At 40.4% G+C, this 105,531-nt stretch overlaps 3 protein-coding genes across 8 annotated transcripts; all 3 read right to left on the reverse strand.

The window, feature by feature from the left end:
- Positions 1-25,798: 25,798 nt before the first annotated feature.
- Positions 25,799-38,244, reverse strand: LOC122833932 (Krueppel-like factor 15). The gene is made up of 3 exons (XM_044121926.1): positions 37,516-38,244; positions 33,691-35,098; positions 25,799-27,600 (listed from the first exon to the last, which is right to left on the reverse strand). The coding sequence occupies exons 2-3, from the start codon at positions 34,908-34,910 to the stop codon at positions 27,432-27,434; spliced, it is 1,389 nt and encodes a 462-aa protein (XP_043977861.1). The 5' UTR covers positions 34,911-35,098; positions 37,516-38,244; the 3' UTR covers positions 25,799-27,431.
- A 1,148-nt stretch (positions 38,245-39,392) lies between these two features.
- Positions 39,393-48,089, reverse strand: si:dkey-156n14.3 (zinc finger protein ZXDC). The gene is made up of 10 exons (XM_044121925.1): positions 45,927-48,089; positions 44,862-45,014; positions 44,252-44,330; positions 44,036-44,166; positions 43,190-43,360; positions 42,143-42,924; positions 41,951-42,035; positions 41,701-41,873; positions 40,433-40,534; positions 39,393-40,006 (listed from the first exon to the last, which is right to left on the reverse strand). The coding sequence occupies exons 1-10, from the start codon at positions 47,911-47,913 to the stop codon at positions 39,920-39,922; spliced, it is 3,750 nt and encodes a 1,249-aa protein (XP_043977860.1). The 5' UTR covers positions 47,914-48,089; the 3' UTR covers positions 39,393-39,919.
- A 4,680-nt stretch (positions 48,090-52,769) lies between these two features.
- LOC122834269 (copine-9-like) lies at positions 52,770-104,979 on the reverse strand. Of its 6 annotated transcripts, XM_044122543.1 has the most exons (21): positions 104,310-104,979; positions 96,281-96,321; positions 92,088-92,134; positions 87,375-87,478; positions 86,363-86,402; positions 86,257-86,259; positions 85,832-85,908; positions 71,693-71,756; positions 71,034-71,137; positions 70,651-70,755; positions 68,593-68,634; positions 67,036-67,111; positions 66,028-66,081; positions 65,762-65,823; positions 64,834-64,880; positions 63,636-63,817; positions 62,369-62,496; positions 61,276-61,378; positions 58,416-58,473; positions 55,370-55,443; positions 52,770-54,536 (listed from the first exon to the last, which is right to left on the reverse strand). In XM_044122543.1, exons 1-21 carry the CDS (start codon positions 104,384-104,386, stop codon positions 54,309-54,311), a joined length of 1,716 nt encoding a protein of 571 aa, XP_043978478.1. In that variant the 5' UTR covers positions 104,387-104,979; the 3' UTR covers positions 52,770-54,308. The 6 variants fall into 6 exon arrangements, with proteins under 6 accessions (XP_043978478.1, XP_043978479.1, XP_043978480.1 ...); XM_044122544.1 differs by lacking the exon at positions 68,593-68,634; XM_044122545.1 differs by lacking the exons at positions 96,281-96,321; positions 104,310-104,979 and adding an exon at positions 92,972-93,115.
- Positions 104,980-105,531: the final 552 nt, after the last annotated feature.

The following is a 105,531-nucleotide window of genomic DNA, read 5'->3' on the forward strand; positions in this document are numbered from 1 at the left end:
TTACAATTACAATGACATAGTTTTGCAAAGCTGAGATGTTCAGTTATCAAAATAAATGGTTTAGTCTGAATGAATGTAAATTAAATTTGGAATTAAGTAAAAATTTTTGCTGGGTTTTATAAATCCCTCTAACTTCCAACTTTTTTCAAAAACAATTTTCCAAGTACCTTAATATTTAGTTTTATGATGCGAGTAGTTTTCAATCTATAAATAAACAATAAAATTTTAGCGGCTGCCTCTTTCTTTACCTGAACTGTTGAAATGTTACAAAAGTTAAACTCAATCCAAGAACTTGATCTCTGCTTGGCAGTTCTGGTTTAATCTGCACTGAACTGTCTGAGCTCCAAACAAGATGTAATTATTAACAAAACCAGTCATGATGGCAACATTTCTATTCTGCACAGGCCTATTGTACCTCACTTGTGTGTGTGGGCGTGTCAGTGTGTGTGAGGGGGGGAGTGTTTGAGTTAGATCAACTGAACTGCACTAGGCGGTTCTGGTCCTTAGCAGTGCCACAAGTTAATGATCCACTCAGGACATAAGCTGACCGTCAGACCAGCTGTGCAGACCCAGTGGTTGGACGGTTCCTTTAGAACAGCTCAGTTTTCAGGAAAACCCATGGAAAGCTTTTTCTGCTGGACGAACCCAAACAAATTTGAATCTGTGAAAACAAAAAATAATCCACATGTGGCTCCAGGTGGTTCAAGTTAAACCTGGTGACACGTTCAGACAGAGGAACTCTTCCTCTTCCTGTTGAAGTGACAGCGGGTAACACCACCTGGTGCTGCACTGTTCTGGCCAGCTAACTGGAGGAAGCCTCCAACAATTTTCCCCTGCTTAAATAAAATAAAATAAAATAAAAATTGGCTTTTGAGAAATTGTTCCAATTGGTAAGTAAGGTAAAGCACTGAACTGCCTTGGTGCTGAAAATGTGCTGTATAAATAAAATTACACTACCTTACCTAAAGGTGGGGCAGATAGTCAGTCTTGTCTGTTTGTCAATTGGTTTGGTTTACTTTATCTGACAAATTTGTCTTGGGCAAAGTGCTATACTGTTGCAAATAAAAACATTGAACAAGCATTGAGGATAAAAAAAAAATGTATCAACAACGCAACAAGTAGATGATACAATACAAGGTGTCAGCTGCAGCATGCAGCTTGGTGATGGAGTAGTGTGCTTCAGAACCAACACTTCTGCTGGAGACTCTTTAGCAGACTGACTTTTGGCACTGAATGAGACACGCATGAAACCTAATTTGGCTTTGTGTTGGTCCTCTATTGTTTTAAGATGCACACACATTTCATTTCACACGAGTGCATTAAATTAGACATGTCAACTGATGTGACGACAATAAACTAATAGGAAAACAAATGAGGGCACTAAAAGACAAAAACATTCATGACGTCAAGGCAGCTTTCAGTCTGTTGGTCCCACCCTAATGGCAGCCCGTCGTATTCAGTGAACATTGACTGTTCATGGTCTGTGGATGTGATTGTTGCTGTTCTTATCGTAGCTTGTTGGGTTTGTAGTCTGTTGCAGCATCAGACAGCTGATTGTAGCACATTGTAGCATATCTTCAACTAATACTGCGTCTCAGATCTTACTCTTTTTGTCCGCTGTAAGCCATCCATTACTGTGATTGGTCTTGACGTCTGGTTCATGTTGACGACCGGCTTCATTAAATCCCAGGTCTGGTCTGTGTCGGAAGTGTGAAAACGGCTCCGTAGCTTTCTTACGACATTTCCCTGGCCTTATTTAGATGGGATCTGACTCGCTCTGTGCCACTTGCAGGGAAAGTAATGCTGCGCCAACCTTCATCTACAGAAAAGCAAAATTTTAAGTTTAAAACCGACAAGCAGGACGCTTGAGGAACCATGAAAGAGGGCAGCTCCTACCCGAGCAGATAGCCTGAAGAATTAACTAGCTCCTTTCAATATTTGTATTGATCCATAAAAAGGCAGAGCAGCAAAAAAAAAGTGCAAACCTTTGTGCATTTTTTTTATTTGCTTAACCTTAACTGTCACCGCAAAAGCAATTACATAAAAGTACAATAGTCCATGAGGACACAGGTGTCATTATGACAGTTAAGGGGTTAAAAATAGTTTTAGGCTGACAGATAAGGCTATAAATTATAGTATTACTATAAAATCATAACTTATACTCACTGAGTTTGGAGCTCCAGCTGAGGAACAATTTCCAGGTGGACTTTAATAAGTGTAGGACCTTATAATAAATATAATAATTTTAGTTACCTCATCAGAATTATTCAGGGCGTCATGGGGTTAAAGTTTTTATGTTTTCATTGCTTCATTCATACACAAGAGGGCAGCATGCTACAAAAGATCAAATAACACAGAAGTCCCTGCTGGAGTCAGGATGATTGTTTTTCATCTTTTATCCAGGACTCTACTCTCCTGTCACCATACCAACAGCCAAAGACACGTCCATGAAAAAGGCAAAGTTTAATTTCATTTAATTTGTCAGAAACAAAGTGAAAAATAATCATCTGAAATGGAGTGTTTCAGACAGATATGGGTCTGGTTGAATTTGGGTCGGTATTCTGAAATGCTTAGCTTCCTCATGTATCACTCTTGCTCTCTCTCTCATGTACGTTCCACCGCACAACAGTTTATTCATTGAGAATATCCTCTAGTACAAAAACGAATGACAACCTACAGCCCAGTAAGGATTCCCATACAGATGCCCAGAGACACTCTCCGGCTAATTCCGGGAGATCCCAAGACATTCCCATTGGCCATGTCCCACTGGGAAAACTTTTAAGAGAGGAAAGCGGGAGGCACCCTGATCAGACAGCCTGTATGAAAATCTCATTTTGGCCACTTGTTTCTGTGATGTGGTTGTTCAGTCATGATGTACACGTCACCACCATAAGTGGTGGTCAGAATGTAGATGGACCAGCAAACGAAGAGCTTTGCTATTTCATTTTCTTTGCTTAACATTTTCTTAACACCAGCAGTCATTTTAGTGTTGATGCACTAAAGTGAGCAGACAATATTGATATAATCTGCCATAATGTGTATGTTATGCCTCTGGAAATCAGAAAATTTGTACCAGAGCTGTTTAGTCCCTTGTCAATTTGAATATCTGTTCAGTTCTTTGATCCTCTAGACCACAGGTGTCAAACTCCAGTCCTCCAGTCGCTGTCCTGCAGTTTTTAGATGTGCCACAAGTACAAAACACTGGAATAAAATGGCTTAATTACCTCCTTCTTGTGTAGATCAGTTCTTCAGAGCCTTAATGACCTAATTAATCTGTTCAGGTGGTGCAGCAGTGGAACATCTAAAAGTTGCAGGACAGCGCCCCTGGAGGACTGGAGTTTGAGACCCATGATCTAGATAAACTGCAGGTAGTCCAAAATAAAGCTGCATGACGAGCAACTTGGATGTCACTTTAGAACAAATGTTAATTTTATGCGTCAGTGCCTGTCATGTCTGAACGACTAGCATGCTTTACATAAAATCTGGACTTCACCTGAACTGTTCAGCCTTTTCTGTCCGTTGTTACCAACATACAATAGACATTATTTTTAAACCTCTATTATTACATTTGTATGACCACTGCCTCAAACCAACACTCTAAAAAATAATACATATATCCGTGTACAGAGCAGTTTCTTTCTGGAATATCCCAGCCAACACACCTATGTGGGACCCATATGGGATAAATGAGGCCCTATGTGGAAACCATATTGTTTCCTTTCACTTATCCTATATGGGGCCCATATGATGATATGATGACTGGGATGTTGCCTTCTGCACGTATATTAATGTTAAAAAGAACCTTATTAAACTGATAATAGTTCATAAATTGATATGGAATTGATGAAATGGCTAAATTGATATTCAGTTTGTTGTCATTTGTTTTTAATCTATTTTTGTTTGTTTTTGATGTTTGAAATAGCTGAAATTGTTCTTGTGTGTTTGAATGTATCTCATGGGGTCCTTTTGCAGTGTTTGTGAAAAGTTACAATAATTGAAGCGGTTGATTAGAATTTACCGTTTAACTTCATTTTGTTTGTGTCTTAAACGACAACTGAAGTTTTACTCCAACTTCAGTTATTCTTCCGTTCCGACAGATGAATACACTGATTATTTAGGCGAAGAAACCACCGTGTTTCTTTTCTTGGACTCTCTATTAGAAGAAAATCAACAGTGAAACAAAGTCATTCTGTTGATCAGGTGAGTGATGAAGATGGCACTTCCACTGCGCCTTTGAGCAACCCTGTTTATTCACAGCTTTAAATAAACATGGGACGTTACCAGGAGCCTCAGTGGCACATCATGTAGCCGCAGTGTGTGATTCACAGTTAATATTCAAGTACAGAGGAGGCTTTACATGAATACACATCGGGAAAAGAAGTCACCTTTGCCTGCTCTGAACTAAAAGCAGACAAACAGCTCTTAGAATGTCACATCTATGCCTCCAAGTGTTTCCACTTCGTCTAGTTATAGCTGAGTCCATATGACGTGTTTGCTGTGTAGAAAGAGAGTTTGCTCTGGGAGCCGTGGGGCAGACAGGAGCGCCACACATCCATCACACTGAACGACCTCCATAGGAGCGTCTGTTACATATCTGTGCTGTGATCTCTAAGCTGGTTTGATGCAACTGGCAGCTATTTTTGTAACACTTATGTTGTGTTTGATGTAGTCGTAGATTAAGATGGAGAATTGGTGCCTGTTACATTTAGTTATAGTTTCTTAAAGGGACCTATTGTAGAAAATTTGCTTTCTTTTTGTACTTCCGGTTTGGTTCTCCACTTATTCTGCCCCCGCAGAACAACTTCATCTAACTAGACAGACAGTTAGCAGCATGAAGAAAGGAGAACTCCAGAAGTTTTGTTGAGGACTGATGTCTTTTCCTTTCCCTCAGCTTTATTTCTTCGGTCTCTTTCTTTAGTTTTTTTTCCTTCTGCAGGACTTAAACAATAAACAGAAACACAACATTCACTTTTTTCTTTTGCAAACTGAAATATAAAGCTACGGTATCTGCATAAAAACATTTATACAAACATCAGCTATGTCTAGAAAATAAAACAAGAACCCGCAATAACTCTAAACTCACTGTACACAGCTGTCTAATCCAACTGGTACGAATCATCCACACTTTCCATCTAAAATGTACCTTTGAGGAGCCCTGCTGGGCCGTCATATTAATATCTCTAATAAGGCCAAAAACGTTCCCCACGCAGAAGTACAGCAAAAATAGAAGCAAACATGCCTAAGAGTCTGAACACAAATAACTGCTTTCAGACTTGTATAGTCTTCATAATGATCCAGAATTTTGTTCATTTTCATTTCTTGTTATGGACATTTCCGATGGAAACTCTCAGAGTTTTGATTTTTAGCTGTCATGTCCTTCACACTCCTCGCCACAGCGCCGTTTTCATTACTTTACCAACAATGGGCTTAGTTTATTGTTTGGTTATTATTCTTTTCCCCAGAATGAATTTCTGATTCGGGACTTTCAACTCCGACTGAACTGAACCCAGAGCTGGTTGCTAGTTTTTCATGCGGCGACAAACAGGGCAAACATTATTACACTCAGTTACCTAGGGGATATTTAGAGCAGCAGAAGGTAAAAATGTTTTTACTCCATTTTTACCTTCTCTGCACACGACCGTCATCCATCTTGTTGGGCCTCTTGGTTTACCCAGCCCTCCCTTCAGTACAGAGCAGGTGCTTCCACTGTGTCACGTTAAAAATCCTCCTCAGCTGTTTGTGCAACGCACACTTTTAGTCCCGTGTGTCCCACTATATAAGACCGAGACTGACATCATTATAAATAAAAGCAGCAATATATAAATGACCCAATAAATTAATCAATCAAGTATTAAGTTAAAAAAGGAAAACTGAACATCATGTTGTATTATTTGATGTTCATGGTTATTTTTCTCAGCTTAGTTGTAACAACCTGTGTTTTTAAGGGCATGGTATAAATTTTACTATATTTGAAAATATATAATTTCAGTTTTTCCTTTTACTAGATACATTTATGTCTCTTTTTTAAATTAAATTTTTTTTAGTTGCATTTGTTCTTTTTACATTTTTCTGTCTTCTTTCTTTACTGTATGCATTTTAGCCTAATTATGCAAATCAGGGTCTTTAGGGTTTAACTCCTGCCTAGAGACTCTGCTCTAAAGGCCACAACAAAGATGGCGACCTACAATCAGTTTATCAGTGACTTAGCAACTTTATTTGTGCTTCTACACCTGAAGTGACCAAAGGTGATTTTACATCTGTTCCATTTGATTGGGGAGCAAAATTGCAACATTTGTTACATTTTCAGCTGGTGCGGTTCGCTTTCACACTTATTCTATCTAAGAATTGTCAAGTTGGTGAATTTTGGAGAAGAGTGAAAATGTTTTTTTTGCCATTAATGGTACACAGACATTGAACATAAAAGTAAAAATCTTATTTAAACTTCATGACAGTTTGTTACCGGAAAAAAAACGCTGATCTCTTAGCACCAAATTAATAAGTAATATTATTGTTTATACAATATAAATTCTTTTTAAATACTGCTTATATGCTTAGACAATAAATTTATAGTTGGTAAACTTTGCAAAATTTAAATATCTAACGTTTACATTGTGGCCCTTGGTTACCAGAAAATGCTGTCATCTCTTAGCAACAGCTTAACAACAAATATTGTTATTGTTCAAAAAACATAAGATTTCCTCTGCTCTTTTAAAACACTAGTCATCTTATTCTATCTAAGAATTGTCAAGTTGGTGAATTTTGGAGAAAAGAGAAAATGTTTTTTTTTGCTGTTAATGCTACACAGACATTGAACATAAAAGTAAAAATCTGATTTATGCTTTGTGACAGTTTATTACCAGAAAAAGAAAACATCGCTCATTTCTTAGCACCAAATTAAAATGTAATATTATTGTTTATAAAATATAGAGTTCTTTTTAAATACGGTTGACATGCTTACACAACAAATTTAGAGTTGGTAAACTTTGAAAAACTAAAATATGTAATGTTTACATTGTGGCCCTTGGTTACCAGAAAATGCTGTTATCTCTTAGCAACAGCTTAACAACAAATATTGTTATTGTTCAAAAAACATAAGATTTCATCTTCTCTTTTAAAATACTACATATCTTAAAAAACTTAAGAATCATCACTTTGGTGAATTTTGGAGAAAAGTGAAAATGTTTTTTTTGCCATTAATGGTACACAGACATTGAAGATAAAAGTAAAAATCTGATTTATGCTTCGTGACAGTTTATTACCAGAAAAAGAAAAAATTCTCATTTCTTAGCACCAAATTAATAAGTAATATTATCGTTTATAAAATATAAGTTCATTTGAATACTCCTTATATGCTTAGACAACATATTTAGGGTTGGTAAACTTTGAAAAACTAAAATATGCAATGTTTACATTGTGGCCCTTGGTAAGCAGAAAATGCTGTCATCGCTTAGCAACAGCTTAATAACAGCTTAACAACAAATATTGTTATTGTTCAAAAAACATACGATTTCCTCTGCTCTTTCAAAACACTACTCATCTTATTCTACTTAAGAATTGTCAAGTTGGTGATTTTTGAAGAAAAGTGAAAATTTTGGTTTACCATTAATGGTACACAGACATTGAACACAAAAGTAAAAATCTGATTTAAACTTCATGGCAGTTTGTTACCAGAAAAAAAAACGCTCATCTCTTAGCACCAAATTAATAAGTAATATTATTGTTTATACAATATAAGTTCTTTTTAAATACTGCTTATATGCTTAGACAACAAATTTAGAGTTGGTAAACTTTGAAAAACTAAAATATGTTTACATTGTGGCTTGGTTACCAGAAAATGCTGTCATCTCTTTGCAACAGCTTAACAACAAATATTGTTATTGTTCAAAAAACATAAGATTTCCTCTCCTCTTTTAAAACACTACTCATCTTATTCTAGTTAAGAATTGTCAAGTTGGTGAATTTTGGAGAAAAGTGAAAATGTTTTTTTTTGCCATTAATGGTACAGACATTGAACACAAAAGTGAAAATTTGATTTAAACTTTATGACAGTTTGTTACTAGAAAAAAACACTCATCTCTTAGCACCAAATTAATAAGTAATATTATTGTTTATAAAATATAAGTTCTTTTGAAATACTGCTTATATGCTTAGACAACAAATTTAGAGTTGGTAAACTTTGAAAAACTAAAATATGTAATGTTTACATTGTGGCCCTTGGTTACCAGAAAACGTTGTCATCTCTTAGCAACAGCTTAACAACAAATATTGTTGTTGTTCAAAAAACAAAAGATTTCCTCTGCTCTTTTAAAACACTACTGATCTTATTGTACTTAAGAATTGTCAAGTTGGTGAAGTTTGGAGAAAAGTGAAAATATTTTTTTTTGCCATTACTGGTACACAGACATTGAACATAAAAGTAAAAATCTGATTTAAACTTCGTGACAAATTATTACCAGAAAAAGGAAAATGCTCATTTCTTAGCACCAAATTAATAAGTAATATTATTGTTTATAAAATATAAGTTCTTTTTAAATACTGCTTATATGCTTAGACAACAAATTTAGAGTTGGTAAACTTTGAAAAACTAAAATATGTAATGTTTACATTGTGGGTCTTGGTACCAGAAAATTGTCATCTCTTAGCAACAGCTTAACAACAAATATTGTTATTGTTCAAAAACATAAGATTTCTCTGCTCTTTTAAAATACTACTGATCTTATAACACTTAAGAATCATCACTTTGGTGAATTTTGGAGAAAAGTGAAAATGATTTTTTACCATTAATGGTACACAGACATTGCACACAAAAGTAAAAAATCTTATTTAAACTTCATGACAGTTTGTTACCAGAAAAAAAAGCTCATCTCTTAGCACCAAATTAATGAGTAATATTATTGTTTATAAAACATAAATTCTTTTGAAATACTGCTCATCAGTTTGGATACAATAAATTTAGAGTTGGTAAACTTTACAAAACTAAAATATCTAATGTTTACATTGTGGCCCTTGAAAAACCAACGCTGTCAGCTCGCAACAGCTTAACAACAAATATTGTTATTGTTCAAAAAACATAAGATTTCCTGTGCTCTTTTAAAACACTACTCATCTTATTCTAGTTAAGAATTGTCAAGTTGGTGAATTTTGGAGAAAAGTGAAAATGTTTTTTTTTTTGCCATTAATGGTACAGACATTGAACACAAAAGTGAAAATCTGATTTAAACTTTATGACAGTTTGTTACTAGAAAAAAAACGCACATATCTTAGCACCAAATTAATAAGGTATATTATTGTTTATAAAACATAAGTTCTTTTTAAATACTATTTATATGCTTAGACAACAAATTCAGAGTTGGTAAACTTTGAAAACTAAAATATGTAATGTTTAGTGGCCCTTGGTTACCAGAAAACGCTGTCATCTCTTAGCAACAGCTTAACAACAAAATATTGTTGTTGTTCAAAAAACATAAGATTTCCTCTGCTCTTTTAAAATACTACTGATCTTATTATACTTAAGAATTGTCAAGTTGGTGAAGTTTGGAGAAAAGTGAAAATGGTTTTTTGCCATTAATGGTACACAGACATTGAGCACAAAAGTAAAAATCTGATTTAAACTTCATCGCAGTTTGTTACTAGAAAAAAAACGCACATATCTTAGCACCAAATTACTAAGTAATATTATTGTTTATAAAATATAAGTTCTTTTTAAATACTATTTATATGCTTAGACAACAAATTCAGAGTTGTTAAACTTTGAACAACTAAAATATGTAATGTTTACATTGTGGCCCTTGGTTACCAGACAACGCTGTCATCGCTTAGCAACTGCTTAACAACAAATATTGTTATTGTTCAAAGAACATAAGATTTCCTCTGCTGTTTTGAAATACTACTGATCTTATAATACTTAAGAATCATCACTTTGATGAATTTTACAGAAAAGTTAGTTTGCTTTTCTTATCATTGATGGTAGATATACTATAAAACAGAAATTGAAGATAAAAGTAAAAATCTGATTTAAACTTCATCGCAGTTTGTTACTAGAAAAATAACACAGATATCTTAGCACCAAATTATTGAGTAATATTATTGTTTATAAAATATAAGTTCTTTTTAAATACTGCTTATATGCTTACACAACAAATTTAGAGTTGGTCAACTTTGAAAAACTAAAATATGTAATGTTTACATTGTGGCCCTTGGTAACCAGAAAACGCTGTCAGCTCTTAACAATAGCTTAACAACAAATATTGTTCTTGTTCAAAAAACATAAGATTTCTTCTGCTCTTTTAAAATATTACGTATCTTATAATACTTAAAATCGTCACTTTGGTGAATTTTGGAGAAAAGTGAAAATGTTTTTTTTTTGCCATTAATGGTACACAGACATTGAACACAAAAGTAAAAATCTGATTTAAACTTCATGGCAGTTTGTTACCAGAAAAAAAACGCTCATTTCTTAGCACCAAATTAATAAGAAATATTACTGTTTATAAAACATAAGACCTTTTTAAATACTGCTTATATGCTTACACAACATATTTAGAGTTGGTAAACTTTGAAAAACTATAATATGCAATGTTTACATTGTGGCCCTTGGTTACCAGAAAATGCTGTCATCGCTTAGCAACAGCTTAACAACAAATATTGTTATTGTTCAAAAAACATAAGATTTCCTCTGCTCTTTTAAAATACTACTGATCTTATTCTACTTAAGAATTGTCAAGTTGGTGAATTTTGGAGAAAAGTGAAAATGTTTTTTTTGCCATTAATGGTACAGACATTGAACATAAAAGTAAAAATCTGATTTAAACTTTATTACAGTTTGTTACTAGAAAAAAACACTCATCTCTTAACACCAAATTAATAAGTAATATTATTGTTTATAAAATATAAGTTCTTTTGAAATACTGCTTATATGCTTAGACAACAAATTTAGAGTTGGTAAACTTTGAAAAACTAAAATATATAATGTTTACATTGTAGTCCTTGGTAACCAGAAAACGTTGTCAGCTCTTAGCAACAGCTTAACAACAAATATTGTTGTTGTTCAAAAAACATAAGATTTCCTCTGCTCTTTTAAAATACTACTGATCTTATTATACTTAAGAATTGTCAAGTTGGTGAAGTTTGGAGAAAAGTGAAAATGTTTTTTTGCCATTAATGGTACACAGACATTGAGCACAAAAGTAAAAATCTGATTTAAACTTCATCGCAGTTTGTTACTAGAAAAAAAACGCACATATCTTAGCACCAAATTAATAAGTAATATTATTGTTTATAAAATATAAGTTCTTTTTAAATACTGCTTATATGCTTACACAACAAATTTAGAGTTGGTAAACTTTGAAAAACTAAAATATGTAATGTTTACATTGTGGGTCTTGGTTACCAGAAAACGCTGTCATCTCTTAGCAACAGCTTAACAACAAATATTGTTATTGTTCAAAAAACATAAGATTTCCTCTGCTCTTTTAAAATACTACGAATCTTATAACACTTAAGAATCATCACTTTGGTGAATTTTGGAGAAAAGTGAAAATGATTTTTTACCATTAATGGTACACAGACATTGAACACAAAAGTAAAAAATCTTATTTAAACTTCATGACAGTTTGTTACCAGAAAAAAAAGCTAATCTCTTAGCACCAAATTAATGAGTAATATTATTGTTTATAAAACATAAATTCTTTTGAAATACTGCTCATCAGTTAGGACACAATAAATTTAGAGTTGGTAAACTTTACAAAACTAAAATATGTAATGTTTACATTGTGGCCCTTGGTAACCAGAAAACGCTGTCAGCTCTTAGCAACAGCTTAACAACAAATATTGTTGTTGTTCAAAAAACATAAGATTTCCTCTGCTCTTTTAAAATACTACTGATCTTATTATACTTAAGAATTGTCAAGTTGGTGAAGTTTGGAGAAAAGTGAAAATGGTTTTTTGCCATTAATGGTACACAGACATTGAGCACAAAAGTAAAAATCTGATTTAAACTTCATCGCAGTTTGTTACTAGAAAAAAAACGCACATATCTTAGCACCAAATTAATAAGGTATATTATTGTTTATAAAACATAAGTTCTTTTTAAATACTATTTATATGCTTAGACAACAAATTCAGAGTTGTTAAACTTTGAACAACTAAAATATGTAATGTTTACATTGTGGCCCTTGGTTACCAGAAAACGCTGTCATCGCTTAGCAACTGCTTAACAACAAATATTGTTATTGTTCAAAGAACATAAGATTTCCTCTGCTGTTTTGAAATACTACTGATCTTATAATACTTAAGAATCGTCACTTTGATGAATTTTACAGAAAAGTTAGTTTGCTTTTCTTATCATTGATGGTAGATATACTATAAAACAGAAATTGAAGATAAAAGTAAAAATCTGATTTAAACTTCATCGCAGTTTGTTACTAGAAAAATAACACAGATATCATAGCACCAAATTATTAAGTAATATTATTGTTTATAAAATATAAACTCTTTTTAAATACTGCTTATATGCTTACACAACAAATTTAGAGTTGGTCAACTTTGAAAAACTAAAATATGTAATGTTTACATTGTGGCCCTTGGTAACCAGAAAACGCTGTCAGCTCTTAACAATAGCTTAACAACAAATATTGTTCTTGTTCAAAAAACATAAGATTTCTTCTGCTCTTTTAAAATACTACGTATCTTATAATACTTAAAATCGTCACTTTGGTGAATTTTGGAGAAAAGTGAAAATGTTTTTTTTTGCCATTAATGGTACACAGACATTGAACACAAAAGTAAAAATCTGATTTAAACTTCATGGCAGTTTGTTACCAGAAAAAAAACTCTCATTTCTTAGCACCAAATTAATAAGAAATATTACTGTTTATAAAACATAAGATCTTTTTAAATACTGCTTATATGCTTACACAACATATTTAGAGTTGGTAAACTTTGAAAAACTATAATATGCAATGTTTACATTGTGGCCCTTGGTTACCAGAAAATGCTGTCATCTCTTTGCAACAGCTTAACAACAAATATTGTTATTGTTCAAAAAACATAAGATTTCCTCTGCTCTTTTAAAATACTACTGATCTTATTCTACTTAAGAATTGTCAAGTTGGTGAAGTTTGGAGAAAAGTGAAAATGTTTTTTTTGCCATTAATGGTACACAGACATTGAACACAAAAGTAAAAATCTGATTTAAACTTCATGGCAGTTTCTTACCAGAAAAAAACACTCATCTCTTAGCACCAAATTAATAAGTAATATTATTGTTTATAAAATATAAGTTCTTTTGAAATACTGCTTATATGCTTAGACAACAAATTTAGAGTTGCTAAACTTTGAAAAACTAAAATATGTAATGTTTACATTGTGGCCCTTGGTAACCAGAAAACGCTGTCAGCTCTTAGCAACAGCTTAACAACAAATATTGTTGTTGTTCAAAAAACATAAGATTTCCTCTGCTCTTTTAAAATACTACTGATCTTATTATACTTAAGAATTGTCAAGTTGGTGAAGTTTGGAGAAAAGTGAAAATGGTTTTTTGCCATTAATGGTACACAGACATTGAGCACAAAAGTAAAAATCTGATTTAAACTTCATCGCAGTTTGTTACTAGAAAAAAAACGCACATATCTTAGCACCAAATTAATAAGTAATATTATTGTTTATAAAACATAAGTTTTTTTAAATACTATTTATATGCTTAGACAACAAATTCAGAGTTGTTAAACTTTGAACAACTAAAATATGTAATGTTTACATTGTGGCCCTTGGTTACCAGACAACGCTGTCATCGCTTAGCAACTGCTTAACAACAAATATTGTTATTGTTCAAAGAACATATGATTTCCTCTGCTGTTTTGAAATACTACTGATCTTATAATACTTAGAATCGTCACTTTGATGAATTTTACAGAAAAGTTAGTTTGCTTTTCTTATCATTGATGGTAGATATACTATAAAACAGAAATTGAAGATAAAAGTAAAAATCTGATTTATGCTTCGTGGCAGTTTGTAACCAGAAAAAGAAAAAATGCTAATTTCTTAGCACCAAATTAATAAGTAATATTATTGTTTATAAAATATAAGTTCTTTTTAAATACTGCTTATATGCTTACACAACAAATTTAGAGTTGGTAAACTTTGAAAAACTAAAATACGTAATGTTTACTTTGTGGCCCTTGGTAACCAGATAATGCTGTCATCGCTTAGCAACTGCTTAACAACAAATATTGTTGTTGTTCATAAAACATAAGATTTCCTCTGCTCTTTTAAAATACTACTGATCTTATTCTACTTAAGAATTGTCAAGTTGGTGAATTTTGGAGAAAAGTGAAAATGTTTTTTTTTACCATTAATGCTACACATTCATCGAACACAAAATCAAAAATCTAATTTATGCTCCGTTTGTTTGTTACCAGAAAAAGAAAAAATGCTCATCTCTTAACACCAAATTAATACAGTGCATTACTGGTTTACTTCCTTATTTTTGTTTTGGAAACTCAAATAAAAAATTCTACTGTATGGTTTTGTTCACCACATACAATCGTATGGTGCTGAGGATGTGGTTGTGTTGGAGTGAGTCAGGTGCAGTCATGGTTTTCGTCGTACTTTGCACTGATAGTGAGACTGCTTTAGGCCAAACTAAAAGAATTGCAAAACAAATGTCAAAATTGACACAGAAACATAAAGATAGAACCCTAAATAACACATATTGACAGTTTATGAGGCAAAAAACTGAAAACAGAGATTGATCTGGGAACGGGTTTCACTTTAAAGTAGGTAAACCTTTTACATTTATGTGTTTCATGTAACAATAACCTCAAGTGAGTGACTTTATGTCGATGTGACGTTTTCAGATATATCTTCTCTAAGCTGATCTTGCAGTAACTACATCTGCAGCTGATTGCATCAGTTCTCTCACTATGTGCAGAGTTATTCTTACAGTGAGGCTAAAATACATGACCATCCATCATGTTGCCTTTCTGGGCTTATTAAAACAGGGAGCATGTGGAAGCTGTGAGTTTACCAAGCTTTAAATAACGCAGTCAGCTGCTGGATAATTCCAGTCCACATTTCTGTGGAAACACTCTTTACTTAGAGCAGCTTTTGGACTGGAATCTGCTCTGAGAATTCACCAAACCAAATCCAACTGCTCATATGTGACGTTAATGTTGGTTTTCTTGGCAGCTCATGGGCCAGACTAAGTTTTCAGGGACTAGACTTTAACCAGAGATGTTTTTCTAACTCAACACAGGCTTGCTCTTAGACCTGCTTGATCCCGCACTTCAGGTTTTTTGATGATGGGAAGGAACAAGAAAATGTATTTGCTAAATTAAAACCTTGCCTTGCATAATTGTGAAGCACTCATGTAGAAGGGGAAAGGATGGAGCCATAGTAAAGAGCTGTACCCAAATAAATGCCACACACTCAGGAACACATAGTTGTCAAAAATCCATTGGTATTAACCTTTTGCAGTACAGAAGGGTCTATGAGCCCCAACCAAGTATGTTACGTTCACAGACAAATTAGCTTGACACGAACAAATAGAAGCTAAACTAGCAAAAACATCTTGGGAAGATAATTTCAGTCGCTCTGTTCAACACTCCCATCCCTCACTTCCGACGTCCCTCATGGCGACTGGAGTGAGTAAGTTACATATTTGCAAAGGGTCAATAGTCAAACATTGAGAGCTAAGAGTTTTACTAGGCCTAAGAGTCTGAGCCCAGCTCCTGTAAAACATCCCAACACCCTAACATGTCGATTCTGAGTTAATACCATTCACTGTGAGCAGCAGAACAGGACATAATACCAAAAGTTTACAGAGTTAAACACGTTGAGCTTTATGCTCAACACAGACAGTGTATTCTGAGTTTTCCAGCACCTTCCGGCAGCTTGCCTCTCTGTCTCTAAGTCAACATCACCACAGATCAGCTTGAAGCCAGTTTAGCTATAGTTTTTAAAGCGTCGATTCATCATGGCCCCAGGTTAGACTGGGTGAATGGTCCCCCAGCTACAGGCCCAGCAGGATAAGTAAATGAAGAACAGGCGAGCGGTTCTCTGCTAGGACAGAGACCACAGTCTGGCCCAGACCAGCCCCACAGAATACGATACCAGCTGTACTGGTGGATAACACTCAACAAACATTAGGTCGCGTTACAGTAGTCCACCTTTCATTTCCTCCTTGGAAATGACATACATACGAGCAGAAGCGGAAATTAGTAATGATCAGTGACTCAGTTCTCAAGTACAGAGTAACTGATCATACTGATAAAACACAAATACATATACTTGTATTTATGCTTGAAATATCTTCACTTGACCTCCAAACGTCTCAGCGGTTAGAAAACAGAGCCTGTGTGCAAACAAAAGGTCTTTCTTTAACATAAACTGTTTCTCGTCCATTTGTGGTTAAAATAGGTTTCTTCCTCCTTCAGTGAATTTCCTGGCAGTGGGTAAAGTATTCAGAAATTTTACTCAACATAAAGTAGTGGTACTTAATAATACTACTCAGGTAAAAGTAAAAAGTACTGTGGAGTAAAACTACTTCTGAGTGCAACAGAGAACCTTTTGGTGGGTTGGGAGATTATCATCATGGAGGCGCAAGTTGACCAAGCTGTAGGAACTGTGTTACAGTCCGTCCAGTAGGGCACCAGGACAAAGGCATATATAAAAAATATATTTTCTATTTATTTTTCCAAAGAATCTTCACAAAAGACTTCCAACATCTAATCTTAAAAATATAGCAAAACGGGCCCATATGAACACACAGGGGAATTTAAACACAAAGGCTAGCCCAAACAAACGAGGAGGGGTGGGAGATGAGACAAAGACAAACAATGTATAAACATAAACAACTAATTCAAACCAACACATTTTGACTACAACACAACTGTAAAAACAAAACAACCCAACACCTAAAATGTTTTAGCAGTCATGCTATTAATAGAGAGAGAGGCAGATTCTTGAACATCAGGTCCCCCACTTCCAGCTGCCTGATGGTTTGTTCCACTTCCTGGTTTGCCTTTCAATCTGTCCTTCAAACTCAGCAAAACAAAGTAGTTAATAATTCAATCAAACTAAAGGTGTTTACTAAATGTGTGCACCCATAACAGTAAACAACCTAATGCAATAAATGCAAAAGAGTGAAATCATAAATATATTGTGTGAAAACATTTAAATAAATACTAACACTGGGGAAAAGAAGGAGGAACCTCCACAAACTGCATAATGCCTCTGTGCCAATATGAACCAAAAGCTCTTAAAAAACAAGATCTGACACATTGTAAATCTACTGTGTGTGTACCGTTAAGTATCAAGGCAGTTCCAAGGTCAACTAGGGTTACCACTAGGTATCTCCAAAGTGTAGCTGCAGTCATATTCAATGCATTAAGAGGATATGTGTTCCAATAAACTGGTTTGTTGGATTAAAAACACCTCTTGAAAACCTCAACCTTAAAGCAGGTATTAAACATAATTTGAATTAAGCCCACAGGTCAGTCCAGCTATTTGTAGTTTGTGTTCCAGCTGTGCGAGGGAGTACTTTGGTACATTTGGACATAAATGTCAGGAGTTATTTGTCCAGTGTACGAATATGTGAAGTCTACAATGTGAAAGAGGAAAGAAAAAGAAGAGGACAAAAATTATTGTAATTAAATTTTGCTTTTCTGTCCAAAACTCTGAAATGGAAGGCCTTGTCTGCTATTGAGGGCTAGCAGTTATGGAAGGAATGCTTCCCAAATAGCTTTTGAGGACACCAGAGCAATTATCCTCAGTCACAAATCACTTCAAGCCCATTGTTTGCCCTGACACACAGGCTCATCACAGCAGAGGCTCTTCAGCAGGAACTGCCTTTGAGAGAGTACATGGGCTACTGCAGAGAGTGCAGGGGTCATTGCAAATCTCAGTTTTAATATTTAGGTAAGACAAAAAATTAAAATGATCCGATTTTGTCCAGAGCTCATTTTGTTGGAGTGATTTTGAGTAGTTTGAACAACACAGTTTTGTTGGAGGAGCAAAAGGGAATTGAGGTTGTCAATAGACAACTTGCTGCCATCACATGACTGCCTGTGTCCTCCAACCAGAACATGCAAAGCAGAAGAGGAAAAGTTCCAATTAATGTTTGACTGCACAGAGTAGACGTGTTGATCTAGATTTTCAAGTTAGACTTGCCAGCATGCTTGTACCAAGAACAAGGTTAAAAAGTTACGTTTAGGAATTTTCAGAGCATGAAAATGAGAAGAAACTGTTGACCTAGCTTAATCCAGTAAAGCCTGGTGACCTGCCAGGCTTAAAATACGTTGGAGGAAACCCTGTGGTGATGACGAAACCATCATCATGTGACCATGTGACCTTGAAATTAGAGCCTTCAAAGTTCATGCAGCATGGATTAAAGCATTGAGTCAGGTGGACAGGAGCAAACCAGCCAGGTGGAGATGCTGGTAAAGTGGCAGGAGACTCACAGGTGATGCGATGGCTTCTAACGATGTGATGAGAAGAGTAAATTTAGCTAATTATTTTGTACTAAAAGGTAAAATCTATGCATCTTTGTGTTGTTCATTGCAGTAGCGCCACAAAAACAGATAAAAAGTGTTAAGCGAGTGGCAGCGTCATAAAGTCCGGGTCAGCGTTGGATTTCTGGGCATTCCTACATGAACTGTGGAGACAAACTCCTTCTTGTTCCCCACATGGTCCCTGTCCAATGGCGACCCCCGCACCCGCCTAACACACGACTCTGTGTTACATAACCAGCGCCCTCTTTTTCACACCCTCAGCTTTGTTTTTGGCAGAAGTCCCTCGTTCCATGCAGCGGTGTAACATCGCAAGCTTCAACAAGCACCACACAGAAGCACTCGAGAGTTTAGACGCTTCGTGATTACTTTGGCGTAACATTAGCAAAGGACAGGTTGACATTTAAGTGTTCCCCAGCCTCTTAAAAACATCCAGAAATTCCTACCAGCGCGTTAAAGTGACTTTGATGGATGTCGTTGCGTACAGCAGCCACATGCAGGGAGGGGGCTGGGGTGGTGGGGCAACGGGGCTTGAGCCCCTCCCCCCTTTATCTTTCATACCTCTATTGTCCTTTTAGAGTTTTTTTGTTTATTTTTTAAATTTTTTATTTTTTTTATCTGTCGGTCAGAAGGCCTGTTTGTGCCCCTCAGCAATAATATTTAGCTAAATATAATAATTTAGCAAAAATAAACCAGTCTGGCTGCCCTCAGACTAATAATGACTCTCAGTTTCTCTCAGTTTTCCCACGTTGTTCAGACACCAGGTCCATGGTGAGGAGGAGGGGGGCAGTTCTGTGTCCTCTAACTATCAAATTATGGGCAAGAATATCTTTTCATACACTGGTTTGTGAATAAAAATGTAGGTCTGATGTTGAGGTTTTGTTTGTTTTGTTTTGTTTATGGCAGATTCCTGTTTCACCAAGGAGAGAGGCGTCAATTATATTTTTACATATGGCCAAATTGGTGCTCACCTTTTAACCCTCATCCATCCATCCATTTTCTGTTCACTCTTGTGGTCGCCAGTCTGTCGCGGGGCCACACAGAGACACACAGGACACACAACCATTCACACACACAGTCACACCTAGGGAGAATTTAGAGAGCCCAATTAACCTGACAGTCATGTTTTTGGACTGTGGGAGGAAGCTGGAGAATCCGGAGAGAACCCACCATGCACAGGGAGAACATGCAAACTCCGTGCAGAAAGACCCCAGGCTGGGAATCGAACCCAGGACCTTCTTGCTGCAAGGCAACAGCTCTACCAACTGCGCCACTGTGCAGCCCACGTTTTAACCCTATTTTTCTTTTTCAATCTATCATTTGCAAGATTTTGCAAAAAGTTGTTTGATTTCACAAACCTAAGAGACCACACATATGACAATGAAAAAGCCTGGATATAACAGGCTTGGTTCTACAGTGTGTGTTGTGCAGCCACATGCCAGGAGCAACACACCACACTCGGACAGATTTCACACACAAACATTCAGACAGGAAACCTCACAAAGCCTCTCGGGACCAAATTTGAGTTCAGAGTAAACAGGCAAAGCGGCGTTGGACGTACGGCCATGAAGGACTGACACCGACTTAACGCTGCTGTAACTACTGGTTCAATATGTACTCCACTCTGGAGCATATCTTAGCTCTAATTCCAGCAACAGGAAGAGGAGAAGTTTCTGGATGACAGCTCTGTGTTGTCATGAGAGTTTTAACATCCCATGAATTGTACAAAGCCTTTCTTTTGACCTCCCAGCTAAAAGAATGACATTAGAGAAGCTGTGCAAAAATCCTTCATGACAGAGGAAGGCAGTTCCTGAGCCCAAAACCATACAGGCGAAAGAGTCGCATTGATCAACTGCAGGAGTAAACCTTAATCCTGGTTTATTCAAAGTTTCTGCAGGAAGGACCTTGTATCTGCAGGTCGGTTGTCAACCACCGACACTAGATGAACGGGTAAAATAGTCCTGGTGATTGTTACTGTAAACATGGCCTAGATTTCCACCAGTGTGTATGTCTGTTGGAGTCTGTTTTTCAGTTGCGACTCTGTTTTGAGCAAACCAAGCGTGACCTGCAGTAAATGGCGTGGGACATTCAGAGCACCGGGAGCAAAAAGGACCTTTGAAATCCTGTGAAAAAAGCATTTCTAGCTGCAGACTGGCTGGTAGAGCTTATTAAATCTCTCTGTGGGTTAGTGATATATAGACTGAAGCATCAAGGTAAAATGGTAAATGGCCTGTACTTGTGCAGTGCTTTATCACGTCTGCTTTCCATATGCTGTGAAGACCTGATTAGATAGTATTCAAATTGTATCCGTGTACATGATCATTGTATGAGGGCCCATTTTGAGAGGCTAGTGCACAACCATACCAGATGTTCAGCTCTATCTCCAAGAGCCAGACTGTAACTCAGTCCTCTGATCATAGATGGACTATGTGCAGCACTGCTGCTTGCATAAATTACCATCCACATGTTGACAAGTTGTGATGAAGAATAAAGCTAAAAACTAGCTCGTACATGAGCATGAACCTCCTGGCTCTGATTTGTTGTTTCTGCTGATTCAAAGTGATAAATTACTTTTTTTGATCCTCATGGGAAATTAAATTACATGGTAATAATGGGGAAAGGCAGATGAGCTCTATTTCTGTGTTTTATCCTGTCATGACACATAGTCTTAACAAAAACATAAAAAACCATATTTTTAAAGAAGTTACACTGAAGAGTATTTTCACATTCAGGAGACATAATTCCACACAATTCTGCTGAACGTCCATCTGCAGAGCAAAGGTCAAATCCTCTTCGGATTAGAGAGGAGTTGACCTTTGCTGACACAGCAGAACTCATGCAGCCTGACCAACCATCACAATAATAATATATGTACCACAGCTCCCAGCAGACCTCATTAAGGCACGTTCTGCTGCCGGGGGAACAGAGCGGTGCCCTAGCTTTCCACACTGGCCTACATCGCTGCCTCTCAGGAAAGCAGGGGCAAAAGAACTGCAACCAGAATAAAGGACCATTGTCCACCTCCTGCCCACTCCTACTCACTGTCTCCGTTCATCCTTCAAACGCTGACCCTGCCAGAACAAGGCCTGTGCCAACATCAACCGGACCTGGGAATGTCGAAGCCGGTTTCAACATTTTATTTAAGAGTCGTAGTTCTGAGCACAGATGGAAAGAAAAGCAACAAGATTTTACAAACATATAGGAGACCTGAAAGATAAGATGAAATGAAATCGAAAACCTCTTACTACTGCTGCAAAAAAGGCTTTCTTCAAATATATTCCACTCCAATCACTGTATTTAGGGATTCTGAGCAAAGTTCCAGCAACTAGAACTCTAGTTCTTACCCTTTTCACATTAAAGGTTAAAAACCAATTTTTCACAGAAATATTCATTTTTGTATGGAAAAGTTCCAAAATCATACATCTAGTTTTACTCTTATTCTAGTAAGAGTAAAAATGGTATTTGGTAAAATGTCTACTGAAGAACTGAGTAACTGACCAAATTATGAATCACTTAATATTTAAAAATTTTATAATCAGATGGACCAAAATATAAATTCAGTGGACATTTTGGTATTTTAAAGACAAAAATGACAATAATTCAAAAAAAAAAGTAACAGAAAAAAATAACAAAATCAGACAAAAGAACATTTTTCCAAATCTTCTTTCAGTAAAAAAACACACAAAACTAACAAAAACTGTAGGTGTGTTTCTGTGTCTGGTGAATTTTTGGTTAAAACGTGTTTGTTCTTTGTTAAGTAGGTAGAAAATCAAAAAATTTAGCTGCACTTCATTTAAAAAATGACTCAGGAAAAAATAAAAATGTAGTAGTTAAAAATACTCCTAAAACTAAATTTTTTTCTAAAAGGTTACTCAAGTACATGTAACTGAGTACATGTAACTGGTTACTGCCCAACTCTGCTCATGGACAACCCATGTTGAAGGAAAGGATTGTCCATTCGGTTTCCCACACAGGCACAGAAACCATGGCAACCGGCATAACCGGCAGCGTTAGAAAACACACTGCAGAGTGTTTGGTCAACGTGGGTCCATATCCAGTATCTGTAATCAGGAACCAGATCTGTGCTCCTATCACACTTCACTTCCTCTACTCTTTGACTCCATTAGAGGTGCCAGCTCTCAAGATTGAACCCATCAGTCAGTGTTGTGCAAACACAGAATAAATGAAGTAATATACTCAACAAGATTAAGATCCTTCATTTAAATCTGATGAAGGTCAGGATTAGGGATATACTAGTAATTGTTTCGGTCAGGCAGAAATTATAAATACTAAAATTGAAGGAAGTCAAAGTCCTTAGCTGAGTGTGTGTGCATGTGTCTGTGTGTGTGTGTGTGTGTGGTGTGTGTGTGTGGGGGGGGGGGGTTCAGGTTTTTTATCATTGTGGGGACCTATTTCTGTCTACAATTTGGGGTTGTGGGGACCTCTGCACCCTGTGAGGACATTTTCTTGGTCCCCGCCCATGAGGGGAAATGCTGTTTTTTGGGTGAAGGGTGGTTTGTGATAGGCTGTAGCAAATGAATGGAAGGCAACAAAAAGTCACAAAAACATGAATATGTGCACGTGTGTCTCCATGGAGTGGAGAGAGTCATCCATTAACTTGGTCTCAAATAGCAAATGTTTACGACAGACCTACGTCTAGGAAAATAACTGGGAGTGACTGAACACCAAAGGATCAAATCTACTCTGGCTCTTCAGAAAAGATTTCTAAAACTTTTGTCAATTAGAAATCCAGACTCTCACTGAAATCTGCCAGCATACTGTGTAGAAAACACTTTTCCAAAATGTCTATAATATTTTTGATGCTTTGTGTGAAACAAAGATACTAAGGCTGAAGCAGCTCTCGTGTATACACTTATTTGAGTAGGGAAGATGATAGGAAATGTTCTTTACTATGTTTACAGAAGAACATTTTTAAAACCAAGTATTTCTTTACAAACTTTAGGCAAATTGGTGTGGCTACAGCTAAAACCAGATATCTATTAAATAAAAAGATCTATGCATGTTTTTTCTCATTGTCTGAAGTTAAATCAGAACAAACTTTTTGTGTTTTAGGTCAGTTAGAATTATACAAACAATTTCTATCTGCTTAACACCAGAAAACTTGGTGAATTTCAGACAAATGTGTTTATAACCTTTTTAATCAGCGTATGTACATACCTGGTTTCAGCTTCAGATACGATTTGGCCATTTATCATTAGAGACAAAAGTTTGATTTGGGTTGAAAGACCTCAGGCTGGACTTGGACTTAGTCATGGGTAAGAGACAGGATACCAAACATATTCAGTTTGAGCTTCTTCTTGCTGGGATTTTTCTTTATTTTTACTGGATTTGTAGTTACAGAGAGGTCAATGATCGATTGACAGACTGGTATCAACCCAACTGTCGTCATCATCTGTCTGTCTCTGTTGGTTTTGTCCGTTGCTTAAAGATAAACAGTGAGAGCAGCAGGGCTGCAGAGACCTTCAGAAACATCATCTGACCACACAAATACTGCAGTCAGACGTCATCAGGTACATGCAGGTCAGTGGCATCGGTTTCGCTAGATTGTGGGACACTAACACATTATGTCCTACACTTTTACTAGATTATAAATATGACTGGAAGATCCTTGTAGTCCTTTTTTTGTTTTTGGTACTTCCACTTTCAAAGCACCTTTTTTATTAGGGATACGCTGATTAATCGGCTGGATGATTTATCCGTGCTGATTTCCTCAATTTTGGTAAATCTGCGATTGACCGATACTTACATGTGAAGGCGATCTCATCTCCCTCAGCAAAGGTCTAAAAATCAGCCATTTAGAAGTTTGACCATCAGCCTGGCCCATCAGGTCATGTCTGCATGTTTGCAGTAAACGTTTGTAGTGTTCAGTGCAACCAAATGAGAGGACAAAGTTACAGCAGAGTGGGCTGAAAGTGATTCTTGGTATATGTAGCTGAAGATTTGAATCAATGACTATGCACCTTTCTAGTTAGAAGCATTTCTAGATCATCATAAAACCCTCTTCATGTATAGCATCACACCAATAGCGGAAAGGAGTGAAATGAGTTATCTATGTCAAAAACACACAAAAAAGTAAATTTCCTCAGATCACATCGTTCCAGATTTCACATCTGCTGTGGGGGACAAGATGTAGCATAGCAGAGAGCGAGGAGGCAGGTGTGAGTAGCACATACACTGGAAAGATTGACAGCACTAAGTCCCTCCTCCTGGGTCTGATTGGTTGTTTTTGTCCTGGAGTGGAGAAGTATTACTCAGCTTTATGACTAAGCCAATAGCTGATTGGGATTTAGCCGAAGTGTTTATATTTGTTACATTGGTGTTTAAGAATGATCAACAATGTCTTCGAATAACACACAATCACCACAGCAGTAAATTTGAACGTTTTGCTTTTTTTTTTTTTTTTTTTAAAGATAAAACCATGGTGATTCACTGGCAGACCGCTCTGGCGCCCCCTAACGCCGGGCATAGCTGGGAGGTTGAGTCACAGCAGGAAAAACAATTTCTGTTTGTGAAGACCTGGACATAAAATGTGAACTGTTACATACAAAACAAACCCCAAAAAACGACAAAGATTTCTGGAAAGATTTTATTTGTAGATAGATCTTAAAGAGAACAAAGGAAAAAAAAATATATACATATATATCCATATGTACTCATTTATGTACAGGCAACTTTACAGACAACTAGAAATGTTTACAGCTGTTGATGTGGATGAGGAGGATGTGCGGTCGGAGCAGTCCCTGTGGTGTTGCAACGATGCAACGATGAAAAGGTCCTGCATATGTACATACATTCATAGGATGCAAATGCCTCTCTGTCCACACAAGCATTACAAATTCAAAAACTGAATCAATGGAATGATGTACCATATTGTAAATCTGCTGATATTACGTCACACACAGCAGATGGAAGCCCTTAATATTTACAGGCAGTAAGGAGGGACTCCGTAACAGAGACGTTGTCACTGAATTACCTGCAAGTTCACTCTGCTGGCAGCTCAGTAGGCAGGTGTGAAGTGTGAACTTCAGCATTTGTAACGACTAAATATTCTTGCTAGCTGAGTTGCAAGGCTAACACGGTGTTTGCAGTTAACACACAAGGTAGAGTTGAGGCAGGTTTTTGTCATTTGTGAAATAACTCACATATTGAGACATTCAGTCATATTGAAACGTTTGAAATAGTCACTAGGATCTTTATATACAAAAGGTGACAGCTGCCCATTGGAGCTACATCTAATTATCAAGACCTCTACCTCCTTGGTTATTTTGTGAGTCATACTGCCTGGGCTTTTTTTTTTTTTTTTTTGGAAGATTGTCATCTTAAGACTACATCTACATGTGAGAAATATGGAAGGCTGTACAGGCCCTAAATACAAATGATGGTCTTATATTTCACTCTGAAACTTGTTTTTATGTTTGCAGTGTATTTTTGTGGCGTATCGTTGTGACAACATGTCCACCTCTGATTCTTAATGTCAAAGTGGGGGAAAAAAATGAAAGAAAACACACACTTTCTGAGCCAAATTTTGCTCTCCGACAAATCTGTTGTAAGGTTTGAACTTTGATGTAGCCTATACTTTAGCTAAAATTTCTTGATTTGCGTGAGGATCCAAAGATTCTGTCAGAGATGGAACGTCTAAATCAGCTCAGAAAAAAACTAGAAGTCAGACTAGACATGACTTTTAGCCACATAATCCCAGTGGCATTTGGTTTCTGGGCCTTCAGAGGGAGTTTACCATTTAAATCCACCGCAGGATAATGTTACAGTTGCACGTGACGTCACGCTGTTCATGACGGACGACAAAACAACCTGAATGTTTCTGTAAAGCCTGTCAAAAAGCAGACATCTGTAACCTATTATCGCTGTTATTTCGTTGATTTCACTTTAAAAATTGTCAAAGGATGCTGCGCAGTTGGCTGTACAAACAAACAGATAAGGAGAGAAACCAAAACTTGTCATTTTATTGTACAACTATTAATGAGGAAAGATACGGCGGTGATGGATATCAGCCGTCAATCATAATGACTGGCAGTCAGTATAACCGCGGATTTGCAGCAAATGCTTTTTACAAGGTAAGAAGATTAACGTTCATATACCTTATAAGTAAGTATGATTACAAAAATATCAAGTATAGGAATATGGAGAAGGTACGCATCTAACCATTAGTAACCATGGAGAAAATGCTCCACCATCACGTAGCCTAGCATGTATGGAAAACTTAGGGCTTATTGCGGTCGGTCTGACTGTCCAATCAGAGACCAGAAAACTTCTGACGTCACTGTGGGCTTTCTATATGGCGAATCTGAACGCTGATGAACTGTTTGCTTACTGAAAGTGGGCCTGCGCTACTGATTCTGAAGGCCGATTAGATTGACCCTGGCAACACATAAAGACTGAAATCTGATTGGGTGAAACATCAAGAATCCATCTAGACGTGTGCAGGAAGCAGCGGAGCCAAGAGAATAGTTACAGGTATTGGAAGTGTTAACTTCCAGTGCTTACGATTGGAAGTAAATCAGTGACGTTTAATTGAATAAGTAATTTAGGTTGTAGGGATCCTGAAGGTGTTTAGGCCTCGCAGGCTCTGCTGGCATCGTCCGGACTAAATGAAAACAAGCTTACTGTATCTTCTGCTGACAGAACAGACGGAACAAATATCAGTGCAGACACAGCTGTTCCACAGAAACAAAGCAACGGCGGCTTGTTTCAAACTACTGGAGGGGTTAGTGGGACTCGGCCGTCCCTGGGTTTCCGGTTGATTACAGCAAATACCAGACAGCTCCGATTTAGAGCAAGGTTTTGAGGTTCAAGTACGTAAATGCTCAAGTACCTTTCAATGCTCCTGTGGTGTATTATTCTGAGGAGCTGATCCTCCCCTGCGTTCCCTGGAAGTACACGGAAGAGTCAGTTGGTCGAGCGAACTGTCCGGCCGCTTCGTGGAAAGCGGTGGACTTTGATGTGTTTTGACAGGTGGTCACTGCGGGCAAACTTCTTTTCACACACAGGGCATTGGTAGGGTTTGACGCCCGAATGGGATCTCCTGTGACGGGACAGCTCATCAGACCGAGAAAACCTGGAAGGAGGGAGAAGAAAAGGAAATGTGAGGATGACTGGAGAAGGGCTGGTCAGGCTGGAAACCACAAGCTATTTTCTTATTGACTAAACCGATCGATGTTTACGGGCGTTTACTGACGAGGATCAAAAGTAAGAACATAAACTTCAGCAATAACAACGATCCACACGTGTTTCCATTGAGGGAATTTATTTTTGTAATTCCAATTTGTGCAATTATATAATCAATGGAAATGCCGCTATTGATACAGTAAATAATTACAAATAAAAATGAACTTTACACTTTATTCATTTATTAGTGACAAATTTTCTTTTGCTTTTTTGTGATATTTGGATTTCTACATTTTCACAAATACAAACCTAATGAGCAAAAAAAAAAAAAAAAAAGAAAGAGAAAGAGAGACTGAAAAACCAGTCATAAATATAAAGGATTAATTAAAATGAATTCTTTTCAGGATGTCCTGACCCAAAGTAACTTCAGGTTGAGCAAAGTTCTGCTCTGTAAAAAGTGACTACACCCAATCTCTACTGATCAGAATGAAGTAGTTTTGGGGTTTTTTTATAATCTGTGAAAGATCAGCAAACGATGATTTAGTTCATTTAGAAAAGTGAGTAAAAGTCTCCTGTCCTCCAAATATCTGGTTATATTTGACAGTTCTTCTTCTTCTGCTCATTATGTTGAGACTCTTATTTTGGAAGAGAGACTGTCTTGGGAAAACGGAGCATCTTCTTCAAATTCCTGCTGCAAGGGATCTTTCCTGCCAACAGCCATCACTATCTACAATAACTCTTTGAAGAATTTGAGTTCATATGGGTTACAACCACATTTAACTTCCCTGTGGAAACAATAAAGTCTTTTTGAGTTTGAATTTTAGTCAGGTAGTAGTTCTGACAGGATGGTTCCAGATCTTCCTTTTACTCTGACGCAACATCTTGTTTGTCCGGCCTCTAGACAAAGGTTTCGTCGCCAAGCCGAGCAGATTTAACCACATAATTATTGGCCGTGAGCCGAAGCGTTTCACACCAGACTGTAACTCTTCGGCCTGCAGCTCGGTTAGACCAGCGTGGAATCCCAGCTGGACTTGGAGGAGAGGAAAGCACCGGTCGGCTGAAGCAGCGTGTATCTCAGCTGCAGGCCCTCCTCCCAGCAAAACAAGATGTCTGCCGGTCACTGCACACAGCTGGACTCTGCAGCCCAGATGTTCCTTAGCTGAACGCACAAGATACAAAACCCACACGGTGATGTTGTCGTGTGACCGAGCCGCCATGTTTCAACTGAACATGTAAACACTTTAAGATACTGATACAAAAATACCAAAAGATCCACTTCAGTCTTAGACACACATAGTTTAAAAGATCAGTTGGTTTGTTGAGAGGGAAGTCACTAGATAACCTCATTAAAAGATTTTTCCTTTTCTTCATGGGAAACCGTCAACTAACTATGTTAACCTAGAAAGAAAAGTAGGCTTATGTCATCTAAAAAGAGTAGCTATCTGTAATACACACCTGCCAACAGCCATCACAATCTTCAGTAACTCTTTGAAGAATCAGAATTAAATGTTTTTCTCTTTGGGATCAATAAAGTATTTTTGAATTTGAATTCCACACACAGAAATGTCAAAATAGTACAACTGCTGTCATGATGGATTTAAATGGATGTTTACATAGAGGGTTGTAATTATTATTATTATTATTATTATTATTATTATTATTATTATTATTATTATTATTATAGCTACACTATAAGACCTGTTAGCAGATTGATTTACTAAAAACATTCACTGGTCAGAAACCATTTTCTTGGCTTTATATGAATAAATCAGACTTGCCTAATAATGCTGCTGTTGACAGAAGCTGCTGCGAGTTGCAAGCACTTTTATTTAAAAAGAAAAATCACAATCTCAACTAGATCATTTATGTTAAACACATTTAGAAGCTGCACATACAGTAAGAAGGTAACTGGACTCTCCAGCTGTCCTGGAAATACACACTTTGTCACATTTATTTCTATGCATGGCGGCTTTCAAAAACTATTTTTATTCTGCCAGTAAAATGGCTGAACCTCAAAACTTTTCTGTACCGCCACAGAGGAAAAAACAAAACACCGTCAATTATTGCTTCCACACAGACGATGGTTTTGCTTCATATTTGACCTTTTCAGACAACTACATTTAAGAACGGAACAGGATCTATTACATGCTTCTGTCTTTGGGGTAAAGATTGTACGCAAAACATTTGATTATAAAAATAAAACTTTGGGGAGAGAAAAAGGGAGCATATTCTCACCTTGGTGAGGTGAAGAAAATGGCCAGTGGGCCCTCAGACTACCACCTGGCTAACATTAGACTGTCAGACTGTGAAGGAACTCAAACCACAGGACGACCACACTTAGTCTGAACCTATAAGGTTCATCCTAACAGGAGACTGAATTCAGAGTGACTCTTAACACACTCCCCAATGTTCCCTCTCTGTTTTTATTTGTTATTGTGGATGAAAATCAATAAATAAAGGCTAGTTATGCAATAGGGGCCTGACTCTGTGTGGAGTTTGTTCTCCTGGTTGATTTATGGAGCCTCTGGATTCTTCCCATCATGTTAACCTAAATAATCTGACTGGCCACATCTGTGTTAACCTGCCTCACAACCACAGACTGCTGCACATGGACACCATCACCACCATCACCACCATCACCACCATCAACACCACCAACACCACCATCAACACCATCAACACCACCATCAACACCATCAACACCACCAACACCACCATCAACACCACCATCAACACCACCAACACCACCAACACCATCACCAACACCACCAACACCATCAACACCAACACCATCACCACCATCACCACCACCAACACCACCATCAACACCATCAACACCAACACCATCACCACCAACACCATCAACACCACCATCAACACCACCAACACCACCATCAACACCCTCAACACCAACACCATCACCACCAACACCATCAACACCACCATCAACACCACCAACACCACCATCAACACCAACACCATCACCACCAACACCATCAACACCACCATCAACACCACCAACACCATCACCACCAACACCCTCAACACCAACACCATCAACACCAACACCATCACCAACACCATCACCACCAACACCATCACCACCAACACCATCAACACCAACACCATCAACAACAACACCATCACCAACACCATCACCACCATCAACACCAACACCATCAACACCATCAACACCATCAACACCAACACCATCACCAACACCATCACCACCATCAACACCAACACCATCAACACCAACACCATCACCATCACCATCATCACCATCATCACCACCATCACCACCAACACCATCAACACCATCAACACCATCACCAACACCATCACCAACACCATCACCAACACCATCACCAACACCCTCACCATCATCACCACCAGCTGAAAGCTGAAAAGATTCTGTCATTAAGACAATAGCAACATAATCTTTGCATCTTAAAACATAAACTTTGTATAATTTTCTAACAATGACTCCCACTGGAATATAAAATGTAGAGTATAATTTAGCCTCTATTTAATGGTAACCGGAGAGGGTTTTTCTTGATTTGGAGCAGCAGTGGTTTTGCAGTGAGCCGATAATGTCCAGCGTTGACACGGGCTGTTGGGAACACGGTACCAATCTGGTGCATAACAAGAAGATATCTGGCTCCATGCAGGCCTGCAGCTGCTCTGCAGGGTCCTGCGTTCGACTCACACACTGCCTCGGCCAAATCAGTGTTTGATAAGTAAGCATTAAGTTTTAGTATCATCATCAAAACGGCACGTGAATTTGAAAGAAAAATGACAAGCTGAACTGGACGACCAGACAAAGACTATGACAACTGTACTGGTGTGACGGTCAGCACTGCCCAACATCACCGTTTACAGTATGAAGCTGAGGGGCATTTTGCTTCCTGTGGGCCCCCTTTTGGTCCCCCCTTCAGTCTGTTGCTCGATTCTTCCTGTCTTTCATGCCGTGAGGCGGCTTGGACGTTCCTGCCCACAGTCATGGTAACTATTCAGTGCTTATTCTTTGTCGGATCAACAACCTCACTCTTGCTCTCTACTAGTGATTGCATGCAAACTGAGGTAGGGATTTCTTTCTGTTTTGTCTGCAGGTTTCTAAGAAAACCACTGTCTTCCTTACAGTACACTTCTTTATTTGATACTATAGTACTGTATTATAGTCAGAAGTGGGCAGAGTAAACAAATATTTCACTTAAGCAAGAGAAGCAATTCTTCATAATCAAATTACTCAAGTAAAAGAGTGCAGCGTAGTAAAAATACTCCTAAAAGTACTTTTCTTCCAAAATATTACTCAAGAAAATATAACCACTTACTACAAAACTCTTGTAGTAAGTGGTTAAATGTAGTAAATGTACTACAATGCAGTACATTGTAGTAATGCAGAACTACAATGTACTGCATTATAGTAACCTCTAACCATTAACCTTAGCTGTAAAAATCACTTTTTCTTACGGGCCCCAATAATGTGGTGAGCAGATCCTCACCACATTTTTGGAAAGATGGGCCTTGCAAGATGAGAAATGCTGAAACACACACACACACACACGCACACACACACACACACACACTGCCTTTTGTAAACAGACAGAGGTCCTTTTGTTTGCTAGAACACAGTTCCTGGATTAAACTGAGCAAATGTGTGCAGCCCTCCTCACCCTGTCAGAACGTTTGCTGCTTTTTCAGCTACAAACCATGAAGCAGCAGCTGACTGAGAGGTCAGAGGTAATTCAATTACATCCCAAGGTGTGTGTGAGTGTGTGTCTGAATGGTTGTGTCTGTCTCTGTGTTGCCCTGGACAGACGGGTGACCTGTCCAGGGTGAACCCCGCCTCTCACCCAAAACGTTAGCTGGAGATAAACACCAACACCTTCTGACCCCATTAGGGACAAAGATGTTAGAAAATGAATGAATGAATGGATGGATGGATGGATGGATGGATGGATGGATGGATGGATGATCCGTTACTCAGTACTTCAGGAGATATTTTACCAAATGCGTTTTTACAGGAGTCATTTCTTCTACTTTTTACTTTTACTTGAGTTAAAATATATAACCTTAAATAAATATGTGGGATGAGCTGGAGAGCAGACAGCATCGGATTCTGATCATCATGTGGAGCTTCAACCTTGTGAAATACCGAGCGCTGTCCTGTTGGCTGAGGGAGGATGTACAGAGGGCTAATAGAACGGCTCCAGCAATTGCACCACCACTGGTTTAGTAAGAACATGCAGTTTTCACCTACTGAAGAAAGTTACTCAGATTAAAGGTTGGACTTTAATGAATGAATATCTCTCAGCAATATGTGCGTGTATCTGGGGGCGAGGGAGTATTTTAGGATTACAGATGAACCTCGCAGTAAGAAGGCCACCACAATATTCTCGCAGCTCTCAGCTCCATCAAACCTGATGACAGCGACACTGAGAACCCGTTTCTAAGGTTACAATAACAACTTCCTCCACACTCATGAAACAGGAGGACGTCCTTTTGATTCAGCAAACTTTACAAGTAGAGGCAGAGGATCCAAAAATTGTATTCACATAAGAGTAGCACCACTTCAACATATTTTTACTCAAGAAAAAGTAAAAAATAGCCGCCCAAAAATTAGTCGAGTAAGAGTAAAAAAGTATTTGATAAAAAGTCTACTAAGTACTGAGTAACTGATCAAATTATCAGTCACTTATTATTTTTATAAGTTATGTCAATCAGTGGGTTGAGAATCCAGAAATTTCACTCAAGTAAGAGAAGAGATACTTCAAAACAAAATTACTCAAAAGTAGAAAGTACATTGCAGTAAAAATACTCATAACGGTAATTTTTTTCAAAAGTTACTCAAGTAAAAATACTGACTAGTTACTATCCAACTCTGTCCATCGGTGCAGGCTGTCGACACCTGTACTAAACCCTTCTGCACCAAGGAGCCTGTTTAATTGTTTCCCTCAGTGAACCCCTTTGTGTAACCAACAGAAAGATAACTTATGACATAAACATCAAAAGCCCACTCAGTCCCGGTGGCACCCACCTCCATCCACAGCCCTGCCAGTTGCAGGCAAACGGCTTTTCCCCAGTGTGCCTCCTCAGATGGGCCTTCAGGTGGCTGCTTTTTGTGTACATCTTGTTGCAGCCAGGAAAAGAGCACTTGTGCATTTTAATGAGATCTGCGACGGGATTCTTCTGGAACCTTTGACCTCCAATGAGAATGGCCGACGCCTGGCTGCCAGCGCTCTCCCCCAGCGCGAGGGGCTTGGCTGCAATGGGGACTGGCGCAATCCGTACGAACTTGGAGACACTGAGGCTGGGGGATGGCATGATGTGGGGCACCAGGGCAAAAGTCTGTCCCTGGATGTTGACCAGCAACTGTGCAATTTTGATGTCTGAGACGGGGCCAGGCTCTGAGGGCTGGACTGCCGGAGTAACCGGGGTCAGCGTGGGCTCCTGCTTCACCCGGATGGGCTGAATCTGGACAACGACGGGCGTCCCGCTGCTGCTTGTGGACCTGTCTTCTAATGACGGTTTTTTGGTTGACGTTTTCTTGGCCCCTGCGACAGATTCGTGCATTGGGTTGACCGATGATGCTTTGCTGGTGGCCAAGGCCGCCGTGGCTGGACCAGAGGTGCCGGCGGTGGGGACAGTTTGGTCTGAATGCTTGGCATCTGGCTCCAACTGGAGCTCAGAAGTGGACGCCCCGCAACACTCCGGAACCCCATCTAAACCAAATGTCTCCTCTTGCTCAACGTCAAACCCTTCCTGCTTCACCGTCACCATCTCCATATTCTCCTCAAGGAATTCTTCAATCTCCTCCAGTGTCGGATGGAACGACCCTAAAAACTGTTCAGCTGTCTCCACATTTGACCAAGTGAGAAAGTTAAAGTCTTCCTCGTCCACCGGCTCGTGTTTGGACGGCTCGTCTCCCCTCGAGTCCCACTGGAAGGCGTTTAGTGGCTCGGGTGCGGCAGAAACTCCGCCGGCACTTCCTAAGGAGGTCTGGGACAGCAGGTGGTCCAGGATGCTGTCCTGGCTTTCAGCGCTGGAGCTGCTTCCACAGCTGGAGCTGAGCTCCGGCGAATCTGGGCTGGAGCAGGAGCGAGGGCTGGATAGCACGCTCACATCGTCGTCTGAAAACGGTGACGGGATCACCTGGTAGGAGCCGAGGTCCGACACCATGTCTAATGGGCTGTAGGCACGTAGAGAACAGCTGAGTGGAAGGGAAGTCTCTCCGCTCGCTGGAGAGTTATCCACCATCCCTGGCCAAACTGCTTCCTCTGGATGGATTCTGCAGTCTGTGTTTACACAGATCCGAGAGAACTAGTCCTTGGCCGTGGAGATGGGTAGACCAAATAAACTAACCAAGGTCACCCTCCCCACTCCAGTGAGAACCTCAAAGCCGTACAGGAAACAGTCCAGAGGTGTCCAGGCTGGATGCCGGATTTCTGCAAGGACAAAAAAGCAACGTTGACAAATTGTAACTAAAAACAATCCACCTCCTCAACATTTCATTACATACATTTCTGAGGAACAGTTGAATACACTTCGTGATTCAGCTTCAGGTTTATGCTTTCTTTGTTACATTATCTCGTTTTCATCAATGTTCAGAGTTCATGATTCACCAGATAAATCAGAGAACGTCCCGTCTTCAGTTTGCAAATTCAAACTCAAGAGAAAGGGAACCTGCAGGTTAGTGTTACTTTTAAGACTAGTCTTCAAACTTTCCTTTTTGATCAAACTTATTGATAAACTGTTAGGTCATCCTGAGCTGTCTCTGTGGTTACGGTGCTATAGGCTTAGGCCACTGGACTGACCACTTTTCCTTAACCCTGCTACTTTTGTGTTCTTCTGCATCTATGCACTACAAATCTGGAACAAACTTCCAGAAAACTGTAAAACAGCTGAAACACTGACTTCCTTTAAATCTCAACTAAAACCCCACTTGTTTAGAGTTGTATTTGAAACGTAATCAATTGCAAATTTATTGACAGAACCTGACTTGGTGTTCTGTTTTTATTGTTGATTCTATGTTGCATTGTGTTTCTGTGTTTGTAAAGCACTTTGAAATGCCTTGCTGCTGAAATGTGCTATACAAATCAAATTTGATTTGATTTTGATTTGATTCTGCTGCTCTACAATTTGAATTATTTGGTGATTATTTCAACTGTTAGTTAAGTTTTCTCTTATGAGTTTTTCTCTCCATAGAAGCTGCAACCGTTTATTGTTGGAGAACATCGGATGAGATTAACTATTTAAGTTTCCATATATAAATTAATCCTATTTTAGTTTTCTTTCTGCATTCTGCTCTGTCTTTTCAAACCTCCAGTCCGTCGTGACAGGTAGCCGTTTGTTCTGGTTCTGCTGGAGGTTTCTTCCTGTTCAAGGGGAGTTTTTCCTCGCCACTGTTGCTACATGCATGCTTGGTATGACGGATTGATGTAAAGTCAGCGACTTAGTGCAATCTGCTGTTTTTTTCTGAGATAGCAAACTTTTAAACCAATTTGAGCAATGAACTGGACTTGGTGCATTTCACCATTAGCATCAGTTGGATTGTATGTGTGGTTGAATTGAAATGACTTTGGTAAACAACGTGTTGTCATTATGCACTCTATAAATAAACAGGACAACAAATACTTTGTCCTGTTTTCTGATTTATTTAGGACAAAACATACATAGTTTAGTTTTAGTCAACTCTTCACTTGGGGGAGTTTTCTTCCCAGCTCTTATTCACGTTTATCTAAGTTTTTACATACTGCAGATTCAGAAAGACTGTTTCAGTGTATTCTTTTAAAACGGACATAAATGAAGTTGACAAAACCTGAAACAAAACATCTGCTTTATTTTCAGATGACCAACTAACAAGATTTTATGAGAAAGTTAGGAGGGAAGAGGAACTTTTCATTTTCACACTGCGTTCTGTGTTTTTATCTTCCTTATAGTGTTTTGACTCGCTAACCGCAAAGAGTTCAGCATTCAACGTTTTGGTGAGCAGGTTCAAAAATCCTAAGATAATATTAAAATGAGACAGGATTGTTCTAAGACGGAGTGGACGGTCTTCTCTGATTCCCATTTTGATCAATATTAATCAGATGATCAGGAATTTCCTGCATAAGTTTTTGTCCAATTTTCAAAAATCGGACTTCAATCAGCCAACATTAGGCCACTGCTTGCCACCAGTATCTCTAGTGTAAAGAGCAGCAGTGATAGCGTGTGGCCGTATCATATTCCTATTAATGTCCTACAGTAGGCCTCATAAATAGGCTGCTTTCCTGGAACGTGGGGGGCTCCGGCCTGCCTCCCCTCCTGTTTCTCTCCGTGTTTCCTTTCCAGGGGCCCCTGCATACTCCGAGTGACCGAAGGTAAACTCGGGCGACAGGCAGGGGCTGAAGGGGGTAAACAAGGAAGGAAACAGGCCGCCTGGGGGCGACAGAGAGCAGCTGTGCAGATCACCTGCTCCGCTTGTTTACAGGACGGCAGCAGTCTGGAGCTGGAGCAGTACGGATCGCTGTCTGTCATGTTTGTACAATTTATGTCGAACAATCTGAACTATTATTATTATTATTATTAGTTCACAGTAATCCAAACATAACCGATTATTTTAAAAAAGAGAGAGAAAGAAGAAATCTTGTTTTCGTTTTTTACATGAAGCTATTTAATCTTTTTTTATTTTAATTTTTTTTATCTAAATCTGATGCGTCCAGAGAACTGCGGTGCATCATGTAGTTTACAGTTTGATCCAGAATCAGAGCCCTCCTCTCTTCTCCTCCTCGGCTCCTTCACGTAAACATGTTTTCATCCAGACAGCAGCAGCATATGGCACCGAGAGAAAACGCTCCCCTCACTAAGTTGGATCTGGTCTTACCGTGGTCAGAGTCCGGGGAGACTCCGGGGGCTCTGCGTCATCCCTTTGGGTCGGAGAGGCAGATGTTTATCCGCACGGGGTTCACCTATCCACGCAGCGCTGCGGTCCCACCGTCCGCTCTGCTCCCACGGAGTCCTACTATGTGGCTGTCACATGACTGTAGTGGAAACCGAGAGGCTCCCACTGAAGGCTCGTCCCCGCTCCGCGGCTCCATTGGCCGCCAGAGGAGAGGACGGGGAGAGGGAGGGCGGGTTGTGAGCCTCCGTCATTCCCGTTTCTGCTGCATGGGCTGACATGTGATCAGCAGCGGGCTGTGCTGACTTATTGCCTGGAAGAGGAGTCCAGGAGGTAGAGCGGCAGAAGTGGGTCGGCTGAAGGAAGGCCGTGGAACAGAAAGAGCTCCTTTCTTTTTTAGGACTCTGGTCCTCAAGGCACAGAGTCTGTGTTAGGTGATTTCAATTGTCAAGTGTTTGCTGAACCGCAATCAGCTGAATCAGGCGTAGTGAAGCAGGGAAACATCTAAAACAGGGCAGGGCAGGGCAGAGTGGTGACGAAGACCAGGTTTAGGAAACACTGGTTTAGGTGAGAGGAGAAATGGAGACCCAAAGAGAGGTAATGACGCCATCACGTCATCTATGGGAAGAGGAAACTGGAGGTGGGGGAGATGTTTGCAGGAACATTTTCCCATGCACCTCCTTTGACAAAAAACCAGGAAGAACCAAAACAAGTCTTGTGCCCAGAAGTCTTTCCCCAAACTCCACTTTCTCCATCTTCCCTGCTTAACCAAGGGAATGGTTAGGGAAAGATTTCTGGGCACAAGACTTGTTTTGGTTGAAGGAATGTCCTTCAGCCTTTGGGTTCCACAAACTCTGCTGCTCTACCATAAACGCTATTCTGGCTCCTAGACTCAGAGCTCCTTATGCAACCGGCCTGTAGTAGCCGCTCTAGTACGGGTGGGTACTAGATTTTCCAGTTTTCCAAATAATCCAGAACGATGGATCAGTCCCAGTAGGAATCGATGCGACACCCCCAGCTTGTAAGGGAGGGGAGGTAAAAGGTGTATTAATGAGCACCAGCCATAGCAGACTGTCCAGTGCTTAAGAGATGTTGGTGACAACTGCAATCTATAGGTGTGCTTTTCAACAGGAACAGGGAAACTGGTTACAATTGATGGAGAAATTGACCATAATGCACAACAACCTGATTGCAAACCAGTTGTACAGACAGGAGTACTGTAACAAATAAATGAGGCTAAAGACGTCAGAAGTTCCAGAAATCCATAAATTTCGCTAATACTAGTCTGGTTTTTGTTGAATAGGAATCCCGATCTTGATCTGGGATACAGGGGAATAGACTAGAGACGGATTGGACCTGGTAGAACCACTCAGACACCTCATTGCTGAGTGAGAAAGGCAAACTGCTCAGAATGATGGCAGAGAGGGGGAGAAGGTTCCAGAAGCTGCTCACTAGTTTAACCACAGGGGATTAGAAGCAGCAGAAAGGACAAACTGCGAGGAAGTTTGTCCTTTCACTAGAACATTTGCTAGCTTTTGTGTAATGGTTTAGAGACAAGGGCCTTTTGATTAAGCTTAATTAAATGGCTTTCAGGTCGACTGCTGAGTTCTGTATCCGTTCATCTGTGAACTACTAATGTAAAATCATCACATTTGATGTCAATTGGCACCAAATAAATACAAGAAATATAAAATAAGATGATTAAGTATAGAGCAATGACTTTATGGGGTCGTGCGCCATCTGGTTAATCATCTCAATCATCTTCTGAAATACAGAACATTACATATAAAACTACAGTTTCTCTCAAAGCAACACTGAGAACCGTTCGCCCCAAAAGTCTATCGTCAAATGAAGAACACGGCTTAGATTGTGCTTTGATTCTTTAATCCATCGGGGTTTGGCTCAGCCACTCTATAAACCAAATCATATTAATAAATAAAAAACTAAGTTATTCCAAGAAGGCATAAAATCTCGTCACACTTTACATAAAACACATGGACAGGCCGCTGATGTCATGGAAAAAACCTAAAAAGTAAACTGGAACAGAAGTAAAAGGAAGAAGAAAGCAGATAAATCTGCCGCAGGGGAAAGAGTCAGTAAGGCAGTGCGTGTGCATGAGCGCTGATCTGGCACCTCTGGAACAAACACCCAAACTGGAGGAACCTCTGATGATCGACGCGACGGCTCTGCCAGCTTCTCATTTTGGTACAAACTAGACTTTACAAAAAAAGACACAGAAACCTCGTCTTTCATCTAAAGGTGCTTTGTCTCGTGGAAACATCTCCGAGCGATCAGGTGGGGCACATGGAGCGCAAATCCAAATAAGGCTTTCACAGTCCGAGGCCACGGTTTATAAAGTCTCTGGCGGACGTAAAGTGGAGTCAAGGCGTTATTCCAGGTCCTGGAGGTTGATGGTGCTTCCTGTGAACTGGGAATTATCAGAGCCGTTGTCCTCTTCCGTCATCACCGAGGGTTCCTGTATGGGAAGAACAACAGGGGTTCACCAGAAGAAGAAAAAAAAGAAAACCCTCAAACATTCTCTGACCTTAGACGTTTTACGAAATTCAACCTTTGGTTCCATTTATTCAGCAAGAAATGTTAACATGTTGGGAAATAATTGGAGACCTGTGGCAGACATGCTAACATGCTACGCTATGGCTCCATTTGCTGTAATGCCAGGAAAGATTTTTACACTAATTACTGAGAAGGGTGAAAATAATTTGACTTTGTTAATATAAAATTTAAATTACAACTTTTTAGCAATATTTTATCATCTTCATAGACATATCTGCTTCATTTCCATGCCCTCCCAACCCGAAACTTGTTTGTAAAATCAGTGTATTTTACACTTTAGAACCACTAGGTGTCACACTCTCAAGTTCACAATTGTGACTGAACTCACCTGTAAAATGTTGACAGGTAAATCGACGGTGAGCTGAGAATCGGAGGTGGACGGCTGGGAGCTCAGCTGGAAGGCCAGGTCACCATCACTGGCTGGATCATCCTGCATCAACACACAAACACACACACACACACACACACACGTTTCAGCATGGTTTCCAACAACAGCTGCAGCCACTGCTACGCTCTGAAGCTGATGGTAAGATGAAAGAGATGGAGCCTAATGGTTCCTGCTGCGCAGAATTGTTGTCAAGTGATCATCTCAGACCTGGGCAGCGATGTTTTGACAGAATGTGGGACAAACCCGACTTAAACACATCTTTTTATTTTTCCTTCATAGGATGAATTATTGACTGTGTTCCAGACTTTAAATAAATGATGTCTGAAACAGCACGAGTGGCTGCAGGGTGAATCAGAGGTTATGGGGCAGAAACAGGAAAAGGTTGGACGAAACGGTACACAGGCTGGAGACATAAAGCTTTAAACTGCCATGTTCAGCCATTACACAGAAATCAAAAGGTGTGTTTTCCCATTTAATGACCAATATCAGCATGTCTATGAGGAAGAGTGTTGCAGGACCATGCAGGTCAAAATTCCTGGACTCACCAGTTCCAAACTTTCAGTTGTTAGCTCACTACTGTGTCTTAAAGCTGAGCCATGTAACTTTTAGAATAAAAATTGTTTTTATATAGCGTGTAGACATGATTGAATGACAGCATTTGGAACCTCCTCTTGGCTCTGATTGGTTGTTTTTGGTCGGGGCCGGTGCATTTCTTCAGAGGGCAACAGTAGCTGATGGAGGAGCTCAATCTATTCACAGATTTCTCTCATGCTATCCCAACATGGTGATAGCTTTAATAAATATGTAAAAAACTTTTTTTTTAATAAAAGTTACATATCGCAGCTTTTAAAAGCAGTAGAACAAAATACAAAGTTGAATCTAATATAAAAGTTAATGTCTTGGGAGGCAGAGCTGTTCCATTCAGTTCTATTAGTTTGAGCACCAACAGACCCAGTTACAGCCCAATAGAGAGAGGAGACAGAGGTGGGAAGTGCAGGCTGGCAGCTGCAAGGCATGGTGTGTTCACTGACTGGAAAAAAGATTGAATTTTTCACTTCCTGAATGTCAGGCAGGAAACTGTCCCACTGAGCTCCCCAGCTCACGTCGTGGTTCGTGTCTGGTTGAAAGCACAGAAGAAGAAAAGCAGCGTCGTGTGCGTAGCGATCAGAGGGAGTGTGTAAGCAAACACACTGCGGGCTGAATCTCACCTGCAGCAGCTGAATCTGGACATACTGAGTCCCTGTGACCGGGTCCCGCAGGGTCAGACCCCCACCGGCTGCTACAGCGCCGTCGCTGTAACGAGCGCCAGACGAAGTGAGGGGTACGGTTGCCACAGCAACCTTCGATGCTTTAGTTTTCCTCTGGCATGAGCCTGAAGTTCCTGGAATATGGAAGAAGAGTGAAAGGTTAAAGGTGCTGTAACTCTTCAGTCAGGAGAGGGGAGGTGGAGGTCCTCACCAGCGCCGGCTGAAGAACCCCTCTGCTTCTTCTTCTTGGCAAGCTGGATGGCTCTGTAGTCTGTCCGGGCAGAACCTCCACTGTCCTGAGGGAGAACCAGGACAGAACAATCACTGACCGTTCCTAGCCGGAGCCTCTGAATCATGAGAGGAACAGGTGAGGAAGTAAAGCAGGATGAAGGTTTCCTCTCACCAGGAAGCTGCTGGGTGACACGGCCAGGTCCAACTCTTTCTGGGGGCTGAAGCCGCCGCCGCCAGAACCAGGGAAAACAAACTGAGAAGTGATGACTTTCCCTCCTTCCTGAGGGCCCAGAACCTCCACGCAGCCCAGCAGGTGGCCCACGCCTCCTTGAGCTCCGACCTCGGCCACCTTGGAGGGTGAGGCCAGGAGCTCGGAGACGGGGGCCACCGCCAAGCCGGAGGTGGACTCCACCCCGAGCCCACCGGAGGAGCTGAGGGGGTGCTGCAGGGCCGGGTCCACGGCGGCACCCTGCATGCTCAGGGCAGCGAGGGTACCCAGAGCCTCTGGGGTAACCGACTGAACGTCGTCTAGGTTGAGCGTGCCTTGGGGAGGGAGGACATCCCCCACGGTCCCCTCCAGTCCATGCTGGTGGGCCAAGTCGGCACCGGACGCCATGACGAGTGGTTCCAAAGGCTTGGCCAATGTGGTACCGGCGCTGGCGACAAGTGTGGTGCCCACTGATGATGGGTCGATGGTAAGGATCCCCGAGCTGACCAGGGACAGGTCCATGGTGAAGGAGCCGTTGGAGGCGCCTCCAGCCACAGGGATCCCCACCTCAATGCCGGCGGTGGGCGCAGCGCCGCCGGGGACCGAGGAGAACAGGGAGCTGAGGTCCAGGCTGGACAGCTGCTCCGCCCCGCCAACGCCAGAACCAGCTACTGACGTCGGGGTGGAGCTGATGAGTTCACTGCTGGGAGTCAGGGTGGGTGTGGTCTCCATCTGGCACAGAACATCTGCAGAACAGAGGAAGAAAAAACAAAAACAATGTGGATGCTGTCAGAAGCAGTGGAAACCGCAGTGCTCTGGCCAATTACCGATCTTTAAAAAGCCTGACGTGCCGATTCTGATTTTGGCTGATACCACTTTGCTTTTTTTTTGTCTGAAATATCACTGATTATAGTAAGAAAGTTGCTGAACTGGCAACAGTGGGGTGACTTTTGTTAACTGGAGACGTGCAGGGGTTTTCTCGGGTTAGGAGGAACCCTGCTGGGTACCCACCGGGGCTGAGGTGGTGGTGTTTGAGCATGTGGCTCTTCAGGTTGCTGCGGGAGGAGAAGTGCTTGGAACAGTTGGCCACCGGACAGCGGGTCCTCAGGGTGCTGGCGTCTTGTTTATGCTTCTTAGAGTGGATGTATAAGCTGCTGCGGGCTGAGAACTTGGCGTAGCAGCCTGAGGACAGGAAGCAGACATTATGGTTCCTGTGACCAGAGGACACAAAAACTGTACTCAAGTAAGAGTACCACTGCAACATATTTTTACTCAAGTAAAAAGTAGCCATTTGAGAAATTACTCAAGCAGGAGTAAATAAGTATTTGGTAAAAGGTCTTGTAAAGTACTGAGCAACTAATCAAATTATCAATCATGTAATGTTTAAAAATTACATAATCAGACGGAACAAAATATAAAGTGGAAATATTGGTATTTTGAGGAGGAAAATGACAATAATTCACATAAATAACAAAATCAGTTTCTTTCAATAATAATAATTAAAAAAAAAAAAAACTTATGAAACTTTAATAAAGACCAGCTGTGTGTCTGTCTGATACATTTTTGGGTTAAAACATGTTTAATCTTCATTCAGTGGGTAGAGAATGCAGAAATTTTACTCAAGAGCAGCGATACGTCACTAAAATTACTGAAGTACAGCATAAGTAAAACTACTTGTAAAAGTACATTTTTTCAAAAAAGCTTACTCAAGTTTATTTAATTGGGTAAATGTAAGAAGCTACTTCCCAACTCTGGTAACAAGCTGAGGAACATCTGCTGGATAATTCAAGGGTCATAATTGCTTTAAACCACATCCTCTGTGGTAAAGGCTGCCAGACGGATAAAGAGTTAGCTGACCTTCTGCGTGGCACTGAAAGGGTTTGGTGCCCAGGTGGGTGATGCTGTGGCCCTTCAGGTGCTCAGCTCTGGTGAAAGACTTCCCACAGCCCTCCTCCGGACAGACAAATCGACGGTCATCGTCATGTTTCCTGATCAAAACCATACAGTCGGTCGTTATCGTTTCATACGCCGGGGAGAAGGAACCGCTCTGTTCACGTCAGAGGAAGCTCTCACCGTTTGTGACGGAGCAGCTTGGACATGCTGGTGAAAGACCAACCGCAGCCCTCCGAGTCGCACACAAAGGGCCGCTCACCTGGGGAAACGGCCGCATTGGTAACCATGACGACATGATAAAAGTCCCTTCGGTTTGAATTGTTTTTCTGGATACGTTACAAATAAGTTTCAGAAGGTGAAAGTTCTTACGGCCTTTTGCCTTCAGTGTTGTGACTTTTTCCTTATTTTACAGGGATGAATGATAATACATCCTGATTATTTAAATTATCTACTAATATCCCTGGCTTTTCTGATCATTTTCTGATCGCTTTCAGTTTGATTGGGAACTTTGAAAGCACACTGCGAACAGATCAGAGCATAAAGTGTTTCATGTCGCCGGAGTTTGGACTTTAACACTGTGAGGAAGGATTCGAATGTTGGACGACAGCTGCTGCGATGATTCAACAAGAGAAACATTCTCACTGCAACTGTTCTAAAACTCACTCAGCTGAGACTCAAACCCGACTGGGACTTTAGCACACAAGCTGACCAAGTATGCATGTTGTTATCCGACGGATAACACACACGCACCCCTGTGTCCGTGTGTGTGTGTAATGGCCCACCAGCTTACCTGTGTGACTCCTCATGTGAATTTTCAGGCGGCAGGCCTTGTCGTAGGTCTTGTCGCAGCCCGGGAAGGTGCAGCTGAACTGGCCCGTTTCTCTGAAGTGAGTGCGATTGTGTGAGAAGAGGGCACTGAAGGTGATGAAGGTTTTCTCGCAGCCTGTACAGGAGAAGAGAGCAGCTGGAGCTTAAAAAAAAAAAAAAAAAACAGCAGTGCACCGATTGCCGTTTTCTGACCAATTGACGATTACAGACTTTTTCAAAAGTCTGAGAGGCCGATTTCGATTTTGGCCTATACCGATTTTTTTTGTGTGTGTCTTAAACGTCTCTAAATACAGCAAGAAACGCACTGTTTCTGAGTTGGAAACAATGGGGTGACTGTTAACTACAAACTTGCAAACATGACCTAGTGGGCCGGTCTGCCAGTCAAATCTCTCTAATTTCGGAACAGAAGAAGACAGTGGATGATTTTTAGACCTTTGCTGATAACATAAGATCGGAGGAAAAGATTGGCTTCACTTGCACGTATCGGAGGAATACGTGCAGGAAATTGGTGCCGATAAAGACTCAAGATTGGACCCACAAGCTCAAATATATACACCACTTCTGAGTAAGCCAATCAGAAAACCTTCCTAAACCATTTTTTTCTGTATTTGGAAACAACTTCCTGTTGGAAAACCAGCTTTAGGATGTCCCAAACAGATCTGGAAGTAGCTGAACACTAAAGCGTCCACAGTGGCCAGAAAGGATCGACCGAAACTTGACGATTTTTAAACCAGCTTTCCAAGGTAAAGTTTAATAGTAATAAGAGGAAAATATTAATCTATCAGTGGATAACCATGTTATTGCCTTGGTGAAGTTGGTCCAGGTGCAATTACCTAAGGAACCGTTTATCCAATCATCAGCACTGTATGTATGTATTTGAACCGTCATGTATTCAGGGAAAATTCTCAATGAATCCAAACTTGTTGACTAGCTGTACTGGGTTTTCCTGAGTTCAGCGAAAGCGTTTGTGCCTCACAGTAAATGGCCCTCATGAGCAATATGAGCATGGGAACTATCGGAAAAGTACCTGGGAATTCACACTTGTGGGGCCTCTGTGGTGCAAAGTGGACCCTCTGGTGATTGGCAAGGCGAGTGGCACTGCGGAACTTCTCGTCGCACACCTCGCAGGCGAAGGCGTGGTCCTGCTCGTGGACTTTGACGTGAGCCTTCAGGTTGTAGACCGTGGTGAACCTCCTGCCGCAGCCTTCGAACTCGCAGGTGTGCGGCCGCTGCTTGTCGTGGGACTGGAGGTGGCGCTTCAGCTTGTAGGAGGTGGCAAAGGCCCAGCCGCAGCCCTCCACTTTGCACTGGTACGGCCGAGGCTCCTCTGCGTGGTAGAGCAGGTGGACCTTCAGCTTCTGGCGAGAGTCAAACGCGGAAGAGCAACCGGGTTCCGGGCAGGCGAAGGTGGCTGCAGTGTCCTTTCTTGATCTGATCAGGGATAAGGAGTTCAGGTCTTCATTGCTACACCCACCAATGGGGCCTTTTGGCGATGGAGCAATCAGGTCGGCCTCCGTCACAGCACACAGCACTCCAGCTTCCTGCTTTGCAGCAGAACAGGAGTCCAGTGAGGTGCCCAGTTCTGACAAGGAGCAGTCATCCACCAGGGCCAGCTCAGAGTCACTGACAGAAACACCAGGCCTGGGCTCTTCCTGCTGACTGGAGCTGGCTACTGCCAGGGTGCTGATCTTGCCGATCGATTTAGTACCACTGTCATAATTGAGAAGAACTATATCCTCATGGTCTTTCATGCCTAGATGTTCCTTTAAGCTCACCATGTCATCCTCTTTGTGGATATACCCCTCTGGTGGGGCCGCCAGAGTCAGGACCCCATTCTCAATAGTGACAATGATGCTTTGGTTGTTTATTGTAATGGTCCCGGAAAAGGTCTCCGAGGCAGGCGGACTGCTAGAGGAAGTGACCGGGTGTGAACCGTCCTGCAGTCCCGCTGTCTCGGAGCCGTAGGCTGGTTTCTCCATAGCCTCCACGGCCTCCGACGCCCCGGAGGTCAGCGCCGCGTGCTGGTCTGGTCGCCCACTGAGCAGCCTGTCGTCACCGTTTTCCGTACAGATCTGCCCACAGAGCTTATCGCCATATTTGTTCGTCAAAACTACATCTTCGACGGTATGATGGTCGGCAGCTGTCTTGGCACTCAGCACAGCGGGATTATCGGTTAATAAACTGAAAACATGCTCTGCCCTCTTCGGTGTTTGCGTGTCAGGACAGCTCAGGATGTCCGCGGACTCACAGAAGGCGACACCGCCGCTGCCAGCCTCCATGGAGCCGCAGCCCTCCGCTTCCTTACCCTTCACTTTACACCCGCTGTCGCACGAGCCGTCCGCTCGGTTTCTACTCGCGGCGACTGCTCCATCCTCTCTGACGGTGTTAAACACAACATATAATTCCTGTGTTTGTCTGTCAGCTTTTCTCCCCAGGTTCCGGCTTCCCGCCGAAGCATTAAGAATAGCTCCGAAGCTGTCACCGGGAGGCTGCTTCAAAGCACAGTCCTCACGCTGCTGCCGTAAAACCGGAGTAGACAACGCTTGCTGCCTCTGCGGCATCGCTTCCGCCTCCCCCTCGAACAGAGGCAGCGCCATTTGCATTACCTCACCGTTTTCCTCATATCGCCACTCCGCTCTGCTGAAGTCGGGACAGCCTAGAAGGGAGTTGAACACGTTTTCCTTTTCCGCGTTTATCATGTTATGAAGTCCCAGAATCGTTCTATCTTCGGGCGCAATGCTGCTGGACACTGAGACGTGTTTGGTGACGGGAGAACGAGCGAGCTCGCTGCCATTTTCCCCCAGCAGGCGAAACTGCGCTGTCTTTGGCCTAGCGTTGTTGTTACTGTCACTCTGAAGCTCGGGCAGCTCCGGCGGTCCGTCCGCTTCATTGTCGATTGAAATCAATTGCGGTAACGAGGCTACGGTTGACCGAAGTGCAGACGAAGCGGTTCTGTGTAGGGCGCCATGTTGAGAGTGGATGTTTTGGGCATCAGAAAGCCCCTGGATTTCCATCTTGGTGTCCCTGTAGCAGCGGCACCGAAAAGGCCCGCCCTAAAAGCCGGAGACGATCCATCCAGCCACAACACGGTTTCTGTCAGGCCGAGTGCCGCGTTCAGGGCGTGTATGGAAATCCCGGGAATTATAGAAACGATTCGAGGAATATTCTTTCACCATATACTGATTATTCTGCAAATAATTGTTTTCTGCTTAAGATATCAAAACAGTATATTTTTTCAATAAACCCAAAGGTAGATTTTTGTATTAAGCTAAAGGAAGAGACCCGAATGTTATTCGGGTTACTATAATAATTTGATTTGGTGCATGTAATTAAAATTTTCAGGTTTTTACACAGGCAGAATAAATGTTCATCCGGTATGAGAGACTATTCTGAAAAAAGAAAGCTTAATATAATTAAACTGTAACCCTTTTAACTGTAATGTTCTATTAAAACCCTTGGTAAATTAGGCAAACCACCAACATGCTAAATTGAGGAGTGTAGTTTCACACTTTCTCCTCTAAGTGGCAGTGTAGCATTAAGAAATGCGCAGATCTCTGTACGCAAACACTCAACAGGATGTCTTGCGACTTACATTAAAATAAGATTGTGAAATACTGATTAGCAAATACTCGGGGTCAGATAATTTTTTTTATTAAGTGTGTTAAGCAGAAGTAAAAAAAAAAAAAGCAACAGAAATAAAAATAGGGAGTATGAAAAAAAGTCTGGATCAGGACAAAACCGGAAGGAATACTGTTCACCCAACAATCTGCAGATTATGTTAACGTGTTTGCAATTGATCTTAATGAGTAAAATATTATACAGAATTCATTGGACTAGAGAGAAGCACTAAGCAACATTTCTTGGTGGGTTTAATTCAGAATGTTTCCACAGTGCAACAAGCTCAGCATGCTTCGTACAACGTAGCCAATAAATTAAATGAATGGTGCAGTGTTGGTGATTACATTAACGCATGCACGTTTTAAGCACATGCTGCTCAGACCTACTCTAGAGTTTGTTTTCTACTTATTTACATATTTTTGGGTCATCATGCTGGCAGTTTATTCAATAATACTGTACAAAACATCAAAAATAAAGAACGAAGAACACCCCTGCACAGTGCACAAGTCGAAACATCGGAATGTCGTCTGAAGTCATTTACAGAATGAAAAAACTGAACAGAATCAGAGCCACATGAACATGCAAAATGACAAAGTTCTTGTGTTGTCATATAAAAATAGACTTCCCCCTTGTGGGATTATGACAGAAATAAGGCCACGTATCTATTTTCCTTCTAATATCACATCTAACATCACACGTGCTAAAATGATCATACTTTAAAAAAATTGGTTCCACTATTTTTGGCCTCGTTTCTAGTGCAAATATCTGAGTACGTTTGAAATAGTATAATTTGCAAGTAACTTTTCAGGAAGATTTAGGAGCGTGTTTTAAATTAATTATTTCTTAATATTGATTTTTAAAAGTTCTTGGTCCATTGGCAGATTATTTAACTTATAACACAATTGTTTTTCCAACATAACCTGCCTTTGGAACTAGAACTTTTACATCAATATTAAGGAATTACTGACTGAAAACAAGCCCCTATACAGCCTATTTCAGAAAATGTATTTCTAAGTTAGTTTTGTCTTATTTCAAGTGTACTAAGATACTTGGAATAAAAACTAGACCAAAAATACTTGGTAAGATTTGTGTTGAACACCGCAGTGAGAGCTAAATGTCAAACATGGAACGATTAAAGCAAAATGCGCAAAGTGTTGTTTTTATTTATTGCGCCGTGCACAAGGAGGAAGCGCAACCTTTCACAGTAAAAAGAAACCTATCAGAGCTCAGTGCACAGACATACTCAGACACACAGTTTTTAATGTTCTATTATCACCACCAGAATTTGGAAAAAAGCATTTTCCTATTCGGTCAGGAGCGTCCTGGAGCTATCCACTCTGATTTTTTTTTTGGGGGGGGGGACATTTCCAGTTTCTTTTAAGACAAAAAGAAAAATCGTCTTATGAAATATGTTCTTGCTTTTAGCTCAAAATTAAGTAGACAACTTAATTGTGTTCGACTTTTTAATTGTTTATGTGTTTGTAAAAAAAAAAAGAAAAAGTGAATTCTTGTAAATGAAATCTTGAATCTTAATGAGGCAACGTGTACAAATAAGGGGGCGGGGGGGGTGGGGGGGGGATCCATGACAACAGACCGAAATGCAACATTTTCAATTTGAAGGTGGGGAAATACAAGTAAAAGCTAAATATAAATGGATTCCTGAAAATTGATTTAAAAAAATACAAGATAAGGAATAAAAATGGGTCCAGCTTGCCAATGAAATCCCAATAAATTCTAAATAATTTGTAAGGAAAATATTTTCTCTGTTCACCAGAATATCACTGGCTTTAAATGACTTTTCCTTTTAATTAATAGTGTTTCAAATGAATAGAATCTTCAAATTAAGCTAAAAATGTATCTTATCTGCAGCTAATTTTGAGAGAAAAATGCAACTCAGAACATCAGAATACCAGTTTGTAATACAGCTCAGCTAATAAAGGACGGCGATTCAAGTGTTTTTCCTCAGCTTGGCATGAAAAGAGTCTAATTCAGTCTGAGACACTTTGCATGAAATCAATACCCTCTGCCGAAAGCTGCTGATATTAAAGAAGAAAAACTGGAGAGAAAAATCAAGTTGAAACTTTCTCCCTGTGTGCGTGTGTGTGTGTGTGTGTGCGTGTGTGTGTGTGTGTGCGAAAGAGAGAGAGAGTGGATTATGAGAATAAAGCACAAAAGTTTGTTTGTTCAGACCCGTTTAATATGAGTAAAACCTCAAACGATGTTGATTTTAGACTAATTCTTTTAATTTCTTCCATCACCAGCTGTGCACCAAACCATCTGCGTTAATTATTTATTTAAAACTGTCGCGCTGACTGGGACGACTGCGAGAGGCAGCGGGATGTTCAGATGCTTCTGGGTCGCAGAAACGCAACAGAATACCTGCAGAAAAATGAAGGAAAAGCGAAGCAAACAGTGGAAGTCTGTAAATTCACCTGAGGGCTTCACTGCAAAAAACACTTTTCAGGTACTTTTGCTCAGTTTCAACTGCAAATACCTTTGTACACTTTAAATAAGACACATATAACTAATAAGTAACTTTTCAGCAAGATATAGGAGCTTGTTTTAAGTAAATAATTCCTTGATATTGATTATTTCACTTATAACAAGACTTCTTCTCATGTTATAAGTTAAATAATCTAATACTAGCACTTATTGATCAACATTAAGGTGGAATTTACATCAAGCAAGTTCCTATGTCTTGCCAGAAAGTTACGTATAAGTTACTTTTGTCTTATTTCAAGTGTACTAAGACACCTGCAGTAGAAACCAGAGCAACACTTGGTAAGTTTTAGTGTTTTTGCTCTTTCTGCTTCCATGCACTCCGTCTATCTGCTCTGCATTGAGCACTTCAGGGCCCCCATAGCAGAACATGGAGGCTCTTTTTTTCCTCCTCTTAGCAGTAGCTTACTTTCCGTGAATAATTCATGGCACCCAACAAAAGCTGGGGGGAAAAAAAAAAAATCCCCTCTTCTTCCTTCATGGAAAATCGAAGTGAATAAAAGCGGCCCGGACCCCGTTCGTTTTCCAAACAGAGGAATGGGCTGGAGACAGCGGCGTCGGCCTCATGCAACATTTATCCCTACTATCCCACACTGGGCCTAGACAGAGGAGCAGCGGGGAGCAGGGAAGGGGGGTGGGGTTAAAATCTGCTCTGCGATAGGGCCCTGCATCCCTCGCTCTCTGGGGCGGTCAGGTCGTTGGAAGCGACCTCCAGTCCCGTCCGTGTGGGATCCGTTTAGACTCGCTCTACTTCTACACGGTGACCTGAAAACGCGCGACGCTCACACCGCTCCTGTTCCATGGAAACACGCAGGAACAAGTCTCGGTTGCTGTTGTATAATTAAACATATAGTCTGTTCCTTTGAGATCTGGGTAATAAAAATCAGAAGAAACGATTACACTGGGACTACAAACTCAGCTGATGCAGAAAGCAGTAAAGAAAAAATAGTTATGGTGGAAAGTTTTGTTGTGCTTTGAAAATTTTGACTTGAGTTTTTTGTGTGTTTTTGTTTCTAAAATTAATACAGTCGTTATGTGTATATTAATTCATTAAGTGGATCAGTATTTTTTTTTTGTCTTCACACAAACTGACTCGCTAACTTCATTCCAACTGTGTTGAATCGTCAGACCAGCTAAAAAAGACAGTATATTGATCTGATTAGCACACTGAGTAGAATCATTATGTTTAGTTTTGCACTGATTGCAGTTTTCTGGCCAAATCGCAAATTACCGATATTCAAACAGCCTGAACTGCCAATTCTGATTTTGGCTGATACCTTTTTTTGTTTTGTTTTTGTCTAAAATGTTGCTAAATATAGCATGAAAGTCGCTGAGTCTGCAACAGTGGGCTGAGTATTGCTAACTGTAAACGTGCAGACATGACCTGGTGGGCGGAGCTAACAGCCAAACCTCTTTCACAGCAGAGCAGAAGAGGACAGCGGCTGATTTTTATACCTTTGCCGAGATAAATAAGACCGGCCTCACATGTAAGTATCTGCTGATTGACGACCTCCCAAACTTAAGAAATGACCAGTTCCACTGGTAGATTATTTCACTTACAACAAGACATTTTTCCCATGTTATTAGTGAAATAATCTGCCAATGGATCTAGAAGTTTTTCATCAATATTAAATAATTATTTACTTAAAACAAGTTCCTACATCTTCTAGAAAAGTTGCTTATAGGTTTTTTTTAATTATTATTATTTCACACGGACTAAGATATTTGCACTAAAAACTACACAAAAATACTTTGCGAGATTTTGTGTTTTTGCAGTTTATTAAAAGTTGACGCGCTTCTTTACACATATTGCAAACCGTAGGTTTTATGTGAGATTGGGAAATTATGCCAGGGTGCATTTAAACAACCACTGTTTGACATAACGCACTGTATCGGCTTTTTTTTTGTTTGTTTGTTTTGTATTTTTTGGATAACTCACCTGGCTACAAACAATAATGCTATATTAAAAATGTTACTTTTGAATTCAAACTGGATATCACAAAAAAAAACCACAAAAAAAAAACAAAAAAAAAACAAACTGATTTTATATTTACCTACATGAATACAAAGTTTCCTGTTCTGTTAGCCTTTAATATTCTTTGGGAGACCGAGATTGATATCTAGCTTTCATTTTCTCAAAAACACCGGGTTACAGAAAATTTTTTTTTTGGAAGTTGTCTGTGTTTTTTTTAACTGTATTAGGATTATTTTGCACCGCTGAATCCAAAAGTGACTCAATTTTTCTCAGTCAGGTTTTTATTCTAATTTCATTTAGAGAAATCTGATCTTCTGACTGAACTGATGACATTTTTGTGGCTTTATCAGTTGATTTCTGCTAATATTTCTCATCAAAAAAAACGTTTTAGGAGAAAAAAATGTTTTTCTAGCACAGTGTATTAATTAAATATTACAAACTTGGATTTCCTTCAATTAAATAATAAACACTGACAAAGGTAAGTACATGTGAATTGAACATTTCGTCTTCATTATGTAAAATCCACCATCTCTTTTCTGTCCTGATGGATCCAGATGTGAGAACAAGTCCTGCATTTTGATGCTCATGTTGCGCCACAGTTCAGAAATTTGACCTGATGGAGGAAAATCAATGTGATTTCTGGATTCAGCTCATCAAAATGACCCTAAAACAGTCGGAAAAAAACAACACAAAGACAATTTGTTGGCTGTTGACCAGTGTGATATGAACGGAGATAAAGCAGCAGCCAGGCGAGACAACGCCTCTCTAAGCGATCCTCGCTTCTTTGATTTTAGCTTGTATCAAACGTTTGGATTACCCTGAGATGAAACGATCCAGACGAAGACAAACGTACTGCTGCTGGAACCAATCGAGGCGTCTCAGGCCCTGCAGGAGTTACCGAAGACAGCAGCAGCTGCCGACCTGAAGTCTGACGGACATTTAACTGGACAAAATGAATTATTTGAGTCGTGTGACGCGCTGGCAGAATGTTTCACTTTGTAGGTTCTGAAGACGTCTGACCTTAAACAAACAAACAATCAAAAAAAAGAAATAAAATAAAAGGTTTGACCTTCTATCTCCTACCCTGACACCTCAGATGTAGCTGTAGAAAACGGAAAAGAGGTGCTGTTTCTCTTTTAGGCTCAGTTTACTGATTTGGTTTATGCCAACCAACCCTGAAGTTGCACATCTTACACTCCCACACATACACGCAGAACTGGACACACACACACACACACACACACACACACCCACACACGCACACAAACAGCCATTTGATCAAGCTAGCTCCTGCCCTTCACTGCTTGTTGCCCTCAGTCAGGGACGAGTGTTGCTCTGCTTTGCAGTTCCAGTGCTGGTGGGGTCAGAGGTGGGGTCAGAGGTGGGGTCAGAGGTGGCGGGCTGTGGAGGTCGTGCTTCAATCCCCCGGCTCTTCATGTAAGACATCAGCTGATCGGGGATTTCTGCCAGGACGTCTTTAGCCAGCCGGGCCATGCTCAGGACCTGGTTACTCGACCGATCTATGTAGTCCCGGAAAGGAACAAACTGGAAGAAAACAATAATAATAACAAAGACCTATTAGCACACGTTAGTGTACTAAAGGCAGTTTAACAGAAATCGGAGCAAAATGTAAAAGAAATACTTGACTGGTACCGAATTTTTTCAGCAATCTCCTGTTAAAACAAAAAAAGCCAAAAAGTTGCTGACTGATAGCTTAGCAACTCAGAGAAAACAATCCAGCATTTCCTGTTAACCAGGACTTTATTATAGGAGCAGCATGGTGGAAAAGTTTAGTAGTTTTGAAACCCTGATGCTTTAAAGGTTAATTGTGCTTTGACGTTGGTAAACATTTGCTAACTATTAAATTCTCTATCAGAATAATCTGTTTTGGCTTTTTTGTTTTGCCTTAAATTTCAGATAAACTCAACGTTTTCTCTTTGTAGGAAACATTTCTGAGTTTGAGGATGACAGTTTTTTTCCCCGCTACCACAAAGACAATTGCAAAAGTGAATAAAAACAATTTTTGTGACTTGCTTGTGTTTGCTTTTTACCTCACAAATATGTTTAAAAAGGGAAAAAAAAACTGTCCATCATCAGTCTTAAGGGACAAAATTCTGTAATTAAATTTATAGCCAAGATCACACAAAAATAGTCTTTCAAAGAATGAAATGAAATATGAACCCAAGATGGAGCCATTTTGTCCTCAAACAGGGACAAACAGAAAACGCATTTGAGTTGCAAAATAATATATATACATTTTTAAATTGGATAGTTGAAGTCATGATGTTGGAAATACAAAGTAGAACTAAAGAAATTATTTAGTTATTTTTTAACAAACAGATGCGGTGAAGAAGCAAAGTGTGTGAGTTCTTCAGCACCTGGACGATGTCTCTCTCGGCGAATCGTCCCCTGGAGGACACTCTGACTTCGTCCCCATCCAGCTCCTCCATCGCTGCAAACAACAAACGCGGCACAATGCAGGATGCTGCACTGGAACTTTGTTACAGACAAGGGAACATATTCCAGAATTAAAATGACTGTTTTTGTCCCGAGGACAAAAACAGTCAATTAATTTCACCAAAATTCGGTCAGTCAGTGAAGACAACAAAGGATAGATATTTCTGTTCCTTACTAATAACCTTTTAACAGTAAGAGTGTATTTTAACAACTGTTGCATGGTTCCAAATTGGTCTTTTGAATGGTTTTGCTACAAATAATTATAAAAAAAAATGATTAGGGCAATTATTAGCCCAGTTACTGTTTATGAACACACGGGGGCGCCGCCAGGAATTTTGGATTCCCATGACAAAAAACGAAATTGGACCCCCACTGAGCTGTGGTCACTATTTCTTGAGTCCACTTTTACGTCACTTTTAATAACACATTCAATGTTATGCAACCTCTCTAAATACAGAGCTATAAATATTCACATACTATTGTCGTCATCGAGCAAATTCATGAATTTCCCTGTTGTAGTCAAGCCGTAACAAAATGTCCGGAATGAAACCAGGCTGCTGATCAGCCATGAAAGCAGCCCTAGGAATCAATAAAGACTCCATATCTACAACAAGTCGGCCATCTCTGCACGTAGGAGAATATCCTGCAAAACAACTTTATTAGAGCTAATATGGGTCACAGGAAGGGAAGATCTCATAAGATTGGAGAAGGATTAGCATAATCAGGTTGTGTAGAATTGCTCGTCCACGCAGAAGCAGGAAGGCAAGGATGGAGAAAAAAGGATGTGATAGGAGGAGGGCGAGGCTCAGGACAGAGAGAAAGAAGAGTGCGCAGGAAACCAACAGGAACTGAGCCAAGAGGTTTAAAGGGCTCAGGCGTGCGGCTCGAGCCACGCCCACCGAGACGCGGCACGAAACCTCCTGTTGCCGTGACAAATTGAACGGCAGCATGTACACTAGCTGAAACGTTTTATTCCACTCAGCAGAGCTTCCAGCACTAACTCATTCACTAGAAATACATTTTAAATGAAGCTTAATGGAGTAATGAAGGAGTCACGAGCTCATCAGTGCGACGCTCCTGAGAACGTTAAGGCTTAACGGACAAACGTTGACAGAAAGAGCAGGAGCTTCTTAAAGAGACGGAGGCCCAATTTCAAGATGCTAAATTGCCAAGTAAAATCTCTTTTAAGTTACATTTGATACGTACGACATTTTTCTAACAACTGAATGTAACATAGTTACTTGATTGTGCTATAAAAATGGCACAATGTGTTATAAAGTTATAAATATTTCCAAGATCTGTGTGACTGATGTTGTCCTTTCTGATCGTTTTTCTTGTATTTTTAAAAGCGTCATTTTCTTTGACGAACTTTGCCAAAGAGATATAATGACAAAGTGTTTTTTTAAGGACAATGCAGGCTGTTCATTATTACTCCTTTTTGCCGCTGTCATGTTCTCTTTTGTTGCTGTTTATTTGCTCATTGTGTCAATTTTAGCACATAAAGCACTTCGAAGTGCTTCGTTGTCGACATCTGTGATACAAATAAACCTGACTTCGCTTTCTTTCCTTTCTGCTAAACGTGATGATTTTCTGCTCCCGGCAAAGAACATATTTAAGATTGGGATGATAAAAAACGGTTTTAACATAGAAAGGTAGGTTTAATACCCGCTGCAAGGTTGTTGACTCATCGGACCGCATTCCAATTCACTGAAATGTGTAGATGTTGTAACGTTACAGATCAGATGCAGGAAGGGGATGAAAGGGTTAACTACTGTCGATTTTAAAGGCAGATTCCCACACGGTGCTCTCTGAAGGGCTTTGCTCCAGCCTGAGCTGTTCAACCAGGTAGACGATTCAGACAACTACAGCTCAGAGAATCTCCACTCACTAGAGGCTCGTGGGATTCATCTTCTCTTCCACGCCGCGCGCCGGCTTTTGAAGCTCTTCACGCGCCGACAGTCGCCAACTTAGACACACACGAGGCAGCGAAACAATCCGCCAAACCGTCAGGCCGAGCCAAATATAGCACTGAGGGATATATGTAACAGCAACAACCAAACACAGCAGAGAGAAAGATTTATGCTCTTTTTTTTTTTTTTTAGAAAGTGAGCAGTTTTCAGCTTTTAGAAAGTATCAAAACTGATGACTGTGACAAAGAACTGCGCGAAAGTCTTAAGGCATCCTTCATTTGCATTTTAAAACCTGTTTGGTAAATGGCGGACGAATTGTGTTTGGAATAAGACACTGTAAAATAAAAAAGAAAAACATCTAAAATGCCGGCAGCTGTGATTGCCAGAATTTTACGGTAAAATTCATATTTATACGGCATTTTACCATAAATAAGAGTCTTTTTTTTCTTTGGTCTTTTTTTTACTGCGAATGATTTCCTCTGCATGGTCAGCCTAACTTTACCACGTTTTCTGGTGGCACCTGATACTGGAAGGAAACTGGAGCAGAAATCAATCTGTACATAAATGCACCTCAAATTGGAGAGTTTTTGTTCTTCAACGCTGCAAGACAGAAAACATCTCTAAATGTCCTGGAGTAATCCATGGAAAAATGTTTGTTTTTTGCTTTTATTTATCTCTCTACATCAGTGGTCCCCAAAGTGGGTCCTGGAGGGCCGACCTCCTGCATGTTTTAGTTCTCTCCCTGGTTTAACGCTCCTGGATCAAATGATGGCTCCTTAGAAGACCTAAGAAGAACATTGACCTGCTGAAAAGGTTGTTGGTGCCACCAGGGAGAGAACTAAAACATGCAGGATGCCGGGGCCCTCCAGGACCCACTTTGGGGACCCCTGATCAACATGGCTGACATTTTGTCTGAACGAGAGCCTGTGTGAAAACAGTGGGAGCAGATGAGACATGCTGGATGGAGGATGTACAGTAGAACGGTGACACATCCAATGATTCTGTCGGCTCTAAGCGGCTGAGAAAGCGCCGTTCACACAAGCGTACGCATGCTTACCGTCGAACTCAGCAGGGCCCACTCCCACGATGATGAGAGACATGGGCAGCGACGCTGCCTGTGGAAGGAGCAGAGGGAGAGGGAACACGGTGTTCGCACAAAAGAAGAAGAAGTTTGCAAAAATTAAACTCAAAAGTGAAATTTGTTGTCAATTCCAAAGGAAAAACGAATTCTGGTTGTGTGTGTGTGTGTGTGCGCCCGCGTGTATTTACGTGCTATATATGTTTAGGGTTGTCACAATAAGTAACTAATCAGCTAATCGCATGATAAATTAAAATGAGCTCAATAATTTACAATCCGATGATTAATGCTTTTTTAAGTTGGTCCTTCAGAGGCTGAACTTACAATATTACTCCATAATCATTATCTTACTTGAGAATGGTCTCAAGCAGCAATATTATCATTTATCATAATAATTCATGGAATCGTTTATCATCCAGCAAAATCTGCTATCATGACATGGCTACATACAAATTACAACGTGGTTATTTCATTTTACAACGTGTCATAAAGATTTTATTTTTTGTTGTGCTATTAAATTTCTAGATAGTATTGTGTGTCAGGGCTCTTTGAATCACTATAATTAATTTCAGAGAGCTGGTTGATTAGTTTGTCTGGTGAACTAAATTAAAGGAAATCTACTTAAGAAGGATGTTCCACATTATTTAGCAGGCCACAGGTTTCAAGCAATGTGGGAAAGAGAAAGAATCTCTGCTGATGACAATCATCAGATAGTGTAGCGCTGGTCACATGATTTTAGTACATGTGACCATTTAATGCTGCACATTCAAAGAATGACTGTTTGTAGTTCTCTATAATCCATAAAATGTTCAGAAAATCTGCTGTGCATAATAATTTGGAACATTTTGAGTTTTTTATTTTTGACAAAAATACTGGGGAGCTTTGTTCAGTAAAATTACATTTATACTGTAATAGTTCGTGACTTGAAAATTATACTGACCATTGTTTGCATTGAGCATTTAAATTTTTTTTTAGAAAATATCACTTGCATAATAATTTGGAACACAGAGTAATATTAAACATTTTCCCACATATTTTTTAATAGTCCTCCTGCACTTTATCCCTGTTAAAACTAGTATAAGATAAACGCAACGTTAATCCAGCAGAATCTCCTCACAGCTCAGGCTAAGAAAGGCTCAGTCAAAGTCCCTCCTACAAAGCTCTGTCACATCCTTCATATGTAAAAGAGTCAGACGGCCTTACTGATGCTGATCAAATGTCAATCAGAGGTATTTGCTTCCCCTCAGATCAGGTGGCCCATACACTCATGGGCATCGTCGCTTGGCTTTTAAGATAATCGTTGACGATGTTCATTGATGATGAGACAACCAAGAATCTTTAGTCACTTTTCAAACAAGATGTGAGCATACAATCCACACAGAGTCAGAGTTATGCCTGTAGACTCAGACATTAAACCAAATTCATATTTGGTTAATCTTGCCTGTCATGTTTCTCGGTTCCAGCTTGACGTCCTGTTTCCCCTGCTACTGTTTTGAAAGTTTCTTTCTTTCTTTTTTTTGTCCTTCTCAATAAATCCTGTCGTCATACTCATTCCAAGATCCTGTCTGCATTTTGGTCCAGCTTTAAGTCTACATGCTATGACAACATCAAACAGAAAAAACATGAATAGATGAACTGGCACCCAGTGGCAGCTGGTAAAAAAATCTCTACTGCCATATTTTTGCTACCTAAATCTCCCTTTATAGTCCAGTATGAGCATTCAGATGAACGGTTGGAAAATGATTACAGTTATACAACAACCTTAGCAGCTTGCAAAACGTGGAGTATTTAATAATTTAGACCATCAACAGCTAGCTGAATCAGAATCAAAACTGTGAAGATGCCAAACTAATGTGTGATGGAAGCGTAACTCTGAACAAACAGGCCAAGTTCTACTGAACCTTTGAGAATCATCTAATGTAAGACCTACATCCCATCCTCCGTCCTGCTGCATTGAGAGCTGGTTAGATGGTGACTCTGGTCAGACTCTGGTTTTGATGGACCACTCTACACAAGGACGTCTAATAGTACGTCTCAGCCAGAAGTAAATCCCACCGTCAGCCCCCTGGTGGCCTCCTTCAACCCCTTCCCCTACCTAAGAGCCTTTGGTCTCATGCGACTCTAGAGTTTGGATTTTGGGACTGGCCTGCCTGCGTCCAGAGATTTTACCGCCATTCTCACCAATGTAGAAGCTTTATTTATTTATTTTTTAAGTACTGTCATTTGATTTTCCTCCAACAACTTCCATCCTCTTTTGAGACAGCACAACTCCGGGATAAGAGTGTCTTCTGGTTACACAGGATTCCCAGGGAAGTCCTATCTGACAGAGGCCTGCAACTCATGACCAAGGTATTTTTGTAACACTGCTGGAGCAAAGACGGCTATGTAAGAAATCAGAAAGCTTCTAGTTTCATTACTTTTAAATGACACAAAGCCAGTTTTGACCAATTCAGTGCTCATAAAACAGCCTTTGAAGTTGGTGAAACTTACCAAGCCACCAGTTGTTTCTGTACGGTTACTTTTCCCTCAATAAAGATTTGTTTTGGAATATGTTTTCTCTCTTCAAATGAACCTAACGTTCAAGCAGTAGGTTTTGTTTCTCTGAATAAAATGTGATGTGCATGTAAATTATTTATTCACTCTAAGATTTCAATCTGTATCTAGATTGAAATCAAAATATAGATTGATGAAATCTATCATCATCAGACAAGTTTTGAAAGAGAACATTTCAAACCAAAAAGTCAACTAATCAACCAGTTTTGCTTGAAAACATAAGATTGTTCTCTTAGCACACAGACCCAAACATGAGAGTTTAAAGAACTGAGTCGTGAATGCTCACATTGACGACCGCCTCTTTAGTTTGAGCCATGTCTGAGATGACGCCATCTGTGATCATCAGCAACACAAAGTACTGCGAGCCATCCGTCACTTCTGCGGCGCACCTGATGTCACAAAACACACAGGAATTGGGACAAAAACTTGATGGAAGCACACATAGCTGTTCAGACGTCAATATTCACCTATTTCACCAGGCTACACCTAACCACGGGTGTCTTAAAGCCCACTTAGAAAGTTTATTGGAATTTGAAAATACTGGAAGACTTTAATGATGTCGAAAAACCTAAATCCCATGTCCAGGCTTCAAGCTATTAATTAGGGATACACCAACTGCAATTTGTTTTTGGTCAACTGCAGATTACAGAGTTTTAAAAAGCCCGACCTGCCAATTCCGATTTTGGCCGATACCGATTTTTTTTTGTCTTAAATGTTGCTAGATATGGCAAAAATGTTGCTCAGTCGGTACCAGTGACTATTGTTAGCTGCAAATGCACAGACATGACCTGGTGGCTCATTTTTAGACCTTTGCTGAGGTAGATAAGATCAGAAGATAAGATTGGCTCCACATGTAAATATTGGCCGATCACACTGCTCAACACCAAAGGCAGCATCGGTTCAGTCGGTGCCTGACAATAGGATTGACTAAATAGTGGCACATAAAGGTTTCCAGGATTATGAGGAAAACTGTCATTGATTCTTCCAATCCTGGAAAAACAACCTTGAACTTATTTACCTTCGGGTAAAGTACTGCTGTCCTTCACCAACACTACTACGTCCCAAAAATAGTGACTTTTTAACATGACTAATTGTGACTAATTTATATGACATTACAGTCATATTAATGCTAATTGAACCTTTTTGTGTTAAATTATTCTGTTACACACATCTGTACATGCTGCTAATTGGAATGTTTTTAGATAATCCTATTCACATGCTGTCCTTTCTTTCATTTTACTTTTGATATTTTTGCTACATTTCTGTTTTATTATTGCTTTTAACCGTTATATTGAAGGTCATTTTTTATTTATTTTTTTTGCTACTGCAATTATGATGCGCACTTTAATCCGTATAGCAGGCGTATGTTAGTGTCTCACCGAGCCACCTGGTTGATGACGGGAGCGAAGTTGGTCGGGCCGTACAGCTGGACGGTTCGCAGGGTGTGGAAGTAAGCCTCCAGCACGCCTTCAATCCCCACACAGTTTGGATTCTCCGTGTTAGAATTCTGCAAAAGAGAAAAACAAACCACCAAAAAAAAAATGTAATCTGTTTACACCTGAGAAAACCAGGCGTTCCTGACGCTTTCTGCTTTGTCCAACCTAAATAAAAATGTTAATATTTTTTGTTTTTGTGATTCTGTCGTTGCGTTGGGTTCCGGTGTGAGTGGAGTTCGCTCTCCGTTAGCATGAGCTACAACCCTTCATAAAAAATATCATAGGCTATCGAGAGTAGGGCTGAAATGATTAATCACGATTAAATGATTATCAAAATAGTCGTCAACTAATTTAGTATTCGTTAACTGGAGTATACAAGCAAAAAAAATTAAACATTTTGATGAATAAACAGTCAGGACTGTAAATACACTTTAAATACACAAAAATATTTACATTTTGCCTTTAACGATAAAAAAAAATAAATAAAAAAAAAAAAAACTTTGTCTACCCAGAATTCTTCAAGTTCTCTAGTTTTCAATTGGTCAATCCAAAACATAATCATCAGATCAGTCCTACATGGTGCTGATGTCAAGTCAAACAGAAAGAACTGAGGTTTTTATATGTTGATGTTAGGAGTATTTTTACTTTGTAGCTGCCAGCCACTTGGAACAAGTGGGAAGTCTGGGCCTCTCTTCTTCAGTTGCTATCCCCGCGACCCGACCCCGGATAAATTGGAAGGAAAGAAGGAAGGATGGATGGATAGATGGATGGATAGATGGATAGATTTTTTAGCTGGAGATGAATCCTTTGCTACAAATGATCGAGCATTCACTAAAGGAAATCTGTATTATTACATTTTATGCACATTTTTTTATATTTTGTTATTTAAAAAGAGTTGAACTGCTTGTTCACCTTTTTAATGTATTGCTAATAAAAGTGTATTCTCAATTAATCATGAGAATAATCAATAGATAAATCCATTACTAAAACAATTGTTAGTTGAAGCTCTAATACGAGCATTTTCTGTGGAAGTACATTTGTGCTGTGCAATGGTGAAGTTAAGTCAGAGAGAAAAAGTCCTGCAGGAATTTTGTAATTGAAGATTTTTTTTTTTTAGTCTTTCATAAATACAAAATACAGAAAAATATAACTTAAAACTCAACGAACCAAATGAGACCAAACAGAGGCTGTGTCCTGTCGTGTGTCTTACCAGTGGGAAGCCATGGGAGATCTTGCCATCTGGAGGTAGTTTAGCCCCAAAGCCGTATGCAGGGAAGAGCTTGTCACTGTCGTAATCCTGAATGATCTCCCCCACAGCCTTCAGGGCCATGGCATACGCATTCATCTGGTATGGACTCATGTAGTGCAGAGAAGTGGGCTGGGAAGGATTTCCTATAGAATGAAGAGCCAATATGCATGTACGGAAAAACATCTCTGCTCATAAAGGAAATGCAGTTATTTAAAATGTATTATGACTCTTGAAGTTGACATCATGAAAAAGCTTTGGGTCAGTATTTAAATATCGCTTAAGAGTGGTGTAACAATAAATAAAAATAAAAAAGTCTCTGCCCCAAACTACATTCACTTATAGTCAGCCAAAACTCAAAACAATACTATTGCCAGTGAACACTTTATTATTATTCATAATCACTTTGGCTGCAGTTAAAACCACAACCAGGTAATTATCTTACTGTGTTCAGTTTTTTATGAAGATGCTGTATATATCACAGACAACTTAAAAGAAATTTGACGTGGCATTTCTGACGTCTTGAAATTGGCCTCCGTCTCTTTAAGAACCTCCTACCCGTTGTGACACTCCCCCCTCTGCACGTCGTCATGACGATGCTTCTCCTTGTTGTGCATTGATGCCTTACAGCCTCTCTTAGGAGCGCTGCAGTTTGTGTAACGGCCACTTCCAGCAGGTGTTTGCTAATTGCTGCTGCCACTAGTCTGGTGGAGCGGTGTGGGGGCGGGACCTGAAGCTCAGAGGCGGAGCTTTGGGTAAATAGGCGGTGCATTGTATGAGTGGATGTTAAGTCGCCCCCAAATGGCTGCCAAACATGCATCAATGAGTTAAAACAAAACTCTGGATGCATTTTTCATGAGGGAATGATATTTTATACGTGATATACATATAAAAAATAACTATTTTAAACACTACATCCCTGCCACTACACCCTTTTCTTCCCTCTACCAACCAATCGCCATGTTGCTACGGGTGTTCACGTATGCCTTATCAGTAGCTACAAAGTTGATAATTACTTCAAACAATATTACACAATCAAGTGTAACATTACACAGACTGGATATTCCTATTGTTATCTCTTAAGATTAGAGAGTGTTTTCTATGAAACAGTTACAACAACTTATTCAAAATGTTCTGCATGTGTGAATACGAAGCATCTTACCATTGGATGCAGTGAAGTCTATTGCCACCGTGAAATTCAGTTGTGTCCTGGCACAAGATACAAGATATTGGAGTTACAAAATACATTCAGAAATAGGGTTCCCTCCCTCTCTCTTTGATTGGGAGAATAACTACTGGTAAGATGAACATCTTGCCTTGTTTCAAAGTCTACCTGTATTCTTTACCAAACTTTCTATTTCTAATTATTACGTTCAGTTATCTGTCATTTTCACTGCGACAGACTGGCAACCTGTCCAGGCTGACCCTGCCTCTCGCCCGAAACGTTCGCTGGAGATAGACACCAGCACCCATCATGATCCCACTAGGGACAAGGCTGTACGGAAAATGAATGAATGAATGAAATGTGGCTGTTATCATTCCATCGACACACCTTGGTGTCACCTGGAAGGACACTGTCATGTCCCATAGCCTCACTTTTGGCTTTGCTAACCGGTTCACCATCTGGCCTAACCAACAACCTCATAGATGTAGATTCTGTCATAGTTCCAGTTCAGGAAACCGTTTAAATTTACGGGTCCCGTAGTTTTAACCCCATTCTTATAAAAACCCAGACTAACATGTCTATCAGATGGCAACACATCATGAACCTCACACTAGAGATTAAGTGACAATTAAGGTTCCTTTCCAATGTACGCTCAAACTTCTATTTCTCCCCCTACTGGCGTTCTCCTGCACTGCACCAAGTCAAAGGAAAGTCTGCTTGATTTCAGTTTCAGAAAGCCATATTTTAACATCCTCACTAAACTTTTAATTGTACTTAGTGATGCTTGAGAATCATGTATTTTATACTTATCTTTGTCACATTTCAACCGTCATGCAATAATAAAAACCTCTGTTAATTTTGTCTGTTCTAATAGCAACAGTAATCTCTAGGTGCCTCTGTGAAACATTTGTGACCGCGCTCTTACCCTCCTCTGATGTAGTCGACAAATGTGTGTTCTGACTCCACTTTAAAAGACAGGAGAGTCACCTTAAAGATGGAAAGAGGGGAGATGATGGAAAACAGAGGAGAAAGGAACAATTTCGGTGAGACGGTACGAGAAGAGAGAAAGGTCCCAGTCAGGGGCCTTGCAAATATATTTTTATTACTTGGATAAAAGTCCATGCAGCCAGCAGAGTTGTTCAGTAATATATGTTGGCATGAAGTAGTGAAAAACAGTCAAGCGGGTCTTACCGTCCCTGAATTGACATATTTCTTCTTCTTTCCTTTTTTTTTAGGATTCAAAACCTAAACCAAGCAACACAAAAGTAATAGTTATTACTTAAGAGTGAGCAGACTTTGGAGAACCTTCAGTGCATCTGTTAATGTCCACATCATGTTATCTTCAGCGAAAAAACAAAAAAACATATAATGTGAGAAACATTACTTATACTCCAAGGTTTGAGATTTTTGAATATCATTTAACTCAGACTGTTCATATGCAAAGATACTTGCATAACACCAGCTCAGGGATGTACAAATCAATTTTTTTGTCTTATTTTTTTGTCAGGTCAATTTGAGCTACTAAAAAAAGTGTTATCAATAAATTACTTGAAAATCGTCTCAAAACGGCGATTTTATCGTTTATCGCGATAACCTCTGAGGCAATTTATCATCAAGCAAAATTTATCATTGTGGCAGACCTAAAATCTTTGTCACATTTTGCTGTAATTCTTGTAGATTTTAATGTCCAAGTTCCAAATAGGAAAAGTTTAGCCAAACGCACTCTGAAATTTTAAGAATCGATTTTGGATGAACCCAAACTTAGAATCCAATATGGCAGCTGCTCAAATACAGGAGTTTGAGCTGAGGCAATTATTTCAACCAACGACGTGAGCTAACACATTGTTTCCATGTTTGAAAGTATTAAAACCAGAGACACACATTGCTAGCATTTATTGACGTTAGCCTGGTTCCCGAGCATAGCAATCAGCTAACTCATGGCTCTCCAACCAACTTGCCGCAGGGACACGCAGTAGTGAAGTTGAGGTTTGGATTTATTGTCATGATCTCAACTCAAAAGGAAGAAGGAATACAGCAATCACTGAAAAGAATAAATTATAAAGGAACTAGTGCTGCAGCTCAAAGCTCCAGAGACAATGTTAAAACTCTGACTCTCAAGAAAAAAGAGGAGAAATCTCTTGTATTTCACATTCTGCCTAAATCAGAAACTTTAATTGAATTTCTCCTTACATAGCTTACCTCATAGACATTGAACTGACTTTGGCCTCTGGACAGTTCCCTGTAGCTGGTGGTAAACTCTCCGATGAAGTCATGACTGACAAAAAAAAAGGGAAAAAAAAAAAAAAAGGTTTCATAAGAAATGTGCCTACATCAGGCTGTCCTCACAAACTGAACAGCCATGTGAAAACCTGTAAGAGAGGACTCCAGGTCACCATGACGACGCACAAGGAGCTTTAGCAAATGATGAGAGAGACAATAACTTCTTTTATGTAACAGATTTTTAACCCTAACTCATCATGGAAATCGGTTTAAACTTTCTTTTTGTTAATTAAAAAAACAACATGTTTTGTTAATTATGATTTGTTTTAAAAAAAAAAGAAGGTAAAAACATCCACTTTTTATAGGCACTGTAAATCCTTTCAATCTGTAACGCGGTAAAGTTACCTTTACAAACAATTAATCTGGACTTTTCCTTGCTTGAACAATGAGGCCATTTTTTGTGTTTCTCCACTTTGTCATCTAGTTACTAAAAGCAACAACAACAAAAATTACATTTAAATTGGGTTTTACTTAATCTGATAACATGATAAAGATCTAATGATTTTGTTCATATGCACTGAGTAGAAGTTTACTCTTACCTGAGTAAAAATTGTTCTCAGGAAAGGGTAGTGATACTTCAACATATTTTTACTCAAGTAAAAGTAAAGAGTAGCCGTCCAAGAAACGACTTGAATAAGAGTAAAAATGTATTTGATAAAAAGTCTACTCATGCACTGAGTAACTGATCAAATTATCAAACATATAATATTTAAAAATTACATTTTCAGACGGATCAAAATATAAAGTTAGTGGACATGTTGGTGTTTAAAGAATGAGAGTGACAATTATTCATATAGTAACAAAAAAATAACAAAATCAAACAAAATAAAATGTGTGTCTGTCTGGTGTATTTTTGGTTAAAACATGTTTGTTCTTCATTCAGTGGGTAGAAAATCCAGAAATTTTACTCAAGTAAGAGCAGAAATACTTCATAATAAAAGTAACTCAAGCAAAAGGAAAAAGTGCAGCGTAGTAAAAATACATTTTTCCAATAAAATTACTCAAGTAAACGTAACTAGTTATTACCCAACTCTGCTAGCGACTGCCACATGTTTTCAGCTTTACCGTGAATCGGCCAATATTTACTTCATAACTTTAAACAACATACATTTTGAAGTCTGGATACAAAAGACTACAAATTATGACAAGCCGAGACGTGTAGCCAGCGGGCCGGAAACCCCCCGCAAGTCTTATAATTAAAAGCAATAAAGTGAGAGGAGAGCCCCTACAGCATCCCAGCACCAGACAGACAGAGAGCCAAACCGCGTTCTGTCTTCCCGGTCTCTCAGTGACAACCTTTCACGCACAACTTCTGAATCGCTACGCAGCATTTGCCAGGCAAGCGCAGCTATCCATCTGCTATAATAAGACGCCCTGGGTTAGACGAAATTGGTGTGACATTTGAGGTGCTCTGAGTGGAGCCTGAAAATGAAATGGACAAAAGAAAGGCGAGAGACGGCGAACAAGAGATTTTACCTCCCATCTCTGTCCCAGTCATAAACGTCCACCTTCACTGTCCTGGAGGGAGGCGAGGTGAGATTCACAGATAGGAGAGAAAATAAAAGGGAGAAGAAGAAACAGGAGAGAGAGAGAGAGAGAGAGAAAAAAAGATCAAAAAACAGGGAGTGCTTTTAGTCAGAAAGTTAACTTTTTGGACGCTTTTCATCCTTTAAAAATAACACTGTGAGGATATGTTCAAATGAAGTCACCTTCATTGAATGTAATGGTGACGGATCTGAGTCCGATCAATGCGAAAACGTCTGTTTTGATTACTGAGACTGAGATATGAGCACTAACGTTAAGGAAAAGAGAAATTCAGAAACACGATAGCTAAAGATGACAGACAGACAGACAGACAGACAGACAGACAGACAGACAGATAACTCTCCTCTCTAGTGACAGACTCAGTTGCTCCTGGGTCAGCCCCAAACCGTATGTGTTGGCCCTCAACAGTTACCGTAGGAAAGCTTTCATCTGTTTCTACTCCTCACGTTATGGGCAGATGTTGCCTTTCCACTTTTATCTGGATGCTTAGAAAGATTCTTTTTGCAAAGGCATTTTCTTTTAATTAGCACTGCTACGCTTTGTTCTTCTTGGACTCATCTGCATCGGCCCAAGGTTGTATGGGGCCCTAAGCAGAACATGATTTAGGGGCGCCTCTTCCTGTTAAGACCATTAGCACCATTAACTGTATTTCAATATGGATGTGGTGAAATAACTTTACATTTTTACATCACACTTAAACAAATAAACACAACACTGTTAGCAAATCTACTGAACAGAACCATAACGAAAACAGAACCACAGTCAGTAACCAAAGCTGGGACCCAAATAAATCCAATGCCTCCACTGAGAGTGAGAGCTGAGCAGTACACCCATCAAGGGAAATGAGTGTTTTCTCCTCAGGCCGTGGGTGGATTCCCTTAGATTCTTTTTTTTTTATTATTTCACAAATAGAAATTTCCAAAAATTCTAAATTGAAAAATACTTTATTGACCCCAATGGGAATTTAAATGTTGTAACTCATAATAATTCAAATTCTTCAGAGTTATTATTGATAGCGAAGGGTGTGGACAGAAAAATCAGTCGAATTTGAAGATACTCTGCTTTCCCAAAACAGTCTCATGAAGAACATGGTCAGATCTTTGTGAAACATCATTTTGCACATATTCAAGTTTTCTTTGCCATGCGTTTGATCATCTAAAATATGTAAGTGGGAAAATACTTTCCAAGATTCCTAAGGTGTGCATTTGTCCTGCGCTCTTGTGCTTGTTGTGCTCCACAGTCCTGCTGAGCTCATGTCCACGAAACAATGATCATAGTGAAACACCTGATTGTTACTACGAGGTTCAGAAAAGAAGCTCTTACTGATCCCCGGCCCCTTTAAGCTAATTCAATAAAAATAGGACTGAATGACACACAAAGTCATCATCATGCTTTTCCTTGTTTCACAGAGATAAAGCATACCTCCATTTCCTTTAAAGAAATCCTTTACACAGTGAGTGTGATATGAGCAGTTGCTGGTGAAGTTTTCTTCTGTGACCGTCCCAATAACACCAGCACTGGCCCAAGATGAACTTCACAGCCGACTGCTGGCATTATTCTGACCTGCCACAGAATCCCACGCTGTCAATCGGCTCAAATCAGAACATCAGCAGTCTTTCAGCTTGGAGTGTGTCTTTGCACGGAGACTCTCAGTGATTTCTGATTCCACTGACGCAGACTTTCAGGGTTCTTTTCTTCTCCCGTTGCCATGGTGAATCACTGTATCTCCGTTCCACTGATGAGGACTCGCACTCACGTGCAACTCAGAGGTAACTTGACTCAGGATTGAGTTACTGCGCTGATGTCTCATGTTGTGAGCATCACAGGCCTGGGTAAGTTCATTCAGAGTATCTGCGTTCTACTCAGGGCTTGTTAACCTGCTTTCTGAAACGGGGCTCTGATGATTCAGGACTCCTGCATGCATGCTCACATGACGGATTCAAATGGTAGATCTGTCAAAGAAATTGTGTCACACTAAGTTTTCTTTACCTGTCATAGTCACCGTTACAAAGAGCTCGAACGGGGATGGTGAACGACTGCCAGACAGGGTTCAGATTGTTCTTGATCACTTCAGTCTTGTGGCAAATTGTGAACCTGGTAACAACAAGCAGGACGTTTAGTACGAAGGTCAAACAAGTGAATCCGTTTTAAGCAAAGAAGCAAGTTCAAGTTATAAGGAACCATGTGATAAGTTTGTTTTGGTTCATAATGTGGCTGTGGAAACCCTCAAGAATGCCGCTGGGGTAGATCCAGCAGAGAGATCTGCTGGTAGATTTTTACTAGCGTTAAGTTAGAAGATAGAAAAATAAACATCATTTAGTTCAGTGGTGTTGGCTGAAGGCCAAACTGACAGTCGATAAAAACATACTTACGTTCCATCTTCATTGCTCCGATAGAAGACAAGGAAAGGATCGGACTTGCCGAAGAAATCCTTTTTATCCAGCTTGTTGGCACAGAACTGCATGGTGGCTGTGTCCTAAGAGAACAAGGCTCGTTTTCAGGCCTTTTGCACAGCGACAAACTTCAGAGCTGAAATAGTTCACACTTTCATTTACATCCTGAAATGGTTAAAAACGTGTTAAAAGAACACAATATCATTCTTTAAAAAATAACTTACTTTTCTAAACCCACGTCCTTTTGAGCTTCAGTCTCTGAAATTCATTGTTGAATCCAGAAGACTGACCATAACTGGGGCAAAGTAGAGCCGGTTTGTGTCACACACATGCTTCTCCTTTTGTGGCTAATTATTGGCAACACATAGCAGAGAAATTGATGCTTAAAATTATCAAATAACATATGAGGATATGTCACCAATATCGCGAAGGAGGAGTATTAATTAATCCTGCCTTTGCTGACAATTATTCTGAAGACTCCACACAGTCAATTAAATTCCCTTTGTAAAGTTCAAAATTGAAACCAGAGAGTGACTATCATGAATTTAGACCGAGGTGTTTACCTTCATCACACCATGTTAGATTCTTTTTATTGTCTTTACAAGCGACCAGCTGTGAGTTTATGATTAAATACGAACCCGGCAGTTGCTGAGTTCCTCGGCTGTGAAGACGATGGAGCCACACTTCTTCCCAGGTATCCCACTGTCAGAGAAATAAAAAATTATTAAAAAAACAGAGACAACTAAAGCAATAATGTTGTGTTTTGTTAAGGTATTTAGTGGTAATCCTATGAACTGCCAAGCAAAAATTAGTTGATGACAGGGATGCGCCGATTTATTGACACCGATTTTCTTAATTCTGGGAGATCTGTGATTGGCCGATACTTACATGTGAAGCCGATCTTATCAGCAAAGGTCTAAAAATCATCCACTGTCCTCTTCTGCCCTCCCATTAGAGAGATTTGACTGGTGGCCCCGCCCACCAGGCGATGTCTGCCCGTTCATAGTGAACATTAGTCATTGCACTGTTGCAAACTCAGCGCATTTCTTGTTATATTTAGCGACATTTCACACACAAAAACTGCAATCGGTGCACCGCTGGTCGAGAAAATCCTAAAATCTAATGAATCAAAGATGAAAGCCTCATTTCATTCCAGCTTTTCTGGCAACCACTTTATGTTAAGTGTGTGTAACTGCTTTCATTTATTTGTTTTCTTATCATGAGGATCCTAATGGGAATGAGAATCCTAATAAACAAACAAACTTCACTGCAGAATGACGGACGGAGAAAGACAAGAGGCTTCCTCATAAGCCAAAGCTGAAATAATCAGTCTGCATTGTTGTACAAGAGTTGACACTTTCAAAGTAAGTGTGGGGGAAAAAAAGGAAGCAGAAGAGATGGGAGGTTCTTTGAAACTGGTGACCCAGATTGCCAGCTGATTAGACTAAGCCAGCTGGAGTTGCTGTCTTTAACATGAACCAGTGCCTCAGAATACATAGAGGCTAAAAGCCACCGAGATGCAGTTCTATCTTTGGAATACCAGATCACTGCCACTACACTTCAAAGCATTAAAACATCTCATTCTTGGGTGATCCAAGGAGCGACATTTACTCCAGCAATCCGTGGTCGTCCTCGCTCTGGTAAAACGATGCTCGTTTCGTGTTTGGTCCGTTTCGGTTTTGTCTGTAAGAGCTCTACAGGAGGACGAGAGCGTATTTAAAAGTTTCCCGGCCAGGATAGAGAGAGGAGAAAACCCGTCTCATCCTCTTGATAATTCCCTGTGGCTGTTAAGTCACACTCCACCTCACAACACGACATGGTAATTCATTCCATCCACTTGAAGCTGCGCTTCTGCGGGAGAGAGAGAGAGAGCAATCTGACACACTGTGATTAAAATGGCGACTGAAATTTAAAGACGCTGCTGTAAACATCTGGAGAAGATGACACACGGCGGCAACAATGCGCACGGTCTCTTCTGCTGTTTGTCGTTTGCACCCTTGAGCTCGGGAGTCACTAGCCTTCGTCCTCCTCCTCCTCCTCCTGCTCTGTGAACGCAGTCACGTAACCCCCCGAGTGCACAAGGTCAGCCGAAAACGCCTCGACGTGAACCGACAAATAATTCCGACTCGTCTGATTTCCTCTCACGGTGGTTTTGGTTTTTAATCAATCTATCCTGACCTTCCAGCTGTAACAAAGGATGCTAACGGTGATTAATGAGCAGCTGCAGGAAGCCAAACGACTTTCCCCATTCTCGCAAAGAGTGTGAGGATACCTGGAACAGAGAAGCCAGAGCCATACACAACGCTGCCAAAAGTCACTGAGGCGTTGGTGGGACTGAGAGCAGTATGGGAAAAATGTCATGTTATAAGTGAAATAATCTGTCAGTGGAACTAGAACTTTTTCATCAATATTAAGGAATTACTGATTAAAACAAGCTCACACATCTTGCTAAAAAGTTACTCAGAAGCTTTTTTTTTTTTTTTGTCTTATTTTAAGTTTACCAAGATATCCATACTTGAAACTAGGTCAAAATTACTTGGCAAGATTTTATTTTCCTGCAGTTTGACAGACAAATTCTTTAGGCGAGTTATTGCTGCATTTAGTTTACTATCACTCAGCAGTGAACTAAATAATTTGAGTAAGACTGACTTCAATTTGTCAAGGGAACCCAACTTAGATTAAGTTGTATAAACTTAACTGCTACCAATTAAATTAAGTTGGTTCAACTATTTTATTCTTTCAGTGTAAGTAACTCATTGCGGAACCACTTCCACCACCAGTCTATTTCTGAACACATAATGCAACATTTTATTCCTTTCATTGTAAGATTTTGACATTCATTAACAGCCATCGTGTTTTTATCATTTTACCAATCTTAATTAATGGTGTAACTGGAACTTTGATCTCTTATTTTTAAACTGCTCTGACTACTTGAGAGCACTTTTAATCGCACTGTGCAGCTAACCGTGCAATGAAAAATAAATTTATTTAACACTGCTGCAATTAACTCTGTGTCCTCTGAAGAGTTATCTGGACTGCTCTGTGGGTCAGAGCGGGTCAGTCGACTCTTAATGCCGCAGGGACGCGCTCATCTCTGCGGAGGCGGCAGATAACACCGGGCTGGAGCACACACACATTACACACACACTCATTACACACACACATACACGCCCACACACACACGGCCTCTCCTGCATCTGAGGACCAACCACCTACAGGAAATGCTGTTTGGTGTCGCTGTCAGGACTTATAAAGTGTGACTTTTGACTGAGCGAAGCCAAAAGTCTTTGACTCCAAAGAGTCAAACAGCCTCAGACTTGCAGACTGATGGTGAATCTCAAGTCATCTGTAGCAGCTGCCTGATTGAGCTTTGCCTCGTTTCTCAAAATCGTTTCATTCACTCTAAAAGATGTTCTTTTTCTCCTCCACACATATTTCACCAGAATCCCACACTGTGGAAAAGTAACTCTGCTGTTTCCCACTCGCTACAAATTTGTGACATGTTTTTTCTGTAACTATGTCTCTGGAGCTTCCTACTTCAAAGACTGTCATTCCCCCCCGAATGAGACAGGAAACAGGAGCGCGGCAGCAGAAAATAACAAGTTTAAGCCCCTGCCCGTCACCTGCACTGCAAAACAAACAACCTGCCCGATCCAGCCACACTCAGTCAAACCCGGCAACTTTCCTCTTCTGTCAGCCAAAGACGGGTTTCCAGAGCCACTGACGCGCGGTTCTCGTGTTCTCCGACGGGAGCAGAGAGAATGGAGGGAGGGCAGAGGAAGAAGCAAGAATTTGGAGTTACCGTGTGAAGTAAATGAGTAACGTCAGACATAAATGACCTGCTGCGTTTGCTTCGGTGTAAAAAACAGATTTTTACAGTGGGTCGTTCAATACTGCATAAATACTGCAGCTCCAGTCATAAAAGAAAAGAAAAATACCTGATGCAATCTGGTGGGTTTCTCTGTATAGAAAACCCTTCCTGTTCAATATCTGCAGTAATTTTAACTTCCTTTGTAACTGCAAGAAAACTGAGACGTATTGAACTTTTTGGATGAACTGAATCCACTATGTTTGTGTAAAACTTACATTGTGTTTGGAGATTATCTCGAGACGACATTTGTCAATTGGTGCAATAAAAATAATAAATGGAGCTCAATGTCAAAAAACTAAAAAAAACTAAATGAAAAAACCTGATTTAGAGCTCATTTTGCCTGCAGTGTGAAGCGGGCCAAAGTGTCACACTCCATCCATTATGGAGAATGAAAAGAAAAACACCAAACGTCTTAGTTTTGCAGATAACGTCCGACGTGGCGTCCGATGCAAATATTTTTTAAATTTAACATCAGAACACGCCTCTTCATTAAAACCTGATCAATTATTGTTACTGTTTAGTAACTAGAGTGCAGACATGTTGTTGGAAGATGTGTCGGCGCAAAGGCGAAAGCAAGAGAAGCATCTTATTTAATACAAAGCAAGATGAGACAAGCACTAAGTGTCTCCTCAGAGCTGGTAGCTGAACATAAAACATGTCCGACGGCCTCGTTCTTAAAAACGGAGAAGATTCATTACACACTTTTCCGTTCGTCTCTCTGCGCTCACACCGGCCTGCTGCGAAGGTTGATGGGAAACTTCACACCGGACGTGAAACGAGCAAACAGATCGGCAGCGAGAGAGGAGATGAAGAACGTTTTCTTCCCACGGTGGATTATCGAGGAGTTTGGAGCTGGATCTGAACGTAACTCTGAGTGACAGACGCAAGACGTTTCTAGGGTTTTGTTAGCGTTTAACTCGTCACCAACGATGCCATCAGACCTGCACAAAACTTAAATATATATATATATTTTTATAGAGTAAGGTAATGAATAAACAGTAAAGTATATTATTTAATTCAAAACCTCCACAAATCACTAGTTTGACTTAAAAAATGTTAACACGTTCTGCATTACCTCTGAAGACACGTGGCTAACAGGAAGTCAACAGGTCCGTCATGAATACACATCTTATCTTCATACCAACACATAAAATGCAAATTCAAAAGTACTTCATTGATCCCAACGGGAAATTAAATGTTCATGACAATTAGGAAGATCTCCTGTAGCGGTCTGTAATACAGCAAATTTGAAGACGCCTCTGATTGAAGGCACTTTGATTTTCTGAGGCGGCTTCATGAAGAGGATGGTCAGTGTAGAATTTTATTGGTTTTATGAAGAATCCGTCGTTGTGTCGTGATCTCTAGAGGATCCACAGTCGTCTCCAAAACAGATTTAAACCACAAACCGTAAAGCTTATCGGATCAAAGGGCCTCAGAAAAGTACAGCTACACGTCAACCAAATGTTGAAAAAGTTTACAGCACGAAACTGCAAATCTCTACCGCGGACTGACGGCAACAAACAAACATGTTGGCTTTTACCGAGAGCAGCGTGCCACTGAAAATACTACTCTGACGTAAACAACAGACTGAACATTGGTTCCACCCTGGACACATTGTTACAGAACCTTTAAATGTTTTTAAAACAGAAACGTAGGCATTACACCAGATTTTATTTAACACAACTTGTATATTGTAACTTAAAAGCAAAAAAATTTACTTAATTACGTAACCGCCACTGATGGCGGCCGCGCTGAATGAGAAGAGACGGAGAAAGCGGCCCCTCTCTAAGCTCCCTCTGGAAGGAAACTAGCCTCATGCGGTTTTGGCCTAAATAGAGGGAGAAAACGCTCCATCAAAAGAAAAAAAAAACACTCCAGTGAAATTAAACACGAGCAAATAAAGCATTCTGAATGAAAGCAGGTCAGAGTCACACACTTTACAATTTCATTAAAATGCATGGAGAGCGAGTCTCTGTGAGGCCCAGCGGATCTTCTCTGACGCCGAGCGCACATCCTGTATCTGAATAAAATAACGTGCCAGAATAAATCTGTAACACAAAACACGGCAGCATAACAGTGAGCTTCTGTACGTTTTCCAACAGTACGTCTGCGCTTTGCAGTGACGCCCAAATGATCAGGATTCAGTGCAGACACTAGTATCGGTGATGGGCTTTATTCAGGGCTAGAAACGGAACTGGCCAGCTTCTCAGAAGAGAAATTTTGTTCAGGAATACCTTTAGTAAAGTGTAGCGAATCATGAAATAATGCCGTAACCCTTCTGTCCCTGCGTCACTCTTTCCACATCAGACTTAAACGGCCCCCTCTCCTCGTCCTCCCCCACTTCATGCTTCACAGGAGTTTCAAAAACGAGGTCAGGATTTCTCTCGTGATTTATTTCTGCTTCCACACATCGAACAGAACTTCCAGGCCATCACACCTCCAACTTTTCATCCGCGACACATTTTATCCAATTACTTTGTGACCAATTAATGTTCCCCAACAGGAACTAACAGTTTCAGTAATGTTGGAAATTACAGATATTTTCTTAAAGGGTAAAGAAAGCAGGCGTTAGCAAGTAAGCATGATGAGCAGCTTCCTCTGTGTTTCTAAGTCTGAGTCCTGGTGGTCATTTATTATTAAAAGTAAGAGCAGCACTCTAAAGCTTTAGCTTTAACCTAGATAGGATATTGTCAACGAGGTTTCGGAGGAGCATATAGTAGCTCTAGAGTCCACTAGGAAAAGAAATGTTCCAGGATTTTGTCAAAAAAGTGATAAATATCCTTTATAAGGTCATACTGAAAAGCTGAAGTATTCCTACAACCCAACAGGAAGAAGAACACCTACATAAACGTAAGAACGTTCCAAAAAAAAAAAGTTGATGAATAAAAAACGATACAACCGTTTCAAGAGAATCAAAGAAACATCTGGATCAAAACCAATTTTCCAAACTTGTCCAGTGAAGATTTTGAAGTCGTTGTAAATGTCCGTCCAACCAGTTCATCCATCCTGCTCCTGCAGAGTCGTGATCTAAACCGAGACCTTCTGCCAGTGAAGCACGTTCCAAAAAGAAGACGTCCAGGTTCTGTCCAGGTTCTTTCCTTCTGGTGTCCAGACATCCTCAGCTTGCCGTGTGGATAAGACGCTGAGCTCATCCTGAACAGACAAACTGACCATTGGAGAGGTCCGACTTCACTCTATGGTCACTTTTCAAGGTACACCTGTATCTAAATACAGAAAGGTCTTGGGAATCAACATTTTCACCAATGTATGGCTTTATTAATTGGATTATTAATAAAGTCAAAGTTTCTTTAGTTGAATCAGGGGAGCAACTCAAGAATCTCTGGAAGTTCTTTTGTGAAGGAATGAATTCAGACCATTGGCAGAAGAAACTCTTCACACAACAAGGAATGATCACTGACTCGCTTATTTCCAATGAAGTCTGAGAATTTATTAACTAAATAGTCCAAATTTAAAGCTGAATTAACCCCTTTCTCCAGCTACCAACATGCAGTCTAACTACTGATAGAAAAGATGAAAGGAAGTGAACGGAGGATCAAATCGAACTAATGAACCTACGACAAAAAAAATGACTGAAAAACAAATTCAAAACTATTTCATTAAAACAAGATAGAAAAAAAGGGAGATTAGCATGAAATTTGCCTGGTTATTGACTTCCTGTGTAAATCTGCAAGAAAAAAAAGTCACTTCCAACACAGTCCGGGCTTTCTCTCATTCACTCGGATTGTCTCCGGTGGATTTTCTATCGGGCCAATCAGCGAACAGCAGCGAGAAACGACGAGGTTTATTTTCTGCGCTGTTTTAGGATTGTAGAGTGCCTGTAGTTTTAGCAATGGCAGGAAGGAAGTGAACAGGAAGTAAACAGAAAGAGAACAGGAAGCGAACAAAGCCGGTCAGTTCCTGTTGGCCACGCTTCCAAATATTGAGTTAGCATTAACAGCTGCCTCATTCGGATTTGGTACCTCTCTCTTTGGAGCACAGCTCATTTCCAGAAAGCTTCTTAGAACTGAACTGGAGAATTACACGCGACACCAGAAAACGTTAACAATTGGGTGAAATTGAAAACCTCAACACGGTCCATGCCTCCAGGATGCAATCGTTTCTCAACAGCCAGGAGCCCACACCCTCTGGACGTAGCGGAAAGACAAAAGTGTATCACTCACTGAAACCTCGGGAAAATGTCTACAGATCTGAATGGCTTCACTTCCACTAGAACGCCAAACAACTTTAGATTGAAATGCTAAAACCCAAAGACAGCAAAGGGTGAGTGTCACTTTAAAACTGTCGCAGATCTTTTACGCTCATGCATTTCTAGCTCTCTGTGCATTTTGATGTTCCACCGCAGTGCAGAGCAGCTTGTGCTGAGGTCTTATGGTGCGCTCACACCAAACGCGTTACGCATGACAAAAACGCATCTGACGCTTCAAGTCTGACGAGTGTGCACTTTGAATGCAGACACTCGATGGTGCGTTCACACCAGACGCGTGTTAAGCATCAGCCGCGTCTGGTTTAAATTTAAAGTCTATGTGGAGGCGTGTCGAGGGCACCTTGCGTTTTCAAAATCGCTCTAGCTGTTGTTTTCCGTTGCCGGCCAGTTTGTCGGATGCGTTGGACGCACCTGGCGCGTCAAATGCTCCAAACGTGACGCAACCGGCCCTCAATGTGCCTCCACATAGACTTTGAGTGTAAACCAGATGTGCCTGATGCACGAAACGCATTTGGCTTGATTGCACCATGAGCATCAAACATAAAAGCAACTCAGGCGGTCAAAGGGACACACAGGTGGGCCTGCTCCTCCAACAAAACCTGCCTGATGTGGCAAAGGTCAAACCACTTTCAAATTATGCAGTCTGGAGCTTTTTCATCGCGCTATTGTCAGGTGAAAATGTCCAAACACTGGCTGGGCCAAAGTCAGAAACATGGTGATGCGACTGACAAACTGTCTGCTAACAGGGATCCGTCTGAGAGCCTGAAGGTTTTCTGTCACTGAAAAACCAAACATGAAAAGCATCAAGGATCCTCCTGCATGCATTAATTTTATTTAGATGAACTGACACAGCAAAGACATGGGAGATGCTGAATCTCATTTCAATCAGCTGAAATGTCTTCCATTTAGAAGTAATTAATTCATGGAACCTCACTCAGATTACTATAAATAGCTGCATGTTGAATTTGGTTTTCGATTCTATTGAGTGGATCGCTTTGTCGAACGCTGCAGAGAGGCATGGAGCAGAGCTTTGAGTCCAGAGGATATCTGCAGCGCCAGACCCCAGGCTCAGCTGAAACGGACAGAAAGCAAATCAGCTCCGGTTCTGCTGGGGCGAGGCCGCCGTGTCCTCAGAGAACTTCAGGCTTACAGCACTTTAAATATGGATCCGAAGCACAACCTGGCCTCTTTTCTCACCGTACCGGAACCAGTCTGGATTAGTAATGCATGAAGCAGCAACTGCTGAAGAGCAGAGGGTAGTTACTTTTAGTTATTGTTTGTCATAATATGAAATAGAGAAAGAAAGATGTCTTCTAAGTCTAACCAGAGGCGGGCAGAGGACCCAGAAATTGTACTCAAGTAAAAGTAAAAAGTCCACTGTAACGAATGGCTGTAAAAACTACAGCATGAAAATACAGCAAGGTGGCTGGGTTTTGAAAATACAGCTCTTACTGTGATCTGAAATGAGTATGGAAAGGATATGGGACGTGTTCGGACCGCTGGATCACGTGCGGAAATTTACCCCTGTACTGTAAATTTGTAACGTACAGTTGCATTGTGGGATTTTTACCGGCTGCAGGGGAACGTTCACAGACTAGACAGCGGGGCCAACAATGACTTTCACCAGGTAAGTACTTTTTAAAAAATATTATATTGCAGTTTTGTGTTTGTGTACAAAAACTTATGTTATGTGGTTATATTGAGCTACTCTCGCTTGTTTCCTAAAGCTAGCTTCGGTTATTTCTCAGCTAACATTATGTGCAACACAAGTGCTTTTAGTTCAGATCACCTAGAATATGCAGATGGCTGTATTCCGGTCTTTTTTTTGTTTGAGGGTAGGATGTGTTATATATTACATATTTTAAACTGTCTCCCGTCTGTTACTAGGCGATTCATAGGCTTCAACCCAGAAAGAAGAACAAAAGCTGCAAACGGAAAAGTGACAACAACCAACAGGACGACTTATGCAAAACACAACAGTGAACCTGTGTCTCCATTCTCCTCCTTCATGAACCAGTGGAACTTTTAAAATGGTAAAATTACACAATCAGTTCTCTTACTCCCTCTCTCTCCCTGCCTGTCTGTTTCTCTGTATGTCTGTCTTGTCCATTTCTAATAGACGGACAGGAGGACAGCTACAATGAAGGAAGGTCAGAGAGAGTGTCTGTCCACTAAATCTTTCCTTTTCATCCTGTCTGTCTTTAACTGACATAAATGCAGCTTTATGTTCTGTTTATCTCATGTATTAAAACCTGTTTTTCTTTCTTTTTCTTCCAGCAACACTTTGATGATTTCTGGAGAAGTTCAGGACTGAGACCAACTCAGAACTCATCCATGTTGGTTTTGTTTGGCTGTTCTCCAAGTCTTAAACTTGCCCAAATGTTTAAGATGTGCTGTTGGGCTTCCAATAAAGTTTTGAAAAATATGTGACTTCAATATTTGACATTGCTGGACCCCTTCCTTCCTTCAAAGGAAGAAAACGACAAAAATTTAGAATTTTGACTGCAAGTTTTTCATGGAAAGCTGGTAAAACATTGTTTTTATGACTTTGACATGCAGTTTGCCTAGTGTCACCCTCCGAGGGCGGCACTGCGTTAGAAGGAGGTGAGGCAACGCAACAAGATTTGGTGGAATAAGTTTTATTGGTGCTGCAGTTCACCAATACACCGACACCCATTTTCCTACTGCAAAGCACAGCAGCTGGCTTTAGCTTTTTTGGCCATTTCCACCCACCAGGTGAAGGGGTGACAAACAATAAATTATTTACAAACTCAACACAAAATAAATGGTATAAATAAATATTTACATGCATGCAACTTAGAAACAACTAATCCTAAAGTCAATCAAGAAATTAAATCAAACTTAATATAACTTTAGAGCATTATCCTTCTTGGCTCAAATGGTATGTTCCACCCTTCTAAGGAGACACACCTGGAAGGTAAACCCCAATTAACACAACACACAACTGAAATACAGAAATGAAACAAAAGTATCTATTCTATAAATAAATATCAATTAATAGGGATGGAGCCCCTGGTCTCCATCACATTTCCTCCCCCCTTCACCCAGGACAACAGTTGTTCAACCCTCATACATTCTAGACAGACAGTCAGCGACAAGGTTAGACTTCCCTGACCGATATTGCACTGTAAAATCAAAAGGCTGTAATGACAGATACCATCTTGCAATACGCATATTAGAGTCTTTCATTTGGTGCAACCACTTCAGCGCCCTATGATCTGTTTCAAGGGTAAAATGGCGCCCCAACAGATAATACCGCAGTGATTCCACAGCCCACTTAACTGCGAGGCATTCTTTTTCAACTGTGGAATACCTGGTCTCTCTGTCCTGAAGTTTCCTGCTGAGAAAAACAATGGGATGTCTCTCACCATCAATGTCTTGCATCAACACTGCACCAAGGCCTACTCCAGAGGCATCAGTTTGCAGTATAAACGGGACATCAAAGTCTGGACTGTAGAGAACAGAGTCACTGGAGATTGCAGACTTCAGGTCCTTAAAAGCTTTATCACACTCCTCAGTCCACTTGACTTTATTTGGTGCAGAGACTTTTGTTAAATCTGTAAGAACAGCAGCCCTCTCTGCAAAATGGGGAATGAACTTACTGTACCACCCCACTAAGCCAACAAAAGCACGGACCTTCCTTTTAGTTGTAGGAACTGGGTACGCGTGAATAGCTTCTACTTTCCCTACTTGAGGTCTAACTTGTCCATGTCCCACCACATAGCCTAGGTACTCTACCTGCCTCTGAGCCAACTTACATTTGTGAGGGTTAATTGTGAGCCCTGCAGATCTGATGAGCTGTAAAACATGCTGCAGATGATTAACATGCTCCTCCCACGTCTGGCTGAAAATCACCACATCATCCAGGTATGCTGCAGCAAAGTCAGATGCCTCCATCAGCACCTGGTCCATGAGGCGCTGAAACGTCGCTGGTGCCCCCTGTAGGCCAAAGGGCATCACCTTGAACTGGAAAACCCCAAAAGGTGTTTTAAAAGCAGTCAACTCTTTCGCCTCTGATGCCAGGGCCAGTTGCCAGTAGCCCTTGCTGAGGTCAAGTGTGGTAATAAAATTACACCGCCCAACTCTCTCCAAAAGTTCATCAATGCGAGGCATTGGATAGGGGTCAAACTTAGAGACACTATTGAGGTATCTGAAATCAATACAAAATCTTAAAGTGCCATCCTTTTTTGGTACTAGCACTACTGGACTGCACCATTCACTCACAGAGGGCTCAATGATCCCCAGCTCCAACATGAACTGCATCTCATTCTTGAGTTGTGGGACAAGACGTTCTGGAACCCTGTAGAACTTCCTGCGAGGTGCAGCGTCATCAGTGCTAGCACCAGGGGCAGCCTCGGCTCCACTCATAGTTGTAGTACTGTCTTGAGTCTCAGCCTCATTATTTCTTTTTCCACCTCTGGTCATCATTACCTCATTGTTCCTCCAAAGCCACACTTCTGACACCACTTGTCACCCTCCGAGGGCGGCACTGCGTTAGAAGGAGGTGAGGCAACGCAACAAGATTTGGTGGAATAAGTTTTATTGGTGCTGCAGTTCACCAATACACCGACACCCATTTTCCTACTGCAAAGCACAGCAGCTGGCTTTAGCTTTTTTGGCCACTTCCACCCACCAGGTGAAGGGGTGACAAACAATAAATTATTTACAAACTCAACACAAAATAAATGGTACAAATAAATATTTACATGCATGCAACTTAGAAACAACTAATCCTAAAGTCAATCAAGAAATTAAATCAAACTTAATATAACTTTAGAGCATTATCCTTCTTGGCTCAAATGGTATGTTCCACCCTTCTAAGGAGACACACCTGGAAGGTAAACCCCAATTAACACAACACACAACTGAAATACAGAAATGAAACAAAAGTATCTATTCTATAAATAAATATCAATTAATAGGGATGGAGCCCCTGGTCTCCATCACACCTAGTAAAGATTATTTAATTCACTGTATTCAATCTCATTTTACCATGATTGTAAATGTATCAGTTATGTTTTTACATCAGAGTATTTTTCACTTTGGTTGCAATACTTTAACTTCTGTGTAACAAGCAAATATTGCTGTTGCAAAATTTAGTTTTGCTTCAGTTTGTCAGATTTAAATTGAGAATAAAATAAAGTGATTTTAAGATATAAATGTACATTTTATTTAATTAGAAAAAATAAAATATTTTTTGAGAGTTTGGTAAATTAAGTTGAAAGTTCACATTTAAACATTTTAAAAGCTGACAAAGTATGCAGTTTCATGAACTACTGTAAAATGACAACGTTTTGCAGATATACTACAGGACTACTGTAATTTTAATATGATAAAAATGATGAAATCACAGTAACCATGTTATATAATTTCTGTGCTATTTTAAAGACATTACATTAACACAAATCAAATTACAGTAATATAGTGAAAATTACAGTAAAACTAAAAAAAATGACCGTAAGGTTGCTGTAAAGTTACTGTAATTTCTTTACTGTAAAAATTACAGTAACTTACTGGCAACCCTGCTGCCAGTAAGTTACTATAAATTCTACAGTGACTTTTTTTTTTTTTTTTACAGTGTACGGTGTAGAAAAAATATTCCTCAAAGTACATTTTTTTCAAAAAAGGTTATTCAAGTACATGTAATTGAGTAAATGTAACAAGTCACCACTCAACTCTGAGAGTTTTCCTGCTTTGTCACATAAATGGTTCTACTAAAGGTTTCAGTGGTTCCAGTATTCTGTGTCATGGTAATCCAAAAATGCCTCGTCTTCAAGATTCAAGCCATGTCACACAGCACTAAGGTCAGGCGTGGCGGAGTGGTCGTGGTTTTGAAAGGAGTAGGTGAGTGTGCTTTAGAGGCAGGCCAGTCAACCGGGGGGATGACCATCGAGGGTCCAGGACGTTGAATCCGATAGCTGACCGGGTCAAAGCAGAGACAAGTAGGGATGTTTGTGCTCTGGCTCAGCAGCTTGGGTTATTATGGACCATGTGCAACCAGCCTGTCACACAAAAGCGCTGACGCTGCGGTGGGTCCAAACTTTAAAACTTCTGACTTTTTAGAAGAAACCTGAGACCCCAATTATCACTTGAATGCATTTCCTCTAAGTACATCGAAGAGACAAATCATGGCACAAAACAGGCAGCATCGACAGCAAATAAACAGTTTTTCATCTCTTCTAATGTGTAAAGGATATATAAACTCACTGTTATCATTTTGGTTACTTAGTTTAAAGTTCATAATTTCTAATTATGAATATGAAGGAGTCTTTGTGAATGTTTATGACTGTTGTCATGAAGTGTCATTCGGTAAATAATGACACTTTTAATGCAAAGTTGACATTTTAATGGACTTTTAATGCAAGTTTTAGTGCAACTTTGCATTAAAATGTCATTATTTACTGACTGACACTCAAACTGACACTCGTTCATATTCACTACTGATGTCATGTCAGTCTTATGCACACACCTTCAGATAAAGTGTTGGCAACCAATCTGTCCCTCAACTGCTGTACTGCGTGTCTGACATTTCCTCCATTTGTCAAGAATGGTCATTTGACAAACTGAAGCATGAACAAATGGGGGGGAAACTAGAGGAACATTAAAATGTGAGACAGTGAATGTTAAAAATAAGATGGTGGTGGTGCAGGCCGTACTTACGAGAGCGTCCTCTCCAGTCTGCCGCCGGGGGAGCCAATGATCTCTCCAAGAGTGCAGAATATCTGACCCAGAAAGTCCTGGACGAAGCAAAGAGAGGTCGCCATGGTAAACCCCAACATGTAGAGGTTTCACAATCCTTCACTTCCTTTTGATATCTGAAAAGTTTTTTTTTCTTTCATTATCTCTGCAAACATGTCGATGTATGTTTAACCATACCCCAACATTTGTAGATAGAGCCTAAAGCAAAGTCCTGTGTGTTTAAAAAAATACATTTTAGGAAGCAGAAATAATGACATAACTATTAAGACTCATATTATTTGAAGTTGTTTTGTACAGAATCAGACCTCTAAAAGTTGGGTTTGCAAGAAACAAAAAAGAAAAATCCCTTTTGCACTTTCACAATGTGTGACACGAGAGTGACTTACCTTCTGCTCCGCAGGTGGAGGAAGTAATGAGGAAAGATTAGACAGAAATAACAGGTTAGATCTCAGATTAATGTGGCTCCCATTAATAACACTTTAAACTGCTTACATGTTTGGACAGATTGCAGCTCCTCATGTCCACATTGAACCTACAGTTTAATGAACAAGAACATTTCAGCAGGTCTTATAATAAGATTCAGGTCAACAAAACCAGGTGAATTAGACAAAAATGTTTTTGAACTGTATATGGCAGCACTGATAGCAACAGAGAGCTCCCAAGTGATTGTGTAATAATTGGACATGGTTCACACCAAAAGTTATTTAAAGCAAATTAAGAAAACATATTTGTGAATTTGCAGCAGAGGAAAAGAATGAAAAGCCCCTCTAGAGCTCATCATGCTGTCTGAAGTCTTTCTCTTCCTGCCAGAAGTGTTGCTTCACTTCCTCCTCTGGAGGCCACCGATTCCCCCCAGAGGCTTCATCTGCAGATAAGCCACCGGGGGCGTCTTTGAAACGGGTTCTCTTCATTTCTGACACAGAAAGCTCTGCTTGTGTGTCAAATTATTATTTGAAAACAGAAAACGCAGATTCCCGTTTCTCGCTCTGGATTTAGTCTGTTCTCGTCTGGTTTGGGTTTTTATAAAGCCTGGGACGAAGGAAGGCACCGCGCCCAGGGCTATTCACCCGTTAGCCTCCCCTTTTTCACTTCTCAGTCAATGATGCTGGAAAGCCCATTTTGTGATTTAGAGCAGAATCAGTAGTAATTATGGCGCCATGGGCGAAGGACCTGATCTAAGAGTGACCTATAACTCCAACAACAAGTAAACATAATAAACTGAGAAAGGACTGGATTAAAGTAAAAAAGTGAAAAGGTCAATCTGATAGAAATAAGTGACTAAGGAACAAAGTAATAATCCAATAATCAAAACATCATGTTTACTTTAACTTGATCCCCAATCAAATTCTCTTTAGTTCACAATACACTCCTTATCTGATACCGGTTACACTTTGAACTAACTAAAATGATTATATACCTTGAGAGAGTTTCTGTTTTAAAAAAATAAATGCATTTACCACAGTTGCTTCTGACTAGAGCAGCTTCTGGGAGTATTTCTACTTACACATCAAAGCGAAGGTTTTGTTTCTCTTCAAAGAAATAATCAAGAACAAACTTCCTCACAAAGTCTGGGTTCAGGGTGTTTTCAATCACCTCAGTTCGGCCAAACTGCAGAACAAAATGAGACAAGAAAAGCAACATGTCAGTCCTAATCTAAGCGACAGGCCCATCACCTTTTGGTAGTAGTGAGCGTCCGGAGGCATCCTGACATGTATTATCAAAAACGGCATTTTATTCCCCAAAATATGATATTCTTATGGCCTCACATGATGTGCGTCTGTGGATGTCAGGGTGCGGGAAAGATGGCCTCTGACTCGGCAACCTGAGGTTTCAGTTGCCTCAACAAAAACAACTCATTCGTCGTTGCCTCTGAATATTGCAGTTTTCTCGTGACGTACAGAAAAGTCTGCACCTCATCGCTGCACCACAGACGGTAGCTCCGGAGAAACTCCCGAAGCTTCGATCGGAAGACAACTTCGGCGGCCGCTTCGTCCTAAAATCCGACGGTGAACCTCTGAGTCCATGAGGGGCGCTAACAGTTAGCCGCTAACCGAAACACAGGTTCTGTCTGAGCGTCCACACGAGAAATAATAAAGTCAGTAAAGTGTGATGCTAAACAACCAATAGGCAGAAGTTGACGCCTTAAGACACCACCCTCCTCATTTGCATAATGAGGAGAGCTTATTCAAGGAATAAGAACAACTAAATACATACATTCTTCTTGGATGTATAAGAAAAAGACTTGCTTTTATTTTTAATTATGTCAGTTTTGGTCCTCCATAGGTGCCATTTTATGACGTAATGCGGGTAAGTCAAACCATAAACAGCTGAGGTTCTACTGAAGGACATCGGCCGTCATGATTTGAGCCATATTGCTACAGGACTTCAAAGACGTCAACAGCTTCCTCCACTTCTGTGTGTCCAGCCTTAGCTGCTTGCACTTTGACCCTCATTATATCACAAGATGGCGCCGGCGTTTGACCCAACTTCTACAGACGAAAACAGCGACACTCTGCAATGCCACGGAATTTATAATAGTCTGTGAGAAATATATATATATATATATATATATATATATATATATATATATATATATATTGTCAGGGCTGCACAGTGGCGCAGTTGGTAGAGCTGTAGAGGGTTCTCTCCGGGTTCTCCGGTTTCCTCCCACAGTCCAAAAACATGACTGTCAGGTTAATTGGTCTCTCTAAATTCTCCCTAGGTGTGAGTGTGTGTGTGAATGGTTGTTTGTCTTGTATGTCTTTGTGTTGCCCTGCGACAGACTGGCGACCTGTCCAGGGTGTACCCTGCCTCTCGCCCGGGACGCAGCTGGAGATGAACCAGCAACCCTCCCGACCCCATTTAGGGAAGAAGGGTGTAAAGAAAATGGATGGATGGATGGATATATATTGTCAAAAGGTTTCGTGTAGAAAAGGACAGTAGTTTATTGTTTTAAGGGAGGTAAGTGGTTTTATTGTGTCGGTTTAAGGATACTGCTGCTAACTCTACAATCACTAACCAAGTCTATTCTTGTTGCACTCGGTCCTCTCTCTTTGTCGTGTTCTCTTTCATCCTTTAAAACTTTAAAACTTGTGTTCCTCTCTTAGATGAAGCCAGCAAAGGAGCTTCTACTGCCATCAACTTCTTTGTCTTTTCTCTAATATAGAAAGTCACTCCTACACGACAAAAACACAGAATCTTCCCAAGTAATTTTGGTCTGATTTCTAGTACAAAATATATTAATACATTTGAAATAAAACAACGTGTAAGTTAGTTTCGTCTTATTTCAAGTGCACTGAGATATTTGCTCTAGAAATCAGACCAGAAATACTTGGTAAGATTCTGTGTTTTTGCGGTGCTCCTTTCAGCTGCTCGTATTTGTGGTAGAAGTTAACCTGTACGATCCTCAAATGTCTTTTGTGAAAATCCTAGCTGGTTATTTCAGTCTTGATTGATTTATACTGGAAAACCCAAAGTAATTGTAGAATTTCTGTAAATTGTTCATGATAGCAGTATAATTTCGGGAAGGCATTTCTACCGCTTGTAGTTTAGAGTAGTTTTGTCCAAAGATCATAGTCACCATAACACAGAGGGTTTGATATTTTTACTGTCGTTCACATTGCATCACGTTCAGTCGAAGGTGATGCAACACTAAAGAAAAGAGGTCTGCGTGCGACATTTCATTCTCAGTGAATTTATTTGGAACAAAAGGCCGTTGCTCGCGTTGTATACGTGTGTGAATATCCAGGCTCACTTGACAGCGCTGCACTGAGAGCATGAACGCAACATGGCAGCATGAGGCAATCAGGGGAGACTTTTCTCTATCGGACTCCGCTGCATCGGCGATGAAACCGTCTGCAGCTTCTGGAGAGAAAGGAGGACAGTTCGACAGATGAGACGAGAGGAAAAACCGAGCCTGTCCCGTTGGATCACGGAGTTGGAAATCACAGTGACCGTAATGAAGCGAGGGGAAGAATCAGGCAGGAGTGTCACTTAGCATGTTTAGGGGATCTAATTATTTTTTGCAGCACTGAAACTAATCTGTTTGGAACACTACGCCTGATGTGAACATTTTCATTTGGAAGCAGTTGAAACAAATCAACCATTAATTGATGGATATCCATTGGAGACAGGGGCTGTGTCTACCAACCTGAGTGAAGTTGCCCCCCGCCTTCTTCAAATCAGACAAAATGGGTGTTAAACGTTTGTGCTACGTTTGTAGCAAAAATTTTCGTTTGTGCCGCTGTCATTAAAAAAATTTTAAGAAATGTTTCCAGAGGTTGTGAAAGGTCAACCAGCCCCTCCCCCCGCCACCACCTTCTTCCAATCACACAAAATTGGTGTCAATCAACTCGACTACGTTTGTGCTGGTTTGTAAAGAAATTTATTTTTTTGTTTGTGCTGCTTTGGCTTTGAAGATACTAGTAATATTAGTAAAAGTTTAAAAGTCATTTAGATTTAATAAAAGTGTGGGGCGGGGGGGTTGGTTGACATTTTGACCTTTAAACTTTCATTAATATCTTCATTTGTTGAGTTTGCGCAACATCTGACACTAATTTTGTCTGATTTGAAGAAGGTGGGGGAGCAACTTCACTCAGGTATGTAAGCACATGTATGAGGATAGGTTGTTTTAAAATGACACATTCAACATTCCTACCACTGAAGGGAAGGATTAAATATTAAAATCTGAGAAGAGTTCATGTCTATCCTTCATTAATATTAATATTGTTTTAACTTTCCGTCTTGTCCTGTTCACCAAATCATTTCCAACAGTTCGCAGCAAGAACACAAAATCTCTCCAAGAGTTTTGATCTTGATTCTATTGCAAATATTTTAGTACACTTCAAGCGAGACAAAACTAACTTACAAGTAATTCTTCAGCAAGATAAAGAAGCTTATTTTAAGTAAATAATTCCTTGAGATTGATGAAAAAGTTCTAGCTCCACTGGCGGATTATTTCATGTATAACGTGGGGAAAATGCCTGGTTACAGGTGAAATTATCTGCCGATGGAACTGGTTCTAGTAGCTGCGGTGTTTGTTGTTGACGCAGCGATAATCCTCTCTTCCTCCTCATTAGTGTGAAATTTTGGTGACTCTTAATTGTGTCAAAAAGCGTCTGGAGCCAAATCTGCCAATGTGTTCAGCCTGCCCACACACCACGAGACAGAGACAATAAGCCTGTCACAGTGACTCAGACTGTTTTCCTTCTGTCCACAAACAGACAGCTCTGCATGCTGAGGGCTGCAGTCCAGGACAGCAGCAGGCGGAGGACGGAGGCGCAGGAGTAGGAACCGCAAGCTTATCTGAGATCTCCAACCACACACACACACACACACACACACACACACACACACACACACGCCCTCTCCATCCTGGCAATTCAGGCCTGTAGGAAGATCCTCATCTCTTCACTCAGGGTTTATAAAAATAAAAATGATTTCCTGCCAAATAATCTTTCGCTGCACTAATTAATGCCAACGATTTTTAACAAAGAAAACCAAAAAAAGTTTTGGGTCACATCAGTGACAAAGCTCATAAAGAAAGTAATGTTTAAGAAGCTGGAAAATATTTTCTTACAATGAATAGAGATGAATTTCATGATTTCAGTATTTAGTTCTTTTATTTATTCATTTGTTGCAGTAGTGGCTGGTCCATAGGGGGCGCTGGCCTCCCTGATATGGAAGGGGAAAAATATCTAAAAATAATACAGAAACATGATTTAAATTTTCTATTAGCCTTTTTTCCTTAATAGTGCGTCTCTAAATGTAATCTGAATTTTTTACACATTTCCAACTTATTCAACTGTGAATTTCCCCCAACATCCTGTTGACTGTTCTCTTGTGGGACGCTGCTGATAGCGACCCAGTAGCAGAGCTAAGTAGCTACTGGGTCTCACGTGACACACTTCCATGAACTTTGTAGCAGACAGCCATCTTGGCAGGCACTTGCTATGGAGTTGCTATGACAATAATAAACAAGCTACAATACTAGCACTCTCTAGCTTGGTGCTTGGTGAGAGCTAGTTCTAGCTTAGAACAATTTAGTTCTAGCTAGTTCTAGAACTAGCTAGTTTTAGCTAATTCTAAGCTAGAACTAGCGAGCTTTCTTCTAGCTTAGAACTAGCTCTCACCATTTCCCAGTTGAACTGGTCTCCTACCTGACTTATGGAAGTGCAGTAATTGCATCTGAAGGTAAAAGGAAACAAAACTAACTCACCTCTCTCCACTCTTTTGTACCCAGACCTTGAACGTACAATACGACCACTGAAAAGAGAGAGAAGAGAAAAGAACAAAGTGCTTTTTTTGAGAGTTAGTTTAGGTTGTCACAATGTTCAGGCAGGAAAACGACACAAGCTACAGCTAAATCAAAGGTAAATGGTAATAAAGAAACGGGAGGGTCTGTGACAGAGTTCTTTCAACAAAAACAATGCGACTGCAGTTTTCTAGGTCAATCGCCGATTACAGATCTTTAAAAAGCCTGACCTGCCGATTCCGATATGGGCTGATGCCAATTTTTTTGGTCTGAAATGCTAAATACAACAAGAAAGTTGCTGAGTTGGGAACAGTGGGGTGGGGCAGGTCGGTCAGTCAAACCTCTCTAATGGGAGAGTTGAAGAGAACAGTGGTTGGTTTTGAGACTTTTGCTGAGGCAGACAGGATCAAAGATTGGCTTCACATCAGCAGATCACTGATCTCCCAAAGTTAAGAAAATCGGACCTGATAAATCAGGGTACTATCAACATATCAAGGCCTTCAAGAAAATATTTTCCGTCTTCAGTGAATAACTTTTGAAAATAAAGTGTTGCGCTCCAGAGTAGCACAGACGAGTTGTCGGCCTCAGCTGAGTGAGCACCGGATCCAACCTGGCAACTCCTATAAAAACTTTCTGACTCAGCCACAAGTTATCATACAGCACACAGTAAATATTACATCATTGTATCAATAGACTCAATTTTTCTACGTAAAGGCAAATCGATATCCTCCTTATGGCAACCGAGTTGCTAAGATTCCAACAGCATTGTTTATGGACGAAAGTCCTTTAGAATAAAACTAATTCTGTTGAGAGGAATTGGAAAGAACAGGGCACCACCACAAACCTACCAAGATCACCAACTCTCCAGATGGGCTTCCCCAGGTTGGTGTAAACCTCCATGCTGTCTATAAAGCATTTTGCAGCAGACTACAGCTGGCCTGGTTGATGACAGCTTCTTTGAAGTCAATCAAGCCCAAGAAGGATCGAGTCAAATGAAGAGAGACAACACAAAGAAAAGGACGAGGCTGAACCGGCAGAGTGGAAGCTGCAAACACAGAGACTGTCGGCATCGTTCTGCTGGGTCGTTGCTCAGACACTCTGCGTCTCCTCGGGGTTCCTCAAGCCTAAAAGCACTTGCAGCTCAAATTGCTCCTTCCTTCTGCTTTTGTTCTCCGGTTGCGTTCACAGGATTTTGTGCACTTTGCTCTGTGAATGCGCTTCTGCATTCACAGTGTGTCTCTAAATGTAATCTGAATTCTGTCTGGACTCCACCAGCCACAGTGACGGGCCCGGTTCTATCCCCCTTCTCTAGTCCTTCTTACCTACAGTGTAGTTACTGCTCCTTGAACCCTTTTCACAATTAGTCACATCACAATCAAAAACCATTTAACAAAGAGAAGCAGAACAGTAATGTCATGGCAAAAGTAACACACCCCTTAATGATACAGATGATGTGGCTCAGCCAGATCTAGAGAAACTCAAAATATAAATTAAGAGGAGATTTTTGATATTTCAAGGACTAAAATGATAATAATTTGTATAAGTAACAAAATAACAAAATCATGCACAATATTTTTTTCCCAAATCAGTTCCTGTCAATAAATAAAAAATCTAAAAAATCTGAAACTTTAACAAAAACTGCAGTGTCTGTGTGACTGTGTCTGGTGAATTTTGGGTTAAAACATGTTTGTTCTTCATTCAGTGGGAAGAGAATCCAGAAATTTCACTCAAGTAAGAGTAGAAATACTTCATGATGAAATTACTCAAAAAAGTAAAGAGTACAGTGTAGTAAAATACTCTAAAAAGTACTCTTTTTTTTCTTTTTTTTTGTCAAAAACGTTTTTGGTAGCTTTTTGGTTTTTGGTAACCAGACAGACGCAGCTGGTTACCACCCAGCTCTGATTGTGACTAACTAAGCAGCTGATTGAAGGATTTCATTTGAGTTTTATTTCCAGAGTTTTAGTCAGTGAGTAGGAAAAGGTGAGATTAAAAATGAAGACATAGTTAAATGAAAATCTGTTTTTGAGAAGAAACTTAATAATCTGGCCGCTTATGATGCAGATGTGAAGCTATTTTAACACTTCAGAAAAGGTAGCGTAAATATTGGTAAGTGTTAACAGTAAATGTGCTTCATGGCAGAGGATAAAATAAAATATATCATAAATTGTATCACTCATGTGTTCGCAGTAAAAGCTGTGACATTATCAGACTATCTGGACGCCTGGGTCAGCCTAAGAGCCCCACCCAGGGGCATGAAAGAGTTGAGGGGGCAACGTGACCACAGCCAGTCCAGCATCCCCCGCATCCCAGCAGGGAACAACCGTTTGAAGTCCTGGACCCGTCTAACACTCCGCTTACCCTCCAACACGCTTCTGTGCTTCTCCAACTGGATCCACAAAGGAAAAACAAATATATATAAAAATGTCTCTGAATCTAAGTGCCACTATTCAACACCAGTTCTTTTACTCTAACAAGTGAAAAATATTCCACTGAATTTGAGTTTCACTTCCTCATTGAGACTTAAAATGAATGTTTGGGTAAAGTTGTCCTGATATTGTCATAAGGTGTGTGGTGGTGGTGGTGAGGCAGACGCAGCAGACCCAGATGAGGTGTAGATGCAGGAATTTTAATGATAATCAAATAAACAGGAAACAGTTCTCAGACCTGGCAGCACTGACGGAGCGGAAGGCTAATGCTCCCAACAGGTAGCGACAGGGACAAACGAGGACTTAACAGTCAACTCTAAACTGAGACGTAACCAGACGTACCAAGACGTACACAGACTGCAAGACGTTCACAGACTGAGGACCCGACGAAGACAGACACACACAGGTGACACTAAATACACAAGAGGTAATCAGGGAACGAGACACACCTGGGAACTAATCACGGGGAGACAGGACAACACAGAGACTCAGACACACAAGAAAACTAGAAATAAATACACAGAAAAACACAGAACACAACAGATATGGGAGTTCAGGTGTCATGTTCTGGTTTGTGATGGACCAAGACTCTCAAACTAGAGGAAGAGTTTAACGAAAAAATAAATCAGAGACTTATGAAAATACACACAGGAGTCAAGGAAAGTAAACGAAAGGATGCTTCTCATTAAATCCCAAATTACCTGTCATTTAAAAAAACAAATGTCATGTATGGTTTTAGTCAAAAAATTAGCATGAGGATATTTCCAAGGGCATTTGAAAGTGAAAACGTGTCCATCTTCTGAACAACCGGTAAAGCAGAACCCGTTCCCTGACAGCGCCATCTTTTCTTGAACCTCCTTTCTCTGATTCGCTATCACTGTTCTTTTCTCTTTCGATTAACCTATTGTTCACCATTCACTGCTGCCTCTGAAGAGGTTTCTTCATGCTGCCTGGGGCCAACAGTCATTAAGTCTGTCAAGCTCCAGTGATTAGTAATCCTTAGTGTGAAGCTGCTTAATTCAAACTCCGTGCCGGCTGACCCTGGAGACGCAGCCTTGCGCTCACTCAGAGACAATTTGCGTTGTTCCTTTAAATGCTCCGATGCTTTACCATGCCACTTCAAGTTCGCAGAGATAAGGTCGATAGAAACAAACACGTCAGGTGGTTCAGAGTGGGCGGTTCAAATACACAAAACGTTTCGAAGTTAATCCAGAGCTATAATCACACGTTCCAGGCACACATAGGAATCTGAATCAGACATTTCCTGACACGACAACAAAACACACAACAGGTGAGACACACTTCCTGACAAGCAATAATTTTGCACAACAAAATCCCAGCAGAAAAAAAACCAAAAAACAGAAATGTTACAATAAATCCCAATTTCATGAGGACTTCCCAAGACAACACTGGTCAACAAGAACAACTAATAAACTGGAGAGGAACGTGAACGCACCATGAAGCCCCCCTTACATCTCGGCTGGCCCCCCAACATAAACACGTCTAGAACCGTGTTTATTACCCAACGGTGCTATAGGAGTATCTGTTCACTCTGCATAAATGCTGTGAATGTTATGTTTTAAAGAACGAGAGCACAATAGATTGTACTATACTCTACTTCACTTTGCATCACTGGACCAGAATCTGCTAAGCTTGCTGCCTATATTATGTAGTAACACACAGCTGAGGCCAGGAGGACTGATACTGTGACTGGGACACAGGAACGCTTACCTGGATCTGACTTGGAGAAAGTGTCCATGTCCAAAAGGTTCCTACAAGAGAAAACAAAACTATTAGAGTTCAGTAGACTAGATGATCTACGTAGATGTAGAACAAACAGATTGAAGCACTCTTTCATCCTCTCAGTCATTGGTTTTGTAAAACATACTGAAGAGTTAATGCTCTGACTTATCAAATTACTGCAGTCCAGTTCTTTTTCGCATTATTAACTAATATATATATATATATATACACATACATATTAATCTCAGATGGATCTTAACTTTGTCTTAGTAAATGTCATGTTACCAATAATTGTTGCCCTGCAGGGATCTAAAGTGAATTGGCATGAATCAGTGTTTTGTATATAAAATGTTAGTGTTGTTTGAGACAGACAGATAGACAGATAGATAGTTAGTTGTTGGTTTATTCATTTTCAATATTTAAAATGTTTTCTGGTGTTAAATGTTCAACAGGATCTAAAGTTTATTGATCTGTGAGATCTTGCATTATTGCGCCATTATATTACCACCAATATTATTAATCTTAGGCAATGTGTCTCGAAGCAGAAATCCGTTTATTGTCCGAAAGATATTCAAATCTTAGCTGCTGCTTGGGACTCGTCAGGATGTCAGCTTCAGTCATCTCCGATCCACAGACAGCAGTCTTGTTTTTGTTTCACTCGTACACGGTTGACGTTTTTACAAAATGCACCTGGTGAAGCAAATGTGTTTTACAATTTACGGTCAATTTACGAAAACCTGCTGGAGACTGAAGGCATTTCTTTCCCCCAACCAGCCGTCTATTAATCGCCCGGCTCATTATCTGGAGATGTTGGACCCTTTGCCACGTGACTCCAACAACGTGGCAGAGGCTCTTCAAAGTCTGATCCCAAGCAGCATCAGATCCTCATCCTGCCTTCATGTTCTAATGACTGCTTTATGCTGCCTGCTGTGTTAGGGACTTAGCATTTGAAGTTGCCAGTTAGGATGGTTCTACTCCTGTGATGCAACAACTCCCACATTTATGAAAAATAGGGAGCAACGAACCACAGGAGAGAACAAGCAGCTTTTCTTGAGATCCCAGAACGATGGCGTGTGCACACAACTAGGACGGATGTCTTTTATCTGAAGAATATGAGCCATTATTTATTTATTTATTTATTGCTTCTATTTTTGGTTTCACGTTTTATTCAGACGGAAGAGAAAAACTCTTTGAAGCTTTGCCTTTTCTTGCCGTAATAATCTCCTTAGACGACAGCGGTGTTTTATTGTGAAGCAGCTTCCTGTTGCAGAAGGATTGTGACCGATGTTCTCCCACTGTCAAAGTCAGGGAAAGCACTTAAAAATGAGGAAAAACATTCAAATTAACCAGTGAAAACTTGCAGTAAATCATAATATGGATGACAATACTCTTCAGGAACAGTCAATGACCTAACATTATCTCCTCACTAGTACGAGATCGTAGAACTTCGCCGCATTTCACCAACATGTCATCATCATCATCTTCATCATAATATCAGCGCATGCCAAAGCAGTTGTTTACAGAACTGTCTGGAATGTAGAGTTTCTTTGCAATTATATCTGAAGTGTTATGAAATGATTATTTGAAACGCTGATACACGTTTGCACTGAAGGAGTCGCCTTGCAGGAGAAATCCAGAGCAGAAAACGTCAAAGTGAGACCAGAAAGAACAACCGAGGAAGGAAGAGAGGGCAGAGGGTCTGAATTTATGATGACCACCATTCCAGTTTTTAACAGAAAAATATATCAATCATATGGTTTCTTCATCCTGTGCAGCCACCGGTAGATAGATTTACATAGTTTCCCTAAAGTATTATTGTACGCCTAAATCCAATTACACACTGTAATCCAATAACAGAGCTAGTTACTGTAAATATCGCCAAGCTGCTGTGACTGTCTGTCATCAGTCAACTGATGTAGTATTGGAAATAATCTATATTTCCTACACTTGGATAAATAAGACTCTTAAGGTCTTATTTATAAATCAGGTAATCTTTATCTTTGCTTGAAATAATAACGGTAGCTCAGAGAATAGACTTTCAAAAACTGTCGCTAGTTTATAAATCACTGAACGGCTCATCGCTACAAAACATCTAAAAACCTTCTGGCTCTACCAAACGTGGCGGAAGCAGCATTCAGCTTCTATGCGCCACAAATCTGGAACAAACTTCCAGAAAACCGCAAAACAGCCGAAACGCTGAGTTCCTTTGAATCTAGACTAGAAACCCAGATGTTCAGAATTGCTTTGGAATGACAATAAATAAAACACTGACCAACTGGTGATGGCAGTCGACAAAATGTGACGTTGGTTCAGTCGTTGGCTGCGCTCTTCATCAATTTCTAATTGTTGTGTTTTTATTCATTGAACGTCCTGGCTGCTGAAATGTGACACACAAATAAGCTTAATTGGTCGACTGATTAAATAACGGTGGTGAGGAATCTGCAGTGAGGTTCTCACGCGCGTGAAGTTAAATAACGCTCTGACCGTTTCGTTTCGCCCAGCTCTGGACGCTCCAGGGCGGAAACACAGACGACACTCTGGCCTCTGGCCTGACGACGGCCTTAGTTTGGACAACCAGCCATCCACAACCTTTCAAGGACGAGCAGACGTCATCGGGGACCCGAGTCGTTCTGGGGTTTTGATTTATTGTTTGTAGTTTCATTGTTAGTCTGTGATCCTTGTTAGTCTCTTTGTTTCATTAGATCAGCCTTGCTTCTACTTTTCCTTCTTTGTGATCCTATCTTAATTGTGTTTATCTCTTCCCTCTCTAGTTATTCTTTGTTGCTGTCAGATAATACTGCAGCACTAAGATGTGATATAAATCTGTTACCATAAAATAGGAGGTCGTGGGTGGAGAAAGAGCAGAACGCCGAGAAGGAATAGCGGCGCTGTCCAGACTTTTATTCAACCGCCATTTTAACAGAACAGAACCCGTCTCGTGCCCTTTCCTAAAAAACCCACGAAGAAGAAAGAAACAGCTCCTCTTAAAGGCACAGCACAAATCCTTCTATGGAACATCTTTATTAAATATCTGATCTTGTATGAAACCATATTAATTGCAAAGGAAAAACAATTAATCTTACATAATGAAAGGAATGAGGAAACTGGACAATCACAGCAGGGGACCACAGCCTTCTGCTGGGAGAAGGCGGACATGTCCGGCTCTGGGCTTTGTTGGCCAAAAGCAACATAAACTGAAACTGAAAGTTAAATGCCAAACAACTGAGCCTATAGAAAGTCACGGAGTAATGTCAGACGAAGAGGTGGGGTTTCTATCAAAAGTATTCGTACGCCTTTAGCTTTTCCATATTCTGTCACATTACACCCACAAACACAAATATATTTTATTGGAATTTAATGTCGAAAAAAAATCATACATGAGTCAAAACATTTTTTACAAATAAAAATCTGAAAAGATATGTTCATGCTTGTGGTTGTAATGTGACAAAATACCGACATTCCTTCTCCTTCACACCTCATAAAGCTCTGCTCTTAGTGAAAACAACAAGCCCCCGACTCAGGGGGTGCATGGACACGGTGTTTAGGTTAATAGGTGTTTGGCTTGCAAGAATATAGTGACCCATTTAAAGTCAAACTCTCTCATTTCTACAATCTTTTGCACTCAGAAACCTTCGTCGACTGCAGAGTCGCACTCAAACCCAGCCGGCGAAGGTTTCTGCACGGCAAAACCACAAAATCCTACCAAGTATTTCTGATCTAGTTTCCATTGCAGATGTGTTCGTAGGCTTAGAATAAGACAAAACCAACTTATTCATAACTTTTCAGCAAGATGTAGAAGCTTGTTTTCAGTCAATAAATCCTTAATATTAATTAAAAAGTGCTAATTCCATCGGCAACTTATTTTACTTACAGGCTAAATGTATTGCTACAAGTGAAGTAATAATAATAATACTTCTTCATATTCTTAAAACAAGCTCCCAAGAATAAAATATTTTCACTAAACCAACAACACTTTGTAGGTTTTGGTGTTTTTGCGGTGTGTCGCACTCAGCTGGTCAAATAAGACCTGGAGGAGGACAGAGAGGTTTTCATTTCTATAAGACAGAAGGGAAACCCAGTTCTGCTCTGCAGCATCTGACCCACACTCACACTGGTGCATCATCAGGAACAGCTGTTGACACACATAACTCCACCAGCCCGTCACTGGGAACACACCGACTCGTTTTTCAGAGCTCCTCGGTGAGGCTGAGCCTCCAAATTGCCGCTGACAAGTGATCAAATCGTATTTGTGTGTTTACACAGCAGAGCAACAATCTGTCATGGCTGATATTCCATGTCAAACACCGGGTCTGACAACATGCAGGCATGGCAACAACAGAGTGTCGCTTCGTCTTCAGTCATTGGCAGATAAGCATATGTGGTTCTGCTGCTTGGTAGTCGATAAATATGCCATCGACTTGGGTTGCGCAACACAAATAAAAACCTGAAGACGAAGCACAGAGAATTCGGAGAGCTGGTTCACACATTTCTGTTCAGGTCATGTAGAGGTGTGCAGGTCAAACTGTTCTCTATATCAAAAACTGCTGACAGTTTTCAGTAGGAAATTTTTTTTTTTTTAAGTTTCATCCATCCATTAATTGCAAGGTTTTCCCCAGAAAACTTGCTGACCCTGGTGGTCGGGCAGTCGCTCATCCAGCGACCCGTCACGTGTTTGAGTTAAAAAAAATGTGTAAAGTTGACAGAAAATTTTAAAATATCACTATTGGAAGACTGGAAGATTAACACCTGAAGACCAACTATGAAATCTTTAAAAATGTAAACATTTTAAAAAGACTTAAATAAATAAGCAATGCTTAGCCTGGTGGGGACACAAGTAAAGCCTGGTGGCCCGCCAGGCTTATAATGCACTGTGGGAAACCCTGGTTTTCAAGTTGAGTAACTCCCCCCTCTGCTTGTCATTGTGCCACCACGCAGCAGACGAGTACAAAACGATGGAAATTTAAAAACATTTGAGTTTTTACCGAAAAAATCTAATGATTTTTATTTAGACTAGGAATCTGATGGTTGAATGAACAACCAGATATTTTCAACTTTTTTTTCCCCTCCATGTCAGCCTCATCATTCACATGGTAAGACAAGACGATGAATCTTCTGTACTCAAGTGGCTCCTGCTTGAGTTATAAGATCTCAATCCCAAAATAAAACACATTGTGGATTTGATTGAACAGGAGGAAGCTGCAGCTGCATGTCACCATGACGTTAACATCAACCGGTACGTCCAAACAGAGAAACACTGAAGATGCTGGAAACTCCAGCTTTCTGCTCCAGACGTTTGGCTAAAATCACTCATAAAGTTACTCAAACATGCATTTGTACCAGCTTTGGGTTTTCGTCGTGACATCGATGTTTGATCAAAGGATCTAATAGAACCAGTGTACGCTATATTTGTTACAAGCCAGGAGGACCAAAGCACGTCTAGACATCAGTCGTCAACTGCGGCTGAAAATCTTCAGGTCACTTCACTCCTCTGGTTCTGGAGCTTTCCATCTGTGATGGACAATGATGGGTTTTCTCTTCTATTTTTATCCCAATATGACACAAAGGTGCTGTAGAAAAATGGCAAACACTCTAAGCTGATCTGGGCTATCAGTAGCGGTTACCTTCCTGCCTGCAAATTAAGGACTGCGCTTTCTGTACACAACCGTGTATAACCCCAAGCATCGGCAGCATCTCATTTCCCCGCATTTAATCCGTCCAAACTCAAACCTCTCCGTCACACATATTGTTCGCTCAGAAAAGGGAGCAACCTGCATTTCCAAAGGCTTTGAACGGCAACAGCACATCTGAGGACGTGTCAGATTAACGGAGACATTATGCCTCGGCTATTCACTGGATCTAAGAGTCGGATCAGGTGTGTTTTCATGGAGGCATTTTTGGTGCAAACGTATTTGTGACTTGTAACCGTGAAGTTGAAGTCGGACAGAAAAATCCCATAACCTTGTGGCTAGCAGGAAAAACCGTGTTGTTTCATTGCTCTTTTATAAAACTTTCCCAGTTGTTTAGAATGTAACAAGAGCACTGAAAACATTTTTATTCTCAAGCTGCGGTGCGTCCACGTCAGTGGACATTGGCACTCCAGACAAGTGGAACTGGACTTAGAGCCGATCATTAAAGGGGCAGAATTAGCATTTTCCACCCACATTGTGACATTTTTTAGCCCAATCAAGTAACTATGTTACCTTCAATTACTGTAAAAACCCTTTATATATCAAATATGACTTAAAAAAAATTTTACTTTGTAATTTAACACCTTGAAATCGGGCCTCTGTCTCTTTAAAAACCCCTGCCATTTCAGAAACTCTGCCCTCAGAAAGTCATCACAACATGGCTCCTCCATTTAACCCTTCCAGAACATTTTTACCAGCGTTGCACTGAGAAATAAATCCTATATTGATGTTCATTTCCACCAGCTGTTTGCTAATCGGTGCTGGCTAGTCTGAAGGAGCTGAGGGGGAGAGCTGCTCTGTGAGACGGAGTCTTGAAAGATAAAAAAATTAAAGCTCAGAGTAGAATCTGCAAAGACGCCGTGAGGTTCACCCAGGCGTTTTCGCACAGATGAATGGCTGCCATGGAGATTAAAGGGTTTCTCAAACATGCATGAAAGGCAACACTCTGATTATGGTTTTGATGAGGGGATAACATTACAACACGAAGTAACGCTCAAAAAAGTTGATTTTACACAATACCTACCGCCTCTTTAAATTCTATAGGAAAATGTCAAAAAGTCGACATGAGAACGAGCAAAACGTCTAAATCACTGCTTAGTTCTGCGTGGAAACGCACAATTTAACCTCAGTTTAGTTTTGATCATTTTCACTGAACACACCCGCTCTATATTTTATTTTTGTCTTGTGTGTCACACGCAAACAATGATAATGATATTTACATTAGAAAATGAACTGAACAAACATTTTTAAAACTTGATGGAGATCACCAGGCCTCTGCCTGTCGCTGTTAAGTCAGCTTTAGTTACCAGCAGGAAACCAATCTCAGCACAGTGAACCTTTGGCTGCTCATCAACATAACAGGAAATGACAGTGGTGCATCCTTCCCACCCCGCACCCCCCTCCCCCAAGGCGATCCAGTTTATCTCTAACAGCTGGAGACCTTCAGGCACCTGGCGACAGATGGAAATATACCTCACTGTGACCAGGAATAATTAATTCCTGTGTTCTATTATGTTTTTATTTTTCCACTCTACACTCAAGAAGATTTATTTTTAATCAAACCCCATTAGAGGTGAAACGATTACTCAAATTAATCGCGATGAGTCGATTATTGAAATAATCGTCAACTTATTTAGGTTAACTGGGGCAACCAGAGCCATGTTGTTCGTATTTATAGCAGCTCTACTTGCATTTTTTTTTTAATCTAATAATTCAAGAATATTAAAACATTTGACCACCTTCCTTTACTGTCTGACTGAGGGGAGCATACCAGGTATCCAGAGTCGGGTTCTCTCCCTGGTGGTGGTAGAAACCTCCTCAGCACGTCAATGTTCTGCTAACCAGAACATTGATTTAACCTAGGAGTGCTGAACTAGAATATGCAGGAACATGCAGCCCTTGAGGACAGACTTTGGACACCCCCGACTCTAAGGGGTAGATTAGATAGATTTCTCCCAGGTGTGATGAAAGTCAGCCTTGTGGTTTCAGTAGGTAACATGCAGCCAGCCGAGCAGAGGCGCGCTATTCTGGAGCTCTTCAGTGTGGACTCGATCAGAATAAATCCACGCTCCTGTGAGTTACTGCCCACCCCACACCCCCACGCACTCCTACATCCACAGCATATTCTCATTTTTCCCTTTCGAAGCAAAAGCAAGAAGAAGAAGAGTTGCTCTGGACACGAGAGCGGGTCCGTGATATAAATAGTGAAGAAGCGGAAAAGTCTCGAATGGGCAAAAAAAAAGAAAAAAGAAAGAAAGCAGAGTGAAAGGAGCAGGAGCGTGGGGACTGAAATGTTCTGGCGAACAGGTGAAAGCGTGAGGAGGGCTTACCTGCAGGATACGGTGACTTCAATTTTGGTCGCAGGTACAGTGGAGTTTAGAGGGTCGAAGTCTCCTATAGTCGCCATAATGAGATGCTTTAATGTTCCCCTGCCTTCAAAGTCCTTTAAATTGTCTCCCACATCCAACGCTTCCGGTGCCCTGGCTCGGTGGATGCTGCAGGCGGCCAAAAGAGAGCAACTGTGGGTGAACGCATACCTGAGAATCTGCTTTCATTCACAGCGAGGGGGAGAAGAGAGCAGAGAGGAGAGGCAGGCGGGAGACAGCAGGCTGCATTACCCATTTCCATCACCAGAGGGCGGCAGAGACCTTCACAAATCCCTCCAGCTCTCAGTGTAGCAGCTAATGCTATCAATCCAGGGAAGCTACTGCAGTGTTTCCTCTTTTGAATAATCTTACAAACGCCTGAAGTCAACATTCATTTCACCTCATTCGCCGGCACTTATGCTAACACGAATATTTCGGGAACACTTTATTTGAAGGGGTGTGCATAACACTGACACGTGAACATGAGTCTTCATTAATGTTTGACTATGGTCATGAAGTGTCATTCGGTAAATAATGACACTTTTAAACCAAAGTTGCATTAAAACGTACATTAAAAGTCCATCAAAAGTCCAAACTTTGCATTTTGAATAATTTGTGAAAGGTGCAAGCAGCATTGAACAGTCTTTGCACATGACCACTGTCCAAAAAAATAAATAAATTTTAAACAGAGGTTCTCGAGCTTTTCATCTTCTGAGACACAAAATATAAGAGGGACATGACTCCAACTCTTGATTTAACATGCAAGCATCTCTACGAAGTCCGTTGAAAAATTAAACAATGAGAACGAAATCAGAAACAGCCAATGTAATATGTAAATAACCAACATGTTGGTTTTATTCACTTTCATTTCCTGTTTTTACTCTTTACAAGTTCAAATAGTTGGTGACATTATGGTATTTTGGTTATTCTCTGAAGAGGACCTCATTACCTCAGATTTACATATTCATGATCCCAAGAAAGGTCCTACCCAAAGTTTGAGAACTACTGCTCTAAACTACCCTTAGGTATAAATGTGTGTGTCCAAGATGAACCAGCCCACAAGAACTATATACAGGCATTCCATGAAAACATGCTCTGAAGAGATGCATTAGTTCTAAGTTTTTGTATCAACAAATTTGCATAGATAGGCAGATGTTCTTGTGTAATGAATGTACCTTACTTTGAA

Source organism: Gambusia affinis, linkage group LG07 (assembly GCF_019740435.1).
Source record: "Gambusia affinis linkage group LG07, SWU_Gaff_1.0, whole genome shotgun sequence".
NCBI classification, from domain to species: domain Eukaryota; kingdom Metazoa; phylum Chordata; class Actinopteri; order Cyprinodontiformes; family Poeciliidae; genus Gambusia; species Gambusia affinis.

Coding starts and splice junctions, on each gene's coding strand:
- LOC122833932 (XM_044121926.1), bottom strand. CDS start 34,910: ATGGTGGATAACTCTCCAGCGAGCGGAGAGACTTCCCTTCCACTCAGC. Junction 27,601..33,690: donor TGGCAGGGCTGTGGATGGAG/GTGGGTGCCACC, acceptor CCCTCCTTCCAG/GTTTTCTCGGTCTGATGAGC.
- si:dkey-156n14.3 (XM_044121925.1), bottom strand. CDS start 47,913: ATGGAAATCCAGGGGCTTTCTGATGCCCAAAACATCCACTCTCAACAT. Junction 44,331..44,861: donor TCACATGAGGAGTCACACAG/GTAAGCTGGTGG, acceptor CCGTTTCCCCAG/GTGAGCGGCCCTTTGTGTGC. Junction 43,361..44,035: donor CTTTCAGTGCCACGCAGAAG/GTCAGCTAACTC, acceptor TCCTGTCCTCAG/GCTGCTACGCCAAGTTCTCA.
- LOC122834269 (XM_044122543.1), bottom strand. CDS start 104,386: ATGGCGACTATAGGAGACTTCGACCCTCTAAACTCCACTGTACCTGCG. Junction 92,135..96,280: donor TTTCTCCAAGTCAGATCCAG/GTAAGCGTTCCT, acceptor CTCTCTTTTCAG/TGGTCGTATTGTACGTTCAA. Junction 68,635..70,650: donor TGTAACGGTGACTATGACAG/GTAAAGAAAACT, acceptor GCCTCCCTCCAG/GACAGTGAAGGTGGACGTTT.